At 36.7% G+C, this 102,512-nt stretch overlaps 12 protein-coding genes across 23 annotated transcripts; 6 read left to right on the forward strand and 6 right to left on the reverse strand.

The window, feature by feature from the left end:
* Positions 1-5,594: 5,594 nt before the first annotated feature.
* Positions 5,595-8,090, forward strand: LOC113779601 (3-isopropylmalate dehydratase small subunit 3-like). The gene is made up of 2 exons (XM_027325242.1): positions 5,595-6,579; positions 7,792-8,090. Exon 1 carries the CDS (start codon positions 5,783-5,785, stop codon positions 6,566-6,568), a length of 786 nt encoding a protein of 261 aa, XP_027181043.1. The 5' UTR covers positions 5,595-5,782; the 3' UTR covers positions 6,569-6,579; positions 7,792-8,090.
* Positions 8,091-8,843: 753 nt separating this feature from the next.
* Positions 8,844-22,518, reverse strand: LOC113781461 (DNA mismatch repair protein MSH4). 2 transcript variants are annotated; one of them, XM_027327401.1, is made up of 25 exons: positions 22,444-22,518; positions 21,323-21,526; positions 21,178-21,213; positions 20,980-21,092; positions 20,389-20,434; positions 19,661-19,707; positions 19,350-19,457; positions 18,845-18,920; positions 17,609-17,681; positions 17,389-17,534; positions 17,218-17,303; positions 16,377-16,516; positions 16,155-16,294; positions 16,022-16,072; positions 15,238-15,301; positions 14,516-14,659; positions 14,371-14,438; positions 14,211-14,269; positions 12,720-12,876; positions 11,899-11,951; positions 11,725-11,823; positions 10,686-10,800; positions 10,483-10,605; positions 9,065-9,249; positions 8,844-8,922 (listed from the first exon to the last, which is right to left on the reverse strand). In XM_027327401.1, the coding sequence occupies exons 1-24, from the start codon at positions 22,513-22,515 to the stop codon at positions 9,085-9,087; spliced, it is 2,385 nt and encodes a 794-aa protein (XP_027183202.1). In that variant the 5' UTR covers positions 22,516-22,518; the 3' UTR covers positions 8,844-8,922; positions 9,065-9,084. The 2 variants fall into 2 exon arrangements, with proteins under 2 accessions (XP_027183202.1, XP_027183201.1); XM_027327400.1 differs by lacking the exon at positions 8,844-8,922 and having other exon boundaries at positions 8,973-9,249.
* A 781-nt stretch (positions 22,519-23,299) lies between these two features.
* Positions 23,300-26,509, reverse strand: LOC113780962 (inositol 2-dehydrogenase 2). Its single transcript, XM_027326756.1, has 7 exons — positions 26,037-26,509; positions 25,690-25,860; positions 24,915-25,079; positions 24,685-24,849; positions 24,115-24,249; positions 23,698-23,795; positions 23,300-23,591 (listed from the first exon to the last, which is right to left on the reverse strand). Exons 1-7 carry the CDS (start codon positions 26,223-26,225, stop codon positions 23,399-23,401), a joined length of 1,116 nt encoding a protein of 371 aa, XP_027182557.1. The 5' UTR covers positions 26,226-26,509; the 3' UTR covers positions 23,300-23,398.
* Positions 26,510-26,982: 473 nt separating this feature from the next.
* Positions 26,983-33,029, forward strand: LOC113781409 (phosphatidylserine decarboxylase proenzyme 1, mitochondrial). Of its 4 annotated transcripts, none has more exons than XM_027327339.1 (12): positions 26,983-27,270; positions 27,566-27,654; positions 28,326-28,379; positions 28,480-28,545; positions 28,653-28,713; positions 28,869-28,978; positions 29,085-29,338; positions 29,804-29,910; positions 30,848-30,915; positions 31,591-31,668; positions 32,131-32,253; positions 32,711-33,029. In XM_027327339.1, exons 1-12 carry the CDS (start codon positions 27,093-27,095, stop codon positions 32,732-32,734), a joined length of 1,212 nt encoding a protein of 403 aa, XP_027183140.1. In that variant the 5' UTR covers positions 26,983-27,092; the 3' UTR covers positions 32,735-33,029. The 4 variants fall into 4 exon arrangements, with proteins under 4 accessions (XP_027183140.1, XP_027183139.1, XP_027183137.1 ...); XM_027327336.1 differs by having other exon boundaries at positions 26,989-27,270; positions 32,607-33,029; XM_027327337.1 differs by having other exon boundaries at positions 26,989-27,258; positions 32,607-33,029.
* Positions 33,030-34,737: 1,708 nt separating this feature from the next.
* LOC113781123 lies at positions 34,738-35,478 on the reverse strand. Of its 2 annotated transcripts, none has more exons than XM_027326977.1 (3): positions 35,369-35,478; positions 35,128-35,276; positions 34,738-34,980 (listed from the first exon to the last, which is right to left on the reverse strand). In XM_027326977.1, exons 1-3 carry the CDS (start codon positions 35,372-35,374, stop codon positions 34,962-34,964), a joined length of 174 nt encoding a protein of 57 aa, XP_027182778.1. In that variant the 5' UTR covers positions 35,375-35,478; the 3' UTR covers positions 34,738-34,961. The 2 variants fall into 2 exon arrangements, with proteins under 2 accessions (XP_027182778.1, XP_027182779.1); XM_027326978.1 differs by having other exon boundaries at positions 35,124-35,276.
* A 1,612-nt stretch (positions 35,479-37,090) lies between these two features.
* Positions 37,091-40,984, forward strand: LOC113779848 (formyltetrahydrofolate deformylase 1, mitochondrial). 2 transcript variants are annotated; one of them, XM_027325593.1, is made up of 9 exons: positions 37,091-37,372; positions 37,498-37,610; positions 38,421-38,571; positions 38,690-38,763; positions 38,849-39,008; positions 39,363-39,461; positions 39,559-39,645; positions 40,103-40,165; positions 40,552-40,639. In XM_027325593.1, exons 1-8 carry the CDS (start codon positions 37,232-37,234, stop codon positions 40,157-40,159), a joined length of 882 nt encoding a protein of 293 aa, XP_027181394.1. In that variant the 5' UTR covers positions 37,091-37,231; the 3' UTR covers positions 40,160-40,165; positions 40,552-40,639. The 2 variants fall into 2 exon arrangements, with proteins under 2 accessions (XP_027181394.1, XP_027181393.1); XM_027325592.1 differs by lacking the exon at positions 40,103-40,165 and having other exon boundaries at positions 40,552-40,984.
* A 113-nt stretch (positions 40,985-41,097) lies between these two features.
* On the reverse strand, positions 41,098-43,552 carry LOC113781237 (VAN3-binding protein). Its single transcript, XM_027327140.1, has 6 exons — positions 43,215-43,552; positions 42,607-42,988; positions 42,353-42,523; positions 41,961-42,010; positions 41,798-41,855; positions 41,098-41,643 (listed from the first exon to the last, which is right to left on the reverse strand). Exons 1-6 carry the CDS (start codon positions 43,476-43,478, stop codon positions 41,408-41,410), a joined length of 1,161 nt encoding a protein of 386 aa, XP_027182941.1. The 5' UTR covers positions 43,479-43,552; the 3' UTR covers positions 41,098-41,407.
* Positions 43,553-46,986: 3,434 nt separating this feature from the next.
* Positions 46,987-48,568, reverse strand: LOC113781630 (probable aquaporin TIP-type RB7-18C). Its single transcript, XM_027327590.1, has 4 exons — positions 48,493-48,568; positions 48,276-48,389; positions 47,870-48,120; positions 46,987-47,364 (listed from the first exon to the last, which is right to left on the reverse strand). The coding sequence occupies exons 1-4, from the start codon at positions 48,566-48,568 to the stop codon at positions 46,987-46,989; spliced, it is 819 nt and encodes a 272-aa protein (XP_027183391.1).
* A 2,510-nt stretch (positions 48,569-51,078) lies between these two features.
* On the forward strand, positions 51,079-60,220 carry LOC113779085. 4 transcript variants are annotated; one of them, XM_027324527.1, is made up of 12 exons: positions 51,079-51,178; positions 52,631-52,706; positions 52,825-52,944; positions 53,844-53,960; positions 55,502-55,855; positions 56,053-56,109; positions 57,088-57,410; positions 57,777-57,876; positions 57,967-58,026; positions 58,727-58,813; positions 59,252-59,392; positions 59,670-60,220. In XM_027324527.1, exons 1-12 carry the CDS (start codon positions 51,108-51,110, stop codon positions 59,997-59,999), a joined length of 1,836 nt encoding a protein of 611 aa, XP_027180328.1. In that variant the 5' UTR covers positions 51,079-51,107; the 3' UTR covers positions 60,000-60,220. The 4 variants fall into 4 exon arrangements, with proteins under 4 accessions (XP_027180328.1, XP_027180325.1, XP_027180327.1 ...); XM_027324524.1 differs by lacking the exon at positions 51,079-51,178 and adding an exon at positions 51,265-51,655; XM_027324526.1 differs by lacking the exon at positions 51,079-51,178 and adding an exon at positions 51,265-51,655 and having other exon boundaries at positions 52,837-52,944.
* A 3,532-nt stretch (positions 60,221-63,752) lies between these two features.
* On the forward strand, positions 63,753-71,484 carry LOC113780846. Its single transcript, XM_027326629.1, has 12 exons — positions 63,753-63,773; positions 63,873-63,971; positions 64,090-64,209; positions 65,109-65,225; positions 66,767-67,120; positions 67,318-67,374; positions 68,353-68,675; positions 69,042-69,141; positions 69,232-69,291; positions 69,992-70,078; positions 70,517-70,657; positions 70,934-71,484. The coding sequence occupies exons 1-12, from the start codon at positions 63,753-63,755 to the stop codon at positions 71,261-71,263; spliced, it is 1,809 nt and encodes a 602-aa protein (XP_027182430.1). The 3' UTR covers positions 71,264-71,484.
* A 6,574-nt stretch (positions 71,485-78,058) lies between these two features.
* Positions 78,059-92,378, forward strand: LOC113779565. Of its 3 annotated transcripts, XM_027325176.1 has the most exons (16): positions 78,059-78,413; positions 81,275-83,130; positions 83,214-83,705; positions 84,263-84,579; positions 84,681-85,141; positions 85,370-85,422; positions 85,510-85,617; positions 85,691-86,389; positions 86,507-87,519; positions 87,759-87,867; positions 88,801-88,981; positions 90,008-90,075; positions 90,170-90,273; positions 90,371-91,228; positions 91,819-91,916; positions 92,053-92,378. In XM_027325176.1, the coding sequence occupies exons 2-16, from the start codon at positions 81,285-81,287 to the stop codon at positions 92,057-92,059; spliced, it is 6,414 nt and encodes a 2,137-aa protein (XP_027180977.1). In that variant the 5' UTR covers positions 78,059-78,413; positions 81,275-81,284; the 3' UTR covers positions 92,060-92,378. The 3 variants fall into 3 exon arrangements, with proteins under 3 accessions (XP_027180977.1, XP_027180975.1, XP_027180976.1); XM_027325174.1 differs by having other exon boundaries at positions 85,691-87,519; XM_027325175.1 differs by having other exon boundaries at positions 78,059-78,383; positions 85,691-87,519.
* Positions 92,379-94,082: 1,704 nt separating this feature from the next.
* On the reverse strand, positions 94,083-101,096 carry LOC113779566 (O-fucosyltransferase 29). Its single transcript, XM_027325177.1, has 9 exons — positions 100,408-101,096; positions 98,868-98,958; positions 98,331-98,407; positions 98,115-98,203; positions 97,777-97,966; positions 96,825-97,006; positions 96,071-96,173; positions 95,367-95,695; positions 94,083-94,858 (listed from the first exon to the last, which is right to left on the reverse strand). The coding sequence occupies exons 1-9, from the start codon at positions 100,732-100,734 to the stop codon at positions 94,453-94,455; spliced, it is 1,794 nt and encodes a 597-aa protein (XP_027180978.1). The 5' UTR covers positions 100,735-101,096; the 3' UTR covers positions 94,083-94,452.
* Positions 101,097-102,512: the final 1,416 nt, after the last annotated feature.

Genomic DNA, 102,512 nt, shown 5'->3' on the forward strand with positions numbered 1-102,512 from the left:
TTCCCTCCCTTCATGTTCCTCAAACACTTGTGCAATCAACTCCTTGTTCAATTTCCCTTCTTGAATGAGATCACTAACTCTGAGTACACTCACCTCATCCTTTCTTTGAGTTTTAATTTTCCCATCTTCAGAATCAGGAAGCTACCTATCCTCCCATATACTGATAGATTTTCCATCCCCCACCCTCTTCCTTAGTCCCGTTTCTAAGATCTCCCTTGCCCTCAGTAGACTTTTGCAACACCATGAATCTGTGCCATTACTTTCCATCTTCCATACAGAGACCCCCTTGAAGAACCTAGTTTTTATTACCTTACTCATTAACAGATTAGGCCTGGTTAAAATTCTCCAAAGCTGTTTTGCCAACAAAGCCAGATTGAACTCATAAAGATCCCTAAAGCCAAGACCTCCTTCTCCTTTCATCTCTGATAATTTTCCCCAGCTCAACCAATGTATCTTCTGTTCATTTCCTTTTTGCCCCCACCAAAACTTAGCCATTTCTGAGCAAATTTTCTTACACAAATCCTTTGGCAACAAACAACAAGACATTACATACATGGGCAGGGCCATTATAACAGATTTAAGCAGAACCTCCTTCCCTGCCTGACTCAATAATTTCTCTTTCCATCCTTGCAATCTCTCTGTTGTTTTATTCCTGATAAACTCAAAAGTCTGCATTTTGGATCTTCCAATGGGTAAAGGTAATCCCAAATACTTGCTTTGCTGAGCAAGTTTCATTCCCTACAGCTCCCTCATAATCTCTTCCTTCAGTCTACATGCTACATTTCTGCTAAAGAATAGAGAGGATTTCTCTACATTAATCAATTGTCCAGAAACTTGTTTGTACGCCTCTAGAATCCTCTTTAACTGACTAGCCTCATCGGCATTTGCTTTATAGAAGATCAAGAAATCATCTGTAAAAAACAAATGAGAGAGGTTAGGTGCCCCCTGTGCAATCTTCAAGCCAGTCAACCTATCCTGTACCTTTGCTTGTTTCAGTAGGGAGGAAAACCCCTCAGCACAAATAAAAAAAAAGTAAGGAGATAAGAGATCTCCCTGTCTCAGCCCTCGTGTTGGCTTAATGTATCCTTTTTTCTCTTCATTAAAATTAATAGAATAGGTAACACTAGAGACACACTCCTACACCCACTGGATCCACTGAGGACAAAACCCCATTTTCATCATTATTTTTGCCAGAAATCTCCATTCTACTCTATCATAAGCTTTTGACATATCTAATTTAATAGCCATATAACCATCCCTGCCAAACCTCTTATTTTTTAAGAAATCAATGCATTTATGAGCTATCAAAACATTGTCAAAAATCTGCCTTCCTGGAACAAAAGCAAACTGGGATTGACTAATACATGCATTCAGAACGTATTTGAATCTGTTTGTGAGCACTTTAGATATGATTTTGTAAAGGACATTACACAAGCTTATAGGTCTAAAATCTGAAATGGTGCAAGCAGTGTTAGTTTTGGGAATTAGGTTGATTAAAGTCTCATTAATAGATTTGAGACGGTGACCAGAATGAAAGAAATTGTTAACTGCACAGACAATGTCAGACTTAATGATTGGCCAGAATTTTGGAAAAAAAATTGGAGACATACTATCTGGTCCTGGGGACTTGTGTGGATGCATCGAGAAGACTGTTTTGCTGATCTCTTGCTCTGTAACTTTCCTGGTTCGCTCCCTATTCATCTCCTCAGTGATGGTCTGTGGAACTCCTTCTAGTATCTCAGCAAAGTCCTCAAGCTCCTATGTAGTGAAGATCTGCTGGAAATAGTCAGTTATTTCCTGACATGTTTTCTCCTCATTCTTATACCAATCACCAGACCTACACTTCAATATACTTATCCTGTTCCACTTCCTCTTACGTGTCACTCTCGTATGAAAATATTTGGTATTTTTATCCCCTTCTTTTAACCATCTAACTCTAGCCCTCTGACTTGAATATATCTCCTCTTTTTTATAAGCCTCAGCCAGCTTTCTCTTTAGGCTAGCTGACTTGATCCTATAACCATTACCTTTTAGTTTCTTAACCTTCTTTATTTCCTACTTCACCTCTTCTATCAGTTTTTTTGAATTACATAATTACTGCTTACTCCAACTAAGTAAATCCATCCTAATTTGTTTGATTTTTCTTTGTACCTTAAACATCCTAGATCCCCCTCTACTGCCCTTCCCGTGCCTTTTCAATAACATCCCCTATATCCCTTTGCTACAATCATCTCCTATCAAACATAAACCTCTTCATCCACCTCCTCTTTACAGGTTTAGTATCCAACACTAATATACAGTGATCAGAAGCCTCAGTTTCAATATGAGTACACTTTGCCTTCTCAAACTTCCTTATCCAGCCTTCGTTGCCCAAAATTCTGTCAATCCTTTCTTTTACCCCTCTCTCACTATTCCAGTTATTACACCAAGTCCAGGGAACTCCTTCAAAACCTATGTCCAATAGTTTATTGCTGTGTATAAAGGAGTTAAAATCCTGGAAACTCACATCAGCTCTGTGCCTCCCTCCCCACTTTTCATTATTTGATGTTATATCATTCAAATCTCCCATAATAGCCCATGATTCACCCCAAATACAACTCCTCCTAGCTATGACCTTCTACTACTCTTTCCTAATCCTGGCATTTGCACTAGCATAAACACAGACACACCAACACTCTATATCTGCTTCCTTATCAACAATAAGCAATTCGATGGTAAAACTTGTGAACAACACTTTTTTAACCTGGAATTCCCTCTTCCAGAATACTGCCAAACCCCCAATCAATCCCACAGGATCAACAACAAAAAAGTTATCAAATTTTATCCATTGCTTCACATTATTCAAATAGTTTTTTTTCTTTTTTGTTTCTGATAAAAACACCAAGGATGGAGAGTGGAGCTTTATAAACTCCTTCAGTTGGGAAACTGTCAAGGGACTCCCTACACCTCGACAGTTCCACACCATAGCTCTCATTGGGCATATAGAGCCCTATTTAAGGTGGACTCCATCCCCTCACAAAAGTTTGTCCCTTTACAACTCTCCACTCCAGTTTTGCACTTTTTCTTATTTTCCTTCCCTACCTATTCCTCCCTTCCTTCCCAATCCATCAGCTCCATTTTCCTTTTCCCTTTGCCATAATCACCAACATCCCCATTGACCTCCACTAGTGATTTTCTTCTACTTACCTCCAATACCATCCTTTTCCAACTCTTATTAACCTTGTGATTCCCTTTTCCCCTCCCATTTTTTTCTCCAGTTTTTTTTTTATCTACCACTGCCTCTTGTACCACCGTACCCTCCCCCTTTACCCTATTTCCACTCTTCTCACCATCAATCCGCATTAAGTCTACCACCTCATCTACTGATTTCTTCCCAGGCCTGCCCTCTATCTGCTCCTTCTGCCCTCCTCCCCCCCAAGCCTTCTCCATATCTGTTTTGTCCCCTCTTCCTTTCTTACCTACTCTCTCAGCCCCCTGCTCCCTCTCTATGCCTACTCCCCCATTCCTTCAGTTCTTTTCTCCTCCCTTCTACTCCAAATCTCCTCCCCAGTCTCCTCTCGCTCCCCATTATGTCTCACCTCCTCCCCCTTATGGAAGGCATCCGTGTAAGTTAGCAGTAGTTTGTTGCCAGAACCACTGCCATCACTCATTTCCTGACCTTGAGGCTCCTCACTCTTAGCCCTCTTGAACTCCCTCCCATTCTTATAGTTCTTATTAGGATTTCGAGGATAACTAGCTCTCATCCAGTTCCCATACTGAGCCTCTCTATCCTTATTAAAACCTTTACTATTGCAGCTTCTCTCATTATGCCCAATCAAACCACAACAGAAATAGAAATCTGAATATTTCTCATATTTAAACTCTATCCATCTCATCATACCACAACTCTTAACCATAACCCCTCTCGGTAAAGGAACAGTTAGATCTATTTCCGTGAGAACTTTTATGTGTTTACCTTCTTTCCCTCACCCCTGTGGAATGATCACATTCTCCACTCTAGTGAATATGCTTCCTATTTTCTTACCAACCTTCTTTGTGACCCAATGTAACGGGACATTCCACATCTGGACCCAAATAACAATTTTACTCAAAGCCTCTTCATCCTCCTCCAGTCCTGCTCTCTACTTCAGCAGGACTAAAAGTTGACCATCATATATCCACGGCCTCTTGTTCAATATCCATTCCATGTCCTTCTCCTTTTCGAAAATAAATTGAAACAAGTTGCGACCGATCTCTACTACTCTCAAATGTAGCCTGTAACTCTATGCGGGATTTTTTTGATTAGATTCTGACCCGCGACCATATCGAACAATTTCTAAACAAGTTGGTGTGTTGTGCATTTTATCTTCATCTGAAAGAAACAATAATGTATTATCATGAATGATTACATATGATTTTTAGTGTATTACTCAACAAAAGCTAAAATTAAATAGTATAAAAAATTAAATAATGAAAACTTGTTAAAACTTGACGAGGTCATAATCAGGTCAAGGTAACTCATTCAAGCAAAATTAAGGTACCTAAACACGGATCAAGCTCAGGTATATCAGAGGTTTGTCAAAGTTAATTGGTTAGTATCAATTAGTTCTCAAACTAGCAGTAAAGTATAAAACTTGCAAGGGTGAATTTAAATTAGGACCTCCAAAGTGGATAAAGTGTCAACATAGCCCCTTGAAAGAGAATAAGTGCTACCTAAGCCCTCTAAATTAGAAAATTTGTCTCACATGAGCCCTCAAATTCAAACATATATGCGTGGTCAATAGTATTTGACCGAACTATAATGGTAATGGAAAATCATACCAATTCTTTAGGGACTTTGAAGTAATTAATGTCAGACCTAAATAAACTAACAAGGATAAAACCATTGTTCTTCTAATAAGATTTCGAAGATTTAGAATAGCAGCTAAAACTATTTAGATTAAAAGAATGAATTTCATTCATTTTAGCACATTCAAGAAAGAAATTAATTGCTTCAAAATTTCTAGAATAAATAGTAGGATTTTGCATTAACACTAAAATTAGTTCAAGGTTATCAACCAAACATTAGTTGATGTAATGGCTTATTTGGAGCCAAGTTTTCAATTTGGAGGACTTAATTAGGCCTAATTCACTTTTGAAGGGCTGAATTGAATCTTTGGCCTATTCTGTAGGGCCTAATCAAAATTTACCCAACTTAAAATTGCATACAAATAGTCAAATACTGTTAAGCACCACAAAATCAAAAAGAAGATGAGCAGGCTGCCCCCACGAAAAAATCGCTCAGCTGAACACTGTTCACAAGGAATCAAGGATGGTAACACATTTGTCTATTAATTTCAAACTTTTCTAAGTATACTTTTAAATTTGACAAAAAAAAAGTAAGATGACAAAGGCAGTTTTGAAATGAAAATATCTTTATCCAAAAATGAGTTTTTTAATAGTTTATTTTGACATGAATCGTTAATGCTATAAAGAGTCAAAAATAAAGAAAGCAAGTAATTATTTTTTACAGTTTAGGGGTGATAAATAAAATTCTCAAAAACCTCAAATGGAGGTTCCTGAAATTAACCCAAAACCTTTTGTTCATCTTACAAAAACTTGAAACCAAGAACTAAAAGTACACCGGTGGGTTCCATCAGTCGTCCTCGTCAACTGGCGGCGCTGCCCTTGATCCGGGTAGAAGAAAGAAGCCCTCAGAGGCCAGAGCCCGTATAAGAAACGCCCCAAGGCGCCGCACTTCTTTCAGAGAGCACAAAAACACGCACAACACCCACTAAAATACGCCTCTAACACGTTTCACAAAATGGCGGCTTCAGCTTCAATCATCCCATCAAACCCAACCGCCACTGCCAAATTTCGCACCACCTCAACCGCTGCCACCACCCCTCTCTCCCCACCCTCCGTCCTCAAATTCCCCTCAATTTCCCCAAACTACCCCTCCACTAAACCCCTCATTTCCCATTCTGCTCTTCCCCATTTCCAACACAAGCCCCTTTCCGCCGTTTCTCCCCCCAACGCCTCCACTACTCCTCCTCCCGCCGCCACCGCTTCCACCTTTCACGGCGTCTGCTACGTTGTCGGGGACAACATAGACACCGACCAAATCATTCCCGCTGAGTATCTTACCCTGGTCCCCTCCAACCCGGAAGAATACAAAAAGCTCGGGTCCTATGCTCTAATCGGACTTCCCTCTTCCTACCAGACCCGTTTTGTTGAACCCGGCCAATTCAAATCGAATTACTCCATCGTCATCGGTGGTGATAATTTCGGATGTGGGTCTTCCCGTGAGCACGCCCCGGTGGCGCTAGGGGCGGCAGGAGTGGCAGCGGTGGTGGCGGAATCTTATGCGAGGATTTTCTTCAGGAATTCTGTGGCGACTGGAGAAATTTATCCATTGGAATCAGAAGGGAGACTGTGTGAGGAATGTAGGACTGGAGATGTGGTGACAATTGAGGTTGCGGATAACAAATTGATCAATCATACCACTGGGAAAGAGTATAAGTTGAAGCCCATTGGGGATGCTGGCCCGGTAATTGAAGCTGGTGGAATATTTGCTTATGCCCGAAAAACTGGGATGATTCCTGCGTAGGAAATTTGATGGTAATTGATTCATTCCTGTTCACGATTTTGTTTTATGCGATACATTTTGAAGGCGGAAAAAAAAGCTTCTTTCTTTGTTTAACCATTAGACTTTCATATGCGTTGGAAGATTAATTGCAGACTCAATTTTATCTTGTGGTATTTTTGTTCCCCGATGTGGGTATGTTGTGTTAAATGGGAGTTTTTAGGTGTTTTACTAATACTAATTTTATGTGAGGTGTGTGGCTGGTGGTTCCTATTTCAAAACGTCTGCTATTTTGAATTATCGAACTTATTTACATAATGGGGGTGTTCATGCGTAGCCTTCTAGTGTGTTTGGAATTGAAGATATCTTTAGATGGCTTGTTATTGAACTGGTAGTGCATATGATTTTGGATGAAGATGCAGAGATGACATCTTTCATAGTTACTAACTTGAAAAGGTTACCCATATACAAGATAAAATTTCTGATGTGGTATAGATGCTGAATAATGGGTTGAAATTTTGCAACTACAGTAAGCAATATTTGTACTTGCTAAATGAATTGTTGTTGTTGTAGTCATTCATGCTTGCATTAATCTCTCTAAGTGGAGATTTCAGATTGCGTATCAGTTGTTAGTACAACAATTGGAAGTGTTTATTTGGGATGTCAAATCTCTATGGTTTTCTATTCTGAAGTTGATGCTGAGAAAGTATTCCTCATCCTTGCTAGGGTTTTTTTTTTTACTCCATCATCTGGGCAAACTCTAGCCTATGGGGTTTTCTTCTTTTCTCATTACTGTAAATTTCTGTATATGCAACAAAAAATGGCATTCTTCCTTCTAAAGCATAGATACCTTTAAAGCTCTTTTTGATCTCGCACAATAAGTGGTTGCAAGATATGTTCACCAAGTTTGGTGCTGACTCTAGGTTCAAGATTATTGTTAGCTTCTCATCATCTGCTTTTCTTTTCTACATTTACTTGGCTTTCCTTTATAGAAACGTGTTGTATTTCATTCAGTTGGGGAGTATTGAAATTATTTATCTGGCATAATTCCATAATGAGATTCTTTTGGTGGTTGTTGTCATGGCTTCCTGTTTTAATAAGAATACAACAGAATACTGAGAAGTAGTTTGAAAATCAGAGATATAACAAATAAAGTGTTGTCCATTATACTCAGACGCCTAAACCTGTACCCCCTGCCTCTCTCGTGCACGTATTAATTGATTTTGTCATTTTAATGATTTCTGCAGGTCCTTAGGTTGCGAAGGTTCACAATTTTGGCGTCCTGGCGAAAGGGTTGTACTACTCAACTTTAAGGTTTTTGGGCAAGGAAGCCCTTGTTTGGCTCTATAGACTGTGTTGTATGCTTGTGTTATTAGTGACTTCTTGGTCTTCATAACATCGCTGAAGATCCACTTAGCCCTGCTGTAACAGTTATAATACTTTTTAAGTATTAAATAAAAATGACAGTTTCTGTAGTAACTCCAGCTAACAGTCGTTTGTATGTTGTTAACAATTATTCACTGTTCTAGCGTATGTGCAAGCTGAATTTCGACATGGCTGATCTTTTTCTAGTTCAATGGTCTTGCTTAAAAAAACAACTAATAGATTTTAAGATTTTATATTTGAATTTCTCGAAATATTGCTTCATATCCTTCAGCACAGATGGAAAAGAAAAGTCACCATTGATTTTTTGTCCCAAGAGTTTGACATTGGTGGCCGTTATCCTTCATGTCTAGGCATCATTGCTTACAAACAGTTTGAGATTGTTTTAACCTGTTTGTGTGAAAAATGTGGAATTATTTGTCATCTTTTCGGCAATTCTGCCCGAATAGGGTGCTTCATTTTAACATTTGCACGGTAATGTTAGTCGCCTTGACTCTCTGCGAGTGCAGTTTGATCATTTTGCAAACAAGCATACGATCAAAGGCGAGGCAAGATTTACGAGTCAACATGCCGCATAAAAGGTTTTGCGCTCTTCTTTGTTCGAGTGACTACACAGTCTTTCGGGTTTGAAGTTGCTGGTTGGGGTGAAGGTGGTGCTGACTACTTTTAACACCATTTACTCAAGCAGATCAATATCTTGGGCCGGTGCTCTTATTTCCTTGATAACTGCTCCTAATGATTGGATATTTAATCCCGCATAAACTGCCCAAATTGGATTCTTGATGGTCTTTTCAACTATTGACTCGACTGTTTCTAGAGAAGGGGAGAGAATGGACAATGGGATTAGGCATTGGTTGGGCAAATTACCAAAATGAACGTTCCGGGCTTTCTCGCTCTTGGTCTGTTGCACATCCAAAACCTTGAGGAAACAGTTGTAAGTATTCGCTATTCTCGGGTAGTGTGCCAGTTCGGATGCAATACTGATTAAACTCCGCCTTCACACATTTTAATGCACCGGTTAGATCAAAATATGCTCAATTTTCGGTTGTGAGTATCAAGTGTTTTCAGTAAAAGTTGACAAGAAGAAAATTCGAATAACCTTTCTAATTGTACTAGTTAAGATTTGAAAGCACCTACCAATACATGGGAGAAAGCAACTATAGGCTTCCATTGAGGATGCTCTCCTTGAGGCCTTGCAATGCTTCTCGGATTGAATCTTCATCTTGATTCGAATATTTCAAACACATCAAGCGTTGAGCTACGCGGTAAACCATTTGGATGTCATTGTATTGTAGAGAATTTATTTTCATTCTTCTGACTTCCTGTATACGAAAATAAGGACAAATTAAAATACAGTTAAGACAGCAATGCTCGGCAGATCTGTACTGCTAATTTTGCCTCAAAATCATGTGTCTTCAGCTAGTCGAAGAGCATAATTATGCTACAAGGAGTTTAAGGCAAGATGCCAAGCAAAGTGAAGAAATGTGTGTGATATTGTGCATGTTACAAGTAAAGATGCCTATGTAAATACCTAAACGTGAAAGAATTACCAAACAAATTTTCTATTATCCTGACATCATAGACAACGACGATGCATAGCCAAACAGACCACTAATTCCTTATTTAAGTTCTACAACCAGTTGCATGTTGAGCAGTAACGCAATATTAGGAGAACATTTAACTGAAATGTACAATTGCCTCTACGGTTCCAGATCCTTAATTTTAAAGAAAACAAGCCACCTGCAAGCAAACACACACACATAGAGCAATCTACTTGTATAGTGTTAGCAACCTACTTGTATAAACTAACCGCTGTATAAACTAAACCTACTTGTATAAACTACTTAGCAACCTACTTAGCAAGCAAATTTATAGTTTTAGCAACCTACTTGTATAAACTAACCGCTGGCAGTGGCACGGAAGAAAAAGCAGAATATGCATATTGTAAGTTGGTCCCATCTTCTATCTTTTTTTTTTTCCTTTTCTTCAAGATAAGGCTCCATTTTAGAGAATTGCACAACTCCTATGGTTTTACTTCTCTTTAGTTTTTTCCCAGTAATTTCTTGAAACTTTCGGTTTTTATGTTTCTTTGTTTTCTTCCATATATTAAACCATGCATACAAAGCTCATCAAAATCACAGCATGGAGCCAGCTATCTCCCATTATACTGAAGACCTATAATTGACAGTACTATAAACGTAACGAAGAGCACTAACAGCACACCTAAGTTAGGCACACAGTATTCGTAATAGAATAACTGTTGAATCAGAGTTTCTAGTTAATATCTCAGTATTAATTCAGTATCCTGAATATGTTTTAGTTCTTAAAGTTGATATCTGTTAGTTTTTCCCATTGTATTTCTTCATCAGAGAGTTCACAATAGTTTGATGCCAATGTGAAATAAAAGCCAGATAAACGAGGTTATAGCTATCTAATGTGGTCCAGCAGCCACCATGACAAACTAAGGTCACAGGGCAGCATCATGAACAATTATGCTCATCCTGTTTGCATCTACTGAATTCCCAAAAATGATGAGATTATGAACAGACAATCACCTTCTCTGTAATCTTTGCGGTGATGCTTTTGGCAGTTTCAATCACTGAACTAGGTAATCCAGCTACTCCTGCTAATTTCAGCCCATAATGTGGTACATGTCGTGGTCCATCTTTTAGTTGAAACTGGTCAAATAAAATGAGTGAATAACAAAAGAAGCAGCTTTACCCCCTACAAAAAAAAAAATCTTAAAGGAAATTGATACCTTGAAATCCATACGGTTGTTTTTTATGTCAACATGAAAGTGAAGAATTTTTACGTTTGGGTAAATGGTGGCAAGTTCTGATAAGTTCTCCATATGAGTAGCAAATATGGTATACCTGACATACAACCAAAACGGTAAAAGCAAGAAGAAACTCGATAGTGTAAAAGATAGATAGAGTTTCAAGGCTACTTAGTTGTCTCCCACTTAATACACAGGCCTGGATGCTTTTTCATTACAAGTTGACAAGTTACAAACACCATCAGTACAACACATTTGTAAGTGAAAAAATCCACGAGAAAAAAGAGGAAAAATCTTATCAGATGCAGCTATCAGCACTGAGAAAAATACCAAATAGGCCAAACGACAGATAACTTTAAAGAACCATTGGCCTACCAAACTTTGCTTAAGCAACCTTTATCTTCTAATTCAGACAAGCCAAAAGATTAGTGCAGAGTTCACAAAAGTTAATTATGTTGTCATTTTCTTCTTACTAAAGCATATTTAACTCCAAAATGATCAGCAGAAATATATAGCACCAAATCCTGAACCCTGCTGGCATTCCATCTTATGTAAATGGTAAAATTTAGATTATTCAGAATTAATACTAGAAAAAGAATGCAAAAAGATACAACGCTAAAGTTCAAAGCCTACAAGAGTGAGCTGCATTGTGATTTCTCCAGAATAAATGAGTATATTCCACTTAATTTTCTAATGCAGACGCATGATTGCTTACATAAGGCCTGAGACCAAGAACTGAAAAAGGTTCACCAAAGGAATTCCCATTATCAAGACACTGAGAACATTTTTCTTGCAGCGGCACCACAAATAAGTGACTGGTTTCAGAAGCAACACATTAAATATTTTGCACTTGAATACAAAGAACTTCGTCTTAACTCTCTACTCATCATGGTCAATATTCTTTTGCTAAATGCTTACAGAATTGATGGTTTCAAATACAAATGCCATAATGAATGATTTAAAATGATAAAAAGGAAGCAATGCAGTTCGCTAAGAAAAAAGAGTTGAGTAGGGAATCTACGCTTTCACTGATAACAGGTGCTCACAACAGCTCCATGCAATTGCAAATCCATCACTGGAAGAAGTCGCTCTCCCCAGTTCATCCATAACAATCAGACTCCTGTTTTCATCATAAAGTCAACTTTTACATCTTTACTGAAGCCAATCTGTGTTTCAGTGCTCGTTGTTCACATACCTAGGGGAGACATTCTGCATAATAAAGGCGGTCTCTTTCATCTCCATCATAAACTGCACTAAGAAAGCATGCAATAATCATTAGGGCCTTTCTCCCCTGGTGGTAATCTAAAGTTTGCAACCAATTTTGTTACCCTACGAGCTATGAGTTTTTTTTTTTCTCACTAAAGGAATGAACAGTAAATATGCATCACCCTTTCTTTAAGCAGAGAGCTTGAACGGATAAGAGCTGCATATTCTTTCAAAGATCACAAGGTAGACATAAAACACTAGCGCAATAGTTTTTGCATTTAGAAGTCAACGTTCCCATGTGGTTATTGTTTCAACCCACATTATAATTTCAATTGTAAACTGCAATTGGGTAAGTATTCAATCAATGGAATATGAAGATTCAATAAATATTTGAGTAAGCTTTGACAACATAAAAATAAATTAATATATCACAGGAACTACTTTACTATCACTTCCGTGGACCATAAGTTGGTGAAATCAGCAGAGTCAAATGCAGAAAATAAAGTGCAGCTAAATAAAAGAAAAGGGCACTAGTTGCACATAACATGAATAACATAATTTCGTACAAGGATTGGCTGTTATTTTCTAGTTTAGCAACTAAAATTGGGCTAAGCAGCCATATATCAGGAAAGATGAGTTTAACAGTGTAATTATGTGATTATGACTAAAAGAATAAGAAGATTAAAAAGTACATCACAGGATCAGCTTTTTATGGGATAATGGGATGAGAGGAATTTATGTATATGTGCTTACCACAAACATAGGAAATAAAAAACAAGGTTATAAACATTAGGAAATGAAATTCAGTACCGTGCTAGAGTTTGATTCAAGGTTGTCCATGGTTCCCATCCTTGTAAATATGCGATCAACTATCCTCACAGTAGCAAAGCGGGCAGGGATGTAGCAACCAATTTGCGCGAGGATTATTATCAAACAAATTTGTTGAAGGTATGTACTCTTTCCGCTCCTAAAGGAAACATAGAAGGATCATTAAGGGAATAATTCAAGGAAAATTGTCAAGTGGCCCCAACAATGGCCTCTTTCCAAGTGCATATGAACTCAGGAAAGAGGGAAAGAAAATGAAAGTGCACTGTTTGAAAAGCTACACAAATCTGCCTTCTCTTTGTTTATGTACCCTGGAGGAAAAGGGAACACTTACTCTATGCTGCAGATATTATGCTTATGAGTTTAAGCAAGAAGTACCAACAGAAGCTTCTTAAAGATGGTAGTTATGCAGGTCTAAAACTCCTCTCTAGGAAATTGACTGAAAATGAATAAGTACAGAGACAGCCAGTAGGCCTTTTGAATCTTCATTACCATTTTTTTAAAAAAATTTTCCTGGCATTTTGCATTGGAAAACTCAAGTTGTCTCTATACTAAATTCAAAATGAGCAATCACACTAGCTAGTTGCAATTTTTTTCTTATAGTGATTCCAAATACTCTCTCTGCGTTGCTTTTACAAAATGCTTAGCAGTCGGAGAACACGTGTGCATGCTGCAAATAATTACTTCGTTGCAAATTTTCTAGCAGAAGTCAATTAAGCAAAAGTTTTCTAATACAAACTCATGTCCTTGCTGTCATACATTGTTTTGACAGCCAGTTCAACTACCTTTGCCAGGAATTGTCAGATATGAAATTTGAATTGATGCTGAGCCAGTGTCTGGAACCATCTTAGTCAGACCCAGATGACTCAGTTGACCAAAGGTATTTTCCATTTCTTTAGGTCCTTCACTTTTGACTTAATTCCACATTTTAGGTGTTTAAAAGCTAGTCTTTTCATCAAATTTGTGGAAGAAACATAAAGAAATGTTGTCTATAGCCTCGGAACCAATATGTTTCTACATTTTCTTCAAAAATATTCAAAACTAGAATTGATTAAACCAATTGATCTGGGTACCAATGTTCCCGCTCGAATTTTAAAACTTTCTGCAAATGATGTAATCTTAGTGGCTTTGGTTGAAGGACAATTTTTCAGCTACTGCAGTAAATAATTTAATTATGCACCAATTGTAATACAAGAGGAAAAATTCAAAATTTATATCATGATATCAAGATTATGTTAATGTCTCAACAAATTAAAATAGCAAAAACACTGAGCACTAATTTCAGATTTTAGATGAATTTCAAAGACAATTCTTTATTCAAGATGAGAGAGAACTTCTTAAGAAGAATTCTTTTTGTGGTTATTTATGCTCAAATATTTCATTGTATTATAACATCAGAACTTCAAAGATCAGTTTCCTAAGGATTCTTAACTAAGAATGTGTGGCCAAAGAGATTTTCTGGAATAAGTTTCTTACATGTTTGGGCCCATAACAATTACCATGTTTGATGCTTCAGAAAGGAAGATATTGTTAGGCTGCACCCAAAAAAAAAGAGAGAGAGATAAGAAGAAGAAGAAGTTAGGCTAGATGAATTTAATTTTGAGCCAAGATTCAGTTAAGACTATCCATGACATACAATGAACTCATTATGGATGCTTTCTAGGATAGGGTGCCTTCCACTATCAATTGCTAGCGGGCCATCATCTACCAAGTGAAAAAAATCAATCATTCTTTCATCACCACAAGAAATAAGTATCAAGACAGCTAATTGAAGTACTTACAACTAAATTGAGGTCTAGTATATTGATCAACAGGCTTAGTCGATATCATGTTAGCAAATGAGTTAACTATCATATCCAAGAGGCATAAGACCTCTGCAAGAAGGGTAAGCACAGATACATCTTGACGTATGGCATCCATCAATTCTGCATGTTTATACCAAAAGAAATTGTATAAGTGCCTCAATCAGATAAAGAAAGCACAAAATTGCAAATAACTGATTGAGACTATATCATTATAGTGGTTCTATCAGAAGTTGAACAGATCTACTAAAGCCAGCGCAATAACTTACAATAGAACTGTTTAATATGTTTAAACAACACATAGCATGTGCCTGTCGACAATGCTTGTTCCTGGTGATATGCGTTCACTAGATTGATATAAGCAATTGAGCTATAAAACCAAATGAAGAGTTTGACTAGCACATTTGGGAAAACAATATTGAAGAATGAACTCATGAGAAGATTATTTCTCCTCCGAAAACAAAATAATTATGCTTGAAGCTGGTCTGATAAAAACCAAATGAAACAAAAGTTCTGGCAGTAAGTGATGATTTCAAATCATGAACAAATGAAACTGGCCTAATATGTTCAAGTAATGTCCCCTGATTTACTAGGTTAAATGTGAAAGATTCACCCTCCAAAGAGTTCACTTTTCAACTCAACAGAACCAACTGATGTGCAAAAGAAAATCAAAGGATTTTGAAATTTAGCTATCAATCTACCTTCCAGGCAAAGCTCTGTCCTTGTATAGCATTCTTTAGCTGCAGACTTGTTCCTTACATTCAACTGTTAGTTTCATGCAACAAGAGGAGAATGATCAAAAGGATTTCATGCATTATCTGAAGAAAAGAGCATAACTGCAAAGCTTATACTTCAATGCCAACAGTTAAACCATCTCCTTGAACATTACAAGGTGGTAAAGCTTAGTGGTTCAGGTTGGGCAGAACTAAATATACTCTACTCATAAGTGTCTCTGCTAAAAAGCAACAATCAACACAGACAGAACATCAGAATGGATAATGCTTCCACTGTCACCCAGCAAAGGATAAGCAGGCTATGGGTGAAAATGAAAAAATAATCTTGTAAGACATGGAAATGGTACAAATAGGCAGAAGCAGTTCTTTGAAATCACAAAGTAATGATTCAGTGGAAGCTAACTTGATAATTCTCAACTTAATTGATTAAATAGTCCAATATGACTGTCAAGATCCAACTCTCCCCTTTAAGTAACCAAGAAAATTTGTAGAATAGACCCAAAATTTGTATTCCTCCATTGTCCAGCTAACCAGAGCTTCAACAACTTTGCAGCTTGACCTTTTCTTTTAATTGAAGAAAAGGTGACCACAACCACACAGGTAGTGTGTTGCTCATCGCCTTAAAAAGGTTAAAGAAAAAAGAAGAAGAAGCTAAAATGGTTGCAGTTTTCAGAACCAATAGATGCAAATCACAGTATAGTTTACATTTTAACAAATGGATACTACAGCATGTGATGATCAGGAAACTCACAGAAGCAAGTTCCAAAGTAGAACAATGGATATTATTTCCATGCTTCACGACCTGCTTTGTGCATTAAGCGTTTACTAAGTTAGCAAAATGACCCGGGAATAGTTTTAATAAGAAGAATATCTCACTAAAACACCTGTATGAATTTGCTTGGAAGTTTTCCGTTGATGTCCTTTTGTGGAATGCTAAAGTAAAACCCTTGTCGATTGTTGAAAGGGATTTTCAGATTTGGTAGCTTATAATCTTCACGATACTTGTTTGCAAGGTTGTGTATAGCTGCTATTTTGACACCAATTAGGACCATCAGAGTCACACATTCTGAGGAAAACAAAACAAAATATATAACTCAAACACAAACCTTCACTGGTGTCACAGAAAGATCTCCTTGCAATATCCAGAAGTCCATCAATTCCTGCCTTGACAGCAAAACACTGCTGTGTTCGTGCAACAAAAGGAACACGGGTATGAAGCACATCTTCATCAATCACCTCCCCAATTCTGTACATATTGGTTTTACAAAAATAAGTTCGAGAAATGTTGTTTGTAGATTGCCAGATTTGAAAATCATGGAAGTACTTTTTAACATGCAATGCGGAAATGATTGACATCAATTTTCATGATGCATTATAGACAGTATGGTAAACCTTGTAGCATTTCCAGACTGGATCACTTATTGCTAGTCAAAACGTGCAACTCTTTTATAATGCTGACATCATCACAGGAGAACGTATAAAAAGTCATACATGCTATGGATTCAGTTTCGTATAACTACATCCACATTTGATTAAGCAAGTGAATAGGCCACCTAGAGTGGCAACAAATCTTAAAAGAGTAAGGATGAAGCTAGAGGGGTGGAACTGGAATGAGGGCACATGTGAAAACAAAATCTTGGGCAATCCAGTCTGAAATGAGAGGGAGAAGCTCTGGTTGTCCATGGTTGACTAAAGGCAAGATGTGGAACAGATTCGATTCGCAATGATTATCATAACTTTTTCCTTTTACCCAGCATCATATACCAGTTTTAGTCGAAAGAAAACCGTATGTGCTTCTGTTTTTTCGAGTAGTTGTATGCATATCTCTTACACAAATCTGCAATATCTAATAAGAATTTCATCTATTCCTCCCATTTTACTTTCAAGCACGTGTGCTTCAGAAAGAAATGTATAATCTTAGAAAGTAGAAGTTGACTTGGAAGTTACCTTTTCCTTATGGAAGCATATTTTTCATTCTCACAAACAGACTTGTAAATATTTGTCAGTAGAAAACACTTGGCATCCTTAAGGACCTGACATGAACAAATTCATGTGGATGTTAGCCAATACAGTATTCCATACCCACCAAAAAGGAAAAAGGATTGACTCACAGTGCACCTTCGAGAGTAGTGGTAATGCATCAAGAGCTGTTTTGAGTAGGATAATACTTGATATCAATATTTGACTCTTTCTTGCATTGTCAATGGCCAGCACTCCATTAGTAACTTTCTTTGGCTTAAAGCAGAAGTGGCAAAGGACCCTATCTGGAGAAAGAGTGGATAGTCATTTTTCCCAGATAGGAGATTTTTCCACTTCCCTTTTTTACTCTAACAGTTACCTGTCTCTTTGGGAAACTTCCGAAGAGCCTGGGACAAGCCAAAGAACAGCTGCTCGTTGCTCATAAGCTCATCCTACAGTAAAAAGCTTAATACTTTTAGTCCATTTAATCAAACAGAACAATTAGAACTTATAATGGAAAATATGACAAAATAGGTATAAATATGACTATATTTGAAGTTCAGTTGAGAGAAATTAAAGTTATTCAATTTTAGGGGATTCACATGATCAAGGATGAAGTAGTTGCTTTAATTGACCATAGAACATCTCAAATTCTGGTGAGTAAAAAAACAGTGATACATCCTGTTTAAAGGGCATTTAATTAATCTTCTACGTGAGTGGACAACAATTACTGATTCTACCATGCTACTGATGTAAGAGCAACATCCTACCAGTTAGGAAATTTTTCAACATTTTATTTTATATATGGCATGAGCTCCTTTATGGGTTAACCTTTTTGACACTCTTTGAACTGCCTTTTTACCCTTGCAATAAAGGGAAAAATGGTCTAGCCATACTCAAAATATTATCTTTTTTTCTTATTTTAATAGAATTGTTATTCATTTTAGTAACTACCCCTATTTATAGATAACTACTAAAAAACTACTCATCTATAGATTCTTATTTTCATAGAATTCATTAACAAATTTATTTTCAATGAATGAATTTTTATGAAACTAATTTTACAAATAATACAATAATTATTATTTACACACCCATTGTGTGCGCCTTAATCACTAGTTCATATAACGCATTCATGAAATGGAGATTTCTAAAGATTGCATTCCAGCCTATTTACCTAATCAATTCTACAAGGCTCTTACAATATGCCAGCAATACCATTATCTGTGTCACGTTTTCAGCATCTAGAAGATGACTACTAATTTAATAGCATAGACTTGTAATACATTTGAGAATTTCTTGTTTCAATTTTTTAGATTCGTTCAAATTGCTCAAAAGACCTTTCTCAATCACTATATTCTTGCTTCTAAGTATATGCCCAACCAGAACACCAAAAATATGGCCTTACATCAAGAAGACAGCTTTATTGCCAAAAAAATGAAAAAAATAATGTGCTTCGGCAAAAACATCTTATTAAAGGATTTATACCAACTGGTTATACCTTTCTTTTATTTGAAGTTACAGAACTTGTCCAACTCATGTTTATTGACTATAAAAACAATAGTGGATAGCATCCATTCTTGTTTTTGTTTTAATGGACTTTGTGGATACTGACCAGGCAATCAAGTCGAGCATTGATAGTTTCAATATCTTTCGGAGGCTGCAAAAGATTGGCTCGCAGAAGTCTAGTCCTGCGAAAAAGATATCAAGAAATCCAGTCATGTTAAACCTGAAAGCATGATCCAAAGGTGAATAATATGCTAAAATTAGCAATGGTACATAAAAGCGTCTCTTTTTGTAGCCAACAAACCTAGTAGCATACTTGAATGTTAGAGATTCTGTAATCAATTTAAGTGTAAGTATGCAGCATAGATAGTTTAAAAAACAGCAAATTCTTTTACCCCTGTGCAATGACATTTCCACCTAAGCAAACAACAAGCTACTGAGACTAATATACAATTTTTCTTCCCCATAATACTGGAAAAATAGAGAGAGAGAGAGAGAGAGAGAGAGAGAGAGGCAGTACAACCACTTGCTAATGTCAAAGCTAGGGACTTCCTTGATAAGCACTAGTTAAACATGAATACTTTAACGACTTGGAGACCAGGTAATAAACATACCCTCCAACTATTCTTGTTGCCTTTAGCATCTGAAACAAGCTTCTCTTTCTGTTGTTTGTACCACAGAGGGTGGACTGCAGAGGCTCAATGATTTCCAAATTCTGGACACTGTCATCAGTAAAGAAATAAAACACGTACAGAAATGCAGCACTTTTGAGCTTGACAATCTTAAATTTATGTGGAAACATGCTGATTATCTCTTCTTGAATAACCTCTACACCATATTCAGATAGGGAAAATATCCATATAAACAGCTTAGATACAAAATTGTCATAAAAAAGAATTGTCCAACTTCCAGTTAAGAAAATGACCTAGTCGTGTCAATATTCATGTGACCAAATGATCCATTAAAGGTAACCTGAGAAATGGAAAATCCACAGTTAGGATAATTTCTACCCATAAAGCAAAAAGACTGAGGACATTACAAGACACTGAAATTGACTGTGATTGTAGAATAGATTTAATATTTTTACATCTAAAACTCAATCTCCTCTTTCTATATGGGACACCAAAGCTTAGCAAAGTGCCTTTGATTTCAACAGAACTTAAGCATGCCAAATTTGCAGGAATCATGAAAGCAGACCCATAACATCACCATTGTAAAACATACTAAACCAAGAAAACATGTTACTTCAGATATGCAATTAGGCTCCACAATAACTTCAAATGACATAATCATATCTGTAAAAGAACCATTTATCTAATCTTTAGATATGGTCTCCTGCTTCAATCAACCTTCTCTGACATGGTAAGCAATCATTGCTTCACTAACATATTTGTGAGAACCACTAAGACCACTAATGTGTTCGAATGCATAAATGTAAGGTAACCTCTCATGCAGATTTTGGCAGAGAATACCACATATGAACTGGATCATCACTGATTCTGATTCTTCACAACTATCTAAGTTTGGTTAGGAGAAGAAGTCAAAGGTCCAGAATTTCTGTAATTTTATTCATTCTCCAATTTGCTAGAATATTTTCCCAATGGTAGCATCTACTGCTCATATTTCATTGCAGATAATAAACAAAATACATACCGACAATGAGTGGTTTGTGATGATCACTCCCTTTTCTGCTTCAGTCCTGCATAAAATTGAAGCAAACCATTTCTCAGAAACAATTTACCTTACCTACAACAAAAAGAAATGCAGACCAGTCTCAAAAGGCATTCATGACTACAGGACATTATCAAAATTCCAAGGGCTTAACTCAGAACAAGATATGTGCCATGGAAATCTGTGGAAACAGAATACATGAAATGCCAAACACCAATATCTTATGTCTCCTCTTGAACTATTGTTAGCTCCTTGCTACTTTACCGCATTTGTAATCTTATTTTACAGTACAATTCAAGATTAGCTCTACAACCATCTCAAGTTCACCACAAGAGTGAAAGTTTACTTTATCACAAATCCTCCCAGGTACAAGACTGTAAGTAAACGTACATTAGTTGCAACAAATTTAAAGATCAATAATCAATGAAGTCATGTTCATGGTCATAGATCTGCTAGATTCATTGGTATATTAATAACTAAGAGGACATCAGATGCCAGCAACAACAGCACAATTCATGCTTGTGGAATAGACATTTCAAGCATCACTAGAAGCAGTAAATAAAACTTTAGTACCATTTGACAGTCGCAGCAGCTGCACCGAAGCAAAGATAATATTGTTTGTAGTAGGTATCCAAACCAAGAGCAGATGGTTCTTTGGCAGCTAAATTTTTTACCAGCACAGCCCCCTGCAATATTTCTCCAAAGTGGTTGGAAATATACTTATAATCCAAAATTAACTAGGTAATTGAGAAAAGAGAGTCTAAGAACTACCCTGGTGTCATCAAAGTAACTTCGAGACACTATAACCTGTGCCATCAGAATAAGCAGATACTGTTATGTCCTTGGACATTAAAAATATGGAGTTTCTGTCAAGCAAACAAACACACTTCTATAAACATAGAGACAGGGGTCATACCTTTCTTGTTGATGTGCAAAATTTATCAACCAATTCTGAGATACCAACCATACCATCAGCTGCCAGCTTATTTGGAGGAACAATAATGACCATAGGATCGTAGAACTGCAGTATGGTCTTTGTATTCTGGTAGGAGCTACTTGTCTCAATGTACTGAGAGAGATGCAGAGAAGCAGACCTCAAGTCAATAGCAGCCACTCCAACCTAGATATAAGATTACTACAGCCAATTAGGCATGATAATTTTCAGCATTAGTCACTAAATGAATTCAGCTGGCGAGATCATAATTATTAGCAGTGTATTCTCTGTCTTCATCTGGATAAGATTAACAGAATGAATTTTTTTTAAAGTTGATACTACTATGATCATAGTGAAACTCTCTTTTGTTGTCAAACCTGTAAATATAAACTGAAACGAACATCTTTGGAAACAAAACAATGGGGAAGGTATACAAAATCAGGTCGTGGTTGAAAATTATATCTCCGTATAAAATGTCAAAGCATAAATCAAATGTAGGATGATTTATACTGAGATCGAAGGTTGCAATACCCTCCAATTTTTTTTCCATTTTTGTGTTTAGAATTGTTCCCAGCAATTAGAAAACGTGTCTCTAATAGAAGATGAATAATTCAGCTTAATTTATTGAGAAACAGATTTTATCGCAGCTTTAACCATCACCGTATTAGAGATGTACTATCAAGTTTACAGGTAATCCACACAATTGAACACTAATAAATTTGTATCCACGTGTTACGTATATCTACCAAATCCGACACCAAACGATTCAGATTCATCCGTGTAAGTTTTACAGACACGAGAGCGTATTGCAAAAGGAAAAGCTATGCGATTTTTAGCAGCATATATACATCGTACAACGAGAAATATTTCCTCAGGAGGAAAAATTCACCAAACTAATACCATCGCTAACACATTCAGATGAATTCAGGAGCCCAAAATACGAAAAAAGGAAATTTTGAGATGTGATCAGTGGAATTCAAGTAGATACTTGGTATAAATTTTTCGAAAATTTCACATTCATGTTTCCTTTGGTATTCAAACATGCATTTTACAGGTTTCAGTTAAACCGGAAAATCGCAAAGTGAAAAATGTATCGATAAAACCTCCTTGGCTCTGTTCTCGATGAGGCCGACGACGAAGCTTGACTTCTCTCCGGCATCGTCTAGGTCTTCCATTTGAACTCGTAAGGGTACACTGTAACAATTTGAAAAGGGGATTGAGAGAGAGAAGGGAAGGGGAGGGGCGGGACGGAGGTATTTTAAATGATGTATTTTGAAACCCCCGCCAATTTATATGCGCGAAAGTTCTGCATCCAACATTTGGAAACACTGACTGGAAATGGATGGAGGAAACGGCATCGTACTCCTCCTTGATTGATGCTTACAAATAGTTTATATTTCTTTTTTCTATTATTTATTCTCAAAATTTTTTTGAATGGATGGTTAAAAAATAAAATTTATTAAAAACATTTTTATTGAATATTTAAAAAAATTGCAAACAATTTCGTGCATTATTAATGATTATTCTACTCATTAGTTGTTATTTCTTAGTGGGTTAAGTTTAATTGGTATCTAAAGTATCATAATTCGTCTTGATTTCTTGACCTTGTTCTCAATTGATTTTCAAAACCTAATTATAGATTCTGATTTTGAAAAATTTATTTTGTTGTGTTCTCAAGTTTAGATCCTAAATTTTGAAATTTTTTTTTAGTTTAAAAAAAAGCTAAAAAAAACCAATTGCAGACATTCAAGATCAAATATACTACCAAGAACTTAAGTTTTGGTAACGTGGGATGAACCCTTGACCTCCCACCGATTTGCCATTATATGTAGCTGCCTTCAGTGGTTTTTTTCAATGGTGATTCAACTCTCATCGGCTCCTCCTTCTCTTATATTAGGTTATAAAAATGTTATCATTGCGGTGTAAAAAAAAAAGATCAAATATAAGTTGCTCCAGTTAGTCGATTGATTGTATTTTACTTGCAACTTTAGGTAGTGTAAAATGAGAATAACAAGACACATTAGCTGGTATTGGAGGACACAAGTTGAAGACTCGAGTTTATTCATTTATGACTTCCTCGATCGTAACAAATCGACCTTTCTCAATCGATAGTTGTCCTGCAACTCCAATAGCTACCGAAATCAATCCATCATGCAGATTCACAGCAGGAGCTTGTGCCCCTTTAGCTCTGACCGCAGACAAAAAGTTCAGATGTTCCAAATAGCTGGAACCATGATGCAGTCCATCATATCTGATGAGCAAAATTTATGTGAGGTAAAATACTATAGGTTTGCAGATCAGCAGCCATACTAGCTGACTTAAACGAGAAGGCATGCAATACAAGGGGAGAGACTCACTGTATTCGATCATCTGAGGCTTGCAAGGTTTGTACACCTTCCCTTCCCCCAACTCGAGTGCCCCAGCGTACAATGCTTTCAGGAACAAAGGCCTCACCCTAGAATATATAGTAAGAAATGAAACAGATGCAACACTAATTTGAGTTATATCAGAAACACAGAATCCTACATAGAATAGGAAACACATTCTGAGAAAAATGTAAACTAAGGTCTGTACTACCAATGACATGTCATTCATCTCCAATTTTCCGCTACAGTGATTACAGAATGAGAAGCAACAATGGCATAGAGGAAAATGCAAATTAATGCTGCAGTTCTTCATAATTGCAGCATTTACATAATGGAGAACATGTTCATAATACGTGTAGCTCTTACTTGCATAAGGAGGGAGACAGGATAAGCTAGGAGGACATTTACCTTCCCACCGTCACCAACAACAGATATCTCTTGTTCATTCTTGCTCCCTTCAGCAAACATACAAAGGTCAAGCATGCCACGAGAACCATTGTCGAACTCAATGATTACATAAGCATTGTCAATGATGTCAGGAACCTGAACCCAACACGAGGAAAGAAGAACTCTTGAGTCACATGATCACAAGTAACAAGAGTACATAATATAAAAACACATAAAAATGTGACCTATCAGAGTTAAGTTTCCTCTAGTAAGTTGTTTTCCCATTTCAATTTGCTCTCTGTCACCCATTGAGTTAATCATAACCCAAACTAATATGTAGCGAAGATTATTGATTACTACAACCAAACATAAAGAAATTTCATCCAGACTATGAGAAAAGGTACCATATCCAAAACCAAAATGGATCATAGGAGAACTTTGTGAAAATGAGGTATTTAGTCAATGTAAATCTGCAGCACAAACTTGACATGGATTATATAGCCCACAGTACACTGCTGCACAGTTCCAGCTACTCTATCCAGTTTCTGTGTATGTGGACTATGGACTAGAGAATTCCACAAAAAATCTAACCTTTCCATCATAGATTTCATCTTTGTGATTAACATCAATGGCTCCAGATGCCATTACACGAACAGGATTAGCACCAGCAAATAGCCTCATCAGATCAAAAAAGTGGCAGCATTTCTCTACCAAAGTACCACCAGAATTACAGTTGAACCGGTTCCAGTTATTCACCTACAACAAGCATGTCTTAACAACTCAATGGATGCCAAACCAATACAAAATCGTTCCTTATCTACCTTAACAAGAAAGGGAAATCGATGCTCTCTGATAGCCACCATCTTGACTTGCCCTAGCGTTCCACATTTGACTATATCTATCAGTTTAGCAACAGGTGCCATGTACCTGTACTCAAGCCCAACGTGTACCAGCATATCTGGTCTTCTCTTGGCAGCTTCCACAACCTGATTCAGTGGTATTAGAATCCTTTATATTAACACCAAACATCTATAAACATAGAATATGGGATTAAGCATGCAAAAGATAACTTATTCGTGGGAGATCCAAAGAAATAAATTACAGTCACCAGTTATTAAGAGCAAAAGCTTGTGAACGGGATACAATTCTGAAGCAATGCCCTGAGAGACTGGTAAAGTTGAGGATAATTATACCATGGAAACAGACTGAAGTTTCACTTATGCATCTCCAAGTCATACATAGAGATTCAGACAGATTGATAGGTGTTGTGTCAAAATGTTTCTTCGCTGACATAACTAACTCAAAATCGAAGTAGCTTCCCCTAGTTTTGTTTAGTGTGTGCTTTGCCAAATTACAAACTATGAAACGAAAAAATTAGCAGTAAAAGGGACTAGCAAACTTTGTCAAAGGAATGGAACCTTCCATCACACAATGGGATGAATGCAGAAAGGTATGTTCATAAATGAACGCATTCTCTGAAAACTCAAAAGCTTATCTTTTGCCCTTCCCTATAGAATCCTAACTAGTCAAACTAGTCAATTGAAGCCAAAAAAGAAGGAAAGATAATAAAGTTACTCAGCATATGGGGTGCCTGACCCTTCTGCAATCTGCAACAGTTGTGCACAAAGGCTTCTCCACTAACACATGATGGGGTTTCGGATAATTAAGAATATCCATCAAAATCTCAAAGTGAGTCATATTTGGAGTAGAAACCACCACTACATCGCAGAGGCCGCTATCCAGCATCTGCTTATGCCCTGAAAAAACCTTCAAAAAAAAAAGTGGAAAATCATCAACGCAACAACCACTTCCTGCTTTCTTTACTCAAATTCTGAAAAAAGACTGTGAAAGTAACAAAACCCACAAATTTAAAACAGATAAATACTTCGTTTTTAAACATATGTCATTGAACAAACAAATTTTTTTTTTTTTTTTTTTTTTACCTGGAGTGGCCAATTAAAAGATTCTGCTACACTTAGAGCAAGTTGTTGAGAAGGGACATGTGGGTCAGCAATGCATACAACAGCAACCCCTTGGCTTCTGAGATGATACAAGTTGATTAGATGTTCTCTTCCCATCATTCCAACTCCAATAATCCCATACTTAACAATACTTTCTGTTCCAGCTGCCATTTTCTGTTGAGATATTTTTCTTTCTTTTATCTCTACTTCACTGGTTAAAGTTGCCTATTGGGCAATAGAAAGGAAAGGAGAAGATTGCTGATGGGTCTTTTATAGTCGGAGTTTGGAGGCAATCATAACACATGATTAATACAAGGATTCTTCTTCCTTTTTTTTTTTCATTTGAAAGGATCAATAAAGGTTGCCTCTATATTGACATAATGTAATCACAAGATAAGTGAATTTTAAGGTCGATTTTTGTAGCTAAAAAATTACAAGATTTCCCTGCTACAAAGAATCAAAAGGAAGTTAAAAAGAGTGTTTCTCTAGCATTATAGAAATGAAATACGCTGTGGTCATGGATGAAATGAACACTCTGCAAATATTTATAGGAATGTATCTTGCCTTCTTTTTGGAATGTATTGGTGTTTAATCAAGAAGGGCTAATTTGTTGATTTCTCACCATAGTTAATAATCTTTCCCTTGCTAGGAAAATCGATCAACGTCCTCCCTCAGCTTTTGCTAGTTTAAGTGAGAATAAGCCAACAGAAACACCACGCCTTATCTAATGATATGCCTAAAGGCGCTATCTTTCATCACTTTTCATTAGAGATAAAGATAAGGCGTAATTTTTATTTAGGCACAGAGGGGTGCAGACTGCAGCATTATATATTATATTGCTCGTGACGGATGCGGACGAAAGCGCAGTTTTCTGTGACGTCTTCTAGAAACGCACAAACGTCTTCTCCGACAAGGTTGTCACGCTTTCCCCTTTCACAAGCAGTTCAACAATCATAAGCCCTATACATACTCCCCAAAATCTCCCTCATTTCTCTCTCTGAACCTTCATTATTACAACAGTGAGATTGCACAGGGAAGATGAAGTTCAGGGCAGCTACTCAGAGACTTCTTCTCTTCGCTCAAGCCGCTCGCCACGCCCGAAATTTCCACCAACAGCCTCGCCACTTTTCTACGTTCTTTCGGAAGGTACAATCCTCTGCAGCCCGTGCTTCAATCAATGGCGGCGGCGGCGGCGGACGAAGGGGTAGCTCTCAAGGCACAACTCCCACTTCACTCTCTAAAACTGCAAAACCAAACAAAAACAAAAATTAAAGAAACAAATGAGAAAGAAAGATAGCAGCATAATATCAGAGAAATGTACGAAAGCGTATATGTGTTTATGCAACTGTCGTGCTTATTTGTTGCTCAGGGTTTAACGATTTTAGCTATAATGTTACTCCGTAGAAGTTTTTTCTAATTACGTTAAATTAGTTATGCACTACATAGTTAATTATTGAAATTGAGAGTCATTTGTTGTGTATGTGAATGTTGAAATTTCATTTGGATTTTAGGTAATTCTTTCTTTGTTCCGGGAGCAACTGTGGGAACGGTACTTATGCTTGGTGCGCTGCACGCTCGTCGACTCTATGATGATAAGAAGGTATCTCTTTCACCATAGACCTTGGAAAAACTCAAGGTCATGCGGTAATATTTGATTATTGAATTTGTTTTGGATTAAAGATATGAGTTTACATGTATGAGCAGTTTTGGTATTTAAATTCAATTGAAATAACTTCTAGTGCTATACCGCGTGAAATTTTACTGCTGGAAACTATTGAGTTGCTAGAATATGCAAATGCCAATAGAATCTTTTGTTTATTTTCGTTGGCTTGTCATGTAACTTAGTGGAAAATTTGTAGGGCTAGGATGCTGTCGTGGAGTGACCACATTTAGTTTGATTTAAAGATTCATGGATAGAAGTGAAGAGGTAAAAACGAATTGAACATAGAATGAGGCTACTAGAAGATTTTTCCTGCCTTTTTGTGATGTTTATGATTATCTGAGTCAGATATTGGTTTCCAGGGATATTAAACAGTTATTCTTGTGTCTCCAATTCTGTCCGCTTCTTTTGCTTCAATTAATATGAAGGATAACTTCCAAGTGGAACAATCTTGAAATGTTCCCTAAGTATGCTGTCTACCAAAGAGAGTGAGTTTGACTATGTATTGGTTAATTTCTTGACAGTTGTATTGCTTCTTAGTCAGTTGGTTACATGATCATTATAGCATATTTTTAGCATGCTTTGGGATCTTCTCAATTTTCTTATGACAGATCGAAGAGGCTAGAGAGAAAGGAATTGAATTGGAGTTCCATCCTGATGTAAAGGTGAACTGCTTTTTTCTTTCCATTGATGATTTTCATTTCAACTACCATGATCTTTCCCTAGTGAGCTTCATTTCAAACTTGTGGCTTTGTGAAACCTCAGGCTACATTCTTGAGCTTCCTACCACTGCGTACCATTTCAAGGTTTTGGGGGTTTTTGACCAGTGTGGTGAGTTTCACTTAGAAAAATTGTCAATTAACTAGGTGCATATGTTGCAAACGTTTAACATGTGGTTAACATTCCTAAAAATTTCCTGTTGAATGTTGCTTGACCAGGAATATCCCATCTGGCTGCGGCCACATGTCTACAAAGCCTGGGCTCGAGCATTCGATTCCAGTTTGCTACTTTTTCCATTTGAATAATTTTTTGGATTGGCTGATTCAGTTTTACTATGTAGCTTTAAACAGTTTCCTTATGGTAGAATATGCCTTAAGCAAGCAAGCTGCACTGGACCAATATTTTGGGAGTTAATCATTGTCTTTGTAATTCAGACTTGGAAGAAGCAGCCTTGCCTTTGGAAGAATATGCATCTTTACGGCATTTTTTTGTTCGCACGTTGAAAGAAGGCTGTAGACCTATCGATTCTGATCCATGTTGTCTGGTAACTGGTAACTAGCATCTTGGAGATAGTCTTGGTTTTATTTTCTGTTTTGCGCTATTAGGTTCTAAATGTCTGTTTAATTTACTGTTGTGTCTTGAGTTCATAGATCAGTCCTGTAGATGGAACAGTTCTAAGATTTGGAGAGCTGAAGGAAGCTGGGGTTATGATTGAGCAAGTTAAAGGATTCTCTTATTCTGTTTCTTCCCTGCTTGGAGCAAAATCATTCCTTCCCATGACTGCTGGCGAGAACATCCAACAAGAGTCTGGTGGAGAAGATAAATCTATGGGAGACGAGACTCAGAAATCATGGTGGAGAGTTTCTCTGGCTTCTCCGAAAGTTAGAGGCATTTCACCAGAGAGGTAACTAAATTCCCTTGTTTGAACATCTCTTACATCATCATCAAGTAACCTTAATGTCACCATTATTGTTTCTTTTCCAAATCTACTCCTGAGCTCAACCTAGCTCTTTCTGATTTTTTCTGGGATTAATCTCTCTAGTATTAATTGGAGAGTATATTTGTGAATCTAGATAATATTCGCTGATTGCTTGATCACTTGCTGAAATGAGTTGGTGCTAGTCAAATTTTCTTTAATCCTGATCTAAAGCTTCTTTTTGGCACCAAAATACATAACTCACCCGTCATATCTGGAAGTTTCACTGAGCTCCCTGACTTCACAGGATAATCAATAAAATTTACTGCTTAATCTGTTGATGCATTTTCTTTGTTCAAGTGTAGTTTCTACCCATGTAGCAGTTCCATGACAAATAGCATGTGATGTCACATGGAGAACCCAACTTAATATGTCTGTCAAATTCTTATGCAGCCCAATGAAAGGCCTTTTCTACTGTGTAATTTACTTGAAGCCTGGAGATTATCATCGGATACACTCTCCAGTAGATTGGAATGTACTTGTTCGTCGACATTTTTCAGGTTAGTCTTTGTTCCGCTGTATATTTTTGGAGAATAGCATTTGGTTCATAGAGGAGCAGACTTCTCACTGTCATTTTCTATGATTTTAACATTTTTAATCCTTTTATCTGTTTCTCCTTCCTTCTTTTATAACCATTTCTTTGTCCTTCCCAATGTGTGAACAGCTTATAGCTGGCAATGATTTTAGGAATGTTGAGTTTGGCTTGCTTTTGTCGTTTGAAATTTCTTAGTTACTTTCCCTAGTAACTCAAACTTGCAGGTGCTCCAAAGTTAATACATGGGGTAGCATTAATGTTTCACTGAAACGCAGACATCAATCTTGTGTATGAGATGAATAGTTTTAGGATTTTAACTTTTATTTCCTATTTCTGGATTTAACTATTGGTGCCTTTTCTTTTAAGATAGCTTCTGATTTGTTTGACCAGCATTTAGGCTTTTGAAGTAATAAAATTAGCTTTATTGAAGGACTATAAATCTTTCTGGCCATACCAACCCTAACTCGTTTTGCTCTCTCTGTGCTTCTTTACTAAGTCCATAGCTCAAGTTTACCTTAGCAGCAGTAAACCTTACTTATTCCTTAACAGCCTTTAGCAAGCAAGTTGAATCCACTGAAGTGCACCGTTGGAGTAATATCAGGGCGGTTTTCGGGAGTAGTAGTTCACAGGCAAGGAATAGCTGTGGATTCAGCTAAAGCGAGTGTGGTATAGAATATGCCTCCACCTAATGGCGATTTCATGGACAAGGTTGCCGTGTCCGTCGCACTCATGGTCATTAGTCTGGTTAGCTCTTCCTGATAGGCTAAAAAGGAAGTAGGCATGTTATGGGCAATCACTTACCTAAATTTATTTTCTCCTTTTTTTTCCTCCTGCTTTTTGGATGAATTAAAGATACCCCTACTAAATTTTGTAGTTATACTATTCTCTTATTGGCTGTGCAGGTCGGCTTTATCCTTTGAATGAACGTTCTATGAGAACAATCAGAAACCTTTATGTTGAGAATGAAAGGGTAAATATCTTCATCCAATTCTTTTTTTTGTGGGGGCCCCCGGGGGGGTGGTGAGGAGATGACAATGTTTTCATTCACATTATTGTTGAGCATTGTCCCCAATTCATTTATAGGGTGAAGGGACTTACAAATTCTTAGTTTCTAACATAAGTTGTATTTGTTATAGTTGCACAAAATACTCTCGAGGTTGAATGTAACAAATTATAGTAAAATATGTTAATCTTATCTCTACAAGGTGCGAACTGCCAATTTTTTCCCTCAGCGATTAAAATACATAAATTTCTTTGAAGTGCCAAGTTTTTCACTCAGCAAACTGCCAACTGGTAGTGGAAATAATTTCTTTGAAGTGTTTCTTGCGAATTTACCAAGTCAATTTGCTATTTATCTGTAGGACTTTCATCTGTGGCCTTATAAGCATAATACCTCCATGCACAGTCAGTGCTTGGTCAGATTTCAGACACATTTTTCTTTTTCCTTTCACAGAGTTTGTTGAACTCCTGGCAATCATCTCAAGTTATACCCTGTTAATTGTTTGTGTGTGTTTTGTGCTTGAGAATCAAGGCTCTCCATCATGTGCTTGCTTAATATAAAATGGATTATTATGAACCGCATAGAAAAATGCCTTGCACACCTTTTGTTAATATCTTTTTTTTCATTTTTAAATTGTATGACCAGGTGGTGCTTGAAGGTCAATGGCAGGAAGGATATATGGCAATGGCAGCAATTGGTGCTACAAATATTGGTTCTATTGAGGTTGGATTACAAAATTTTCCATTTCAAATTATTAGCATTATATGTGTTGAAATACAGCTTGTCCAAGGTACAAGTTTGTTTGGTAGGTGTCCCAGCTGCATTCTTTTGTTCTAAAGCATACGTATGAACTTTCCAAACTTTTGTCAAGTTGGCTTCCTCTAAAACTTGCTAAAGGATTTAAAACACCTGGATTTCTTGTCAGTAGACATTGCTAAAAGTTATTTATTTAATTCAATAGGCATGAACAGTGAATTCTTTGGATTTGGGAGTGTTATTTGCCCCACTGCATGAATCCAACTAAGGTTCAGGCTGTTCGAAATATCTGCTACTGACAAATTAGCATACTAACACTATTTTTGATGTGTTAAACATGATATAGTTAGTTGGCATCACAAAATTTCCTGTTGTTAGCTGAGAATAGTTTCTGTTTTTCTGTCCTCTTGCAAAATGTTCATTGGACAGCTTTTTGTCGAACCCACACTGCACACAAATCGGCCCAGAAAGAAACTTTTGCATTCAGAACCTCCTGAAGAACGGGCTTATGAACCTGAAGGCAATGGCATTATGCTTAAGAAAGGAGATGAGGTATGAAAGGCAATCTGTTTCTCTTAATAAAGTAGAAGCAGGAGATATATTGATGCTTTTTTCTGAAAAAAAAAAAACGAAAGAGCACAAATTGGCACTTAATATTTCCACGAATTTGGGTTGCTGCCTCTGAGCGTGAGTGTGCGTGTGCTTGTGCTTGTACAGTACACTGTAGCTGATGAAACACAGCCATTCATTCGCTGAGAAACCTTTGGAAACTAGTTGGGCTTGTTTTAACTGATGGATTGTTTCTACTATTGCATGTTAACCACTTTTTACGCTTCCAACTGGTCATCTGTATGAATCGTGGCTTGAAATTGATTGTTCACTGCATCTTGATTTTAACATTGCAGGTAGGTGCTTTTAACATGGGATCAACTGTAGTACTCGTCTTCCAAGCTCCAGTTTCATCTGCAAATGAGCGTATGCCATCTGACTTTAAATTTTGCATTGAAAGAGGGGACAGGATCCGTATGGGTGAAGCACTTGGTAGATGGCATGATGCATAATTAATGATAGCTCGTCAAGCATGCTGTGAACCATTCCGAGGATTCTTATGAATTGTGACCCAGATTTTTGGTGATGAATAGCTAGCTATGAAAGCTTTGCAAACGTCCAATTTGTATCAAGTCCACCATCGGAAATACGGTGTCACATTATTCTGGTGGAAGTGACAAATTTTCACCTGTAATTGATAGAAATTTGTTGCTTGAGAGTTTCTCAAGATGGTTATGTTTATCCTTATCAATAGTGATTGTGCGGTTTATTTGTGCCAATTATACTGATTCCATTCGCTGTCAAGCTTGAGCTTTATGGATCCAATTCAAATGTCTTATTAGCTATGATAAATATTCTAGCATATAATTTAGCAAGTTATCTCAATTACATGCTAGATTGTTGGTAGCATATCCAAGGTTGGCAATGTCAAACCTAAGGAATTAATAGCATATAAAGACTCCTTGTCTCAACATATTTCCTTGTGGACATCGTTTACACACAAAAAATTTACAGTATAGAATACCAGAAGTTATTCAAACAAGTGACCTCCACTGATCAGAAACCAGAGCTTACAATTCCCCAAGATAAGCAAGCATTTACAACAGATTACCAACAGCATATTTGAATATGCAGGATTGAGGTTGCTTGTTTAAATCCCTGTTCAACCAGAGCGATACCTATTATTCCTCCATCCACTTCCAAAGAAGATAAAGCCTGCCTCAAAAACGAGCAGGAAATTTCTTCTGTACACATCCATGTTAAAAAGAAGCACTTCTGCAAGTAATTTCTTCAAAGTAATCATAAATAAAAAGCTAAACGGACAGGAAAGATATCAGAACTGAATTCCTGGCAAGCCAATTTAAATCAAAATGTTCACTATGCACAAAAGAAGCTTATTTGTTCTGAGTCACAAAAAATCTGTGACAGATTATATACAAACCAAATTGCAAGAGATGAAAAAACCAGATACTACAGCTACGGAGGTTAAAAATAGGAGGGGCCTGCGGAAAGGATTGTATTTCCTCCAAATAAATGAATTACAAGCATTAATGCTACCCTGAAACTGATAGTAAGCTATAAGACTTGATGGAAAAAAAAATTCATTGAGACCCCAACTCAGATATGAATCAAACTAATGATCATAACTTCAATCTTAATCACACTACAAGCACATTTGATCTGTTAGGCATGTCTTGCTTCTTAATTCATCCAAAATCAACCCAATAACAAAAAACAAAATATCTCCTCAATGAAATGCATCTATAGCAAAGTTTTGTTCCTGCTAGAAGAAAGTCAATATGCTGATTTTAAATTTAAACCCAGTTCAACTTCGTTTCTCCCCATTCCGACCAGAGGATGATAAGCATCGCAAAAATTCCTTTCCCCCCCCCCCCCATCCAACACCCGACTCGAAAAAGAAAAACCATTGCCCGAAAACATGGCAAAGAAACTGCTTTTATACATCTTGTGTACAGAAATAAAACTCTGAAGCACCAATCAAATTAAGATGTCAAAACATCACTAGACAAGCAAATGGAGTTGCAACACAGATCAGCATTATAGTCCTCGTAATTAAAGAATCTATAGCAAGAATAGATGGCTAAACAAACTACAAGAGCTAGAGAATACCCCGCTAATAACAGCCAGTGAAGCTAAATATTACCTCTAAAACCATAAGGAATCGAAAATGCTACCAGAAAAATGCAATGTAAGAATATCTTCTCATTTGGATCCATTACCTATATCTCCTCATTTCTTATTCATCTATTCCCTCTTAGCTTCCCTCAGAATCAGCCCAATATTTAAGTTAAACATCAACAGCAGCACAGATAAGAACCTCAATGTTTGAGGCCATAAAGAATCATAAACAATAAAGAATACCTTAACAAAACTACAAGAAATCATGAATTCAGGTAATAATGTGTAGTACCAGTAAAGGATCACACGACCCGCAAGACTAAAGGGAAACTATAATGCTTCCAGGAGAAAAGAAATAAAGATAAACCAAGAATTGCATTACTGAGATGCCAATCCAAATGGTACAAAAAGTAAGCTGATATCCAAAATTCAAACTTGATTACATTTACAAGCACAGGTGGGTCTGTTAGTCCTTGTAATCTTGCTTCCGTCCCTTGTTCTTCCCCTTCTTAATTTCACCAAAACTCAGCGCAGATCAAGAATCCTAATTTCCTCCTCAATCAAAAATGCCTCTATATCAAAACCTTATTCCTGGAAAAAAAAAGATTGCCAACTTTGAGTTAAAACCCATTAATAATTATGTTATTCCAGATCGAATTAATAACTCCCAAACCCAAAATTCAAGAGGGCTTTCAAGAATAATGGGAAAAACAACAGAAACGCGTAAAGCACACCTACGTCTGCTTAGAATAAGAGGAAGAAGAGGGAACGCGCTTGTTGCGGAACATCATGTAGCCGACGGGCAATACAACTCCGATCATCATGATTGCCACTCCGATCAGATATCTTAGTGGGCTTGGTGGGTCGACCTCTATTAATCTCTTCAACTTCAGAACCACCCCCAATAAATTACATATTCAATTGTTCAATTATGCCAAACCATACAAGCAAAATACAAGATCAGAGGGCTAAAACTTACAGGCATTGTCGTTGTTGCAGGTGGAGATGCGTCAGCTTGAGCAGATTAGTCTTGAAGATGAAAGTAACGATCTATTTCAGGCGGGTCAGCAGTCAGCACACAGCAGCAGCTAGAAGATGGGAAAATAAAAATAAAGTCCTCGGGGTATTGTAAATTCGGAGGGTAGATTGGCAAATTGGTCCCTTGAGTTAATTTGTAATTTCAGTTTAACCTATACAGTTTTGTTCTAAACCTTTTTTTATCCTTTTCCTTTGATGCAAAACCTTTCTAACCGAGGAATTTTTTTTTTTTTTTTTGAAAAAAATGGACTCCTTTATTAAGGGGAGGCCATCCATTTATATAAAAATAAAAAAGAAATAAGTATAAAACTGCCTCCATTGTTGTCAAATAATTACTAAATTCTTTAAACTTTTATTAGTTAGGTCATTAGATGAATTAGAATTGAATGTTGATCGAAGAGCTTAACTATCCATATTAAATAAAATCTAGTCACATCAGTTTATTCTTCCGAACTTATGTGGATATGGCATACAAAGTTGGAGGCAATTAATTTTTGTTTGCCTTTTATAGGTCTAATTTTGGGAAATATTTTTTTCCCCCCAGTTTTATGCATCTCCATGCTATGTTTCTCATTTGCTAGCTTTAGGCTCTGTTTGAAAGTTATCCTGACTTATAAAGAGTCACTTATGACACAAGTATTTTTAAGAAAATTGTCTTTAAAGTTATCAAAAATTGAGAGAGGATTGGGTTAAGTTGAGTAGTAAGATGAAAGGGATTATAAGTAAAAGATTTTGGATTTAAATATACTCATTTAAAAAAAAAAAAAGGAGTTACCAGGATTCTTAAATTATGAAAACTAGTTATCAAACAATTTAGAAGTACTTTTAATGATTAAAAGCACTTTTTGTGTGAAAGCACAGCAATGCCAAATGAGGTCTTAGTTAGATAATGATTTGCTTACATTACTTGAAAATAGATGTCAAAATGTGGCAAAACAAATAAAATAATCGTGATTGTTACTTTTTCGATTCGGTCAAATTATAATTGACGAAAAAGACCAACAATGAGTTTGTTTGAATAACAGATTATTTATACAAATTTATTTATTTATATCATAAATATATTTTTTAATTATTTTTTATTTTATATACATCACGTAAAAAATTATTATGTTATTTATTTATTTTTTCAAACACACTCAAGCTAGCACGACACACTACAACCTCCTGTGGTGCATTTCTTAGAAAAAGGTAAGAATCCTATTAGTATGGGATCAAATGAATCAATCTCCATTCTCCACATGCTTAAAAGTAAAAATTATATACTTTTATAAGGCTTTCTGAATCTTTCTCGAGACTGAGACAATTAAACCTTGAAATTTGGAAAAACAATACATACAAAAGTTCAGTCATCCATTTCCATAAACAAAATGGTAGTACTGTGTCACTTGAGGATCAGCGGCTATGGCCTATGGGTTTTTGTCCACTTCTGGCAAACCTTTTCCTAATCACGTGTTTTAGATAACAACAGGGGCTAAAAAAAAAAAAAAGAGGAACAGATAGAGAAAGGGTAAAGGAAAAAATATAATATTTATCCAAAATCTAACAACCAAGAAAGCATACGAAGAATGTCATTTTCCAATCTTTGCAACTAATGGCTGGTGATTTACACAATATACCGGCAGCCCCACTACCTCCCTCCCAGAGACCCAAAAAAAAAAAAAAAAGGAACCCAACAGCCCCAAAATGCATTAAACAGTTGTGTTATTTGTGTAGGGTGGGTGGCGTAGGCCTGTAAGTTGTGGGTTGCCAACTCAACCAACTCTCTGAGAGAGGCAACAATCGAATTGGGGCGGAGAAGGAAATGAGTTTCCTACGTAAAGTGGTGTCCTCAAGTTTCCCTGCTCAAGTTTTGACATTTTCAAAGAGGCCCTTCAAGGTGAAGTCTCTTGATGAATCTACCTCTTCCTCCGTCAGCCATGGTATTCATGTCTTCCATTGCCCAGTGAGTAACGGTATCATTAATGGCATTGAAATGGTTTTTCATTTTTTAGTTGGATTAGGCCGAATGAGGTATAAAGATGGGATTTTTAATTTTTTGATTTTGTTTTCGGTGTGTGAAAATTGCAGGATGAGGTGGGAATAGTTGCAAAGCTATCAGAATGTATTGCTTCAAGAGGTGGAAACATTCTCAATGCTGATGTTTTTGTGCCTGAGGACAAGAATGTGTTTTACTCTAGAAGGTCTATTGCACTCTCTTGCACTTTGTTTCTTGGTACATTTTTCTATGGCAAGTTAATAAGTTGGTTTGTCCTTTCTTCTTGTTCTTTTTTGGATTATCTGGCTTATGTTTGAGGTACCGTGAAGTGGATTTAGGCCAGACGTTGAGAGTTATGGTCCCTTTTGTAATTTATCCTTCAATGGTAGATTATGGTTATTAAATCTAATGATTGACATGTTTTTGCAAATTTGACTAAGACACAAGTATTTTATAACTGTACTTGAGATGCTTTATCTCTTAGTTCAACTTCTTGTATTATCTGCAAGTTATCTCCATGATATAAGAAATGGAAAAGATACCATCTTTCCTGATGTGTTTTCCGTTGAATCTCCCTTCTGAACTTAAACCATGCGAGACCGAGAAGACAGATTTTCGGATTTCATATCATTGAAGTCTAATGACAAGTACTTGCGTTATATGATAATGATTATGCTTGCTTTTTTGGGGTACTCTTTGGTTTGAGGCATTACATCTGGAACTAAAATAGTTCCCAGGACCTACTAGGAGAGTTCCTCCTGTTATGCTCAGTGATCGCAGCTGTCACATTTAGTCAGATTCAACATAACCTGATTTTTTTCCTGCATTTGATAAAAAATGATCTTTGTGCTATTATTCACTCACTTGCTTAAGGTAGTCAAGTTTTTTGGCGTGAACCTATCTGAAGGCTTTGCCTGTCATGGTAGAGTTTGTAGCTTGAAAATATATTAAAGGCAGTCAATGTTGATTTTCTCCAAAACATGTGTGTAATACAGAAATGCGCTGCAATTTACAGTGAATTTATCTTTCACCGGGCGAAATGGTCTCGTGTACAAATGGATGAAGACTTTCTGAAACTGTCGAGGATGTTCAATGCTATAAATTCTGTTGTCCGAGTGCCTGACCTTGACCCTAGACATAAAATTGCAATTCTTGCCTCAAAGCAGGTCATTTTCCTCTTGCTTCTAATAATTGTTGTATCAAAGTTAATATCCAAACCTACGTAGTTGCTAGTTTGTCCTTTTGTTTGCTTTCTTTAGTTAAGCTACTTTCGTGCTTTTACAGGACCACTGTCTTGTTGATTTGTTGCATGGCTGGCAAGATGGAAGGCTTCCAATTCAAATAGCATCAGTAATAAGGCAAAAATACTTTGGAGATTTTACAATTTTCTTGTGTTGCACTGGCTTTGACAGCTTAATTCTGACACCCAGTTGATTTTGACAGCAATCATGATAGAGCTCCGAACACCCATTTGATTCTATTCCTAGAGCGGCATGGAATACCTTACCATTGCTTGAGGACAACTCCTGAAGATAAAAGAGAGAAAGAGATCCTGGACTTAGTCCAGGATACTGATTTTCTAGTGCTTGCTAGATACATGCAGGTAATATAATCTTTGATATCGTAATGATTGCTGTTGGTGTTCATCTAAATGATTTTGGGTTTACAATCATAAGGTCAACAGACTGAGATTTCTTCCCAGCATCCTTCAAAGACTTGGTTGATTGACATTTAAAATTCTAGAATATTTTTATGTTTCTTCATCTCATCTACCATTTTGATCTTCAGTTCAAATGTCTTTTGCTTTAATACAACAGAGTAGAGCATTGGAATCACTGCATTTGCTGCTTCTGATGTTTTTTTGTTATCATACACTTGTGCTTTGACATACCAAACTAGCATTATTCAATTACACATTGCAATAACTGTATTTTAAAACTTCAGTTGATTTCTGCAGGTTCTTTCTGGAAACTTCTTAAAAAGTTATGGAAAGGATGTTATTAATATTCATCATGGCCTATTGCCATCTTTCAAGGGTGGTCATCCAGCTAAGCAGGTTTTTTCTTTTTTTTAAGCCTTTTTGAAATGCTTGTTTTAGTCATTACCCTTTACTTCTTTTTGGTAGATTGTAACCTGGCATTCACAATCTGCAGGCATTTGATGCTGGCGTCAAGTTAATTGGTGCAACAAGTCACTTTGTTACTGAAGAACTTGATGAAGGGCCAATAATTGAGCAAATGGTATGTAGTTTTATGTTCTTTACAATCTAAATTTTGCGACTTCATGTACTTCACGGTTCAGCATACTTCAAATTGGTTGCTGTAACAAGTCAAGTAGGGATTGAAACTTATTAGTACCTGCTATCAAACAGGTATCCAGATTTAAAAATTTCATCTCTCCTAGTCTTAAGATGCTAGTTCCTGAAAGATAATTTATTTGCCATAACAGTGGTGGAGAAATTCTTTAACCACCTTCTCTGCCCCTTCGAGTGCTGGCTACCAGTTGATTTGAACTGTCCTCTTCTAAGAATTTTGAGTTTCAGAATAGTGTGTACTCAAATTTTTTGTTCTATTTTCTGCACCAACTTATATGTGCTGCCACTGTATGATATGCAATTGTGAATTGGCATTAAGATAGAGGCTAGTGGTGTTTGTTATATTTTTTATGTATTCCTAATCTATTGCTGGCTATATACAGGTACCATATTTTGGTAACGTGAACTCTAGCATCAGCATTCTGGTTCGATATAACTGACCTTAGGTTCTCTGCTACCTGTTTGATATTCTTGTACTCTTTAACCAAGTCATGTTATCATTGTCCATTTAAGATTTTGATTTATCTGATCATTTCAACATGGCAAAAAGTTAATTAAGCTTGGCATGTGAGGCTCGTCTTGTTAGAAAACAATCTTTTCAGTGCACATAACATGTTACGCATGTCATAATTAAATAAAGCGTATGCATGGGACAGGCCTTTAAATGTCTATGCCTGCAGCTGTTTCTCATACTGTCTGCTTGTGCTTGCTGTATCTTCAGAATATCGAACATGAGTCCTCCTACCGTTATGCAATTTCTGTACATTGAAAGTACTAGATGAAAGTGTGTCACGGTGCTGTCGTTCTAAAATAGAACATTTTAACTTTTCAGGTGGAAAGAGTTTCCCACAGAGATAATTTGCAGAGTTTTGTACAGAAGTCCATGGATCTTGAGAAACGATGCCTTTCAAAAGCAATAAAATCATATTGTGAGCTGCGTGTTTTGCCTTACGAACGAAACAAGACTGTTGTGTTTTGATGATGAAAGGCAAATCTTCTTGTTTTGAAAGGGATTTCATATTCAGTGGGGTTCTTTTCCAGGGGAGTAGCGAAGGAGGAGGCGTGTATTAAGTATGGGATGCAAAGTCATTTTACCTGCACTCTTCCAATGCATTTCCAAGTGACAAACTTTTAAATCCACTTTCACTTACTCTGTAATTGTTTTGTTTAGTTCTGTAGAGCTCATCAGATGTGTAGTTTTGGTAAATCAGTTATGGTGTTTCTTTTAGCCAAAGCAATATGACTTGTTAAATTTCATCACCAAATTATATGAGAAAAATTGAAGGGAAGGCAGATATAAAAACTACTTGCTGTAACTAGATGCTCAATAACTTTTTAACAAATAGTAAAGCACTACATTTGGCAGATGACAGTTGTTATTATGATATATACAATAGAAAGAGAAGCACACGTACTCGCACAGGAAGAAAAATTGGGAATTACAACCGTGGGCTCATCATATGCTATCAACAAATGAACATGAATCTTTGTACAGAGAGACTTGCTCTTTTATGTTGCTGGATGATACAGATATCAGAGCAAGCAAACAACAAAACTTCACATGAAAACAACTGCTTTTATCTAATTTATCACTGTCAACCCTAGCCCAAATACATATACATACTCTACTCTCTGTTCATCAAGAAAACTTCACGTATGAAACTGAGAAATTATTGGCAAACAAGCAATCAAATGCTCTTGTTAATGCGTAAAACCCTCATAGAATGCTCAGCATCTTCCATGAAACTGGTTCGATGCAGTAGATCTTGAATTCCATCCACCCATTTTTGTTTGTGGATTTTGTTCTTGCACTTGAATTCAAGAAGACCCTGTGCAGTTTTGACTCCAAAATAGACTTCTGTGTTTTCCCTTTCTTTCTTGAACGGCCAAGTTGCGGTCTCATCACAAACCTCATAAACAAGACCTGCAGGTGCCACTGAAACACGTTAGATACAACCATGGAACTGTTTCTCCTGAATCAGTGAGTAGACTTGGTATGGCAGAATGATGGAAACACAACTATTTGTTTGATTCACAAATATAATGCAAATTTGTACTTGAACATGTTAAAAGCTCACATTTGTTCTTTTTGGAAAAGGCTCCAGCCACATGTTTGCTCTTTTGTTTCAGTATCACCTGCCATCAGATTAGTTAAGTTAGCAATGTAAGCCTTTCCAGATAATTAAGCATTTCAATAGGTAGTATTCATGTTAGTTCATGTGTTGGTTGTGTTTTCTATACCTGGGATTTCTTGTTGATGTAGACAGAAACGTGTTTCCACTTCAGCTCACCTGAGAAGTTCAATCAAATAGTATTACAATCATTATTCTGATAAAGAAGCTGCTTCTCATCAATCCAATTAAAAAAAGGTTCAAAAAATGAAACGATGTGTTCTAAGATTTTGAAATTCATCTTTTCGAGTTCATAAACTGTAAATTGGGATTTAATTGCCAAACATTCTGAGTCTGCATTTTCTTCCTGCTATCGTAAAAATTGAAATCTGAAATTTTCATCATAGTCTAGCAAAGATGCAAACATTCCCGACCAGATTACTTCCACAGTTCACCAATTTCTTGCTGAATTTTGTTGCTTGACACACTATCTCTTCTATGCGGACAAGAGAACGCAATTACCTTTTCGCGTGTGTTGCAGCAAGTCACCTACAAGGGGAGCATCTTCTATTTCACTACGAAAACCAGCAAAAGACTGAGTTTCTGCCATGCTCTTGTCACAAGGAGTTATAGATGCATTCCTCTTTGATTCTTTTGGCAATCTTGCTTTCAAAGCTGCTTCTCCGCGTAGTGCTTTTCAATAACAAAGAAATCAATGAGAACTTCTGAAACTCACTGTTCAAAGTAAATGGAAAACCAGTTGAATGGATATGTACCTGTTGCAGCTGCAGCTGTGAGAGTTACTAGATCGCTGGCACTGCGAATATCCACAGCTGATCTGACAATGGAGGCTACACGATCGTGCTCAGTCCCCGCTGATTCAGCCAATTCAATGCAATGGGATGCCAGAAGTTCTGTAGCTGAGGCCAAAGCTGTGCTCATTTTAGAGCTTGAACCTTTTCTGTTTTCTGCTGCGGCCACAGACGCCAATGCTGCAGCTAGACCTGCAACAGAGAGGGCAGCATGCATATGTGCATTCTCCACTCGTGCCTTGTCTTTCTTCTTCACTGTACTATGACTAGATTCCTTATGATGAAACCACCTTCCAATTGCCCCTGATCTTCGACCTTGAACAGGCAGGTTTATGACCTTCCCTGGCTACAAGAAAATCCAAAGCGTTCAGTACCAAATCTGGCAGCGAGTCATATTTTTGCCATTTCTAATAGTATGCTGTTGCTAAGATATCTTGATGAGTTAATAATCCTAATTAATCTGGATTTATAGCCCCTTTGACAACTGACAAAGTAAATAAACAAATGATTACCAGAATGGGAAGAAAAGTATATCAGGGCTTGAAATACCGAAAAGAGTTGTGTAAACTTACAAACTGATTTCCAGTGACCATTTCTGGGATTGCATTCAGCTTCTTGTCAGATGCGGAGTCTCTCTCTTTCTGAGCAAGAGCTTTCGAGATTTCTGTAGCAGAGAGGCTCCAAGATCTTGACAAGAATTCCATTGGCTCCCTTGGTGTTTCTGGCTGAGGTACTGAAGGTATAGTTGATTCTGCTCTCACCTCTTCATCTTCTTCTACATTGTGAAGCCAATTCCTTGAATTCTTCTTCCATCCTAAAAAGCGACTAGCCTCCATTTGCACTCACTTTCACTCTACTGGGCTATACTTACAACTTCCTCTATAGCACTACTTCTATGCTTTAGCAGAAGAAGCACGAGAAGCTGCTCTGCAGCATGCTCAGTCAAGTTCACTTGTATATATAGCAGAGACAGACTAGCACCAAAGTGGCATAGTGGCCACCACCATCCTTTGCTAGCAGTCTCGTGCTTGGAGTTGGAACCCCTAGGAGTTCCACGTTTGGTCTCAGTACATTAAAAAATATAAATACACATATACATACATAATATGGTACTATATGAGCAGGATTAAGCATAAACATGAAAACAACTCGTCACACTTTGTTGGGCACCAAATCAAAACGTTACCCTATATTTTTCTACAAAAATTCCAAAAAAAAAACAATCCAAACGGGTTTAAATCTAATCAAATTCTGTCTAGTCAAACAATTGTTTACGTCACTTAATATTTGCCAATTTAACTTATGTAAGTTCACAAAATTTTGAGTTAGATTATTTGACTCAGTTAATTCTTGTCATGCCAAAATCATATTCATAGAACACAATATATGCTTTATACGTAAAAGATATTAGTATCTTTTTCAATTCAATATTCTATTGAATACGATGCTGAATTAATGAACACATATTCCAAAATTTACGTAACTCAATATTCTTTCTTTGAGCGAAGACACTAAACAAATGTTAATTTGACCAAACATAAGAAAACATCGTCCTGGTAAGATGGGGAATGTGTTTCGCAACGCCCATGCAGCTCTGCATATACAAAGCAAATAGGGTTGGCCTATGAATACAGACATGCACAAGTAGCCGATGTGTACGAGGAGGAGCATATAATAATTATGCTAAAGGACCAAATCTATTGCGGGCTTAAGACTAAAACTTTCGGTGGTCGGCATTAGATTAGTTTTAAAATTGTTTCAGGACCAGGCACAGCCGTTCTTGAACCTTGGACTAAAGGGATTAACATTTACTAAGAGAGAGTGAGGACGAAGGGATTAGTGGGCTAGCAAATTGAGAAGTTGCCGAGTTCACACCCATAGGAGCCCCACGTGCACTAGGCAAATTTACTAAGAGAGAGTGAGGACGAAGGGATTAGTGGGCTAGCAAATTGAGAAGTTGCCGAGTTCACACCCATAGGAGCCCCACGTGCACTAGGCAAATTTTTTACAGCAATTATTTGCACTGTCTGTCTGCTTTAGTCCAAGGCTCCAACTCCAAGCTATCTGGGATTCCCTTGTTTGACAATTCTAGCGCGTTCTAACATTTCTTGATACTTTAGAAAAGTTGGATACTTACCTTTCTTCTGTAACTATATGCATGCTTTTAACAGGGCTTTCAAATACAATTTGAACCTATAGCACATTGCAATCAATCCCTTAATATTGTGTGTGTGTTGGGAGGAGGGGGAGGAGGGACTTGTTTCATGAACCATGGATTTCATTCCAGCGAACACATACATCAAAACCTTGTGTCGATTGCGTTGAAGTTGCCAAAGTTTCTGTTGCAAAAACACCTAGCAACGTTGGTTAACCTTTATCACATGGCCTAGCTAAAGTTTCTATGCCAAAATTTCTTGTTCTACATGATTTTAGTGCCTTAGATATAAAGAAGAGAAGAAGAAGACAAAAGGCCATTTATGGATGTGTATATTTGTACTTCTATGGCTTTTCAGAGGCGGAATGGTAGGAGCGGATGGGAAGGGGCATACCCTGATATCAATTTGCCAAATGTCAGTATTACCTTTTTCTTGTTGCTTGGTAAAGTCTCATCTCAAAGATGCTTTTGCCTTTAGCAATTGCTTTTTCAGGACTATATAGTACTAGTAAATACAATCTGATAAGCCCCAAAGGTCAAGTTGGTAATAATTTCGCTTGCTTAAATTTGCCTTTTGAAATTACCAGCCATTCCTATGATTAAAGTGATACATTTTAACATAAAGTGCTCAAAACTGACGTACAAAGCAAACATCAGGTGAATATAAATTCCACCTTTTTTACTCTCTTCTTTTCATGAAAATTGCTCCGCTTTTGGCTCAACAAGACTTCTCAATCCGAATGCTGTAGTAATAGTCCATTCATCTCTTCCTCATGTGAGCTGCAATGATGCTGGACCATATCTTGACTATTCTCTGATCAGTTGCATGCCTATCTCCAACAACAGTCACCCTTTTTAGTAGTCAATAATGTGTTTTCTCTGCTTTAAGAAAACTAGGTGCACAAAAGTTGCTTCAGTTCTTGTCAGTGTGGAGTTCGTGCATTTTGTCTATTTAACAACAGGATAAAGTGATTGCAGTGGTGATGATACTGACAGAGTGACAGCAGTGCGTTCCATCTTCCACAGATTCAATTCAAAGCAGTGCCTTTTGATGGAAGCCCTTTTAAGCCAAAGATGGATTGCACAACTTTGCATTACTTTCAAGAATCATTTAACAGTTAAGCAACAGATGTGGATTTGAACATAATCCTCCCACGAGGGATAAAAACAAGAATCATGTTACAAGCACGATGAGAGGAGGGGAGAACAAGAAATGAACTGGATCTTGGAGAGCACCAAATTTTTTGGGCGGCAGAAAGTGACACATAATTGTAGTGATCATAGCAATACTAGTAGTGTTACATAATTTTGATGGCTAGAGTACACGTGTGGAACCAGTAGAAATGATGTGCCTTACAGGAATGGATTTGGATTCTCATTCTCTTTTGAAAAATTTTTATATTTTCTGTAAATAAATTTCTCAAACATCATTTCATTTTACATACGTTAAATCGTTACAATAATAACATCCTTTCTCATATATCGACTCAAGCAAAGAATTAAGTTAACAATAGAGATGCTCTTTATCTTTGCCATCAACTATTGGACATTATTTGTGGTTACATTCATCCCCAAGTGTTCTCATCCATCACATCTGTTGATAAAAAGAAGATATTGATCTACACGAAGCTTATTCCTATCAATCTTTATACCGATTTGGACCGATACCCAAAACCTCCAATATTGAGAAGCCTTTTGTGCTTGCTTGGACATGTGTCATCTAGCTATTGATGCAGGGTAAGACCTCCACAAGAAACAAATAGCAATTAAAAAAAGGAGAGGAGATAAGATTTAGGAGACCAATAATAATAATAATAATAATCGTGTCAAAGTTCCTACTCCGTTAGCCCCAAGACAAATTAATCTTGTGTCAAAATTTAACCACAATTTCAACCATGGTAAAGAATTGGACTAGCAATAGCCTTCCCAAAACATAAAAGAAAAAAAAAAAGGTTCCATTTTTATTTCACTGCCTTCTCTAATTCCTCAATGTACATTAAAAAAAATGAGAGCGAGAGAGATAGAGAGAAACACTACTGCAATTTGACATAATTTTGCACTTTAAACATCTTTTTTTATTTGAGAAGGAAAAAACCACAAAGGTTTCTTAAAGAAAGAAAGAAAGAAAAATTTACAAGCTCAACGACGCAAAATACAAAAAAGCCCATATTAAAAACGAGATAGGCCGCTCAGGCCGTGTATTCTTGGGTGGCCGGGAGTGCCTGATAATAACTAATGAAGACATCGCCATATATTAGCCCAGCCAATGCTCCACCAATAAGTGGGCCGATCCAATAGATCCAGTTATCCTCGAAGTTTCCGCTAACAACAGCTGGGCCAAATGATCTTGCTGGGTTCATGGATCCACCACTGAATGGGCCAGCAGCTAAAATGTTAGCTCCAACAATGAACCCAATTGCAATTGGTGCAATTATTCCAAGGGACCCTTTCTTGGGGTCGGCCGCCGTGGCATAGACAGTGTACACAAGACCAAATGTAGTGACTATTTCCATCACCAAGGCTTCAAATCCATTCATTCCTGAGGCAACGTTATGTGTAGGAATTGCCTGCAAAAAACAAATTGTGCACAAGATTAATTCCCTTTCTTGAGTTTTATGTTAATTATTATGCAATAAATTTCCAATCTGATTAGATTTTCTAAGCTTTCCTTTCCGATCAGAAGTTTATTAAATTTAGTGGATGGTTAGGCTTTCAAATCCCACGATAGATTGAGTTTTTTCTTTCACTATTTATGGGTTTTTGAATTCAGTTGTGATTTCCATCATTTGCAGGTTTGTTTGTATTATTCCCACCATTGTCATCACTTGTGATCTTGTAAAAGATTTTTTTTTTTTTTGCCTCAGCGATAATATCATTATAATCTAATCTATCCTATTCTACAGGAAAGCGAAGCCTAAAGAAACTGTATCAGAGATTAACAAGTAAAAAAAAAAATCCCTTTTTAGCGACCACTGAGCTAAAGCTCGATGGTTTGTAAAAATAAAATAAAATAAAATAATCAGGACAAGTTTTTTCTCACAAATTAATTATCCTGAGGTACATGGTACGTACCAAGCCATTAGTAACAAATTTGAGGAGGGCGCAAGCAAGAATGGAACCAAGCAACTGGGCAATCCAGTAGAAGAGGCCAGTTAGAATAGTTATGTTTCCTCCAATTGCCAATCCAAAGGTCACTGCCGGATTCAAGTGGCCACCAGAAATGTTGGCCGCAATGGCCACCCCCACGAACAACCCCAATCCATGAGCCACGGCCACTGCCACTAGACCAGCTGGGTCTAGAGCTGCATCCGATGTGAGCTTATCTACAAGCACAAAACAAGGAATTTTTGGTGCACAAAATTAATAATAATAAAAAAAAAACAATGGAATAGATGTGTATAATTGCTAATGAATCTCAATTCTTGCTGTGTTGTGGGCAAGATTCGATACAATTACTACAGAGAAATGGAATACTCACTGTAGGCTATTGCTGATCCAACACCAGCAAAAACGAAGAGAAGAGTGGCAATAAACTCAGCTAAATAACACTTTAATGAACCAACACTAAAAGAGTCACCAAAGCTACCAAAAACTATCTTCACCATTGTTTCCGATCACCTGAGAAAGGCAAGCAAATTACTAGCCAAAAAAAAGAAAAAAAAAAAAAGCTCAAAATCCCAGAAAGATTGACTCACTAAAACTTGTTGGCTTATGAAGTTCCACAATGATCTTCTTTATATAGTGCATAGAATTGTAAGCCAAAACTGGCATTTCCAATATTAATCACCGACCATGGGGCCTAAGAGAGGGAGCTGAGGCCCCTAATTGGTGCCGCCCCACCGGCCTGAGTTCAGAATATTGAACATTATGTACATGGCGACGACTGAGTAATTAGAATTAAGGGAATTGCTGTTCAAATGAGGGGTGGTTCAATATCACTTTTTAGCATATAATTAATGAGTGGATTTAATAAAGTAATCAACTCCACCAAAATAATGATTGATGGCCTATTTCATGATAAGTTTTACTAGTAAACACGTATACCTAAACCCACATAAGCCGGGCGCCTTATAATAATTCTGATGATAGTGGTGATTATGTTAGTGTAAGCAGAAGGATAATGCAAAATAATATGGGGAACCTTTTCTTTTTCTTTTTTTCTTTTTTCTTTTTGAGGAAGTTCTTGAGTCATAAGCTGATCACATTTTTTATTCCAGGTTTACTATGGTAATTTATTTAGATAACCTAGTAAAATAAGAGCTAATAATAGTTATGGTTTCGCTTATTATATCATAAAGAAGCATTATATTTGTAGCCAGTTAGATGTTCTTATAGATTACCCAACTGGAATAGTTGTCATTTGTATATATGCAAAATACTTTCTTTGAGGAGCTCTTTAATTTGATCCTTTTGGTTTATGCTAGTATGTGTGATCAAGTGTGTTGTAGATAAAGGAGTATTTCAAAAGATTTTACCCCGTATTGGAAAAGCAAAGAAAATTCTTATCATTTTATAATGCTTAGTCTTTTATTGAATTTGTATTAGATAGATAACTAGTGTGGATTCGTGTGCATGAGAGGAAAGTTGAGTTGGACCGATTCAATACAAACTAACGATTTGCACCCCTACTCGTGTGAGTATTGAACCGGCATATTAACGTGAGTTAACACGATCTAATTTTCACAATGATTAGCAACACAAACTAATGAGTTATCACAGGTGGCACGACAGCAAATATAACAAGAATGTGCAGCATCTAAAACTATGTACGTACTTCATTTTCAAAATCAACAAATTCTTGAGGTGTGGTCTTATACTTGGCTACTTCTCTTACAGTGGCTAGAGACTCTTCTTTCAACTGCTAGAAGAAAAAAGAGCTGCAGAAGAAAAACATCATATCAATTCAAGATATGGTCTTCGAGATTCTGGACCTCTTGTTTGGTTTGCCCTTTGCATGGGAGCCTTTTTCTGATCCCATGGTAATTTCTTGCATCTGTCAATTTATTTTCCTTCGTCTCTGCAGTCCGATCATCTTCGAATTTTGTTCTGCTCTAGAAGTATTTTCTCAGGAAGATCTAGATATACTATCATTGACCATTAATGCAATTGTTTTGTCTGGTCTTAGAGCTTCTGTTCACAGGAAAGAGTTCTGAAAGTCATGACTAGACTTTTGATTTTGGCCAAAACATTTACTTCTGCTTCCCGACTTGGTATTTATCTTCTTATTAGTATCTTTTCCCCCTTCTGTCTAGCTGGGAGTCTTTACACCATCGAACATTAGAGACGAATTGGAATCCGCCAAAAGAGAGTTCCTTCAAGCTAATATTGTCGTGAAGTCGAAGAAAGCGTTTTTACCAAAAGTGCTTAAAAGATACACGAAAGAAGCATCGATTTCAGCAGATGATCTTCTTGATTGGATTGCTGAAAGTGCAGGCAAGAAGCCTCACGATTCAATGAAGAAATGCATTGAGAGTGCAAATACCAAAAAAGCTTCTCCGATTATTGAATGGTTGCCTTACAATTCAAGGTTCCGATATGTGTTTGCCAAGGATCTACTAGAGAAGCCTTGGTGGGTATTGAAGTCTAAACGAAATCTGGTGGAGGCTGGCTATAGATATAATCAAAATTGGATGTTCATTCTTTATAGTTAGTTGTCATCTTTTCCAATGTTAATTACTTGTCTGATCTTGTTGAAAAATTAGATATTCATTAATCATGTACTACATTTCTGCTTTGGAAAAAGTAAAAAGGAAAAGTCATTGGAAAGGAGTTTTCTACCCAAAAAAATTTTTACCTTTTTTTGTGAACACATTTTTCAATCACCTTATTATCTCATATATATCATATCATATATCATATCGTTACAGTATATTTTCTACAAAAATTCCAGAAAATTGCAAACCAAACCCATCCTTAATTGCCCTGCCAAGAGCTGTTCTATCCTGAAAATACTGCTATGCATGTCAAATGGCCCAAAGTCATGTCACTTCAGATTAAGGTGTCATTCTGCATTTTGGGCCGTATCTTCTGCAACGTTGCTCCAAACCCTCAGTCCACAGCCCGCCTTGCAATTTACTAGTTTTAATGCCTGGGTCGAATCCAATGCATCGCGGCACAAATCCTGCCCGTTAAGTTAAATAACTGTTCATCAAAAGGATTCAGCTTTTCAAAAGGTTTACCCTCCATTCCAATTCCATACGGACAACACTGATGGCAACTGATTACACACTGTTACTGTGTGAAAAGAGAGTGAGAGAATGAGGCATTTGGCACTGCACCCCACACCAGCTATAATAAATCGCCCCATTCAATGCTCTCAACGACACAAAGCGATGGAATTGAATTCATCTTAGCTAACTTTGGCCCCATGCATTTGAGCAGGTTACTATTGCATGCCAAGTATTCGTTTTTTCACTCAATTATGACGACATGTTTTCTTGTTTTTCTGTTTTCGTTGCAGGCTTGTTTAAAAATCTTGCAACTACATTCCATTTCTGCCTGAAACGTGCAGAACCCATTAAAGAATGGATCATCTTCTTTTTTCTATCACTCATTAATTGGTTCTTTGAAAAAAAACAAATTTTTTTGTGGTGTCAGGTTTCATTTATTTCTCTTGTTTGCTTTATAGCACTTGTTTTAAAATGACCCAATTAAGATTGGGTCCTTGGGGGTAGGAGGAGTATGTTGATGAAGAATGTGAGAGAGCTTTGAATGTTGGGTTGGGTTTCAAAGAAAGTGGAGAATAATGACTAGTTTAATTGTAGATGAAGGTGGGAAACAAACTGCTGCTGTTGGGAGACAAAATGGAGATTCTGTGGCACATACACATACTTATGCTCAACATAGGCGTTCTAGGAGGTTCATTTCTTGTCCTTTATATCTAATAAAATGTTTGGGTAGGACTTGTATGTTAGTTTATGCTGAATTATTCAAAGATTTAGATCAAATAAATTTGTCGCTGTACTCACCTCATTTTTTTTTTTTGGCATACTTTTGGAGTTTTCGTTTTCTTTTCTTTTTTCTCCCTGTATAGTGATGGGTGAAAAGCTGAGAAATTTGGTTTCAGTAATCTCAGATTTTGTCATTCTGGTAGGAGTTGAATGTTTGTTCTTTCTGCGCAGTTTACCTTTTAAAAACGCACTAGCTTGTGTTGAAATCAAATTTTGTTTGTTCCTCTCTATCTCTCTCTCTCACTCACTGTTTTTTCTTTTTTCTTTTTTTTGTTTCGGGGGAGGGGGACCTGAGGTGCAAGTTACAAATCGTGCTTTTTCTTTTTTGTTTAGATTAAGTTCACAACTTGGTTGTTCTCTCCATAATATTAGATTAAACTCATTCTTTAGGTGAAATAATTCGTAGGAGTCAGGATGAATAGGTATCCGCGTAAAAGAAATTTTGGCAAACAAAATGCTAGGTCACTGGACTCATGAAATTATTTTGATGTCTTCTCCTGGGTAATGGTATAATTAATGAATGATTCCCCATATGTCAAATAGAAAAGTGTTCACTCAGTAATTGGATTTCTGGATGTCATTGTCTTTGTTATTTAATTTCTTTTCTCTTCTGAATTTGTACTAGTTTAGCTGTTGTCCCTTGGATTCGAAGTTCCATGACTTAATCCAAAAAGAATGAAAGCATAAAGTGAAGCTGCATTTCAAGATACACTTTCTGGTGGAAAGTACTAAAGTTTAACATGTTGGATGAGCCTCATTTGGTTTAAGCTAGTTTGTTATCTTTTGGCCTTTGAAGTTTCAATTTCCGTATTGGAAACCCCAATTAAAGATTTTTCTGGTAGTAAGTCAAGTGGCTTAAGTGCTTTTGCTTTTGCTTTTGCAGTGCTTCTGACAGGAATTTGACTGTTAGACCAGAGAGTAATCTGCATTCTCTGCAGCAAGACATTAAAGAATCACCTGTAAGAAATTGTTATGCAATCATTAACTGCCACTTTAAGCATGCATGAGATGGCAGCAAGTTCAGTTTTGTATGTTAAGATGAAAATTTTTCACCGTGCATCTTGACAAATTGAACAGTGGAATCAACAGGAATTACCCCCTTTAACGCGGAGTTGCAGGGCAAGTCCACTTCAGGCGCATTCGGTTAGAGTGAACAAAGATGCTGTTTCAAATCATAGAGCATCCCTGGAAAAAGATGTAAGAGTGGATTTTGTTTTTCTACTTAAGATGAAGGACAGATTAGTCTGCTATATCTGTTCTATGTTTTCATGCTTTCACAAACATAGAGTCAAGTGGCTTAGTTGAATTATATGATTTCTGTTGCTCATAGTTCCGTTGTACTCCATCAATTAGTCTCTCCTTTTGTAGCTTATACAGTTTCAAGCATTCTTATGATTCTTTTCCACATCCAGTAAGATCCCCTTTAGTTAACAAAGACTCACGGATTAGAAGTGCTTCATGTGTGTGCGTCTATGTTAGATCATTGCGTGTAAAGAACATACACCATAACAGGTGTAATCATGGAAGATAGTTAAAACTTTAATCTTGGAGCTCCTCCCTTGGTTTTGCAACCTTTAGATCGTAAACTCATTACGAATCATATGGTCTTTGAAGACTACTGTAAAACATATATAAAAAAAAATTATCATGGTTCCATGAAGGAATGTGAATGAAGCATCAGGGTGACATATGAACACAAAATAGTAATTTTTGCATGAGAATCAAAGAATGAAAAAAAGAAACTTTTTTTTGTAGGAAACTGATTGCTCTGCTGGAGTTTTTTTTTTTTTGTAGGAAATTTTTTTGATACAAGGACCCGTGTGAATTTGCTTTTCCGTACAAGCCTAACCCCATCCACACCAAAAGATAAAAGGAAGAAAGAAAACAGTAAAATCAGCCTTCTGCAGGTTTTGGAAAAAGGCCTTTTTCATTGAAATTACTTAAATACTGAATATTCACCAGGATTCATCGCTTGCCCCCTGTGTAAAAGTCGTACATTAAGAATGTCTTTATATACATACAACGTTTGCCTATCGATACATAATAACTATTTTGTCTCTGTTTGGATTTTGATAAATGTTAAATCACTTCTGCAGATTGAGCAATTACAATTCCGTTTGCAGCAAGAGAGATCTATGCGTATGGTACTTGAGAAAGCAATGGGTCGAGCTTCCAGCACATTATCTCCTGGACATCGTCATTTTGCTGCTCAAGTAAGCACTAATACTCTGTCTTTTATTTGTGTTTAGATTACAGTTGTTGTAATAGAATCAGATACAAATTCGCCACAAGCATTTGCAACAGAAAATGATATCTAACTATGGATAAAGCTTCCTGCATCTAGTTGCTATTAACATTTTAGTTTGCTTTGGGTTCATGAATCTGGTTTGCAAATATGAATCTTGTTTGCAACTTAACATACTATGTTACTAGGTGGCCATATTTCCAAGAATTCAATATCTATCATGTGTGTTAGTGTAACAGATGGCTAAGTAGTTAACTGAACCACCTCTAGCCTTACTTCTGTTCTTTTATCTTATGGGGCATAGTGGGTATGAAAGCTTCTCCATACTGAACAACCAACTGCAGTGACAGTATGCTATTTTTATTGGGCATGAAAGCTTCTCCATAATAACATGCAATCTTTAGAACTTGTTTCATTCTAGATCAAAGGTGAAGAATAGGTCATGAACATCATCAGTGGATCTGATAGATGACCTTTTCATTTCTTGTGAAATGTACAGCTAAGTGGCTCAGATGACGAGAAAAGATGTATAGAACTCCCTAGCTGTGCCTCAGTGTCATAGCAGCAACTTTAAAGACTTTCTCATTATTATTTTTTATGACTTCAAAATATCTATCATGGCTGTTACCCTTGAGTTCTCTTCTTTGAAGGTAAAAAAAAAAACTTATGTAATTTGCATATACGTAAAAAATTTTAGAATGTCTATATATGTCTTTATTATTAAAACTCAAGTTATATTCTTGGCCTGTTGTGGAACTTACAACTGTTTTGGCAGACGGTTAGTGGGTTTTCCAACTAGGAACTGTGTTAATGAAATGTTCAACTAGAAACTTTCATATGAACCTATAAGCAGCAAAGTTTACTTTGGAACTTATCCAAAAGGGAATATCTGAAGGATCTCTAGCATTTATTAACCTTGTTACAATTCTTCTCTTGTTGATTTTATGATCTGTTTTAATGAATCAGCCCCTTTTTAGCTGTTAAGCCTTTATCTTTGAAGTCCTAACCAACGCCAACGAAGCACGCAACCTTTTCACCAGCAAACTTAACACCAAATCCCACAGTTACTCAATCATACCCAGTTGGTAATATTTGGGGTATTTCGGGCATTGGAAAGCTCTTGCCTGATTAGAAGTCTCAAGTTACATGGTTGTAGTGCTTGTTTTAAGTTCAGAACCATTATCTCAAGTCCTAATAGTTGAAAAGCCTGTCGCTTTAATGCTTTCACCATATGAGTCTGTAGATTTAATTGCTTCTTTACATCAAATGTTGACATGGACCCAAAAGAAGTGGTAGAGAATAGCTGAAAGTACTTGGAAAATTTAAATCCTGGATACCTTCATGTAAATGAATGTTTGAATTTGGAATATTGATGGTTAAATCTTACTTTTAGCTTCCAGTTTACTGCCATTGAATGGTTCCAAAACTTTATTTAATCAAATCTTAGTTTTAGCTTCCAGTTTACTGTCTTTATAGGAAATAATGAGCACTACTCTTTAATTATTTTAGACAAAGGAGTTGTTGGCAGACATTGAGTTACTTGAAGAGGAGGTTGCAAATCGTGAGCAGCATGTTCTCTCTCTCTACAGGAGCATCTTTGAGCAATGCATTAGTAGGTCATCCTCTGAGCAGAGCTCAGTCATGACTTCTCCTGCACATGCAAAGAATGAGACAAGAAAGCACCCAAGTATTATCTCAAGCGCTTTTTGTTCTTCAAAGTTCCCTTTACGGACTTTCCAAACCCTTGCTTCAATAAATGACTCGGGAAAAAGGGACCTGCTGCAGTATAAGACTAGACATGCTTCACTGTTTAGTGGTAAAGCCAACATCCACTTTGAGAAGAGTTGTACAGAAAATGCGAAGGTAGGATATTATTTTCTATGTGAGCTTTGAAAGGTAGAAGATCATATGTTGCTTTCAAAATGGTCCTGGGATTAATTAAATTCCTTTTCTTAAACTATGCAATTCGTCATAGGTGATTTTCTATCCCCAAATGTCATTTGCTGTTACAAATCATATTTGGCTCCTAATCTCCTGTCTCCACATCACTCCTTTTACAGTCCTCTCTACTAGTATTGGGTGTGAAGCATAAAGTACTACGCGTTCCTGTTCACAAGGTTGGTGTATGTGCTGATAAATATCCTCCATCAAAAAGCTTGGCATTAGCCCATGATCCTTCTTTTCATTCCTTCAGCTGTCTATGGTGGCACCAGTCTCTCTTCCCCCCCCCCCCCCGGGAACCCCCAAAAAATTTCACAGTGCTAATGAAGAGGAGATACAAAGCCTTGTACCTATCTCTTCTGGCCATGTGTGCTTCAGTGCATTCTCTAAGGTCCTATTAAGTGATATCTGTAGATGAGGTTATTAATTAGATATCTTTATTGATATTTAGGAATATATCCTGCCTGTTTATTGTTTTATTTCCATGCTTTTTTCAGTTTTTCTTGACATTGTTTGCTACTCTCTGAATTTTTTATTCCATCATCCCCCATTGTCATCACATATTCTCTTCAAGAAAATGGATATTCGCATTTGTTTTTCAAAGCGATGGCTCCTATTGTGACTCGTAGTTTATGCTAGTTATTCAGTCATTGATTCTGAGGTTGGATGTTTCAGATAATAGATGCTCTACCACATAATACGTTGCTGAACTTTATAAGAGCAAGTTTTTCTGTTAATTTTTTTCTCAAAAGATATTTGTCCATCAAGGAGCTTGGAGCATACTTAAAATGAGTAAACCTCATGATGCAATCTCTATAAGCAGGCAGTAAGATAACTAATGAGACACTAGAACGATTATTTTAGGAGTACAAGTCATTACTGATGGCCCCTGTCTTGATTATATATCTAACATCTTGTTATAGGGTAGTCATTGTTCCAACAAATTGTATTCCATGGTTCTCCTTTATAAGGCATAAATGTCTTTCCTGTAATTATATACAAGAACAAGCCAAAGTGTATTTAGACATTACATCTTCGATTTTCTATTTATTTATTTAAGTTTCTAGTGAAACTAAATTTGATTTCGTGATAAAATAACCATATGTTGTGCCACTTTATTGATGGAAGTCCAATGTTGCTATAAATTGTGGCAGGTTCAGGAACAGTCACAAGCAATGAGGAGAACCTCTGTGATGCGAACTCTGAAAGATCATCTCAACCAGTGTCCAAGTAAGTTGGCAGAGGAAATGGTCAGGTGTATGGCTGCAGTCTACTGCTGGCTTCGAAGCACAGCATCTGTAGATTTGGAGCAAAATAGATCGCCTTTGTTATCGAGGTCTTCCACTAGTGTTGTACTTCCCAGGCGGGGCTCTGGGGATCCGAGAGACTGGCCTGGCAAATGCACACTCGAAATATCTAGTTTATCAACTGACAAGAATAACTTTTCCCATGCATCTTATGCCATCAACAATTACAGGTACTTTTCTATTGTAGTTTTCGTTTTGCAAAAGGATGAATAAGTTTAAATGAAACACATGTTTTTGCCAAATTTTATATGCCGCTAGCAGTAGAAATTCAGAAGTTTTGTTTCAAAGTAAATTTGTAAGTGGCTGTAGCATTTAGTTTAGACTTGACCTCTTCTTTTCTTCTCCTATGACCACAAATGCTCATTTATGTGAAGAGCTAGGTGTAAATTTTTGGTTGATGAAATGTATCTGTTACTGAAAAGGTTGAAGCTTGCTCTTTCTTTTAAATTGCATCCTTCTTAATGAACTTCTTGCTGCTTGTTATGTACCACACAGTTCATGTGCATTTTAACGGTCAATTCCTTTCCCAATTTCAGACTTCTAGTGGAACAGCTGGAAAGGGTGAGCATCAATCAGATGGAGAGTGATGTCCAGACAGCCTTTTGGATAAATATATATAATTCCTTGATTATGCATGTAAATGCCTCAAGACTGGTGAATCTATTGTCTTGGTTTTCTTCTTGAGGATATTTCCATTAATTATTTTTTGTGTTTTCACCTATGAAGGCATATCTGGCATATGGAGTACCCCACAGCTCTCTCAGAAGGTTAGCTTTGTTTCACAAGGTAGCAAAAATTATGAGTATACTGCTCAATTTTGTTTCATGACAAACCACCTGAAATTTTATTTTGGTTTTCTCTCTTTCTCGCAATGACATTGGGGGATGAAAATTATAATATGTTGTACACCAAGATATTCCAACAATGAAATTAAGCTCCCTACCCAACTTTCAATGCAAATAAACTTAGTCTTTTGGAAGTATCAATCCAAGTAAGATGATCTCTAGAACTACGAAGTCGAAGATAAACAAAACATGTTTTACTTTATTACTATATCAAATGCTCAAATTTTGGCTTTTTATTTATGCTGATGGAATATTGCAGCAAATAAGCACTTGGACATTTGTAAAGAAAACACTTTTCTGAAAGAACATCTAGCGGCATAGAAACTGGTAGAACCATGAGAGAACACTCTAGTAAAAGTCTACCTGCAATTGAACAAACTATTTGGGTGATTTTAAACATGTGCACTTACATCTGTATTTTTACATTTTATTATTTTTGCTTTTGAACATTTAAGTAGATTAGCACTGGAGATTTGCTTGTAAGATCATCTTAATGCAGGCACATCTTAAGTGATTGTGTTTGTTAGCATTCCACAACCAACCCAATATACAGAATATTTTTGTCCTTTTTTAGACTTCTTGCTATTTTGCATGTTATTTCTTTTCCCGTAGATGACCCCAGATTTTCCTGTATAGTGCAGGCTGCTTATAATGTTGGTGGCCATGCTGTAAGTGCAGATGCAATTGAGCAGTCCATATTTTGCTTCCGTGCGCCTCGAACAGGAAAGGTATCATCTTAATCCCATCAGCCATTGTAAATATACAGTCAACACCTAATCAGAATCTTTTGCCTCCATTCCTCCTTGTCTTCAAACTACACATGCCTTGCTCTATTTGTAGTTAGAAGCAAGTGGTAACATTGTTATCAGTTCCAGGAGACGATAACGAAAGATGAGTAAACATATTCATGTCACAATCATATCAAGTTTCTGGCATTCGAATTGTAGTAGCGTCAACCAAGGCAAAAATGTAAATATGGATAGAAGAACAGATCATTAGGAGGTTAAAGATATTCATAGTATAATTATGTGACTGATAAGCTCCTATAATTATTAAAAAGAGAAAAGAAAAAGAAAGAAAGAAAGAACTTGCTATCTTCATTATTTACAAAATTGATAACTTCTTGAGATGTGGCCTCAAACTCAACTACTTTTGTCCTCTTACAGTGGCTAGAGACTCTTCTTTCAACCGCTATAAGGAAAAGAGCTGCAGAAGAAAGACATCATATCAGTTCAAAATTTGGTCTCCGAGATTCTGAACCTCTTGTTTGCTTTGCCCTTTGCACAGGAGCCTTTTCTGATCCCATGGTAATCTCTTTCATCTGTCAATTTGTTTAATTTGTTTTCCTCCTTCTCTATAGTATGAACATCTAATCATCTTCTAATTTTGTTCTGCTCTAAGATTATTATCTTGGGAAGATATTATTGATGTACCGTCATTGACAGTTAAATGTAGAGGTTCTGATCACGGGAAAGGGTGAAAGTCATGATTAGACTTCTGATTTTGCTCAAAAGATTTACTTTTGCTTTCCAACTTGGAATTTATCTTCTTAGTATTTCCCCCCCCCCCCCCTCTCCTGTCTAGCTGAGAGTCTTTACAGCAGCAAACATTAGAGATGAATTGGAATCCGCCAAAAGGGAGTTCCTTCAAGCTAATACTGTTGTGAAGAAGTCGAAGAAAGTGTTTTTACCAAAAGTGCTTGAAAGATACACGAAAGAAGCATCTATTCCGGCAGATGATCTTCTGAAGTGGATTGCTGAAAATGTAGACAAGAAGCTTAACGATTCAATAAAGAAATGTGTTGAGCGTACAAATACCAAAAAAGCTTCTCAGATTATTGAATGGTTGCCGTACAATTCAAGGTTCCGATACGTGTTTGCGAAGGATCTAACAGAGAAGCCGTGGTTGGTATAGAAGTCTAAGCGAAGACTTGGGGAGTCGATATCAAATTAAAATTGGATGTTCATTCTTTGCAATGTAGTCCTGAGCTTTTCCATTGTTAATTAGTTGTCTGATCTTACTAAAAGATTTGATATGTATCAAACTGATGTATATTAGCATGTACATACTTGTATTAGGTTAAGAATGTGCGATCGTAATGGAAGATTCTCCTTGAAATTTCCCAGCTGCTCTCATTCTTTTGTGCAACAAATGCACATGTGCACAGACTACTTTGAACAGGCAGTCATTGTGTTGCTAAATTTCATCCGTGCCCAGTTGCTGCAGCTCTAGGACCCATTTGCTTCGACTTGACATGGATATGGTTAAGCAGAAAATCTCGAGCGAGATGATGGCCACTGATTATTGGCCCTATCTGCATACTCTAGGAGTCTTCAAAGCATCTTGCTTCATCAGAATTCTCTTGTTACTTTAGCTCGTTATTTTTGCCCTCTTGATCCTTCCCTTCTTAAAGAAAAAAAATATCCAGATGATTAGAAAAAGGTACTGATTGATCAACTGGAATAATTGATCAAAAAGACTTAATCAAACTATGCTGCTTCTAGTAGTATTTAAGTTCTATGGGTGCAATCAAAAGTCAGCCTTTTGGTTGTATCCTGTGGGATTAACTTAGGTGTTGTTTATGAAAATTCTTGTCAAAAAGAAAGAAAGACCTGTTGGAGAGGTTAAAAACCGGAGTGAGTGAGTGCTCCTTAGTGCTTAGTAGAGGTTCCCCCTGTTCTTATCCATGTGTCCCACATCGTTTGTTGAGAGTGTGCGTGAGTAGTACTTAAGTTCCATGGGTGCAACCAAAAATCAGCCTTTTGGTTGTATCTTGTGGGGTTAACTTAGTTGTTGTTTATGAAAATTCTTGTCAGAAAAACTGCTGCATTTCATTTTAGGTTCAGAAAAAGATTTGATTGATCAACTAGGATAATTGAAAAGAGAGAGGGAGAAAAATGAGACGAACCAACCCAATCTAATTGAGTTGACCACCAAGAAGGAACTTGGTTCGTTCTTGCTTGTAGGTCGGAGGTTTTAATCCGCTTGCATTATAAGTTAGGATTTCTTGAAATTTTATTAGATAGGTGCACAACACACACTCATAAGTTCGGAGGTGGTACAATCCTCTCCAAATCTTTCATTAACCATTTTGAGTTCGTCCCTTGACTTGAGAGTAAAAGGAGGCATAGAAATTATCGTGTCAAAATAAAATAGCAAGACTAGACGAAACTCCCAAATTGATGACACAAAGAGGCTGATATCAACGGCCCAGAGCGTCCCATATTATCTTTGTAGAACTTTTTTTTCTCAAGCTAACTGCCTTTTTCTACGTGTCTTGGCATTACTTTCTGTAGTCATGACTAAGTAGTCTATTTGTGGCCTTTTTGTGTTGAATAAACGTCACAATTAACTTAACTACAAATAAAAGCAAGTTCAGTTTTTCGGCTAGGTAGGCGACTATCGTCAACTACTGTCATGTAGAGTATTACTACCGTTCGCAAGTCACAAAGTCACAGCCCGGAGTCGTAGTTCACTTGATCACTTTGCTTGCTCTGCTATACTATCCAAACTAGGGATAATTTCATTTTGCACCTTTTAATTATATCTAAATTTTCACTTTGGTCCTTAAACTTTAAATGAGATACTTTAGTTCTTAAATTATAAAATTTGTCTCACTTAAATAACATCATCAATGAAGTGAGATGGATTTTAAGTCTAAATGTTTTACTTTAGGGACTATATTGGGGTAAATTTTATACTTTAAGGGTTAACATGGACAAATCATATACTTTAGGGACTAAAGTATAATAAATTCTATAATTTAGGGCTAAAGTGTTTGTTTTTAAATTTAGGGGCCAAAGTGAGAATTTAGCTATAGTTAAAGGGTATAAAGTGGAATTAATGCTCCAAATTGTATGGGTATGCAAATTAATTAACTTGCATTTCCGGAAATCCGCGGGTTAGATCTTCCGGATATAGATTAGATGCGGATTTTGCTTTCATGCGGGTCAAATACGGGTTTTATTTTTAGATACTCGTAGATATTAGACTAGTATTTGCATATTAGGATTTTAGTGTAGTTATTAAAAATATTTGAATTTTTTATAGTATTCAATCAGTTTTATACATATGTTTTTACATTTTTCTAATAAGAAGCCTCAAAGAATTCACTACCTTCTACTTCTTGGCTCTTGCTTTTATTGTTTGTTGTTTAGTTAACTTTCTTTCTTAAGAATGTGATTGATGAATTTGGTTAGCAAAATTATCAAATGTATAGTTTGTTTGGAATGATGCCTTTTTAAGTTATATTTTTTATTTATAAGTGATTTTGATGAGTTAATTTATATAAAAAAAAAAAAATTGGTTGGCAAAACATGTAAGGCTAGTTTTTAAATTTCGGATACATATTGGATATCTATAACCGACCCAGTAAATGTGGATATTTCAGTTGTAGATATCCAAAATTATGGGTACGGATATGGATAGTAAATTTCTTGATTTGCATTTTGCGAGTTGGGTTATTATTATAACTCACAGAGTGGATGTTTGACTTGTTTGAACCCTACTTGTAAAGGTGCACTTTTTCTTTTTCTTTTTTTAATAAATAGTGGGTATCAAGCCTTTAAAAAGGGAAAATTTTGAGAGTCGAACCAATAATCTCATAGTTATCTAACTTACAAGAGTTTTTAGGATATATTGTAACAAGTTTTAAATTGGATAAATCTTATATGCACACTAATAGAGATTTTAGAAAAAGAAATTTTGTAGCATGTTTAGAGTGGATTAATGTATACAATAATTGGTTTTGAAACGTGTCATATCATTCTAATTTGGAATTGAATTTCAAATTTTATACACGTAACATACATACAAACATGCTAGTGTATACAATGCTAGTAGATAAAAATTGGTTGGATTACTTATTGTATATACTCTTTTAGATTACATTGTTGGTAAGCATAAAAATAGGTCGAATAACTTATTTGAATATTCTTTTTCAACAAAAAGTTGTTTATTAAGTAGACTCTGTACATTTCAACACGAGCAGCATCTATAAGTTCACGGTAAATTGATTTTGACATAATTGGCTTTGACATGTTTTCCATCGTCTGTACATAATCCAGCCAATGGAAAGCAGAGCACTACCTATCCACTTTTATGAGTTTTATCCACTTTGAATCGAGACAAAGAGCTCCACCGGGAGACACTACTTGCCTGTAGGCTGAAAGAACAAAAGCTACTGCTATAGATCCATCCTTATTAAATTGGAACAAATCATAAAGTCAACAGGAAATCAGTACTACCGTAGTAATATCTTATCCAAAAAAAAAAGGTTCTTAAAAAGAAATAATATTAGATTAAACTCATTCTTTAGGTGAAATAATTCGTAGGAGTCAGGATGAATAGGTATCCGCGTAAAAGAAATTTTGGCAAACAAAATGCTAGGTCACTGGACTCATGAAATTATTTTGATGTCTTCTCCTGGGTAATGGTATAATTAATGAATGATTCCCCATATGTCAAATAGAAAAGTGTTCACTCAGTAATTGGATTTCTGGATGTCATTGTCTTTGTTATTTAATTTCTTTTCTCTTCTGAATTTGTACTAGTTTAGCTGTTGTCCCTTGGATTCGAAGTTCCATGACTTAATCCAAAAAGAATGAAAGCATAAAGTGAAGCTGCATTTCAAGATACACTTTCTGGTGGAAAGTACTAAAGTTTAACATGTTGGATGAGCCTCATTTGGTTTAAGCTAGTTTGTTATCTTTTGGCCTTTGAAGTTTCAATTTCCGTATTGGAAACCCCAATTAAAGATTTTTCTGGTAGTAAGTCAAGTGGCTTAAGTGCTTTTGCTTTTGCTTTTGCAGTGCTTCTGACAGGAATTTGACTGTTAGACCAGAGAGTAATCTGCATTCTCTGCAGCAAGACATTAAAGAATCACCTGTAAGAAATTGTTATGCAATCATTAACTGCCACTTTAAGCATGCATGAGATGGCAGCAAGTTCAGTTTTGTATGTTAAGATGAAAATTTTTCACCGTGCATCTTGACAAATTGAACAGTGGAATCAACAGGAATTACCCCCTTTAACGCGGAGTTGCAGGGCAAGTCCACTTCAGGCGCATTCGGTTAGAGTGAACAAAGATGCTGTTTCAAATCATAGAGCATCCCTGGAAAAAGATGTAAGAGTGGATTTTGTTTTTCTACTTAAGATGAAGGACAGATTAGTCTGCTATATCTGTTCTATGTTTTCATGCTTTCACAAACATAGAGTCAAGTGGCTTAGTTGAATTATATGATTTCTGTTGCTCATAGTTCCGTTGTACTCCATCAATTAGTCTCTCCTTTTGTAGCTTATACAGTTTCAAGCATTCTTATGATTCTTTTCCACATCCAGTAAGATCCCCTTTAGTTAACAAAGACTCACGGATTAGAAGTGCTTCATGTGTGTGCGTCTATGTTAGATCATTGCGTGTAAAGAACATACACCATAACAGGTGTAATCATGGAAGATAGTTAAAACTTTAATCTTGGAGCTCCTCCCTTGGTTTTGCAACCTTTAGATCGTAAACTCATTACGAATCATATGGTCTTTGAAGACTACTGTAAAACATATATAAAAAAAAATTATCATGGTTCCATGAAGGAATGTGAATGAAGCATCAGGGTGACATATGAACACAAAATAGTAATTTTTGCATGAGAATCAAAGAATGAAAAAAAGAAACTTTTTTTTGTAGGAAACTGATTGCTCTGCTGGAGTTTTTTTTTTTTTGTAGGAAATTTTTTTGATACAAGGACCCGTGTGAATTTGCTTTTCCGTACAAGCCTAACCCCATCCACACCAAAAGATAAAAGGAAGAAAGAAAACAGTAAAATCAGCCTTCTGCAGGTTTTGGAAAAAGGCCTTTTTCATTGAAATTACTTAAATACTGAATATTCACCAGGATTCATCGCTTGCCCCCTGTGTAAAAGTCGTACATTAAGAATGTCTTTATATACATACAACGTTTGCCTATCGATACATAATAACTATTTTGTCTCTGTTTGGATTTTGATAAATGTTAAATCACTTCTGCAGATTGAGCAATTACAATTCCGTTTGCAGCAAGAGAGATCTATGCGTATGGTACTTGAGAAAGCAATGGGTCGAGCTTCCAGCACATTATCTCCTGGACATCGTCATTTTGCTGCTCAAGTAAGCACTAATACTCTGTCTTTTATTTGTGTTTAGATTACAGTTGTTGTAATAGAATCAGATACAAATTCGCCACAAGCATTTGCAACAGAAAATGATATCTAACTATGGATAAAGCTTCCTGCATCTAGTTGCTATTAACATTTTAGTTTGCTTTGGGTTCATGAATCTGGTTTGCAAATATGAATCTTGTTTGCAACTTAACATACTATGTTACTAGGTGGCCATATTTCCAAGAATTCAATATCTATCATGTGTGTTAGTGTAACAGATGGCTAAGTAGTTAACTGAACCACCTCTAGCCTTACTTCTGTTCTTTTATCTTATGGGGCATAGTGGGTATGAAAGCTTCTCCATACTGAACAACCAACTGCAGTGACAGTATGCTATTTTTATTGGGCATGAAAGCTTCTCCATAATAACATGCAATCTTTAGAACTTGTTTCATTCTAGATCAAAGGTGAAGAATAGGTCATGAACATCATCAGTGGATCTGATAGATGACCTTTTCATTTCTTGTGAAATGTACAGCTAAGTGGCTCAGATGACGAGAAAAGATGTATAGAACTCCCTAGCTGTGCCTCAGTGTCATAGCAGCAACTTTAAAGACTTTCTCATTATTATTTTTTATGACTTCAAAATATCTATCATGGCTGTTACCCTTGAGTTCTCTTCTTTGAAGGTAAAAAAAAAAACTTATGTAATTTGCATATACGTAAAAAATTTTAGAATGTCTATATATGTCTTTATTATTAAAACTCAAGTTATATTCTTGGCCTGTTGTGGAACTTACAACTGTTTTGGCAGACGGTTAGTGGGTTTTCCAACTAGGAACTGTGTTAATGAAATGTTCAACTAGAAACTTTCATATGAACCTATAAGCAGCAAAGTTTACTTTGGAACTTATCCAAAAGGGAATATCTGAAGGATCTCTAGCATTTATTAACCTTGTTACAATTCTTCTCTTGTTGATTTTATGATCTGTTTTAATGAATCAGCCCCTTTTTAGCTGTTAAGCCTTTATCTTTGAAGTCCTAACCAACGCCAACGAAGCACGCAACCTTTTCACCAGCAAACTTAACACCAAATCCCACAGTTACTCAATCATACCCAGTTGGTAATATTTGGGGTATTTCGGGCATTGGAAAGCTCTTGCCTGATTAGAAGTCTCAAGTTACATGGTTGTAGTGCTTGTTTTAAGTTCAGAACCATTATCTCAAGTCCTAATAGTTGAAAAGCCTGTCGCTTTAATGCTTTCACCATATGAGTCTGTAGATTTAATTGCTTCTTTACATCAAATGTTGACATGGACCCAAAAGAAGTGGTAGAGAATAGCTGAAAGTACTTGGAAAATTTAAATCCTGGATACCTTCATGTAAATGAATGTTTGAATTTGGAATATTGATGGTTAAATCTTACTTTTAGCTTCCAGTTTACTGCCATTGAATGGTTCCAAAACTTTATTTAATCAAATCTTAGTTTTAGCTTCCAGTTTACTGTCTTTATAGGAAATAATGAGCACTACTCTTTAATTATTTTAGACAAAGGAGTTGTTGGCAGACATTGAGTTACTTGAAGAGGAGGTTGCAAATCGTGAGCAGCATGTTCTCTCTCTCTACAGGAGCATCTTTGAGCAATGCATTAGTAGGTCATCCTCTGAGCAGAGCTCAGTCATGACTTCTCCTGCACATGCAAAGAATGAGACAAGAAAGCACCCAAGTATTATCTCAAGCGCTTTTTGTTCTTCAAAGTTCCCTTTACGGACTTTCCAAACCCTTGCTTCAATAAATGACTCGGGAAAAAGGGACCTGCTGCAGTATAAGACTAGACATGCTTCACTGTTTAGTGGTAAAGCCAACATCCACTTTGAGAAGAGTTGTACAGAAAATGCGAAGGTAGGATATTATTTTCTATGTGAGCTTTGAAAGGTAGAAGATCATATGTTGCTTTCAAAATGGTCCTGGGATTAATTAAATTCCTTTTCTTAAACTATGCAATTCGTCATAGGTGATTTTCTATCCCCAAATGTCATTTGCTGTTACAAATCATATTTGGCTCCTAATCTCCTGTCTCCACATCACTCCTTTTACAGTCCTCTCTACTAGTATTGGGTGTGAAGCATAAAGTACTACGCGTTCCTGTTCACAAGGTTGGTGTATGTGCTGATAAATATCCTCCATCAAAAAGCTTGGCATTAGCCCATGATCCTTCTTTTCATTCCTTCAGCTGTCTATGGTGGCACCAGTCTCTCTTCCCCCCCCCCCCCCGGGAACCCCCAAAAAATTTCACAGTGCTAATGAAGAGGAGATACAAAGCCTTGTACCTATCTCTTCTGGCCATGTGTGCTTCAGTGCATTCTCTAAGGTCCTATTAAGTGATATCTGTAGATGAGGTTATTAATTAGATATCTTTATTGATATTTAGGAATATATCCTGCCTGTTTATTGTTTTATTTCCATGCTTTTTTCAGTTTTTCTTGACATTGTTTGCTACTCTCTGAATTTTTTATTCCATCATCCCCCATTGTCATCACATATTCTCTTCAAGAAAATGGATATTCGCATTTGTTTTTCAAAGCGATGGCTCCTATTGTGACTCGTAGTTTATGCTAGTTATTCAGTCATTGATTCTGAGGTTGGATGTTTCAGATAATAGATGCTCTACCACATAATACGTTGCTGAACTTTATAAGAGCAAGTTTTTCTGTTAATTTTTTTCTCAAAAGATATTTGTCCATCAAGGAGCTTGGAGCATACTTAAAATGAGTAAACCTCATGATGCAATCTCTATAAGCAGGCAGTAAGATAACTAATGAGACACTAGAACGATTATTTTAGGAGTACAAGTCATTACTGATGGCCCCTGTCTTGATTATATATCTAACATCTTGTTATAGGGTAGTCATTGTTCCAACAAATTGTATTCCATGGTTCTCCTTTATAAGGCATAAATGTCTTTCCTGTAATTATATACAAGAACAAGCCAAAGTGTATTTAGACATTACATCTTCGATTTTCTATTTATTTATTTAAGTTTCTAGTGAAACTAAATTTGATTTCGTGATAAAATAACCATATGTTGTGCCACTTTATTGATGGAAGTCCAATGTTGCTATAAATTGTGGCAGGTTCAGGAACAGTCACAAGCAATGAGGAGAACCTCTGTGATGCGAACTCTGAAAGATCATCTCAACCAGTGTCCAAGTAAGTTGGCAGAGGAAATGGTCAGGTGTATGGCTGCAGTCTACTGCTGGCTTCGAAGCACAGCATCTGTAGATTTGGAGCAAAATAGATCGCCTTTGTTATCGAGGTCTTCCACTAGTGTTGTACTTCCCAGGCGGGGCTCTGGGGATCCGAGAGACTGGCCTGGCAAATGCACACTCGAAATATCTAGTTTATCAACTGACAAGAATAACTTTTCCCATGCATCTTATGCCATCAACAATTACAGGTACTTTTCTATTGTAGTTTTCGTTTTGCAAAAGGATGAATAAGTTTAAATGAAACACATGTTTTTGCCAAATTTTATATGCCGCTAGCAGTAGAAATTCAGAAGTTTTGTTTCAAAGTAAATTTGTAAGTGGCTGTAGCATTTAGTTTAGACTTGACCTCTTCTTTTCTTCTCCTATGACCACAAATGCTCATTTATGTGAAGAGCTAGGTGTAAATTTTTGGTTGATGAAATGTATCTGTTACTGAAAAGGTTGAAGCTTGCTCTTTCTTTTAAATTGCATCCTTCTTAATGAACTTCTTGCTGCTTGTTATGTACCACACAGTTCATGTGCATTTTAACGGTCAATTCCTTTCCCAATTTCAGACTTCTAGTGGAACAGCTGGAAAGGGTGAGCATCAATCAGATGGAGAGTGATGTCCAGACAGCCTTTTGGATAAATATATATAATTCCTTGATTATGCATGTAAATGCCTCAAGACTGGTGAATCTATTGTCTTGGTTTTCTTCTTGAGGATATTTCCATTAATTATTTTTTGTGTTTTCACCTATGAAGGCATATCTGGCATATGGAGTACCCCACAGCTCTCTCAGAAGGTTAGCTTTGTTTCACAAGGTAGCAAAAATTATGAGTATACTGCTCAATTTTGTTTCATGACAAACCACCTGAAATTTTATTTTGGTTTTCTCTCTTTCTCGCAATGACATTGGGGGATGAAAATTATAATATGTTGTACACCAAGATATTCCAACAATGAAATTAAGCTCCCTACCCAACTTTCAATGCAAATAAACTTAGTCTTTTGGAAGTATCAATCCAAGTAAGATGATCTCTAGAACTACGAAGTCGAAGATAAACAAAACATGTTTTACTTTATTACTATATCAAATGCTCAAATTTTGGCTTTTTATTTATGCTGATGGAATATTGCAGCAAATAAGCACTTGGACATTTGTAAAGAAAACACTTTTCTGAAAGAACATCTAGCGGCATAGAAACTGGTAGAACCATGAGAGAACACTCTAGTAAAAGTCTACCTGCAATTGAACAAACTATTTGGGTGATTTTAAACATGTGCACTTACATCTGTATTTTTACATTTTATTATTTTTGCTTTTGAACATTTAAGTAGATTAGCACTGGAGATTTGCTTGTAAGATCATCTTAATGCAGGCACATCTTAAGTGATTGTGTTTGTTAGCATTCCACAACCAACCCAATATACAGAATATTTTTGTCCTTTTTTAGACTTCTTGCTATTTTGCATGTTATTTCTTTTCCCGTAGATGACCCCAGATTTTCCTGTATAGTGCAGGCTGCTTATAATGTTGGTGGCCATGCTGTAAGTGCAGATGCAATTGAGCAGTCCATATTTTGCTTCCGTGCGCCTCGAACAGGAAAGGTATCATCTTAATCCCATCAGCCATTGTAAATATACAGTCAACACCTAATCAGAATCTTTTGCCTCCATTCCTCCTTGTCTTCAAACTACACATGCCTTGCTCTATTTGTAGTTAGAAGCAAGTGGTAACATTGTTATCAGTTCCAGGAGACGATAACGAAAGATGAGTAAACATATTCATGTCACAATCATATCAAGTTTCTGGCATTCGAATTGTAGTAGCGTCAACCAAGGCAAAAATGTAAATATGGATAGAAGAACAGATCATTAGGAGGTTAAAGATATTCATAGTATAATTATGTGACTGATAAGCTCCTATAATTATTAAAAAGAGAAAAGAAAAAGAAAGAAAGAAAGAACTTGCTATCTTCATTATTTACAAAATTGATAACTTCTTGAGATGTGGCCTCAAACTCAACTACTTTTGTCCTCTTACAGTGGCTAGAGACTCTTCTTTCAACCGCTATAAGGAAAAGAGCTGCAGAAGAAAGACATCATATCAGTTCAAAATTTGGTCTCCGAGATTCTGAACCTCTTGTTTGCTTTGCCCTTTGCACAGGAGCCTTTTCTGATCCCATGGTAATCTCTTTCATCTGTCAATTTGTTTAATTTGTTTTCCTCCTTCTCTATAGTATGAACATCTAATCATCTTCTAATTTTGTTCTGCTCTAAGATTATTATCTTGGGAAGATATTATTGATGTACCGTCATTGACAGTTAAATGTAGAGGTTCTGATCACGGGAAAGGGTGAAAGTCATGATTAGACTTCTGATTTTGCTCAAAAGATTTACTTTTGCTTTCCAACTTGGAATTTATCTTCTTAGTATTCCCCCCCCCCCCCCTCTCCTGTCTAGCTGAGAGTCTTTACAGCAGCAAACATTAGAGATGAATTGGAATCCGCCAAAAGGGAGTTCCTTCAAGCTAATACTGTTGTGAAGAAGTCGAAGAAAGTGTTTTTACCAAAAGTGCTTGAAAGATACACGAAAGAAGCATCTATTCCGGCAGATGATCTTCTGAAGTGGATTGCTGAAAATGTAGACAAGAAGCTTAACGATTCAATAAAGAAATGTGTTGAGCGTACAAATACCAAAAAAGCTTCTCAGATTATTGAATGGTTGCCGTACAATTCAAGGTTCCGATACGTGTTTGCGAAGGATCTAACAGAGAAGCCGTGGTTGGTATAGAAGTCTAAGCGAAGACTTGGGGAGTCGATATCAAATTAAAATTGGATGTTCATTCTTTGCAATGTAGTCCTGAGCTTTTCCATTGTTAATTAGTTGTCTGATCTTACTAAAAGATTTGATATGTATCAAACTGATGTATATTAGCATGTACATACTTGTATTAGGTTAAGAATGTGCGATCGTAATGGAAGATTCTCCTTGAAATTTCCCAGCTGCTCTCATTCTTTTGTGCAACAAATGCACATGTGCACAGACTACTTTGAACAGGCAGTCATTGTGTTGCTAAATTTCATCCGTGCCCAGTTGCTGCAGCTCTAGGACCCATTTGCTTCGACTTGACATGGATATGGTTAAGCAGAAAATCTCGAGCGAGATGATGGCCACTGATTATTGGCCCTATCTGCATACTCTAGGAGTCTTCAAAGCATCTTGCTTCATCAGAATTCTCTTGTTACTTTAGCTCGTTATTTTTGCCCTCTTGATCCTTCCCTTCTTAAAGAAAAAAAATATCCAGATGATTAGAAAAAGGTACTGATTGATCAACTGGAATAATTGATCAAAAAGACTTAATCAAACTATGCTGCTTCTAGTAGTATTTAAGTTCTATGGGTGCAATCAAAAGTCAGCCTTTTGGTTGTATCCTGTGGGATTAACTTAGGTGTTGTTTATGAAAATTCTTGTCAAAAAGAAAGAAAGACCTGTTGGAGAGGTTAAAAACCGGAGTGAGTGAGTGCTCCTTAGTGCTTAGTAGAGGTTCCCCCTGTTCTTATCCATGTGTCCCACATCGTTTGTTGAGAGTGTGCGTGAGTAGTACTTAAGTTCCATGGGTGCAACCAAAAATCAGCCTTTTGGTTGTATCTTGTGGGGTTAACTTAGTTGTTGTTTATGAAAATTCTTGTCAGAAAAACTGCTGCATTTCATTTTAGGTTCAGAAAAAGATTTGATTGATCAACTAGGATAATTGAAAAGAGAGAGGGAGAAAAATGAGACGAACCAACCCAATCTAATTGAGTTGACCACCAAGAAGGAACTTGGTTCGTTCTTGCTTGTAGGTCGGAGGTTTTAATCCGCTTGCATTATAAGTTAGGATTTCTTGAAATTTTATTAGATAGGTGCACAACACACACTCATAAGTTCGGAGGTGGTACAATCCTCTCCAAATCTTTCATTAACCATTTTGAGTTCGTCCCTTGACTTGAGAGTAAAAGGAGGCATAGAAATTATCGTGTCAAAATAAAATAGCAAGACTAGACGAAACTCCCAAATTGATGACACAAAGAGGCTGATATCAACGGCCCAGAGCGTCCCATATTATCTTTGTAGAACTTTTTTTTCTCAAGCTAACTGCCTTTTTCTACGTGTCTTGGCATTACTTTCTGTAGTCATGACTAAGTAGTCTATTTGTGGCCTTTTTGTGTTGAATAAACGTCACAATTAACTTAACTACAAATAAAAGCAAGTTCAGTTTTTCGGCTAGGTAGGCGACTATCGTCAACTACTGTCATGTAGAGTATTACTACCGTTCGCAAGTCACAAAGTCACAGCCCGGAGTCGTAGTTCACTTGATCACTTTGCTTGCTCTGCTATACTATCCAAACTAGGGATAATTTCATTTTGCACCTTTTAATTATATCTAAATTTTCACTTTGGTCCTTAAACTTTAAATGAGATACTTTAGTTCTTAAATTATAAAATTTGTCTCACTTAAATAACATCATCAATGAAGTGAGATGGATTTTAAGTCTAAATGTTTTACTTTAGGGACTATATTGGGGTAAATTTTATACTTTAAGGGTTAACATGGACAAATCATATACTTTAGGGACTAAAGTATAATAAATTCTATAATTTAGGGCTAAAGTGTTTGTTTTTAAATTTAGGGGCCAAAGTGAGAATTTAGCTATAGTTAAAGGGTATAAAGTGGAATTAATGCTCCAAATTGTATGGGTATGCAAATTAATTAACTTGCATTTCCGGAAATCCGCGGGTTAGATCTTCCGGATATAGATTAGATGCGGATTTTGCTTTCATGCGGGTCAAATACGGGTTTTATTTTTAGATACTCGTAGATATTAGACTAGTATTTGCATATTAGGATTTTAGTGTAGTTATTAAAAATATTTGAATTTTTTATAGTATTCAATCAGTTTTATACATATGTTTTTACATTTTTCTAATAAGAAGCCTCAAAGAATTCACTACCTTCTACTTCTTGGCTCTTGCTTTTATTGTTTGTTGTTTAGTTAACTTTCTTTCTTAAGAATGTGATTGATGAATTTGGTTAGCAAAATTATCAAATGTATAGTTTGTTTGGAATGATGCCTTTTTAAGTTATATTTTTTATTTATAAGTGATTTTGATGAGTTAATTTATATAAAAAAAAAAAAATTGGTTGGCAAAACATGTAAGGCTAGTTTTTAAATTTCGGATACATATTGGATATCTATAACCGACCCAGTAAATGTGGATATTTCAGTTGTAGATATCCAAAATTATGGGTACGGATATGGATAGTAAATTTCTTGATTTGCATTTTGCGAGTTGGGTTATTATTATAACTCACAGAGTGGATGTTTGACTTGTTTGAACCCTACTTGTAAAGGTGCACTTTTTCTTTTTCTTTTTTTAATAAATAGTGGGTATCAAGCCTTTAAAAAGGGAAAATTTTGAGAGTCGAACCAATAATCTCATAGTTATCTAACTTACAAGAGTTTTTAGGATATATTGTAACAAGTTTTAAATTGGATAAATCTTATATGCACACTAATAGAGATTTTAGAAAAAGAAATTTTGTAGCATGTTTAGAGTGGATTAATGTATACAATAATTGGTTTTGAAACGTGTCATATCATTCTAATTTGGAATTGAATTTCAAATTTTATACACGTAACATACATACAAACATGCTAGTGTATACAATGCTAGTAGATAAAAATTGGTTGGATTACTTATTGTATATACTCTTTTAGATTACATTGTTGGTAAGCATAAAAATAGGTCGAATAACTTATTTGAATATTCTTTTTCAACAAAAAGTTGTTTATTAAGTAGACTCTGTACATTTCAACACGAGCAGCATCTATAAGTTCACGGTAAATTGATTTTGACATAATTGGCTTTGACATGTTTTCCATCGTCTGTACATAATCCAGCCAATGGAAAGCAGAGCACTACCTATCCACTTTTATGAGTTTTATCCACTTTGAATCGAGACAAAGAGCTCCACCGGGAGACACTACTTGCCTGTAGGCTGAAAGAACAAAAGCTACTGCTATAGATCCATCCTTATTAAATTGGAACAAATCATAAAGTCAACAGGAAATCAGTACTACCGTAGTAATATCTTATCCAAAAAAAAAAGGTTCTTAAAAAGATAGTACATGAATAAAACCAGGAACATAGTATGCTTGCTTGGAGCTTTTATAATTATTATTTGCAGGTTGACTTATTAAGTACTTGCAACACTAATGGAATGGCATTCCCAATTGCTGTTTGAGGTCACATTCTGAAGATGAAGAAGACACAAAAAAAAAAAAACCCATGAATGAAAATATTTTTTGAAAAAAAAAATGTTAAAAAAAATCCAACAGTAGTTATATGCTAAATCACAATCTTAACTTATACATCTAATTTTCTCTTGTCATCTGAATTTATTTTTCCGTTTTAGACTGATGCTTTGAATTGCTTTAAGAAACCCAAAACCAAGAAAGTAATTTATCCAATGATCTTGACTACAAGCACTTGGTTTTTTTTTTTTGTTGTCTGCCACGGTATCCGGGCTCTACCTTGACTAATCCGTTGGTCGACCCGAGTCGCACACCTGGCTGTGGTGGGTGCACTTGGTTTACTTGGCATAACTAACCAACATATGGAAATTAAACCAAGTTGTGTCAATTGAGAAGTAAATGTGTTTGGATAACTCAAACGGACTAAATGTCAATTGTTGCTGCAATTATAGAACATGTTCATGTTAACAATACTTCTATATTGCTATGTTGCATTAACTTCTCAATCCAACAGTTGTTAGTAATAATAATCATTCATGGATTAAACTTTATGAGGTTCTTGTTATTTTTATTATTCTTTAGATTTGGAGTATCTTTTCTTCAGATATGTTATTTGATATCTGTGTGTATTTGATAATGTACTTTCAGCAATTAGTGCAGATTTTAATAAAATTATAATATTTTATCAAAAAAAAATCTATATCTGTCATTCTTTACGTTTTCAGGAAATGAGCCAATCATGATAGTCATTAGTTAAGTTCATATGCCTAAACAAAAATTTTGTCTAATCTACAGTGCTTAACCTATACAACTGCACGAACTATAGAACCGAAAGTCATTTTATCCATTTCTATTTAGAACAAATTATAGGGATAATGTTAGAAACCTCCCCTGAGGTTTCTGATAATTTCATTGACCTCCCCTGAGGTTTCTACAATTACACTGACCTCCCTTGAGGTTTAGGATTTGCAACAAAATTAGCCTATGATGTCAAAAGTGAACATAAAAAAATGTTTATAGAAAATAGAGGGAAATTTGTTCCCATAAATGCCCCTGAGGTAGGTGTACAATTTACATTAGTGAAATAATGAAAACTAATAAAAATCAGAAATAAATTTGAAAAAGTGAGGGGATGTTAGTGAAATAAGGAAAAAGAGTCACTGACTTTATTTGCACAAAGCTTCAACAACGGCTACTGCTATCTTTTGCAATGTTGAAGAATACGACACAACTGACACATGAAGAGATATTCGAACTTAAAATAAGAAAGTCATGAAATTATATGTGCAATAGATCTTAGCAAAATAGCTAAAATTTTATGGGTCATTTTACTCTACTCTTTGATATTGAAACTCGGAAGCAGTTGGTCTAACAGAGGTAATTGGTAAAGATCATGCATTAAACTTGGAAGACTTTTTGAATTAATTAGTAGTTTAAATCATTTCAATCACAAAAGAACTAAATCAACCAATACACATATTACTATAAAAGACACCAAGTCTAAAATCTACAAACACAGATAACTCTCAAATCATGTACACCCAATGAAAAATCAAATCCCAAATCACATTGCATGAAGAACCAGATAAAAACAACTATCTGAACCATACTTTATCCAGGATATAATCCCAATATAGTCTAAATCCCATAATTTGCAAGAACTATTATATTAAACTTATGGAGCATTTTCTACTATTATGAACAAACTTAGCCATGTGAAGAACCTAAATGCAGAAAAAATGAAGATCATTATTAACACACACACCTTTCTCGCTTTTGCAATGTCCTGTTGAATTGCAATCAACAATTCACTGAACCAATGTGAGAAAATACCTTAGTAGAGGAAAAGAAAAATAAGAGAGGAAAACTGTTTACAAGCTAAATAGCTTAGTGAAGGATCCTACACGACAAAAAGGGGAGTAAAAAAAAAACCGACACAAAGCAAGATAGCACCTATGAATTACCATAGGAGGCAACTAAGGCCAATGATGAAGATCTGTATTAGTAAAACATGAAACCACCACCACAATTTAAGATCGGAAGAAGAAAGATCATACATTCATAAGCGTTGGGAAAAAACAGAAGAGCAAGAAATGCCAAATGATTAATGAGTTAACAATTACAAATAACCATTTCTTAGACAATAATTAATTCAATTCATTGCAGCTAGAGGACTGAAATGACTAAAAATCCAGCACTTTATTAGAATCAAAACCCGAAGATGTATGCAGGTTTCTTCAGCTTCCATCTTCATTATGTTTCTTTTTATTTTTCTTTTTTCTTCTTGATGCCTTCTTCACAATATATAAAAGACTAGTTTGTTGTGTTGTTCCTGGTGTCAATCAACAAAATGGTGCCATATTGGTGAACGAAATTGACGCCAGCTGGTTAAATGCTTTTTTGATTAGCAAGATTCCAACTGGTAATTTGGTTAATGAAATTAAAAGATTTAATTTGGACCCTAATGACTTATTTATCAGATTTCAGTCTTATAATAACACACAATGTCTTGGGTATAATAGTAATTTTGCATTATATGATGTCAGCAATTTGGTCCCAAGTTCTGCCAGGAGAGGTCAGTGTAATTGTGGAAACCTCAGGGGAGGTAAATGAAATTGTCAGAAACCTCAAGGGAGGTTTTGAGGTTTCTGAAATTATCGCCAAATTATACAAATAGTCATTAAACTTTTTGAATAGTAAAGTTTTGATAACTCAATTTTTAAGTGTATGTATTTACTTACTAAACTATCAAAAATATAATTTTTGAGCCATTCAATTTATTTCCACCTTGAAGCCTACCAGATCCTGTTATGTTTCATGATTCTTGCGACTTTTAGATTTGGCAGATTTAATAGTAAAGACAAATAAAATGGCCTAAAATTTGCAACTCTGATAATTTAATGGGTAAATATATACTCTCATAAGTTGAATAGTTAAAACTCTACTATTGAATGGTCTCCGAATAATTTGCTCTTCCATTCATCATTGATTCACCGCTTTCAAATTTCGTGCCTTTATGAAATGAATTCTGCAACCGAAGCAACCAATCAATTAAGTGACTAAGGCTGTCACATCAACTCCCTCACCTATCCGTAACCGAAACACCACACCCAACACCTACACCTAAACAGTAAAAAACCATTGGTCCCTATTGACACCTTCACCAATAAAATTCCACCACGTCATTCTATATTCCGCTCGGTCCAACCCCCGTCCGATTCCCCATCGATTTTTCAACCCCTCTCTCAGAATCGATCGCCATCATCCATTCTCTCTCTCTCTCTCTCTCTCTAAACATCTGAAGAAAAACACACACTCACACACACTCAGTTTGACACACAAACGAGCACTCACACAGAGAGAGACGCAGACCAACTTTATCATTTTTCTTCTTGCTATCAGAAAACATAATAAAGTTGAGGTGTAGCGGAGTGGACTTTTGAGTTGCTGCGACGTCGTTTTTTTTTGGGGGAAGGAGTTAGGGTTTTGGGTTGAGAGGGGTTGGGGTTTTAAGGAAAGGGGAAGACGCTACGAATTTGGGGGGATTGGTTATGAAGCAGAAGAGTTTTGGGGGTAGAGTTGATCGACGGTGAGGATTCGCCGGATGGAGGGAGGTAGCGTCTCTAGACTTACTACTTGTTCTGGTACTCTTCATTTCCTCCATGGTGTTATATCTGTGACACTGCTTTTATATTTTTTTTATTGCTTTATTTTATTTTTGTATTACTATTTGTACATTAGGGTTGATTTTTGGGGCTGGAATATGATAATTTGTATTAGGTTTTGCTCTAGCTGTCATTTAGTTGATGAACTTGGTACTTTAGTATTTAGGGTTTTGTTTAAATTAACGACAATTATAGGTCAAAGGTTGGTGTTTATTGGCTAAAGTTAGGATTTTTCCATTGCTTTTTTGTTTTATCCTTTTCGTTTTTTTGTTCTCAGTCACGGTGAATAGTGATGGAGGAAGATTTGATATTGTACTTTGTTCTCTTTGGTTGGAGGGCCAGGGGGGGGGGGTGGATGGAGCATTAGTCAAAGCAGCTATTATTTGGGTTAGTGTAGAGTGACTTGCAATGTTGTTGGGGCGAGCTAATGTTGCTCAATGACCTTTTACTTGTGTAATGTGGCAATAGGGTTGAATCTCAGGCACCCTTGATTTATGATGAAAATGGAAGGCAGTAAAATTTTAAAAAGCAGCATTTTTTATTGGATGGTGGTGAAGAGTGGAAGTGTAATTTCACCCAAAAAAAAGTGAATATTGTTTCTTTCTTTTTCTGATCCGCTGTGCTTCAGTAGGAAGAATTAATGTGGAAGTTGGGTGTTGCAGCAAGACTTTTTTTTTTCACTGCATTTGGCTTTTAGTTTAAAGAGGTCTTAAGATGCGAGACTTGTTGAATAGTATTCTAAACCTTGCCTCTTATCCTATCTAGTCTCTTTTATCCATGGGTGGGCACGAGTTGAAGAGTAGCTTAAGCAAATTAAAATTTTTGGGTCTTTTTTCTGGGAGTTGGTATTAAGGAAATGGTAGGCTTTGTTTACAGGACTGAGTCTTCATTGTTGACTTAATGGTTTTAGATAACTCTGGCAATTGGAATCTTGGGGTTCTTAATTGCTGATGACATTGGGTAATGATTCTGTAACAAGCTCCATTTCTTGATTTTTGCTGATGACATTAGCTCCATTTCTCTTTAAGGCAAAATCATGGTAAATATTTTTTTTATCCCATTTGTGTGATGAGGAAGAGTTTGATGAATGGAGGGAGTTGGGCTTACTGCTGACTTGCCAGTATTCTATGTATGGAATGCGGTGATTGCAGTGAATTGTTTTTTTGGTTGGGCATTGGGTTCAGGGTTTCTGAAAATTCTGGATTATTTAATGAGGCTCGATGTGAAGTTTGGCATTGATATGGTGATTTGGCTTGATATACTTTTTGCTTCGGTATCTCTTCCTCCCCGCTCTCTCAGAATGTTAATCATAAAAGCACCATGTGGAGGCCTATTAATTGTTTGTGTTTCAAGTTCAGTTTCTGTATGAAGGCATTAGAAGAGGATAGCAATCCTTCTCTTATTTCTTGAAAGAGTGCATCCTGTGTGATTGAGAACTTATCCCTAATAGTAGGCAGGAAAAAGGGAAATGTTGGTTGCATTTTGCATTTTAAAGAGTCTCTCTCCTTTTTTTTTAAATTTTATTAGAAACTATTTTGGAATTGCTTTTGTTTGATTTCATTGGCTTTATTGATTAGAATGTTTGGAAATCACTAGAAAATTTTAGGTGACCTAAAAGAGTGTCATTCAACCACATTTTCTTCTTCTGCAAACTGTATTTGTTTGAAAACAACTCAAATAGCTCAACATTTACATCTATGGAGGAACTTTATGAATGGAAGAATCAATATTCTTGACAAACAAATGAAAGTTTTATTTTGTTTGTCTAGACTTGCTTTTGTGCTATATGTTGCTGTTAGAGCCCATTAATGAGTGCTAGTAAGGTTGAAAAATACAGCGTAAATGGGTGCTATACTTTATGTCTGAACATAGGAATATGGTTTATAAATGAAAATTTCCCTGAACATGGTTAAACATATCCCTTTTTTGGGAACAACAGATTGCTGCAAGATGCAAAGAAAATTGAGTCTTGAATTGTATTGTGTAGGATTTCACTGACAGTCTGTTATATGTTTGCAACGAGTTTCATAGTTTCCTGCCTTCCTCTTTCTTCCTTTATATCTCCTTTTTTTGAGGTGTGGGTGGAAGGGACTTCAAGTTATTAGCATTGTTTTTTTTATTAGTCTTGTTTCCCTCATCTCTTGGATTGTAAAGTTTTCACTGTGCGTGCTGTGATTGGTCTTGGAAATAGCAAGGAACAAGGCAGTTGATCTTTGCTAGAAATGTCTGACCGGTTTTGGCTTTCTGGTTTCATCTTATTCATTGACTGGTTTATACCCTGTTGGTGCAGTTTTTTTTTTTTTTTTAAAAAAAAAAATTGTACAGTTTCTGTATGTTTGGGTGGCAGAGAACTTGCAGATTAATATTCATTTGGAGCTTGAGATTTTGTTCTATTAGGATTTGACAACCTTTAGGGTTTCCTGTGGTATTTATTTTGAGGCAAGTAATTTTATTAGCAGTAGATGAGAACTGAGAGTTCAGTTGGGATGGAGATTCTAATGTAGTTGCTTTGTTTATGTTGTGAATTTTCAAACTCCTGTCATAAATTGTTTTTGGAATTTAGTATTGCTTTTCCTCTGGGTTTACATTTCCTTAATTTTAATGTGGGCTTCACAGACTCTTGAAGTAAGAGATTAAGTTGTTCCTTGAAATTCTTCTGCGATGGTTATTCAAAGAACAGTTTTCTGTTTATTTAATAGGAATACATCTTTTGCTTTGACATTTGGATGGTATACAAAAGTGTATAAATTGCTTTCATAGCAATGCTCTTCTAGTCTTGGTGATGAGCCTGTAAAATGAAAAGGATTTTTTCTGCTCTTACTGATATCTTTTCTTCTTAGGGATATACCAATGGACAATGAAGACAATGTTTATCAAGGCCAGGGTTTTCAATTAGTTGGTGAAGAAAACTCCAAAGTCTCTCCTGTTCTACGTCCATATGCTCTTCCCAAGTTTGACTTTGATGAGGGGCATCTAAGATTTGACAGTTTGGTTGAGAACGAAGTTTTTCTTGGCATTCCAAGTCAGGAAGATAACCAGTGGATTGAGGACTTTTCTCGTGGAAGTAGTGGAATAGAGTTTAGTTCAAGTGCAGCTGATTCATGCCCCATACCAAGGCATAACAATGTCTGGTCTGAGGCAACTTCATCCGAATCTGTTGAAATGTTATTGAAGTCAGTTGGGCAGGAAGAAATGATCCCAGGGGAATCTACCATTAAGAAATCTGATGCTGGTGATGAATTTCCTAGCATACCCAATCAAATGGATGATAAAATAGATAAAATTGAAGATTCTAACTTGGAATTACCCCCAGCTGAGGTTGTAGGAAAATTTTCTGAATTGAGTGAGAACCCGGGGGTGGAGGATGCGTGTGGTAAATCTATCTCTCCGGTGAAAGAGGTTCACTTTCTAGCTCATGCATCTTCAGGTGCTACTAGTGAAAAAAGTAGTATAGGTGTGACAGACGAAAACTTAGGCATTGACATGAAGTCTTTAGATGAGAATCAAAGAGAAATATGCACTTCAGTCAATGAATCTTTAAATGAAAAAATGCAACAAGATCCTTCTATTTCTGAGGTTGAGGTTCAACATGCAGAATGCCTTGCAAAGGATGTTCCTGTGAGTGTTGAGAAGTTGAGTAATCAGAGTATGGCAAGTGATGTACATCTTGAAAGTGCTACTGGTTCAACGGATAATAGATCTGAGGACTGCAGCGTAAAAGATAATGTTTCTGTCATGGATGACCAAAAATTCAGTGAGATATCTGCAGAAACATGTGTTACTGGCCTCCGTTGTCCGCATCAGGTTGATTCAAATGTGGAAGCTGTAGAGAAATGTGCAGCTGAAGTGACTGCCAGTGACTTAGAGGAACCTTCCAGACTTCCGCCAGTAGGAAATTCTGATTTGCTGACGGATGAAGGATGCAATGAGGAGGTATGTTCTCTTCAACCCGCTCAGGCTGACAGCTTTTCAGAGGGCATGGAGATCAGACTACAATTTGAGAGTAGAAGCATGTTGGTTGAGAAGTCATTAGTGACCTGTCAAAGTAGTGATGGCATTGTTGACGAGTGTCCTGTTGGTGCTAGGGACACAAAGACTAATGTTATTTCTTCTGAGAAAGTATGTGATGTGCAGATTTCTCATGAAAATAGCAATTTGGTCAATAAAAATGATGATCATATTGGAAGCACTAGCCATACGGGTATAGGGTCCTCTGTCATTGAAATGGAGACACCTATGGTATCTGAAATGCAATTTGAATCTTCCAAACACAGTGAACAGGTCGTTAAACATGCAGATGATGTCACTGTTTTGGAACAGACATGTACTACTGTTGGAGAAGATTGTGGTGTCATAAGTGTGGATACTAAGCATGGAAATGACGCTGCTGGCGTCCACAATGAGGATTCTAGTGATGCAGCATATGTGGTGCCTCCAAGGCAAGCTGGTTCTGCGGATATTTCTGGAGAAGTTTTGTCCTCTATGCAGGTTGACGTTCACGATTATGTACAAGTTGTGTCAATCCAGGAAAAGGGTGGTGAAGAGATGACTTCTGATTCAGGTAAAATGGACCATGATTCTGTTGAGTCATTTGATGATGGGAAGGTGGTTGGATCATCACCTCTGGCTGAAACTGGGGAGAATGTTGAGACAGCTTCTAGAACAGAAATTGACGCTTCAGTCACTAAAGAAAAGGGTATTTCACCAAAAAAGTGGCTTTTGTGTCCATTTCTTGATTTCAACTCAATATTGTCCCTGATTTTTTCTCATCCTTTGCAGATTCAAAATGTGAGGTGGAAGGTGCAGACCAAATATCACCTGACACAGTTGTGGATGTTCCCTTGCTTAGTGTTGCTGCTAGTACTAAAGTTGCTGATCAGATTATGGAGCAGAAGAGTGATCAATTTGAAGGGAAAAGAGGGATGCAAATGGAAGCCCCAATAGATGCTGGTAGATCATTGTTGGGGGAGCCTGTGGAAGAGGCAACCCAGCAGCACCCTGATGCTGTAGCCAAGGCTGTTAGAACTGAGGATTTAGTTGTAGAAGCAGCGTCAGATGAAGCTAATGCCTCTGCCAGTCTGATACTGGCTGAGACATTTGCTGCAGCATCTAATGTCGAGCAAGTGGTTGCTGAAAGAGCTTCAGTGGAGCTGTTAGTTCATTGTCAGCCAAATGCAAAAGAGGGAGAAGGTGCTGACGTAGTAGAGAACCTAAACCCTGATGAACCACAGAAAGAAAAAAAGCGCGTAGCAGCATCTTCTGAAGTTCAAGGTTGATTTATTATCTCTCTTCTTTTTAAAATTTTTTTTTTTTACCACCCATTTTATGTAGTTTGTGAATGATGTGACTTCTAAACCCAGTGCTTTGGATCTCGAGCTCATTAAATTCTGGTTATGCCAAAAAGTGCTTTTGAGCTATGACGTAGAAACTGAATTTTGTAGTGGCCTCCATGGTTTTTCTCCCTAACACAATCTTTTGTATGAAGTTTGCAGATAGCATCTTACCCATACTAGATACGTTCTAGAAGGGCGAAAATTACTATCTTTGTTCTGCAGTTGATGAGTTGCTTTAAATTTTGAGTGCAAATGTTAATCAAAAAGTACCCCGGGTTGTTTATCACTCAGATCAAATATTATGGGTTTTTGTGTGTGTGTGTGGTTTGGAGAGATGCATTTTAATTGCAGGTGCTCGTCCAGTAGTCTTAGAAGTTGCTTTGTCTCAAATAATTGTGATCTTCTGCTATTGTGCGGATTATTGTTATTCTTCTTTTTAGGGTCATTTATCTGTTATTATCTTCCCTATCATCTGAATTTTTTTCCCTCTTGCAGGTGGAAGCATTTCTCCAGCAATTGAGAAACCTGATGATACTTCGGATGGTATTGGTGTCCCTGAACTTTCTGAATGTGAGATGAATAAGCAAGCAGGTGTCACTGGGGGCATGACTAAGAATTTCCCTCCCTCTGACTGCAAAGAAAGAAATGATGGTGATACTTCATCAAGTGACATAGCTTTACAAGTGAATGTTGCCTCCAAAGATGAGGGGAGCTTTGCCTTTGATGTCAGTCCCTTGGAACGTCTTCCAGAGGGAGGAACTAGCAAGGGTTGGCAGTCAGATCCGCATATTCAAGCTCACAAAAGATCCACAGTGTGTAACTGCATTATCCTAAATACTTGTTTAGATGTTATTGTCTTGCAAATTACATAATCTTTTGTTTCTTTTTCCTTGTCTTCCAAATATTGTTGAAGGTCGTAGATAAATTCCCTTCGACATCTGGGGGAAGCCAAGTAGATCCTATAGTAGTGCAGGAAATTTCTCATGGAAGTCAACAAACACCTGATAAGGGGGCACCACCCCATGCTGCCAAAGGCACCTCGGAGCGAAAAACGAGGCGCAGCTCTGCAAAATCAGGGAAAGAAAATGCTGGAAAGGGAAATCCTTTGAAGGAAACAGCCCCACTGAAGCATTCAGAGAGAGGGGACAGATTATCAGCACCCATTGGCTCAACAGGAAGTTGTCAACTTAAGCAATTAGAAGTGACAAGCGTGGAACGCAGTGGAGCAAAGCAAGGCGTGGTTCTTCCTGTTTCTGTATCAAGTTTACCAGATTTGAACACTTCAGCTCAAGTATCTTTATTCTTTCAGCAGCCTTTTACAGATCTACAGCAAGTGCAATTACGGGCGCAAATTTTTGTTTATGGGTCCTTGATGTGAGTCCTATACTGAAATCAAAGATACATACACAATATGGCATGTGAAGAAAGTGAATAGATTCTGGTCATTAGGCATAGTTATGTTTGTCCGCAAATAAGACCTGAGTCTGGTTTCTTTTCCTGATACCTTTCTCTTGCAGTTCCTGAACTTTTATACAAAAGTCTTATGTCATGTCTACCTGCTGGCATTTGATTTAACTATATTTTGAAATTGTGATGGTGCAGACAAGGAGTAGCACCTGATGAAGCTTGTATGGTTTCGGCATTTGGGATGTGTGGTTCGTATATTCTTCCTTCTATTTTGTTCGTACCTGTATGTATCTGTTAGCATCTGTGGTAACTAGCTTGAAGCTTTTCACTAACAGAAGGAGGGAGGAGCTTTTGGGAGCCTGCTTGGCGGGCATGTTTGGAAAGGCTGCATGGTCCAAAATTGCATCCAGGCAGCTCTGAGACCCCTGTACAATCACGTTCAGGTACTTCATGACTTTTTGAGGTTTTTTAAGGTTTTGTTGTTGCTGAAGCGTGTTCCAATTTGCTCCAATGTAGGTCCTAAAACTTCAGAGCAGGGAAATATACAGGGTTTGAGCCAAAACAAGGTTCTTTCAACACCTGCTGCTAGAGTGAGCAGCAAGAGTGGCCCTTCTCCTGTTGTTAATCCAATGATACCTCTTTCTTCACCTCTATGGAACATACCTACGCCCTCTTGTGATGCTCTGGCAACCAATAACATGGTTAGAGGTCCTGTTCTTGATTATCAGGCACTTTCTCCTTTGCATGCTTATCAGACACCGCCTATGCGTAACTTTGGTGGAAATACAACTTCTTGGGCATCGCAGCCCCCTTTCCCTGGTTCATGGGTTTCCTCTGCACAAAGTTCTGCTGTAGATGTCAGTGCTCGGTTTCCTCCAATACCCCTTACAGAAACAGTAAAATTAACACCCATCAAAGAGTCATCTGTTTCAGTTTCTTCCACTACAAAACTTGCTTCGCCTGATCCCACAGCTCATGATTTGAAAAAAGTCTCAGGTTCACATGGCCCGCATTCTACTGATCCAAAATCTAGAAAAAGAAAGAAGACTTCTGCTACTGAGGATATTGGCCAGAAATCAGTGCCCGTGACTCAGACAGGATCAGCTGTACCAGCATTCAATAATGATGCATCAAGAAAAGTTCATGCGGTGGAGGATCTTGGGCAGGGTGTTTTGGTTCCTCGACATCACACGGAGCTGGTACCTGCTCCTGCTGGTATTAATATCTCTACATCCGTTGCTAATACTACCCTGTCCAATTTTGTGCTTAAGAGCAGTTCAGATAAGCCTCTCACAACTGTGTCCTCTGTTTCCACCATTGATCACCCAAAAGGTGGGGAATCACTTCCTGAAAAGAGGCCCTTGAAACCAGAGGACATTGCAAAGGTGGAGGAGGCTAAACTGCAGGCAGAAGAGGCATCTGCACATGCTGCTATAGCAGTTTCTCACTGCCAGAATGTATGGTGTCAATTGGAGAAACACAATAATTGTGGCTTGACGGCTGATGTTGAGGCTAAGCTAACATCTGCAGCTGTTGCAATAGCAGCAGCTGCTTCTATTGCGAAGGCTGCAGCTGCTGCTGCTAAGATTGCATCAAATGTTGCTCTCCAAGCCAAACTGATGGCTGATGAGGCATTGATCTCCAGTGGGACTCAACATCCAACTCAAGTTAACTTACAATCTGTTCCTGGTTTTGTAAACAATGTGGGGAATGCAACTCCTGCATCAATTCTGAAGGTTGGGGACGGAAATAATGGTTCTAGTTCAATCATCTTTGCTGCAAGGGAAGCTGCTAGGAAGAAGATTGAGGCTGCTTCAGCCGCCTCAAGGCATGCTGAAAATTTGGATGCCATAGTAAAAGCTGCTGAATTGGCAGCAGAAGCTGTATCACAAGCAGGGAAAGTTGTTGCAATGGGTGATCCTTTGCCTATTAGTAAATTGGTTGAGGCTGGTCCAGAAAATTATTGGAAAGGTGCAAAATTACCTTCTGGGCAGGGTGCCAAGTCAAACATGGTTGGAAATAAGTCGAGCATCAACAGTGTTGAGGAAGTGGCTGATGTTGTTCTGGACCACTCAGTGAAGGAGGTACATACTAGAAACAATGGTGTTTCACCTTTCCCTAAAGAGACATCCAAGGAGAACCACAATAAGGGAGGTGAGGGCATTTCTGCTACTGACACTCGAGTTGAAAAGGATTTTAGAGGGCAAAAGAGTCGTAGAGCATCAGATTCAAGGAAGGCTACAGATGATGTTCATGAGGCGGTGATTGGATCAAGATCTATGGCAGATGAAAATATGATTGTTACCTTTAATGACAATGGCATAAAAGAGAGTAGCCTTGTTGAGGTATGTAGGTTTTAACGGTCTAGAATTTTGGATTTTTGCAATTTATTGCAGTTTAAGACTGGCATGTTCAATTTGCTGAATGCCTGCCTCTTTAAGTTTTCTTGATCCTTGTTTCATGGGCTATGATATTCTTCAAAACTGTACGCTATTTGTCTTAAAGGATATAAATAAACTATGATGTTTGTCTATAATGTTTAACATCTGAGATATGTTATTCAGTTAGCTGCCTTTTATTCAAGGTTTTCAAAGACAATGGGGATTTCACTGGAGCCTGGTTTTCTGCCAACGTATTGAGTTTGAAGGATGGAAAAGCCTTGGTTTGCTACACTGATTTGGAATCAGATGAAGGTAAGCTCCCTATGCAACATGTTTCAGTATGACATGCATCATATTTGAGACACATACCGTGGGACGTTAGGCAGAGTGCTAAGTTTTAGGAATGTTACCTCACTGTCACCTTAGTGTTAAATTCCAGGTTGACCGCTCAATTCGCATTTTAATATCATCTCGAGTCTATAATTTCTTATATCTCCTTGTGTCTGACAACCATTCAGGCTGACACGAGCAACCCTGTTACAGTATATCGGTTCCAACTGAAGCTATGCCTACCTATTTAGGCTAATATCAGAAAGCTTTCATTGAGTGAAATCTGTGGCATGTCTGAGTGGCTTCCTTTTTTCCTATAGCACAATGCAGAGTGCTTGTCTATTTGCCCAACCAGTTGAAGAGATGGAGGAAACTTATCTCAGAAAGTTGGACAATGTGGTCATGGAATAAATCTTGCAATTTAAATAAAAGCCTCAGACATACCACTGTGAAAGTTGATTGTTTTGTCACACAGACTAAAATCCTGGTGTGTTAGCCCCTTCCCCGAAGGGAAGAGGAAAGTATTGGAGGATAACATTGCATTGGTGTATAACTAGAAACACCTTACTTTCTCAAGAAACTTGTCATGCATACCTTGTTATCACAAAGTCCATGCATTAATTCTTTTAAAATTATAGGCAGACTCAACTATCCATTCTTGCCAAGCATCAGATTGTGGTGAGAATCTAAGAAGTCCTTTGTGTAATATTTTGGCTTCATAAAAGCTAGAGTCAGGTTATCATACAAGGCTCTGCATTTCGTATAATCGGTCTTTGACCTGCTAGGATTTTAGTTATGCACAGTGAGCATGGTTTATGGCATGGTGACATTTGGTTTGGGAAAACTGTTCTTGATAAAGTATATCTGTAGTATATTCAACTATTATAGAATATTTATTCTTAATTCTCGGTGTAGGGTCAGCAAAACTGAAGGAGTGGATACCACTTGAAGCAGAAGGGAGTAAACAGCCAAGAATACGGCTTGCCCATCCTATGACTAGCATAACATCTGAAGGGACAAGGAAGAGGCGGAGAGCAGCTGCAAGAGATTATACTTGGTCTGTTGATGACAGAGTTGATGCATGGATAGAAAATTGGTGAGATCCCCTACATCTCTCTGTGAATATTTTTGGAGCTTTAATATGTTTGCTAGTGGTTTATAGTAGAGTGAACAGTTTAAGTCCTTTTCCTTGTCCTAGGTTATTTAATAGGTTTTATTACCAATTGTCGTGATTACTTCCTATTTAGATGTTCTGGTGACAGTTTCCCTGCCTAATGTGCCCAATAAGTTCTGCATGTTGTGGTTGTGTTGGTAAATTTTCATGATTTGTCTTCTTGATGGTTGAGAATGTTAATGGCAAATCACAGGAGGTTTATCTACCAAAATGACAGAGAAATAAATAAATGGGTGTTTATATTTCAAGTTATTGCCTTCATAGACTCTTTGTTGCATTCAGAAAGGAGAATGTTTCACTGCAAGTGTTGTCATCTTGTTAGTAAATGTAACTTAGGTGCCTCAAATCATAGACCAAGGCAGAAAGATTTTTGGTGACAGGAAGAGGGAGGGAGCTATCTTCATGGGATGTGTTTTTCCTTCTTTTTCCCAACCTTCTTCCATTGTGTAATTTTTGTACGTCTTAACATGTCAGTTACGGTAGACTTCATTCTGAGCACTGTCAAACAATGAGAGTCGAGTGTGTGCGCATGTTTGTTCATGAATTTTTTTTTTGTGTTTTTGATATATGATTCATTTAGACAACCTAAGGAAGCTTTTAACCTGGAATTCATTAAAATATTGGATGACCTTTTATGGAAAAGATGCGGCAACTTGAATTTGCATCCAGAATTATTTAGCGGAAAATGCCAAACAATACAAAAGGAGAGGAAATTATGCTTCTTTTTAAGAGTCTATACATTATTAACATACATTTTCATTTTTCTGGTTTCCTTGAAATATAGTGTGAGCGTTATTTTGGTGATATCTTGTCTGTGGAACTTTGTCAATAGAGAGTTAAAAAGTCTTAGATTTGAACTGCTGTTAGATCTCTGTACTTGAGCTGTGATGTCATGTTGTTTGACACAGAGACTAACTATTTTGAACCTGCTTTCTCAATGTTTTTTAGCTGGCGTGAAGGAGTGATTATAGAAAAGAACAAAAAAGATGAGACTACATTGAGTGTTCACTTTCCAGGTATTTCTGGTTGCACACCCCAGAATTTTTGTGTTTCATAAAAAGATGATCTGGTTTTTCCAGAGATAAATTTTTTCATGTGTTTCCTCTGCAGCTCAAGGAAAAACGTCAGTTGTTAGAGCATGGCATCTCAGGCCAACCCTTGTATGGAAAGATGGGGAGTGGATTGAGTGGGCAAATTTCAAAGAGTCTTTGCAGGTTTAACACTATTTCTTGTTCATATTTATTTTTTCATGAATCTCCATTTCCCCAACTTATTGGTTGCTATTTGTTTGTTTACTTTATGAATTTTCAGGGTGATACACCACAGGAGAAGCGAATAAAGCTGGGAAGTCCTCCTGTTGAGGGCAAAGGGAAGAGCAAAATATCAAAGAATGTGGATTATGCTGAATCAGGGAAACCTGAGGATTCAAGGTTGCTGCCTTTATCTGCTAGTGATAAAGTATTCAACGTTGGTAGTACCAGGAATGAAAACAAGCCCGAGACTCTTAGAACAGTGAGGTCTGGTTTACAGAAGGAAGGTTCTAAAGTTATTTTTGGCGTTCCCAAGCCTGGGAAGAAAAGAAAATTTATGGAAGTTAGCAAGCACTATGTTTCTGATCGTAGCATAAAGAGCAATGCTTCAAATGACTCAGAGAAATTCACAAAGTACTTAATGCCTCAAGGACCAGGACCTCGTGGATGGAAGAGTAGTTCCAAAATTGATTCAAAGGAAAAGCAAACAGCTGAGTTTAATAAACTTAGGGGTCTTAAGTCTGGAAAACCTCCAGGTTTGTCTGCTAGAACATTACCTCAGAGAGAGAATTCTGTGGTATCTTTGGCTGCTTCAAAGGATGCAAGCTTAACAGATGATCTGGGAAAGAATTCAACCAGCAATGATGAGAATGATTCAGGTCAGCAGAATCTTATTGACTTTGTGTCCTCTTCAAATGTTGAAGAGACAGCCGAAGAACCTATATCGTCCTCTTCGCAAGTTCCTCCCCCAGAGTTTCCAAGGAGAGCAGCCACTCTGGGTACCAAATCTGAGCGGCTGAAGAAAGGAAAACCTCCGCCTGCTGGTGGGAAGTCAGCTAAGGTTGAGTTGAAGGACAAACCAATTCCTGAAGCTGTTGAACCCCGTAGATCAAATCGCAGGATTCAGCCAACATCAAGGGTAAGTACCAAGATGTAAACTGTTATATTTGCAGTTGGATCTACACAAAAGCAGATTTGCCTAACCAGTTTAACTTTAATCAAATTCCTTACTTTGCTTTAAATTTGTACTCAACATCAAGATTTGGTGCATATTCAGCCATCTGACCTTATTTGAGATAGTGATTAGTTAATGCAAAGAAAATGAAGAATGTGGGAAATTTGAATAGCAACATTGCTTTTATGATTTTGGTGTCATTGAATTTATACAACATAGATATTCTCTCTGCCTGCAGAAGGTCATATAAAGAAGGGCCTTGCTCTGATTGTCTGTTCATGAGAGCATTGTGCGCTGGCTTGTAGTAGTAAATAAATATTGGAATCAAATCAATTGGAACTGTAAACAGAATTGTAGCTTTGATATGATCTTGATAATTGGCTAATGTCTTCCTTTTTTCTGTTCCTGATACTCTATATAATGTTCCGTAACAAGTTTCCTTTGGCTTTTATACCAAGTTGTGATCTCATATTTTGCTTTGACTCAGAGTAGATCTCAATTTATCTTTTGGGGTTAAGAGGATCCCTAGTTATACTTGGTTTGATTATCTACAGCTATTAGAAGGATTGCAGAGTTCACTCATAGTCTCCAAGATTCCATCTGTTTCACATGACAAAAGTCAGAGAAGCCATAACAGGGCGGTATCTAAGAGGTAGTACTTGAATTCTAAGTAACATTCTTCTTCCTGGGCCTCCCCTTATTCCTCCCCACCAAAAGAATAGATAAAAGAATGCTATGGGATATGTTGCAGTATTTAACTTGTAATGGCTTGTATTATTTTGTGACAGGGAATAACATCTAGTCGAGAAGCTCTTTGAATGGAATTGGGTCTGAAGGATTTTAAATAACCAGCATATGCATTTAGCAATCAAGATACCCAGGATTTATTTTGTGAATATTTATCATAGAAGCAGATCTGGGTTGGAGGGTTCACAGTACCTGGTGTTGCGAAGATGTAAAATTTAGCTAGAATTGTTCATATTGATTTAGCTTACAGAATGTCTAGTTAACCAATAACCATGGTAGGCTTGTATATCAACTTATGTAGTTTTCTTGGAAATTTTTTGAATGATAAATTATACCATTTTGCAGGCTGCAGCCCTTTCTGTTGATTTTTCTGCCTGTAGGTTTCAGCATTCCTTTTGCTTTTTTCCATTGTCTTTGCCGAAATATTTGTTGGTTGTCAATTTACCTTATTAGAGCTCACGAAGCTCTTGTACCTAGGAGGGGGTTGAGGGTTGATTGACCTGAAATAATAGAGTTGATCTGTACTTTAGCACGTTGTCATCTATGACTACGTTTGTCTCGTCAAAGGAAGTGGAAGAGAACTCGAACTTTAGGTTAATCATCCGAACTTTTGGAGGGTGATATGTATTTACACATCATTTTGCACACCTTTAGAATGTTCTCTTTGGCTACATGGCGGGTACGTGTTGTAGGCAAAAATTTATAAAAGAGGTGTGCAAGAAACTTTTGGGTATGTAATAATTCCTCCGTTTTTTATCTTCCCTTTGCTGTTGGGAACTATTATCCAGTGGAGACCTATGGCAACTTTTTCATGTTTCCGTCGCCCATAGGTATGATATTGATGGGGAAGCACATAGGCGATCTTAGGAATAGTCTTGTCTGGTTTGGTCAACACTCTCTCTGGTGAATGTTGTTAATGTTTTGGGTAGCTCTAATGCTTGTACTTCTATTGCAAAATCCATGTTTATCTGTTAAACTAGCAATAAAACTTGCGTTTGAATTGTGAGAAGTATTTTAATGCATAATCTACCTCAACTGTGGAGATTAAATTAGATCAAAATTCATTTCAATCGCAAAATTTGCAATAAACACGGTGTTTGGATTGGTGGACTCGCAACCCGTATTAAATCCCCTTCTTTTTGGGCTGGTCTTGAAGATCAGATGAATAAAGAAAAAGGGTGTTCTCAAAATGGTCGATGGAGGTTAAGAAGGTATATCTTTTATGGATTGGATAATTTTTAGTAACCTCCCTAAGGTTTCTTACAATATGATTCAACTTTCTTGAGGGTTTTAAAGTTTCACTTACTTTTCCTATTAATTTCACAAGATCAAATATCCCTATCAACGGTCACAAATTGACAGCGTTACCCTTGCATTCTCAACAACCATTTAACCAAAAGGCCAAAACAAAGGGCGAATTTTTAAACCAAAAAATGTAGATGAAAAAAAAAACCAAATTGCTATCTAATATGGGAGGAGGGTTGGGTTGAATAGTAAGGTGAGAGGAATTATACGTAGGAGGTTTTAGATTTAAATCCTCGTGATGTAATTTAAATTGTACTGAAAGTTTAAACAATTTCTTCATGTGTAATTTGTAATATAAATTCTACTTATAGAAAAAAAAACTAATAAAAACATGATCTAATGACCAAAATATATATCTAGGAATATCTTGTATTTTTTTGGGTTAAAATATCATTTGTTGTATTAGATGATACTTAGTTGCATATGCAAAAATTATTCATTATTGCATCTATAACCATTCATATTTTCATCTTTTAACTTTTCAACCTTATTTTATATTCTTGTAATTGTTACAAGTTTCATAAGTCCGACAACACAAGGGTAGTATTGGAACAAAAATTTTATCTCTCTTGCATTTCCTTCATATGGGCTAAAATGTTACAAAAAATGTCAATCTAACAAAGGTGAGTGAAATTTTAAAATCTTAAGAAGTGCTGAATGATATCATGAGAAACGTTGACAGGTTTCTGAAATTATTCCTTTATGTACATCGTCATTTCTAGCAGTACCAACTTACGAAGTGATATTGTGAGAAATGTCAGGGAGGTTTCTGAAATTATTCCTTTAATCTTTCTTCCACTACCAACTTACGTTTTACAACCGAATCAAACGGACCAAGCAGGATCCTGAAAAGGCCTATTTCCAAAGACCACAAAACTTCCTTCACGTGTAAGCTAACAATTGAAGCCATTGCTGGCTAAAGTCTCGCCACCAAGTAAAATAGCTTCATTCCTCTCCTACAAACTACGGTGCTTAACATTAATATGAACAATTGCAACACGATTGAAGATACAGTCTAGCTATACATGCACCCACATCACCTGGTAATCCACATGTTACTCAAGGGGTTCTAAGTGCCAAATCTGAGCTGCAGCTGGAGCCCAAAACCTTGCAGCAACTCTGACCCAGAGACATTTTTAGTCAGACAGAAAGTCCTCATGGTCACTCTCTTCTGCTAGGGATCCTGGCCCTTCTCCTATTCTGGCTTTCATTAACTCCTGAGACTTACCCTCACCTTGCCTGATAGTTTGATACCTAGATTTTGCATCAGAAGCAATGGAATTATCCTCTAAAGACCAATCTCCATCCTCATCCTTTACAACATCAGAGTGGTTGAATGGTTTCTGGCAAATGCAAGAGGCTGGATATTCGTGGAACTCCCCCCGTCCTGGTTTCATCTCATCGGGTTCTCCCATGAATCCTCTTTGGCATGATTTCACCTTTTTGGCAAATGTATCCCACTCCATTTTATCTCGTGCCTTGAATAAGGCACTAAGCCTTTTGGCATTTGGCCTGATAGTCCTCTTATGCCCCATATACCTCCTTTGACATGAAAATAAAGAATAACTTTGTTAAACTAACATTATAAGACAACATTTTGAGATAAATATCAAATTCTCTTGTTCTTCTTGGGTTGTTTGCACTTATTCATTTAAATGCATTTTAATTACGCTCAAAAGGATCTTGCTAAGCTTTCTTTCTTGGTTTAGCACAATGCAGAATAACAAATCAGATCATACCTAGGCAAACATTATACAACAGTTTTAGGCCTTCAGAAAAGCTGAAATTTCATGCATAATGCTAAAACTTTTGTTGCTTGACACAGTAGCTCCTAGATGTTGGTTTTACTTCAGAAGCTTAATCCTATTTCTTGACAATAGCCATGCTTAGAACATCATCTTCATCTTCTCTCATTCTCTGCACTAACAACTGTCCTTAGCTAAGGGAAGTCCAATGTGTCAGGTCTTGGTACTTCACCAACATTTGAACAGATAATGCTGAATATGAAATCACAGAAAAGCATTACTACAACTAATAGACAATATCTCACCTTCGACCAGCTAAGATCTTTGCCATGTTTCCATTGTTGTTAGTGACAAATACATCACTTTCGTCACAAACAATGTAGTCTATGGCAGCAAGACGAGAAGAAAAGGGAAGAAAAGGTTTCAACTCTTCACCAGCAAGCATCTCCTTGGTGAAGAAGTTTGGAAAGAGCTCTCTCAGGGGTCGCAAGGTTTCTTCTCCACCATATATTTCACCAGATGCGACATACAGGTAGGAGTCATTCCGGAACCCAAGTGCACGGAGCATTAAACCAACTTCGTGGGGGGTAAGTGGGCATTTCCCTCGGGTGCGCTCCTCATCAGGGCTGAGCTCCTTTGGCAAGCACAAAAAATGTAACAAATTACAAGACTCTTCTTGTCAAAATTACAACAGAAAAGAGAAATGTCGTATAGCTTCATGAACCAGGCAAAATATCAAAACTGGTTCATTACATGATTAACCCACTTAACTCAATGGCACCTGGAGTTGGCCATTGCCAAGAAACCTATGTTTTGCCTTTATTCACACGCTCATTGTTACGAAGACCTATTACTGTAACAAATTATCGCCTCTAAATATTCCTACTTTTAGACATGTTGTAGATTCAATCTGTTAAATAACAAACTTTGCTAATTAAGTGGCTAATTTAATACAAGATAAGCCCAAAAAAAAGGAGAAGAAGAATATCATTTGAAAGCATGATCTCACAGGTAATGTCTCCCATCGCTTCCTTATCTCCCCCAGTTCGTATCGTTCTTTATCTCCTCCACCATAGTAACATCCAGAAAAGGCTAGCATATCAGGCTCAAACCTGCCAAACACAAAGTCAAAAAGAGCAAATCAGAAATGCAAGTGATGAAATTTTATGAAAATTAAATACTTTTGTCGTTGTGGGTCTACTGGTAAATAGTCCACATTTAAGAAATGAAACAAGACTGTTAGAAAATTTAGGGGCAGACAAATGCAGAAACGTGATCCAAATTATCATTTCTTGTCTACCTGGTATCACATCATTCTGACAAAAGTGCCATTTTCTTCAAGAAATGTCCCCAAGCCACTTACCTCTTCTAGGGCTGATAAAAAGTAAAATATTGCTTGTGTAGCAAAATGAATCTCAAATCTACCAAATTAGAGATATCCCTTTCAAAGAGGCGTCCAAAATCAATACAGTTTCAAAAATAATAACCAAGTTTTACCAAACAAACAAATAGGTGACAAGTCTTCATAGAACTTTTTAATATTAAGTAGAAGTTTAAGCAATTCATCAATATCTTAGAAGCAAAAAGCTTAATTAAATATAAAAACTTTTTGTTGCATCTACATTTCAATGTTATGCATCTCTGAATCTCTTGTTCCTACAATGACATATTCCTATATTGCCGGTCTAGCTATAATGGCTGGAATTACAACCTTCAAATAGCAGGTGGAACATTTTATTCTTGCAACAGTAAGAGTGACAAACCTCAAGTGAACTGCAATAAAACGTTTGGTCATCTTCCGCATTCGCATCACTAGTTTCTGCCCCAAATTCCTTATGGGTTTAGTAAATCTTAGAGCATGATAATTTACCCGGCAACGTAGTTTCTGTAGCTCTTCATCAAGGTCATTAGCAAGCCTATAATCAAACTTCGTCAACTGAACAACCTGCATGAAATTTAGCTTGTTTGTTAATACAAAAGTTAATGTACACATCCTTTCTTTCTTAACTTAGGAAAGTAAGGTTAATCTATTAGCATCCAAGCTTTCCAGAGATTTTCAGGTAACTATGGTGATTAACAGTCTAAGTTCAATATTTGCTTTCTCTAGAAAATCACTGACAGGATTGTTTGGGAACTAAATGAGTAGAAATTGAAGTAAAATCGTAACGCTCAAGCTTTTCAGCTTGCACTTTAATACATCTGATGGTCAAACACGATAAATGAACATTTTTAATCAGGTAGACTATATCAAAAAAAAATTCCACCCCTGCCACCAGTGCCACTATCTCCTCCATGAACCTAACCCATCATTCTACTTCAACACCTTCTCTTTATTAAGGCAAGTCACTGTGTCTTCACCACACGCCATTGCAAAGACACTGACTCATCCACCTACTAAGCAAGGGTTAATAAGTGATAAAATTGAGTCTATAGTTAGCATGAGTACATTCAAATTCCTATCCCAATCCAAATGTGCCTCAAACGTGACAAATCCTGCCCCTGTTCAGTTCATTTCGACCTAAAACTTCAACAGAAGCTTTGTGGTAATTAGAATTTGGATAGATATATAGCTCGTAATCTTGAAACTTCTAAATTAAATATAGTGTGGGCAGTAAGAAGAGTAATTCAAGAAAACAGCTCGGTGAAAGCCTGTAAACAGATCAAGCTCTCTTCAGAGTTAAAAGATACTGGAAGATAATTGGTTTGCATACTTACACGTCGCCTCAAGAGAATAGGCAGTACTTGGTCAAGATAATATTCAGGTTCTGACTTTCTTGGTACACGCATTGTATATGGGGGTTTCTCCATTGATCTCATTACCTTTTCTGGAACTCTTTTAACAATAGTTATGTCCTTCCCAAGGTAAGAGATGAACCAGTCAACATCGAAAATGTTTAAGAAGTCACTGCATGTTAAGTCAATTCACAAATAAACACATTACCACAAGCATACTCACATGACTAATATCAATGCAATTCAAACACGTGGAAATCCCCTATAGGACTAGACTACATATCCTCCTGCTATGGTATTTAATTGAAATCTCAGCCTACCTATCATCCTTCCAGAAAGATTGATGATCCAATTCTGGTAACACTAAAGTAGCATTAAGAATCCGTGCAACAACTACAGCATCAGTTATCTGAAGAGCAGAAATGGATTCTTGACTTTAGGATATTGAGATACAGAAACAAAGTTGAAGAATTCAGAAATCCTAATAAATGAGCCTTTAAACCAGACGAGTAGACAACAATGAGAAACACACTTACGCCAGTTCTTTGTTGGTTGAGCCCTCCACTAGTTGCTATAAGTAGATAGCCGTTTGAAGATCGCTCACGAATGGCAGCTACAGTTCAATACAGAATTAGGGCCTGAATTATAGTTCAAATCGAAAGAAAAATGTACAACAGCAAACCGCTCACAGAACATATCTAGAAAAGCATCCATGGAAGACTACAAAGCAAAGAAAGAGTTTATCCATATACGGCACGGGAGATGCGTCTACCCAGGAAGCAATTAAGATCACTCAATGCATCAAATTCAATTTCCTTTTAATCCAAATTAAAAAGGAGGGAAAAGAAGTAAACAAAGACAGGATAATTACATTTTTTTGCTTGGGTAAAAGATAAAGAAACAGCACTTTGACTCAGAGCACCATCTCTTTAGACCATTTTGGTCAGCGGACTAGTATGACGACACAAGTAGGTGTACTAACAACATAGACAAATATTTGAAGAAAAGGAGATGCAAATATTATTCATGCCATGACATTGGAAGCGAGTACAGGCAAGGGTTAATCAGCTTACGGCCAAAATGGCGTCCTCTTTCACTGCATCCATAGTAGAACTTTGAGAACTTCGATTTCCAAATATCAATTGCTGTACGGCCATTGCCATTCTACATTATATACAAGTTCATAGAGGAGCATCAGTAGTATTTCATTAAAAAGAGATTCCACTGATAAGACAAGCATAAAAGTTACAATATCACAAGACAAGGACCTATAAAAGTAATTCCTCAATTAAGAGAGCAGAAAAATGGCTTCTCTCCGGGTGTACAGCTGCTTTTATAACATAAAATTTACAATAACCTTTTACTGGGAATGGGGGGGGAAGGGAGGGATGGGTTGGGTGGTACCGGGGGAGGGAGTGTAAGTGAGAGGTCTTGGGTTCAAGATCTCCCACTTACACTATTAAAAAATTAATAAAAATAAATTAAAAAAAAAAACTTTTGCTGGGAGCATAGCACATAAATCAGTCATTTTAGCAGGTAAGGCTCTGTCTAAATTGAATAATATAAGCTCATTAAAATGCAAAACTTCCCAATTACTGTTCACATAACTATTTTGTCCTATCCTCTTCCAGATGAATAAGTAGCATCTAATCTGGAAGGCATGCAAGCATCTTTTCTCAAAACCGATAAGGGACAAACACATTAAGCACTTCTGCTCATTAGTCAAACAAATCAAACAATAAAGATCACGTACTCATATAGAATGGCAAGCAGCACATCAACTCCAGCATGCAGGGGGAAAATACATCAGTTGACAGTTTCACATAGCAGATGAAGCTCTCAAAAAATTCACATATTTAATATTCTATTAGTCGAACATTAGATGATATTTTACAGCAAGCATCCGTCCAACTCTTTTTACTAAGAATGAAATATATTAATTTTCTTAAACAGAAACAAAAATAACTGCTCCAACGATACACACCATCGCATACAGCTAAGAATCCAAAGTAAATCTAGTACTTTTATGTTTTGGGGCAAGATTATAAAAGAAATTTAAACAAATATAATCTTGCTCATAACAATACTCGTGGTCTAAAATGGTGCATTCTCATGCAAGTACATTTACTTGAAACTGTGAAAAATCTTTCACCCCACAATACCTGAAAAGCAGAAATTAAAAACCGAAGCTGACACTTCTCGGTTTTTGAAGGGAGAAAAGAGGTGAAAGACAGGTAAAAGAAAGAATCTTGCTCATAGTCCCCCTACAGTATAAGATAAAAATGAAAACTTTGAAACATTGCATTTATATTCAACCCCATTATGCTCGTAAGCTCCGATTCTCTCCCGATCAAAAACAACAAACTAAATCCAGTGACCAATAAAATCTTAACTTTCACTCAAAAGCTCAAGAATCAGACCGAACCCCCCCCCCCCCCCAAAAAAAAGGAAAAAAACCGCTCTTAAAGTGAAAACAGCGACGCACTGAGCAACAATATTTTGACTTTCACTTGAAAAACAAATAAAGAGAGAAATTTAACAGCCTAGAAAAAAAAATGGGAACAAAAACAAATAAAAATGTAAAAAATGTAAATCATAATGACAGTCGATTACCAGCTCCTTATGATAGGGAAATCGCTTGCCAAAACGCTGAGAGTACCATTCAAGATCAGAAGCCAAGTGTCCAGTGAAGAGTGAAATCAACCCAACAGCAAATAGCATTACCCCACAAACCTTCACAGACCATGAGATCTTCGGCCGCCTTGCTGATGCCGCCGTAGATGCATTTGATGGCCAGAACCACAATCTCCAATTCTGCTGCTGGTCCTGTACCTTTAATTTCTCCTTATCATTAACATTATTACTACTATTACAAAAAATTCCAAAACTATTGACTACTACTCCGCCACTATACTTCCAAGCCTTGTTGGCCACACCCATGATGATGGCTTACTCTTCTTCTTTTGCTTGTAGAACTACATTCAAATTCAGCTTCAGGAACCAGTGAAACTTTTCCGGCTTTTTTACTCATTACTAGTAAATTAATTTATGACATCAACCACATGTACCCCTTGGCAGAAAAATGCAGAATCCGCTGTTTGTTTTCAATTAAATGCCATATGTCCCAAAACCCTAATTCTTTTATGGCTTTTTATTGGGATTTGTTTAATGGGATTTTACTGGTGAGCGTTTGAAAATGTGGGTCAGTGTTGCTTTTCAGAGTTTCTCTTTTAGGAGGGTGATAGTAAAGAAGAAGAGGCCAAGAGGGGAGCCCTCAGCGCGTGTTTCAAACGGTGTTTTAGTGTGTGTTTTGGGGTGTGGAAATGGGGCGCTGTAGAAGGGGAAAAGCCCGAAAAGGTGAAATTTTGAGGAGAAAGAATGGAATAAGGGGGTGAAATGGTGGGGCTCGATCAGTGCTGAGACACGAATCTAAAGATTTTTAGTTTTATTATTTTTGAGACTGTGAAAGGAGACGGTGAAGAGGATGATGCAACGGAAAGGTTGGGACGTGCTTATCAGGGATTAAGAATAAGCGAAGTTTCTAAATGTTATTTAAATTAAATTAATTAATACCATCTATATAAGGGTAGGTATAATGATGGCAGATTAAATATTTTTAGACAAAATAATTTTTGTTGCGTAGCCTTTTGTAATTTGCTGTATGAGTTACTAATGATTGGGTGGGTGTGTCAAAAGTATGATGTGGAGAGATTATATTTGGATTTAAGTTTTTCAAGCGTGGAGAGATATCATTTCTATTAAGTTTTAAATTCGAAAGTCTTTTGGATAATCGAAATTGATAAGATGAGGGAGTTACAAAATTTTGATTTAGATTACTATTTTTTGAAATGTTTATAGATAAATGTACTGAAAAAGTCGATCTAAACAAGGCTCAGATTACAACGGATTTTGATAGTAATTTCCTTAGCTGATTCCTTCACTGAACCTTTTTCTTGTAGCTCAAATAATTGAGAGTTTCCAATTCTTTTTATAATCTTTTGGAAGTGGGTAGGAAAATAGCATTTGAACATCATAATGAATAAAATGCATTTGAGAAAGAATTGATTACATATAACGTGAATCTCCAACAGTAAATCCTAAAAGGACACTTCAACATTTATTGTACCATGACAATATATTTTGATATAGGAAAATGGTCCTCATTTCTTTATTTACCATACTTTGTTGTGTCCTACCACACCCTACTTTGTTGTCATTGGTAGGGGTGTGCAAAATCGAAAAATTTCGATTTATCGACCGAATTCGAATTGAATTCGAACGGTAATTCGGTAATTTGGAATGAAAATCGGAATATCTGATTTCGAATTGGTCGAATTCGGTAATGATATTTTTCAAATCGGAATTCGGGATTCCTATTTCGATTTCAAATCTGTTTTTCATATATATATATATATATTTAATATATATAATATAACATTTATATTATAATAATAATTTTTATATTCATGAATTAGGTGAAATCGAAATTCCTATTTCGATTTCAATTTCGTTTTCACACATATATATAATTTTTATATATATATGTAATATAATATTTATATAATAATAATAATAATTTTTATATTCATGAATTCGGTGAAATCGGAATTTACTGAATTCCAAATTGAATTCGGAATTGGTGAATTCGAAATCGAAATCAGTCGAAAATTCTGATACCAAAATTTTGAAAAATTTCGATTTCAAAGTTCCGAATTATC

The sequence above is a fragment of the Coffea eugenioides genome, chromosome 8, assembly GCF_003713205.1.
Source record: "Coffea eugenioides isolate CCC68of chromosome 8, Ceug_1.0, whole genome shotgun sequence".
Taxonomy (NCBI): domain Eukaryota; kingdom Viridiplantae; phylum Streptophyta; class Magnoliopsida; order Gentianales; family Rubiaceae; genus Coffea; species Coffea eugenioides.

What these genes read in the sequence shown, in the direction of transcription:
- LOC113779601 (XM_027325242.1), top strand. Translation starts at nt 5,783, where the DNA reads ATGGCGGCTTCAGCTTCAATCATCCCATCAAACCCAACCGCCACTGCC.
- LOC113781461 (XM_027327401.1), bottom strand. Translation starts at nt 22,515, where the DNA reads ATGGAAGACCTAGACGATGCCGGAGAGAAGTCAAGCTTCGTCGTCGGC. An exon ending in CTACTTTGGAACTTGCTTCT is followed by an intron (nt 15,302 to 16,021) that starts GTGAGTTTCCTG and finishes TGAAACTAACAG; the next exon opens with TTGAATGTAAGGAACAAGTC. An exon ending in ATGCAGAATGTCTCCCCTAG is followed by an intron (nt 11,824 to 11,898) that starts GTATGTGAACAA and finishes TGATGAAAACAG; the next exon opens with GAGTCTGATTGTTATGGATG.
- LOC113780962 (XM_027326756.1), bottom strand. Translation starts at nt 26,225, where the DNA reads ATGGCAGCTGGAACAGAAAGTATTGTTAAGTATGGGATTATTGGAGTT. An exon ending in TTGTTGGTGACGGTGGGAAG is followed by an intron (nt 23,796 to 24,114) that starts GTAAATGTCCTC and finishes TATATATTCTAG; the next exon opens with GGTGAGGCCTTTGTTCCTGA. An exon ending in GCCTCAGATGATCGAATACA is followed by an intron (nt 23,592 to 23,697) that starts GTGAGTCTCTCC and finishes TTTGCTCATCAG; the next exon opens with ATATGATGGACTGCATCATG.
- LOC113781409 (XM_027327336.1), top strand. Translation starts at nt 27,093, where the DNA reads ATGAAGTTCAGGGCAGCTACTCAGAGACTTCTTCTCTTCGCTCAAGCC. An exon ending in GGCTCGAGCATTCGATTCCA is followed by an intron (nt 28,714 to 28,868) that starts GTTTGCTACTTT and finishes TTTGTAATTCAG; the next exon opens with ACTTGGAAGAAGCAGCCTTG. An exon ending in TTTATGTTGAGAATGAAAGG is followed by an intron (nt 30,916 to 31,590) that starts GTAAATATCTTC and finishes TTGTATGACCAG; the next exon opens with GTGGTGCTTGAAGGTCAATG.
- LOC113779848 (XM_027325592.1), top strand. Translation starts at nt 37,232, where the DNA reads ATGAGTTTCCTACGTAAAGTGGTGTCCTCAAGTTTCCCTGCTCAAGTT. An exon ending in CAATTCTTGCCTCAAAGCAG is followed by an intron (nt 38,572 to 38,689) that starts GTCATTTTCCTC and finishes GTGCTTTTACAG; the next exon opens with GACCACTGTCTTGTTGATTT. An exon ending in TGCTTGCTAGATACATGCAG is followed by an intron (nt 39,009 to 39,362) that starts GTAATATAATCT and finishes TGATTTCTGCAG; the next exon opens with GTTCTTTCTGGAAACTTCTT.
- LOC113781237 (XM_027327140.1), bottom strand. Translation starts at nt 43,478, where the DNA reads ATGGAGGCTAGTCGCTTTTTAGGATGGAAGAAGAATTCAAGGAATTGG. An exon ending in CACAGCTGCAGCTGCAACAG is followed by an intron (nt 42,524 to 42,606) that starts GTACATATCCAT and finishes GTTATTGAAAAG; the next exon opens with CACTACGCGGAGAAGCAGCT. An exon ending in CTTTTCCAAAAAGAACAAAT is followed by an intron (nt 41,644 to 41,797) that starts GTGAGCTTTTAA and finishes TGGCACCTGCAG; the next exon opens with GTCTTGTTTATGAGGTTTGT.
- LOC113781630 (XM_027327590.1), bottom strand. Translation starts at nt 48,568, where the DNA reads ATGCCAGTTTTGGCTTACAATTCTATGCACTATATAAAGAAGATCATT. An exon ending in TCATAAGCCAACAAGTTTTA is followed by an intron (nt 48,390 to 48,492) that starts GTGAGTCAATCT and finishes TGGTGAAGATAG; the next exon opens with TTTTTGGTAGCTTTGGTGAC. An exon ending in TGGATCAGCAATAGCCTACA is followed by an intron (nt 48,121 to 48,275) that starts GTGAGTATTCCA and finishes TTGTGCTTGTAG; the next exon opens with ATAAGCTCACATCGGATGCA.
- LOC113779085 (XM_027324524.1), top strand. Translation starts at nt 51,543, where the DNA reads ATGACTAGTTTAATTGTAGATGAAGGTGGGAAACAAACTGCTGCTGTT. An exon ending in GAGCATCCCTGGAAAAAGAT is followed by an intron (nt 52,945 to 53,843) that starts GTAAGAGTGGAT and finishes TCACTTCTGCAG; the next exon opens with ATTGAGCAATTACAATTCCG. An exon ending in GTTGTACAGAAAATGCGAAG is followed by an intron (nt 55,856 to 56,052) that starts GTAGGATATTAT and finishes CTCCTTTTACAG; the next exon opens with TCCTCTCTACTAGTATTGGG.
- LOC113780846 (XM_027326629.1), top strand. Translation starts at nt 63,753, where the DNA reads ATGTTGGATGAGCCTCATTTG. An exon ending in TGTTGGATGAGCCTCATTTG is followed by an intron (nt 63,774 to 63,872) that starts GTTTAAGCTAGT and finishes AAGTGGCTTAAG; the next exon opens with TGCTTTTGCTTTTGCTTTTG. An exon ending in AAGACATTAAAGAATCACCT is followed by an intron (nt 63,972 to 64,089) that starts GTAAGAAATTGT and finishes CAAATTGAACAG; the next exon opens with TGGAATCAACAGGAATTACC.
- LOC113779565 (XM_027325174.1), top strand. Translation starts at nt 81,285, where the DNA reads ATGGACAATGAAGACAATGTTTATCAAGGCCAGGGTTTTCAATTAGTT. An exon ending in AAGCTCACAAAAGATCCACA is followed by an intron (nt 84,580 to 84,680) that starts GTGTGTAACTGC and finishes ATATTGTTGAAG; the next exon opens with GTCGTAGATAAATTCCCTTC. An exon ending in ATTTCAAAGAGTCTTTGCAG is followed by an intron (nt 90,274 to 90,370) that starts GTTTAACACTAT and finishes ATGAATTTTCAG; the next exon opens with GGTGATACACCACAGGAGAA.
- LOC113779566 (XM_027325177.1), bottom strand. Translation starts at nt 100,734, where the DNA reads ATGGGTGTGGCCAACAAGGCTTGGAAGTATAGTGGCGGAGTAGTAGTC. An exon ending in AAGAGGACGCCATTTTGGCC is followed by an intron (nt 98,408 to 98,867) that starts GTAAGCTGATTA and finishes ATTGAACTGTAG; the next exon opens with CTGCCATTCGTGAGCGATCT. An exon ending in TCAACCAACAAAGAACTGGC is followed by an intron (nt 98,204 to 98,330) that starts GTAAGTGTGTTT and finishes TCTGCTCTTCAG; the next exon opens with ATAACTGATGCTGTAGTTGT.